Below are 144,179 nucleotides of genomic sequence, written 5' to 3' on the forward strand. Positions count from 1 at the left end.
CGTGGCAAGTTAGAGGGTCAGCATAAAAGAGGAAGACCCTGAACGAGATGAATTAACACAGTGGCTGCAACAATGGGCTCAAACATACCTACTATTGTGGGGATGGCACATGACAGGGCAGTGTTTTGTTCTGTTATGCATGGGGTCTCTGAATCAGAACCAACTTGATGGCACCTAACAACAACGACAACAAGGTTAGAAAACCTGCTTTTTCATGGAGCTAAAAAAATAAAATAAAATGAGATTATTCTGGAAGTAGTGGAGACACATCAAAGGGGTGAAAATAACTGAAAAATAGAATGAGAACAAGGGGTTACAAAACGCATTGTTTCAACTGAAAAAATATTAGAGTCAGGTAAGGCCACTGTAAGGAGGGATTTCAGATAAAGGAAAGTGAGCACCTGAATTAAAATAGTAGCTGTGAGAATGTGTGTTGTGCTGTGATGGATTGCTATTGTGTGCCCTTTCCTGGTGTGGTCTTATAACTCCCACCCAAATGATTGGCTGAGAGGGGGCAAATAAGGTAATTGTGACCCACCAAGGGGATTGGTCAGCTTTGCCATCCTGCTAGGCTTAAAAGAGAACCAAATCCAGAGCAGAGAGAGGATCCCACCACCACCAAGGAACAACAACCAGGAATGGAGAGTGTGTCCTGTGCATCTGGGACCCCTATGCTGAGAAGCTCCTGGAACAGAGAGAGAGAAGGGGTGGCAGAGAAATGATGCCACGAGACAGCAGGAGATGGTGCCGTAGGCTTCCTGACCCACAGAGTCCGAAAGCTGAGTGCCTTTGGGCAGGAATCGTGTTGGTGGAGTAGGGCACCTCTGGTCACTCAATAGCAGAGCTAAAGAGCTTTGTAACATTTACCTGAGCAAGGCAGAGGCCAAGGGCCAGAGAGGCATGCCTGGAAACAAGGCTGAGAGAGGCTGTCCTGTTGGAGGATCTGTGTCCTGAGCCTGGATTGAAACCTGTTATTTCCAAAATAAGCCCTATAATCATGAGTATTGTCTGTGAGTTCTGTGTGGCCATTGCAATGAATTATCAAAGACAGTAGAGAAGTAGAGAGTGCTGTTGGGGGGACGATTGGTGTCAGAATTGATAAAGATGGCAGAAAGAGGAAGCATGTCTAACATCTACCTCAAATCAGCCTTGGGTTGCTGATCTTGATTCTCCTTCTCCTCTGTGAATTTGGAGGAGGTCAGAGGCTGCCCCCATGTCGTCTTTACAGTGTGCTGGAGTTACACAGGGTATGCATATAACGTTCAGATGATGATGTCTAGTAGAAACTGCTTCTGTGAGCTGCAGATGTGAATTTCGGAATTGTCCATGCGGTGATTGTCATGGAAAATTGGGATGATAATTTCTTGTCATCAAGTCTAGTCCAGTTCATGATAATGCCATGTGTTACAGAGTTGAACTGCAGGGTTTTCTTGTTCGTAATCTTTTTGGGTAGTCATGGTGGCACAGTGGTTTAGAGCTATGGCTGCTAACAAAAACGTTGGCAGTTCAAATCCACCAGCTGCTCCTTGGAAACCCTATTCTGTCCTATAGGGCTTCCATGAGTTGGAATAGACTAGATGGCAATGGTTTTTGTTTTTGGTTTGAAATCTTTACGGAAGTAGATTGCCAGGTTTTTCTTCCATGGTTCTGCTGGGTAGATTTGATCCACCAATCTTTAAGCTAGTGTTTGAGAACAGTTTGTACCACCCAGGGATGATGTTGCCCGGAAATAATGCAGAATGAGCAAGGAAGAAGAGTAATTGAGGAAAACCAATTTAGTAGGCGTAATGGAGGAATTCCACATAGAGAAAAAGCAGTTTGAGAAGCAGGTGAATGTTTTTGTGTTAACCAAGCAAATTTAAAGTTAAAGATTTTTTTTTTCCCTTTGGTGTAGTAATTCAATAACATTTGCTTCAAGGTTCTTAAAAATAAGTTGTATTTAGCATTTAATGTTTGTGTATAAAGGTAAACTCTGACACATTTTATCTTACATAATTCTGTATTGGTTTCAATTGCCAAAAATCTCTCTTATTGGTATGTAGAAAATCTATCTGCCCAAGTGACAGAGTTATTTCTTTAAAAAAATTATTTACTTATTTAGTTAAATCTTGAATTTTAGGGAATGAAGTACAATTTTTTTTCCTAGCACTAGCTATAGCAGAAAGTAGAACTGCTGTAATGAAAGGAATTGAAAAGAGAAAATGTAAATTACCAGAATTCAATTAGTAAACATCACTGTGAATATAAATCATCTTCTTTTTGGCCTTAGATTGGGGGGAAATGTATACCAAATGAATAATTGTCTAAGTTCTTCTGCCACTGAATGTTTTCCAGGATAGTTTTTTTTTTGAAGCTCACTGGAAACAAAGCCCAAGACACAATAATAAGCTCTATAACCTCCATGGGAAAAACATGTCTGTAAGAGTTTCATGTAGGAGCAATTCTTGGGGATAAGTATCAAGAGGCTGTATTGTTTGTAATCAACCCCTTTAAAACATATACTATTCAGGGTTTTCAATTAAAACAAGATTGAAGTTATTGCAGAAGTGCTGCTGGGGGGGGTTTCTCCCTCGAGTGGTTGACACCTGTTTCCTCATTTCTCACTGCTCCTATCCAATGCATGTCCCTGACTCTGTGCTCTGCAGATTCTCATCACACTGAACTCTGCAGGCATCTGCTTCCTTAAGGCTGGGATCCATTACATCAGCTTCAGCTCCGCTGATGCTCTGGCTGCAGCTCCCTTTGTGCTGAAGGCTGCTGTCATGCTCATCTGGTCTTTTATACTGGAACCGAAATGGAGGTTAAGCAGAAACGTAGAGAACAAATACTGTGCAAAACCGAGCTTAAGTAGGACTGATTAATTTTTTTCAGCAAAGTTTCCCATATTTAATTCATCAATTCTCCACAATATTAATTAACTACTTAACATGTGCAAACCACTATCTTGCCTCAGATAATAAAGATAAAATATAAATATTTGGCCCCAGCCTTCAGTATGATATCATTCTATTGTGTACGGAGATGAATGTGGGAAGGGGAACCAGTAAAATGACATATAACAACAATATGGAAAATCATATGATCACTGGGCAATGTGTGATGTGTGAGCTCAAGAATTGCTAGTAAAGGCTAACAAAGTATGTGTGCCTCCTCATTACCCCAATAACATCACTCACACCTAAATCCATCCACTAGGATGTTTATTTCACAAGCACAGGGATGGTTTGTTTTTTCTTCACTATTCTACTCCCAGCTCCAGAAAATTGCTAATCTTGTAATAGACATATAAATATCAAGGAGCCCTCTCAGCACAGTGGTTAAAGTGCTTGACTGCTGACGGAAAAGTCAGAGGTTTAAACCTACCAGCCACTTTGTGAAAGAAAGATGTAGCAGTCTGCTTCTGTAAAGATTTCAGCCTTGGAAACCCTATGGGCAGTTTTACTCCATCCTATAAAGTCATTATGAGTTGGAATCGACTCAATGGCATTGGGTTTTATTTTTGGTACATAAATATTGAGTTAATGAATAAATCGCCTACAGGTTTTGAACAAGTATCACATTTTCAATAAACTCATGTTCTTTTTTAGAAGGACTTTTGAAAAGGCAAAGAAAACTCTCTGACCACTTGTCAGCAATACTCCTCAATCCCCATAGCCCTAAACTTCTAAGTCAAAACAACATATAGGAAGACAACACTATAAAAATTAAAAAGAAAATACCTTTAACTTGAGCAAATTTTGCAACCTATGAACTTCATATTTATTGGGAATTTAACCTAAAGATTGCCCACTTTTCATAAGGCTTTCTCATGAGCTTTCTCTTCTTCCACTCTCTCATTCACAGCAAATTTTTGGAGGCATCCTGAGAGAATGATGTTTTCTAGTTGGTGCTTTGCTTTGATAAGCATAGTTGGAGATTTAAATTCTAAGAAGTTTGAACTGGAATAAAATAAAGGAATAGGCGAGAGAAAATACATATGATCTATAACTTGAACTTTCAAAAGGGAAAGAGGAAAGGAAACAAGATCATCTTCCCACATGTATTCTCTCAGCTGGTCAGATGGTGGAACCCTGGTGGTGCGGTAGTTAAGAGCTTGGCTGCTAACCAAAAGGTTGGCAGTTCAAATCCAGCAATCACTCCTTGGAAACCCTATAGGGCAGTTCTACTCTGTCCTGTAGGGCTGCTATACAGTCAGAATCAACTCCATGGCAGTGTTTTTTTTTTTTTTTTGGTCAGAAATTGAAGTATGCGCCACACTCACACTCTAACAGTCATGGGGAAAAATAGACGACGTATGTCATCTTTAAAAAATGGAAGAAAAAAGCAGATTTACAAATTTGCAATTAAAAATTCCAATGCTTTTCCACTTAAATCCTAAGATCTTCACCTCTACTCTAAAACAACCTTAAAAAAAAGTAAAAATACTTCCAACTTTTCAAAAGCTTCTAAGAAGTTTTCCTCATTAGCTGGGATAGAGGGATTGGAAAGCTCTGCCCCCACCTGGCCTGTTGTCCAAGCAACCCAGAGTGAGCTTCTAGTTCATTTTTACACAGCTGTACTCATTGCGCAAACCCTGGTGGCATAGTGGTTAAGTGCTATGGCTGCTAACCAAAGGGTCAGCAGTTCAAATCCGCCAGGCGCTCCTTGGAAACTCTATGGGGCAGTTCTACTCTGTCCAATAGGGTTGCTGTGAGTCGGAATCGACTCAATGGTACTGGGTTTGGTTGGTTTGGGTACTCATTGCATCACAGATACTAAAATTAAAAAAATATATAGAATAAGAATATATTAAAGAGAATTCTAGACCTTAATAAAAGCTAATGGTAGAAAAATTATTACAGAGGATTAATCAGATTGTTGGGGTAGACCAAGAAAAATATTAATAAAATAGACATGAACAAAGTCGATATACAGAGTAAGCACAAAAGGTTGATTCTGGATCATCTCTTATTGGTAAGATTTACTCTTGGTCCATTTGGGTATAAATGTAAGCTCGATTTGGGAGGTGGATGTTTTATGTTGTGTGGGAGTTTGTTTTGCTTGTTTTGTTTTTTTTACAATGAACACATGAGAAGAAGCTTTTATAGAGAGATGATAGATATTGAGCAAAGATATGAACTGTGATTGATATATTTCATTTTTCAGTTTTGATTACCAAATATCAAAACCTCTTCTATTTGATAGGAACCCCCATTGATTATGTTCCAAGGGGAGGTACTGTTCTGCCTAAGATTCACAAACTTGAAGAAACCGAGACTCAGCGATGTGAATACTCAAGCTCACTTCATAATTTCAGAACTTAGAAATCCAGTTTTTTTTTTTCTTTCTTTCTTCTACACCATGGGAATGACATTGCAGACACCCACAGATTCATCCTTGTGTAATAATGAGTAATCTTTATATTATTGGAAAGAAACTTTCTTCTGTCTATTCCCTTGTACATTTTAATGGTCAAATATGCAGTATGGTGCTAAAGTTTTAGGGATGTGTGTGTATGTGTGTGTGTGTGAACAGATACCTATACACACTTACTTACACACATATACAAAAATATGTACCTATTTATTGTGTAAAAACCCATTGCCATCAAGTTGATTTCAACTTATAGCGACTTCATAGGACAAGGTAGTACTGCCCCATAGGATTTCCAAGGCCAAAATTTTTACAGGAGATTGTTACATCTTTTTCCTGCTGAACAACTGGTACATTCGAACCCCTGACGCCTTTCTGTTCACAACAGAGTGCTTAACCATTTTGCCACCAGAATTCTTTCAATCCATGACAACAACAGCAACAAACCCAATCCCGTTGCTGTTGAATTGATTCCAACTCATAGCAAACTTATAGGACAGAGTAGAACTGTCCTGTAGGGTTCTGAGAACTATGCTCAGAGAAGGCCCAAGGGTATCTTAAGAATTCAACTATGTACCCCTCAAAAGAGAGAGAATTTTAACACCTGCCATACAGAGAGCATCAGGGCCAGTAAGTATTCAATATAAGGGCATCTGCAATCAACAGAAAGAAGTCTAAAACAGTCAAGCACTGGAAAAATAAAAAGAAAAGAAAGAACTGAAGGAGCACCACAACATCCCCTTCTCTTCAGATGGTTCTGGTACCCACTCAAGCAAGTTGGGAGAAGAAGGGCACAGGGAGCCGAGATTTATGCTATTAAGCATGAGATAAAAGTTTTAAAATAGAGTGAATTTAAAACTAGACTGTGTTTCAATAAGCAAACATGAAAGTGAAGTTGTGAAGTCCTCTAAAGTTAAGGAAAGGGAAAATTTTTATAATTCCACCTAAAGACAGCCAAATGTCTGACTTTTCCCAGGGAATTCTGGGTTTATGACTTTTTTTTTTACCAGAATATGTGTCTGAATAGCCCTATTGACTTTCAAAGCATCTTGTTTGGGAGAACATATTTTATGGTATAATTACCCAGCTGAATGCAGGTACTGGAGAAAAGGTAAAATCATCTCATGTTTATACCCAACTGAACTGAAAAAGCCAGTCAAATTTAAGTATATTTATATACAGAATTACATTCCTTGAACTCTTTTTGCAACCTTTTATCTAGTAATGTTATGTCAGGCTTATGTTTGTATCCATGTTTTACAATATAATTACTTACTTGCCAAGCCCTGATCTATTGAAGTAGGATTTTTTTTTTTTTTTGCTAGACTTTTTTTAAATGGTAAATTAAAATAACAAATTGCCATGTTCATTAATGAGTTTTTCTGCAATAAGCTCCATCAATATCTAACTAATCTTTTATATATTGTTGGTTTTGGTTTGTAATATTTTATTTAGCTATTTTTGCATCTAAATTCACAACGGTGGCTGGCTTACAATTTTCCTTTTCCAAGGTGCTCTTGTCCACTTTTTTTTTTTTTTCCCTAAGTCAGTGAATCCCTAGCTTTATACAGAGGACCACAGAACTTATATCTTTTCTAATTATCTCAAAAAGTTTACAATGCACTCTAAGTTATTTTAGATGTCTCAGTTATCTAGTGCTACTGTAACAGAAATACCACAAGTAGGTGGCTTTGACAAACAGAAAGGTACCTTCTCAAATTTTAGGAGGCTAGAAGTCCGAATTCAGAGCATGGGCTCTAAGGGAAAGCTTTCTCTGTCAGCTCTTGAAGAAAAAGCTGCTCTTGAAGCAGCTTTTGAGATTCTGCTCCTGGGTGACCTTCAGGTCCTTTATATCTCAAAAGAGATTGACTCAAGATACATTATACTTTAGTCCTTCCTCATTAACATAACAAAGATAACCCATTCCCAAATGGGATCAAATCACAGGCATAAAGGTTAGGATTTACAACACATACTTTTTGGGGACATAATTCAAACCATAACATTCCTCCTTTTGGCACCCAAAATCCATGTCTTTGCCACAGTCAAAACGCGTTCACCGAGCCACATCATTCCAAAAGTCTTAAATCAACTCCAAATCCAAAATATCATCTTCTAAATAATTTAAACCAAATGTAGGTGAGACATTAGTCATATTCCATCCTGGGCAAAATTTCTTTTCATCTATAACCTGTGAAATCTAGAATATAAGTTATCTGCTTCCAGAGTACTGGGACAGGCCCAAAGGAGACATTTCCACTACAAATGGGAGAAATTGGGGAGAAAGAAGGGACAATGGGCAGGCACCAAGCAAGTCCCAAACCCAGGAGAGCAATTTACATTAGCTCTTAAGGCTTGAAAAGAATCTTCTGTTCTTTGGGACCATCTGGGCAATGTCCCTGCCTTCCAGATTCTGGGTATTGGCCATGCCCTCTGGATTCTGGGTGGAGGCCTCTGGACCCTGGGTTTTGGCTCTGCTTTCTAGGCCCACTGGGATGGTAACTCTGCTTCCCTGGCTTTGGGCAGCCCCTTTCTTATAGTGCATCTGAGTGGTAACCTCACCCCCTTGGCCTTGGCAGGCCCTGTTCTCCTGCCCCTTGGCCATGGCAGCTCCACCCCCTCAGCTTTGGGCAGCAACTCCATCCCCTTGGCTCTCATGAACAGCAGCCCCACAGTCCAGAAACAAGTTGGCAAAGATCTGATTCTTTGAAACCTAGGAGGCTTTGGCCTCACGTTTTTATATCCAGGAGACTGTAGCCTCACCCTTTGAAACTGAAGAAGACCCTGCTTCCCATGTTCCTTTAATAGTTCTGCTGATCTTAGAGATGCTCTAGGGATGGCATGTTTCTTTTCTTGTAGGACAATTGGCATAGCTCCTTTGGTCTGTTTCCTTCCTTAGAATTCCAAGAGGCAAGTAGCATTCTTTCCTATCATTCTTTCTCTGTCCCCTTCAGGGTTTTCTGCTGTGGGAGTTGGTTAGATCCACTTGTCACAAGCTTAATCTTTTTAACAAAAGATTGTGTAGCCACATCCTTTGTAAAAATTCTAGGACACTTGTCCTTAGTTTATATAACAGAATTTTCCAAACCTTTAAGTTTCATTTTCATTTCATGGAGTTCATTTTTAAGTCTCTTTCCTCTCGCATTTTGCCATAAGTGGCAAGGAGAAGTCACACAGCCCCTTTAAGATCTTGCTTAGAAATGTCCTCATCTAAATATTCAAGTTCATCACTTACAAGTTCTGTCTTCCACCAAACTTTTGAATATGATTCAGACAAGTTCTTTGCCACTGCATAAAAAGCACCACCCTTTCCCCATTGTCCAATCACATGCTAATCATTCTCTTCTAAAGCCTCATTGTAAGTACATTTAACATGCACATTTCTAGCAACATTCTTTTGCTGGTGCCATACGTATTCTCTAAGATGATAGAGACTTTCTTTAAGGCTCTTCTCACTTCCTTATAAGCCCTCACCAGAATTTTCTTTGATGTCCATAATTCTACAAACAGTCTCTTTAAGGCAATCTAGGATTTTATTATTAGGCACCTTAAAATGTTTCCAGCCTCCACCCATTACCCAATTCTAAAACCACTTCCACATTGTAGGTGTTCTTAGAGCAATGCCCTGCTCCCAGTGCCAAATTCTGTCTTGGTTATTTAGAGCTGCTATAGCAGAATAATCACAAGTAGGTGGCTTTAACAAACAGGAAGCTATTTTTTCACAGTTTAGGAGGCTGGAAGTTCGAATTCAGAGTGCCAGTTCTAGGGGAAGGCTTTCTCTCTCTCTCAGCTCTGGAGGAAACCCTTTTCCCTTTTGAGTTTTTGCTCCTGGGTGATCTTCACCTGGCTTGGTATCTCTCTTTCCTCATCTCTGCTCACTTGCTTGTTTAATCTTCTTTATATCTAGAAAGAGATTGACTCAATATACACCCTACACTAATGCCTCCTCATTATAACAAAGACAACTCATTCCCAAATGGGATTATAACCATAGGCATACAGGTTAGGATTTACAACAAGTATTTTTGGGAGACATAATTCAATACATAACGTTCCCATTACTGTTGAGTAAATTGTGACTCACAGAGACCCTGTCGGATAGAGTAAAACTGCCCCATAGGGTTTCCATGGAACAGCTGGTAGTTTTGAACTGCCAACCTTTTGGTTAGCAACTAAACTCTCAACCACTGTGCCAGCAAACCCCCTTTATATAACATTAGGATATATGTATATATATTTAACATTTTGTCAAATTTCAGTCTTGAAACTGGATAGAATTGTGTTTATTTGTGGCTATTCTTTTCCCATTGCTTTAGTTTCTTAAATAATGTTGGTATATTCCAGAATAAGGGGCGTTGGTTGCTCAGTGGTTAAGCACTTGGCTGACAACTGAAAGGCCAGTAATTCGAAAGCAACAGCTGCTCTGTGGGAGAAATATGAGGCAGTCTGTTCCATAAAGATTTACAGCCTTGGAAACACGATGAGGTAGTTCTACTCTGTCCTGTAGGGTCACTATGTGTTGGAATTGACTCTTTGGAAACAAATTTGGGCTTTTCTTTTTTTTATATTCCAGCTTAATTTTTTTGTTATTCTTTTTTTTTTCTAAATGTTGTTAATATCATCTAGATCATGGGTTGACAAATTTTTTTCTGTAAGGAGGTAAATAAGAAATATTTTAATCTTTTTGGGCCCCACCATCTCTGTCATGACTACTTAACTCTGCCATTGTAGCACAAAAGCAGCTGTATACAATATGTAAATAAATGATCATTACTGTGTTCTAATAATTTGGCCCATTGGTCATGAGTTGCCAACCTGTGTTGTAGATTTTCAAATTTATTGTGATCTTTCTTTCACCTTTGTGCATTTTACCTTGTCTTATCTAATTTGTGTGTGTTTTCTCTATACTTTTCATGATCAAACTTGAGAGTTTTATATATTTTATTCATGTTTTAAAACAAAAGCATTTGGTTTGATGATTTCCCAAATGTTTAATGTGTTCAGTTTTAAGAATTTTTATATTTAAAAAATTTTTATTTCTATACTCTATATACTCATTTAAAGTGAAGTTTCTAATGTGTACATTTAGGGTCCTTGTGGGGCACAAATATTTTGTGCTTAGCTGGTAACAGGTAGGTTAGTGGTTCAAAACACCCAGTGGCATCTGGCAGAAAACACCATAAAGATTACAGCCAATAAACCCTATGGTATAGTTCTACTCTGTAACACATGGGGTGGCCCTGAGTTGAAATCAACTTGACAGCACTAGACCACAACAACCTGTACATTCAAGGTTAGATGTTATTTTCCAATACCATCCTAGTTGCATCCCTTAAGTTGTGAATTGTAGGGTTTCTTTCTTTTCTTCTTCATTCCTTCCTTCCTCCCTCCCTCCTTCTTTCCTTCCTTTCTATCTTTCAGTGGTAATTATACCAGACTATATAGGTTTAAAAGAGAGAGATTGGTTTCTATATAGTTGATTTTTTCTTTTTTTTCTATTAACCTTTGCATAGTTTTGACATTTTGCTGAGCCTTCCTTAATCCTAGGAGTTTCACTGTTAGCTGTGTTAAAGCTCTGTTGGTTGGTTTTACGCTTATTTAAAAAGGTGATTGAAATATACAGTCATCTAGGATCAGGTCTTCCTTAATTAAGCAAGAACATCTGGTCTCCCTCAAGAGTCCATGTTAAATGGTTTATTATTAATTTTTTATGTTAATGGTTTGGAACCTTTTAATTTTACAAAGCCAGCAGGGTTATTATTTTTTGCCAATGACTCACATTACATGAACAAGTCTTTACAAATTAAGAGTTGTGGGTTTTTTTTAATTTTTTTTTCTGATAACAGACCACTGATTTGATATGTCTAGTTTGAAATTGGATATCAAAATCTAAGAAAATTGATTGGTTATTATTTCAATCAATAGAGGATATATCTTGATGAGAAATCACATCCATAAATTTTACCTTTGGAATCATCAATGTCAGGAGAGTTATTTTATCAAAATAAACAGGAAGTTTAATTTAAGAAGATATATGAAAAAATGCATGTTTTAAAGCAACGCATCAATAGATTTGGATTTTTTTCCCCAAAGTATTTAATACTGGGTGATGTGGAGTTTTCCAAAGCCAATGTTTCATGAATTGTTATTAAGGGTTCAAAACATGCCTTAACCTCTAAGGAACTATTGACCAGATAATTGCTAAGCTAACCAATAAATTGCACTTTGGAATTTTTTTTAATAAATGCTGCTTTAGCATTATTTTATATTTGTCAACAAATTACCTTGAAAACCAAGTTAAATATTTTAAGATCACTTTCTGAGTATGTCCTAGAAGCCCATTATTTGTGTAAATATATGTATATAATGACGTTTCATGTTACTGGAACCAAGATTCAGTTCAGTATAGTAATCTCTTTAACCCCGCCTACTGTGAATCATTGGCACATTCAAACTGTTAATTTGCTTGAATTAATTTTTTGTGAGTTTTCTTACAGATTGTTCCTGTTAGGTATAATTTATACTTTGCTAAGTACCCAAGACTCCTTAGGATCAAGACATAGATATTTCATGCACTTCTTGTCATTATCTGGCACCACTTTAAATTTTCAGGTCATCGTCTCTCTTTGTCCTTTGACTCTTCTCTAATTCATTTCTAGCCAATACATTTTGATGATCCAATGTAATTCAGTGGCTGCTGAAGAAAAAATTAAATGCCTTTTATCTAGCATTCTCTTGTATTCTGAAACTTGACATATGGTTACTTTTATTACAGAAATTTTTCTTTGTATAATTTCTTACATTATTTAGCTACTCTAATCTTGTGTTAAGTACAGATAATATAGAGTACAGAAATAAAGAAAGCGATAACTGGTATTCTCTCATATAAATATGTCATACTTCAGAGATTTTGCCAACTTTTATTCATTTTCCAACATAAATGAAGCCTAGAATCTGGCACATTATTTCTTAAGTATCTCACTTTTGAAATTTCAGTAGATATTCTTGTCCATCAAGTATACATAGGTAACCATCTGATACATAATTTTCTTGACATCTAAGCTCAGCATTCAGATTTCATTGCCTCTATTTCACGATAACTACAACAAAACTCATAATATCCTCACATTCTCATTGCCATATGACTGTAAATGTTCAGAACTATGCTTCCAAATATTTGGGTGGAATAAACAGAAATAACGCACACTTCTTAGAACTCTCTTGCAGCTAAAAGATATTGAAAACTGAGTTAAATATAATTCTGTAGCAATCTTAAAAGTAATTAATATCAGGTATTGGTTATTTCCACATGAACTTTTATTTACAGAAAGGTAATAAGGAATATAGTTGACACAGAGAGAGTTCCTGAAAAAAGCGTGCCCAAGGCAAAAGCTTATGGGCTAAAGGTTTATTGAAGAGTATAAATGCTAGTCAGGCCAGGAAGAAGAGAGATAGGAAGGCAAGAAAGTAAATACTGGAAGGTCCATTACCAAGCTGGACACATTTTTTAATTAACAACACAGCTGACTGCTCCACCTTGGGGAATTCTGAAGACAGTCCAAATGTAATGATCACATGCTGGAATCTTCTTTTCAGAGACTGAGTGAGGGGGAGGATGCAATGAATCAGGAGAAATTTATTTATTAGCTCCTTCCCTTCTTATGCCTCTCACTGATCAAAGTCTGACTTATAATTGCTATCAACCCTGCAATTCTGACTTGTGCCACATGACAAGGAAACCAGAGTCTCAGCCAATCCTTTAGGCTATTGTATAGACTTGATGATCTCATTGTTACTCATCAGTGGAGGGGTGTAATAATTAATTAATTTTGTGTAGCACATTTCCCCCAAAATTAGTGGCTTGAAACAACAAACATTTATTATCTCATTGTTTCTAGGATTAAGAATCTGAATGAAGTTTAGCTGGGTGCCTCTGGCTCAACATCTCTCACAAGCTTGTATTTCACCTGTTAGCTTGGGCTGCAGACATCTCAACTGGAGTGGATCCATTTCCAAGCTGACTCACATGGCTTTTGGCAGGTCGAAGCTCTTCACTGGCTGTTGACCAGTGATATTAGTTTCTGACCATGTCAGTCTACCTACAGAGTAGCTCACAACATGACAGATGGCTTCTTGCAGTGAGAGCCCAAATCAGAAGCCATCGTTTTCTTTTGCCTAATCTTAGAAATGGAAGTTTGTTACTTTTGTTGTACAAAAGTGAGCCACTCGGTCAAGTCCACAATCAATGAGAGCAGAATCCACAAGGGCTTGAATATCAGGAGGTAAGAATCACTAGCAAATAGTAGAGGTTCACAAGCCATTGTAGAAGTTGCCTAAAGCAACGGGATTCCCAGGTCTCTCACAAGCAAATGAGCAGAGACCGGGATGTCCTGAGTTTGGTAACAGTAGGAATATAATTACCATTAACTAGGGCTACTCAGGCCAAGAAAAAGACAGGTGTCAGGATCTGGGTAGGTAATTGGGTCTGAGTATATGATTTTTATATCATAGGTTTGGATTCTTGCACAATGTCTGTATCTCCCAATTTATAGATTAAGCCATTGAAGATCAAATTGATTAATTCAAATGCATGAGTTAATAGTAGCGTTTTATTTCAAGTTTATTCAAATCTAAAATTTATGCTTGCTGTATATTTTGTTAGGTGCAGTCAGGTCAGTTCCAACTCATAGCAACTCATGTACAACAGAACGAAACACTTCCCAGTCCTGCACATCCTTATGATAATTGTTATGCTTGAGCTCATTGTTGCAGCCACTGTGTCAATCCATCTAATTGAGGGTCTTTCTCTTTTTCTCTGACACTCTACTTTACCAAGCATGAAGTCCTTCTCCAGAGATTGATCCCTCCTGATAACATGTCCAAAGTACATTAGACAAAATTTTGCCATCCTTACTTACAAGGAGCTTTCTGATTGTACGTCTTCCAAGACAGATTTGTTCGTGCTTTTGGCAGTCCATGGTATATTCAATATTCTTCATGAACACCGTGGCTCAAAGGTATCAATTCTTCTTCTGTCTTCCTTGTTTATTGTCCAGCTTTCCCATGCATATGAGACGACTGAAAATAACATGGCTTGGGTCAGGCACTCCTTAATCCTTAAAGTGGTATCTTTGCTTTTAAACACTCCAAAGAGGTCTTTTGCAGCAAGTTTGCCCAATGCAATATGCCATTTGGTTTCTTGAATGCTGCTTCTATAGGCATAGATTGTGGATCCAAGTAAAATGAAATCCTTGATAACTTCAGTTTTTTCTCTGTTTATCGTGATGTTGCTTATTGGTGCAGTTGTGAGGATTTTTGTTTTCTTTATGTTCAGGTGTAATTTATACTGAAGGCTGTGGTCTTTGATCTTCTTCAGTAAGTGCTTCAAGTCCTCTTCGTTTCCAGCAAGCAAGGTTGTGTCATCTGCATAACAGGTTGTTAATAGAAACTTCCTCCAATCCTGACGCTACATTCTTCTTCATATAGTCCATCTTCTCAGATTATTTGCTCAGCATACAGATTGAATAAATATGGTGAAAACCCTGACACACACCTTTCCTGACTTTAAATCACTCAGTATCCCTTTGTTTTGTTCAAACAACTGCCTCTCGATCTACGTACAGGTTCCTCATGAACACAATTAAATGTTCTGGAATCCTCATTCTTTGAAATATTGTCCATAATTTGTTATGATCCACAAAGTTGAATGCCTTTGCATATAGTCAATGAAACACAAGTAAACATCTTTCAAGTATTCTCTGCTTTCAGCCAGGATCTATCTGATATCAGCCATGATATCCCTGGTTTCACAACCTCTCCTGAATTCAGCTTGAATTTCTGGCAGTTCCCTGTCAATGCCCTGCTGCAACCATTTTTGAATGATCTTCAGTAAAATCTTATTTACATACTCTATAGTTCTCTAAATAACTTTGTAAATTAAGTGTCTCTATATTCAAAGGGACTAAATCTTAGTATTCTACTCATCAAGAGTAAAGGATATGACAATGTCTCTTCCTTGTAATGCTCATAGTTAATATGAATAAAGACAACAAAGGAAAAACAGAAAGGGTTAAAAGTTTCAGAATAAACGGTAAGAAGATACAAGTTAAATCTAAAGATCAAAAATGATAAGAAAATATTACCATTACCAGTTTGCCATGGATTCTGACTCATGGCAACCCCATGTGTGGCAGCTGTTAAGTATTTTTTTAAAGAAAAGGAAAAAAAAAAAGAAAACTAAATGCATTTTAAGATTGCTTTGTTAAGTACACCAAGAAATTTTAAATCAGTTTGCCAAAAAAAATACTGCATTTAATGCCTTGAGTCCTGTGTCTGGAATGTGGGTCATGGAATAAAAAACTATACATCACTACTGATCTCAGAGAAATGATAATTCAGTTGGAGAGACAGGTATATAAAGTATGTTTAATGACAAATTTAAATTTAAAAACAATGAAGAAACAAAATAAAACCACATTAGATGGAAAACATGGTATTGAAGTTGAATCTCACAAAAGTAATACTGTTTTTACCTGGTGGGAAGAGGGCAGAAAAATTCTAAGACTAAAGAGGAAAAGAGAAGTACAGAGATGGAAACACAATGGTGTTTTTAAAGAAGTTGGAGTAGTTAGCTTTGAGTGATGGTCAGAATGGAAGGTTGTGTAGCGAAAGGAAGTTACAGAAAGATGTGTGTGTGCATACGTGTGTGTGTATGTGTATGTATCCGTATTTAACCTTTCAGTACAAGAGATTCTAATAATAAAATAAATGGATTAAGGTCCCACTATAGAAGTTTTTAAATTCAAATAAAGAGCTCGTGCACTAATCTGCAAAAATTAGAAATGCACTGACATTTTTGTAACAAGCTCAGGATATGAATTGTTATGAATGGGCATGGGCAAAAGACATGCTTTATTTGGCAGCTAGCCAAGGCTGTAGTTAGGACAAAACTTTTCCTTAAGCATAATTTTTTTAATATTCAAATTTATGGGCTTTAAATTTTTTTAATTAAATTTTTATATATGATTTATACATCATTTTCAATATTAGAGACATTTAGCTTTTCAATTAACATTTTCATAAAGTAAAAAACAGGTTTTAAAAAATCTCATTATTTAAAAATTTCTTCAAAGATGAAATTCATCCATAATCCATTTCATACCCTTTGATTCTTTTGCTTCTCATCAAGTACCCTCAAAGCAGAGAAACTGACACAAAAATGTTAACACATTTTTGCATGTTGAGTTTTGAAGCTCAGTGAAAAAAAGGAAACTAAGAACAGTCTGTTGCTGTCCAGTCGATTCTGACTCATAGCTACCCTATCACACAGTGTAGAGCTGTCCCATAGGCTTTCCAAGGAGCATCTGGTGGATTCAAACTGCCGACCTTCTGGTTAGCAGCCAAGCTCTTAACCACTGCACCAACAGAGCTCCAACAAAGAACCAGGTTCCTCAAATTTGGTGGGCTTCAACTGCTGACCTTTCAGTTAGTACCCAGAAAACCCAGTGCCGTCCATTTGATTCCGACTCATAGCGACTCTATAGGACCAAGTATAATTGAAGCATTGAGCCACCACAGCTCCTTGCTAGAATTAGGCGTTCTCAATTATCTAGTTATTGGTAGTGCTGGAAGATCACAGACTTATAACTAAACTTACTCATAGCTGATAGAAATACAAGATATAGCTGTGACAGCCACCAGTCGGAAGGGTGAGGAGCAGATACACATATGCAGCTCCTTCTCACCCTCTGCTCAGCAATGAGGGAGGGCCACTCTTGCAATGGGTGGAGTTGTGGGCGTGGTTAGGATGCTACCAATGGCCAAAGGTTGTACTGCCACAGGACAGAAAACACGGGAGGAGAAATGACTGGTGCAATCAATGAATGCAAATTAATAAATCTAAATTGTGCTTTAAGGATGTCCCACAATTATAAATATTGATTAAAAAAATGATGAAGTTGCTATTCATTTGAAGAAACCCAGAACCCATTCTACATTAAGAGATCATTGGTGTTTATAAAGGTACACTTTTGGAACAATCTCAACGAGAGGAACAAATTTATCGTACATAATTTTAATTACTTTCTCATTATGTATGTTTCTCATTGTACTTCTTTGAACTGATAGCATCTATGTATTACTCAAACTTGCACCATTAAAAATAATTTCTGCTTACTAATGAAGCAGGGATTACATGCAACAAGCTAGGATTAGTTTATCAAATCTTTATGAAGCTGAATAATTAATAACTTACTATATCAAAATAACATCTGTCAAAATAAAGTTTTAGATTACTTTCCGTTAAACTTAAGTACCCTCATAAAGTCAGCTCTGCTACTTTGTTGTGAAATATAAGCCCCATCAACCTTAGTTTTTAAAAATCTTAAATCATTTTTTACAGTAGTCTTTTTCCTGTATTAATGTAACCACCTGGTGGCACTGTTGATTAAATTTGGGAAAAAAAACCTAAATTTTGATCAGTTAGTAGAGAGAATTTGGTATATCAAACCCACAAATTACATATGATTCCTGTGAGCATTGCTCCATTTGAATATATCAAGGCCGAATGGCTGTTTCTACAAAAAATATTGAAAATTGTGAGTAAAAAAATAATAAAATCTAAGAGCAATTCTATGGAATGTTTATGCCTGCACAATTCAAGGACTTACAGATGGGTGTATCTAATATTTTAAAGTGAATTGGGAATATTTATAAAGATAAAGAGTTTGTATTTATGATTTCTAATTTTAAGGGGGGAATTATCCCAAGTGGAACTTATTCATTAAAAAAAATGAAGACGAAAAAGCGTGTCTCACTTATCGGTACCATTTTCCTGGTTCAATTTGAGATAATCTTTTTTTTTTTTTTTTACACGAATACCACTGCCTTCTGAGGGAGACGTATCTGAACCTCAAGCACAGTCTCCCACACAATTTATACATGTAGCTGTTAGATTCTATTGTGAATTCATTCACAAGTCAGATAAGCGCCCACCGTGAATTTGAAGGATTATAATAAACTATGATAACATTTAATCTTTTGGCCTCATGAATTAAGGAATCTTTGAAAAATATAAAAGTATGTACAGATGCATTTATAAACTTGAGAATTTTTTCAAGCAAATTATTCTGTGAGAAAACAAAAAGGGACCAGATATCAGTTTACTGGAAAGTCCTGGAATTCATTTGAGAGATAAGAAGGAAAATTATATCAAAACAGGGAAAGCAAGATTTCTTTATAAACACCTTGAAAGTAACTAAGTTCTCAGCCAGAAGCAATATTTTTTGCCTTACATTAACAAGAGCTAAAATATATTGGTCATTTCTGTTGTCAGAGTTTTTAAATGTCAATAATTTTCTAACTTTTTGAGAAATATTCTAGATTTTAGCTATTTGTGCAAAATTGATATGAGTCAGACATTTCCTTAAATGTAACTTAGCATGATCAATATATCATATTCAGATATTTTTAAAGGTTAATATTTGAAATCTAAAGTTATATAATCTGTGCTCTCTCTTGTTTAAACATGCAGTTCATTCATTTATATGCTATGTATGAATATGTTTGCATAAATAGGAGTAGTTTTGAGTCATCTATTTTTAATGATGGCAAAGAAAAAAACCTTCGTGAGATGTGTGGTTGAAAATGATCTCAAATGTTCTCAGAGAATTATAGCAGGAAAAATAAATGACTTTACCTCCAAAAATCCTGAAATATTGGTAAGTTGCTCATACAGAGCCAATAAAGAAAGCTGAAGTCAGAATGAAATATTTAGGATATATTTGTCTGGATTTTGAGTTCTGAAGGAACTCTGAAAACACATAAATAAGGAAGAGAAGCTTAAATTATGAAAATTGATCCAGCTCAAATTCTGATAGTGATATGCCATAGCAGTCTGAAAAAATCCAAGGAAAGTTGGAGTCAGGTTAGATTTTTTAAACCCCTACCTTTCCCCCCACCCACATAGCTTGAAATTCATAAAAAAAGGAACATGTATGAAATTTCTGAACACATTTCTACTTCTTATTGTAATTTTAAGGATATATATATATATTTTTTTTAATTTTAAGTTAATGTTGCTGGTTTATTTTATACTTTGCAAGATTATTAGTTTAGCTACACAGTTTTAGATGCTTATTCAACAATGGAAAATCACTGTACAGTTGTGCTTGCCCCTGTAGGTAGGAAAAGATAACTGAGCTGTGGTTTGTAGAGTTCAGTTGTAGACACAGGTTTTATAAAAAACAAAAACTAAAATTAAAGAGTAGAATGATACATATCTGGTTTGGGTGAAGTCTTCTGTCATTTCTATTTCCAAATACACATGCGTTGAATTAAATATTTACCAATGTAGACAAACTACTACCCATCATAACTCATTGAGTAGTCATTGAGCTTCCAAATACAACACAAAAAATTAATAAAGAAATGAAAAAAAAAAGGTTAACCAAAATTATTTTATTATTAATGGTAGTTTAGAAAGTTCTGGTCATCATAAATTCAGAATTATACTTTGAAATATGCAGAAAAGTTGAAAGTAGACTACACTTGGCACATGATGAGGCAGAGCTTTGTCATCAGTTCATCCGGAAGTTCATGTGGACACATATCCTGGCCGCCTAAGAAGAAAATACCACGTGCTAAAAAAAAAAAAAAACACTTCTTCATATTGTCTACATTATAGTAGGCGTCCCTGGGTGATGCAAATAGTTAAGTACTTGGCTACGAACTAAAAGGTTGTTGGTTCAAATCCCCCCAGAGCTGCCTGGAAAGAAAGACCTGGTGATCTGTCCACTGACAACTCTGTGGAGCACAGTTCTACTCTGTAACACATGGGGTTTCCATGAGCCAGAATCTATTCAACAGCTGGTTTTTGTTTTGGTAACTTACAGGAAGCAGTTTTAGGAAACTTCTGTATAAAATAAGAACTTGAATCCTCTGTTTGCAAAACCTACAGCTTAGTCAAAAGGTGGCTAGGTGAGCATATAGTAAGGCTAAAGGTAGTTCAACAATTTTATGTTTTAGTGCTTCAATTAAAAATAGTATGATGCATTCATCGCACACTAAAAACAGCTTTGGCAATGGTTCCATCCTGTTGAAAATCTGTGAGACAGGTATTCTCTCACCTGGAAAGCGTATGGGCGGGCATTTAAAACACCATCTGACTCTTGCTTTTTCAACTTCAAATTCTGCACTGGTACCTTCTTCCTTCAGGTAGGAAAATACCCTTATTTAAGGCATTACTGATGCTAATTCAATGTATTTCTTTCCTCTGATTTTTACCTATCACTGACCTGATGCACTGTGTAGCTTAACACAGATAAATCATATTTTATATTTTGATGTCTGCCTAAGAGTAATCACTGTGCATTGTCTACCCTATGAACACACCACCCATTGCTGTCCAGTTGATTCTGACTCATAGCAAACCCTAAGACAGGGAAGAACTGCACCATAGGGTTTCCAAAGAGCAGCTGGTGGATTCAAACTGCTGACCTTTTGGTTAGCAGCCAAACACTTAACCACTGTGCTACCGGGGCTCAACCATATTAATGGTAAGTAATTATGCTCAAGGTGTACAAAATCCAGTTACAAAATCCAGTTATTAGGAAACAATAATTGGATATATCATACTTAAATGGAATTCTTTTTTTCACCAATGATTTTGTTAGCAATGAAATTTATGTTTTATCAAAATTAGGGGCAGTGATAATTGCATGTTTAAGAAATGTGTCAACTCTTCAGTATAATTTATTGATTACAATTTATAATTAATGGATTATAGGCTAATATAAACAACGGCAACAGACTCCTGTAAACTGTTCCTGCTCCTGGCTTCTCCATACTCCAAATTAGTAGGAAAGAAGCGATTTATCAGCCATAACTGCCTCCTGCTCCCTACATACGAACAGACTATTGAATTAACCATGACTCTACCTACCTACGATACGAGCCTGTATCCTGACTGCCTCATATGAAATCCTTCCTGCAATTATCCTTGATGGAGACAACTACAGTATATTTTAACTGGTACTTTTCTTCTGTGAACTTGACCCCGTTTTTCCACGTACAAGCTTTTCTCGTTCAGTTCTTTCATGCTGGAATGCTCTCTTTTTCTTTGCTCCCTATTGAAATCAATGATTGTAGGAGACAATAACTAGTTTTGAATTTTATGCAATTTTGGAAAGAAATGCTTTTAACTAGATCTGATGATAATATAATGCTTGCAATGGATGGAATACTTCTGCCAACTCCTGAATTCAGCTTTTTTTAAACAAAGAAGTTTAAGTTTCCTACACTACTTTTCAAATTTCTTTGACAAATTTTTTAAAACTAAGCAACAGAAAGAAAAAAAAAAAAATCTAAATCACATAGGCAGGATATATTGAGCCTTCCACTCATGTTTCAGATCCTCCCTGCTCTCTATGTGCAAGTTTTCCCAGCATACTTTTATTTTACTGTGATTTTTCAAAATTTAATTTTTACTGCATCTAAGTGTATGTATGTTTTTATCCCTTGAAATAACATTTTTCAGTGTCATGGATTGAATTGTGTCCCCACCAGTCACCGTGGCTATGTCACAATTCCCTTGTATGATTGTGTGATTGTCTACCCTTTCATCTTCCGATGTGACTTCCCTATGTGTTGTAAATCCCATCACTATGATGTAATAAGATGGGTTAGTGGCAGTTATATTGATGAGGTCTACATGATTAGGTGGTATCTTAAGCCAATTTCTTTTGAGATATAAAAGAGAGAAGCAAGCCAAGAAACATGGGGACCTCATACCACCAAGAAAGAAGTGCCAGGAGTATAGCGTATCCTTTGGACCTGAGGTTCCTGGGCTGAGCTGCTCCTAGACCAAGGGAAAACTGATGACAAGGACCTTACTCCAGAGCCAACAGAGAGTGAAAGCCTTCCCCTGGAGCCGGTGCCATGAATTCAGACTTCTAGCCTACTAGACTGTGAAAGAATAAACTCTTTGTTAAAGCCATCCACATGGTATTTCTGTTACAGCAGCACTGGAAGACTAAGACACTCAGTAATACCATAATATAGGTCCCTGTGTGGTGCAAGCTATTTGCAGTCAACGGCTAACCTAAAGGTTAGTGGTTTGAACCCTTCCAACAACACTGCAGAACAAAGGCCCGGCATTCTGCTTCCATAAGGATTGCAGCCAAGAAAACCTTGTAGAGCAGTTCTACTCTGAAACACATGGAGTCACCATGAATTGGAATAGATTCTACAGTAACCGGTTTGGTTTTGGCTTTTTTGCCTGTAAATATTTACTGAATAAGCATGAATAAATGCAAAACTTCTTTAGGTTTATTTAGTCGAAACTCTCCACAGTTTCTGTAATCATTCATTTAATTGACAAACATTATTTTCTGCCTGCTCTGTCCCAGGCACTGTTTTTGTGCTAGGGAAATGTTATATATAAGAGAAAATCCTTGGCCTAATGGGAATTACATTTAGAGCAAAGAATGTATGTGAGTTTTAGAATATATGTTTCTCCAGATATCTTTGGGATACTATGAACATTATTATGCTTAATAATGGTAATGTTTTATTCTTTCTAAATTTTAAAATATATTTAACTCGAGCCGAGGAGATAGCACAACTTACACAGCTATTAAATGCTAGTCCCAACTCAAATGCACTGCATTCAGTGCCTCAGTTCATGAAACCTTTTATTTTTCTAGATACTTCATCTTTAAGTTAATGTTCAGGCAGAGAAATGCCGGGGCTTTATGGATATCAACCCTTCAAGCAATACAGACTCAGGAGATTTCCCTGCGGAAGAGCACGGCAGCTGTGACTTTATTAAATTAAACATAGTTCATGGCAATTATCCACGGACATTTCCTTCAGGCCACTCTTCTGATCACAGAGAGACATATGACATAAACGGCTGGACTTCCACCAGGAGAAGTGCCGCTGCAACGCACAGTCCTCCTCTTCAGAGCCCACCTGCCAGGGCTCTGAGTTCTCAGGCCTATGTTCTTCCTCAGACTTTTTCCAACGCCACTACTTGCTACTTTTTTAGTTTTATAAGGGCAAAACATCCATTAACTGCAATTTGCAATTTTGTTTTGATTATTGTTTTTAGTTTTTTCCATGGCTTAATTTACAATTGACCATATTGATAAAAGTATAAGAGGAAATCAAAGTCATAAGGTAAAATTTTGTGAAAAAGTAAAGAGTAATACTTTGTAATAATTATAATTCACTCCTTCCTATTTCAGAGTGGCTAGAAAACCTCTTTCTTTTCTTTTTGTGTGTGTGTGTGTGTGTGTGTGTATTTTCACCTTAACTTCAGTAGAATGCTTAAGTTAGGTTTTGGTAACACAAGCTCATTGGTTTACAGTTGCTACCACAATGACAAAACCTCTCTCCCGTATGTCTACATGGGACTTTTTCTCTTCCAGCCTTTGTCCATTTGTGCCTGCATTGTTCTCTGCCTGGAATAGTCTTGCTCAGATCTTCACGTAGCTGGCCCTCACCATTTTATTTTTGGCCCAAAAATTATTTCCTTGGAGAGGCCCTTCCAACCCACAAGCCTATTCCTATGCTCGCCACAAGTAACTCTATCTCGTTACCTGTTTTAATTTCTTATTGCACTTATCATGGGAAACAACATTTCGTTTACCGTAATCATCCATCTCCCACGGAACATAAGCTCAGTGAGAATTTATCTGTCATGTTCCCCAGTACAGAAACCCTGGCAAAGAGTAAATTCTACTTAAATATTTGTCAAATACATATAAGAAAACATTTTTTATGTATGCTAAAATAAAGTTATTGAGAAATCCTCTTTTTTTTTTTCAATTATATAATCTTTTCATGGTACAAAAAGATGGTTGTAAACCAGTGATGCTGTTTTACCACAGTCCTCTATCTTCTGTAATTTTCTTTTAAGATTCTTCTGATGTTATGAGTTTAAAGAGCCAAGACTCTTAGGAGTTACCTAAGGAAAGCATGTTGTTGTTGAGCACCATCGAGTCAGTTCTGACTCATAGCAACCCTATAGGAGAAAGTTGAACTGCCCCATAGGGTTTTCAAGGAGAGGCTGGTGGATATGAACTGCTAACTCTTTGGTTACCAGCCAAGCTCTAAACCACTGAGCCACGAGGGCTCCGAGGAAAGCATAGGTACTCATATATCTAGCAACGGGGAAAGTCAGCACTCTGTGTATAGAAAACTGCTCTCTTTGCATGTTTACCAGACTTTACCAAATGTGAAGAAATATGTGCATGAAAGCACGAGGAAGACAGGGAGTATTCACCCTATTAGCCATATCAAAGACTTGTCTCTTGTGATTACAGGTGGTAGATGGTGTCCCAGAACACCATTCTACCCAATATCAAATGAGTCTTCCTTTTTGATATCTTATAGTTCTCTGGGCTTTTGTTTTGTTTGTTCATTTTTTGCTTTTTTGTATATATATATATATATTTTTTTTGCATTTACCCCTGAAAAACACTACTTGTAACGTTTCTTGCATGGCAGGTCTCCTAGTTATTAATTCCTCAGCTTTTTTTTTTTTTTTTTTTCTTTGTCTGAGAGTCTTTTTTCTCCTCCATTTTTAAAGGATAATTTTTCTGGGTATAGAATTCTAGATAGGTGAATTTTGTTGTTGTTTCAACACTTTAAATATTTCACTCCAGTTTCTTCTTACTTATTTCTTTTTTTTCCTAAGAAGAAGAATCTGCTGCAATTGTATCCTTGCTCTTCTATAGATAAAGTTTCCCCATCCCTTTTGACTTCTTTTTAATTTTCTTTGTCTTTAGTTTTCTACAATATCAGTATGAAATGCCTAGGTGTAGGTTTTTGGTTTTTATTCTGCTTAGTGTTCACTATGTCACCTAGATCTGTTGTTCTGTGCCAGCTGTTAATTTTGGACACTTCTTCATCATTATTACTTCATATGTTTGTTCATTGTTCTCTCTTCTTCTGATTCAAATATGCACAAGTTACATTTTTTGAAATTGCTCACAGATCTTAGATGTTCTGTTAAGTATTCTTATTCTTTTTTTGCCTCTGCATTTTGATTTAGAAAGTTTCTGTCTACCTAACTTCGTACTCACTGGTTCTTTCCTCGGCCTTGCCCAGTCTACTGATGAGCCCATCAAAATTGTCCTTTATTTCTGATACAGTGTTTTCATTTCTAATATTTCATTTTAATTCTTAGAGTTTTTATCTCTCTGCTTACATTATCTGTCTATTCTTGCATGGTATGTACTTTTTCATTAGAGCTTTCAACATATTAAACACACACACACACACACACACACACACACAAAATACCATTGCTGTCCAGTTGATTCCAACCCACAGTGATCCAATAGAACAGAGAGCTGCCCATAGGATTTCTAAGGAGTGGCTGATGAATTCGAACTGCCAGCCTTTTGAATAACAACAGTAGCTCTTAATCACTTATTTTCTGTCTGGTAGTTCTAAAATCAGTGGTATATCTGAGTCTGGCTTTGGTGCTTGCTTTGTGTCTTTAAATAGTTGCCCCCCCCCATGACTTTTAGCACATCCTGTAATATTTTTGTTGAAAGTACACATTGCATTTCTAGTAATGAAACTGAAGTAAATACATATTTATTGTAAACTTTTATTTTAATCTGACTAGGAGTTAAGCTTTGTTTAATCTTTGCTATAGATGTAGCTTCCAGAGGCTTCAAATTTCTCCACTGTCCTTTTTGTCTTCCTTGTAGAATCTGGACTTCCCTATCTACTCCTCCTCAGAGAGACTCTGTGTCTTACAGCTGTTTCATCTGTAACCTTTATTATTAACACTTTAAAGAATAAATTACATATCATTTGAAATTTTTTGGTGATACCATGCTTTTTCACTAATGGAATGGATGATGAGTCATTGTTTGTTAGTAGTTTTTTATTAACTGAAAAAATTTGGTGCCAATTGCAAGTGGACCATACCAGTCCCATGTTCCATGAAGTACATCGCAAACACGTTACATATTGGTCCCAAGTTCCATTAAGTACATCACAAACACATTACATATCAGTCCAATGGCCCAGGAAGTGCATCACAAACTGTTTTCATAGAAGTGAGTACTTATAAAAGATGTCATCAGGGAGGTGACTAAAGTAAGCAGGCCATACCAGTCCCATGTTCCATGAAGCACATCACAAACACAGTGCATATCTGTCCTTTGGTTCAGGAAGGGCATCACAAAATCTTTTCAGCCCCAAAATAACTCATTTACTTGAATATTTCTGAATGCTGGTAACCATACCTCCCCAAAAATATAAAGGAAATAGTAAACATACTTGCAAGCCTTATCTGGCTGTACAGAAGCCAAAAGACACAAAAGCTTCACACAATCACTCCTCTAGGAAGCATCCCCTCATAGGAATGGCGTTCAACATTCAAGTTTGGCAGACAGCAACTTCCAGTGTCTACCACTATGCCAGAATGTACTAAGGTGGCTCAAATATCTGCCAATACACCTCCAGGGGTGGAATGTGAGTGGTAGTTTTCATCTACCAGTACATGAAAGAGTTATGCTGGATCTCTGTTGGTGTCATGGTAAATTTTGCAGTAGGAGTATGTTATTAGCCTTATAACTAAATCTCAGTCTTTATTGGGCTCTTGCCCTTAGGCTGTGATCTTCACAACTGTTTATTAGATTTTGTTGTGTATTTCAAGACAGGAAATCTAAAGAAAGCTGAAGTGGAAGACACGGCTTTCCCCCTGGTGGGATAAGGTTTGTTTAAATCTTCTTTCCAAGGATAGTACTTTGGGCATATTTCACAATGATTATTTTTCCCCTCCTCTGCCACAGCCAGAAGGTTATCTTTCCCAGCTCTTCCCAGTGAGAATCTGGTAGGTTTCCTGAAGTTAAAACACATGAAAGTGTAGACAGTCCCTTAGATGAGTTCCTACGAGTTTCTCACTGCCATGTTAGTCTATTCTGAACCTACAGCAATTTGTCATTTTATTTGTCCTGCCAGTTCACGGTTCTTCTAGCTTTGGTTCAAGTCAAACGGATCTTGAGTGTGACTCTGGATTCACTCATCTCTCCAGATTTCAAGGTGACGATTTTTCCTGTGACCATAGTTTTCTGAAGGGTCCAAGAAAATCATTGTTTTTCAGTTTGTTTGGCTTTACTTGTTGTAAAGATAGGATTGAAAACTTCCAAAAGTTTTATATGGTGGAGCTAAAATCTGAAATCTACCTTACTCTTTTGACATTACTCTACCTTTTCTCATCATTCTCCTTGACATTAATAAACTGAATAAATTTATCATAATGTTTGCAAGTTCTGCAAAAAATCAAGTGGTTTCAACTTGTACAATGCAAGGTCACGGAAGCTCCATAGACACATCCAAACTTCCTGAGGGACTGAATTGATGGGCTGAGGGCTCTGGGGACCACGGTCTCAGGGAATATCTAGCCCGATTGGCATAACATAGTTTATAAAGAAAATGTTCTACAATCTACTTTGGTGAGTAGTGTCTAGGGTCATAAAAGCCTGTGAGCAGCCATCTAAGATACTCCACTGGCCTCACCCCTTTGGGAGCAAGGAAGAATGAAGAAAACCAAAGATACAAGGAAAAGACTAGTCCAAAGGACTAACGGACCACATCTATCACGGCCTCCACCAGACTGAATACAGTGCAGCTGGATGGTGCCCAGCTACTACCACTGACTGCTCTGACAGAGATCACAATAGATAGTCCTAGACAGAGCTGGAGAAAAATTTATAACAAAATTGTAAATCACAAAAAAGCACCAGACTTAGTGGCCTGACAGAGATGGGAGAAACCCAGAGAATATGGCCCCCGGGCACTCTTTTAGTTTAGTAATGAAGTCTCTTGTAAGGTTCCCCCCTGAGCCAAAGATTAGACAGGCCTATGAAATGAAACGAGACTAAAGGGGCACAACAGGGCAAGGACTAGAAGACAGGAGAAGAGAGAAAACCTGGTAATAGGGAACCCAAGGTCAAGAAGGGAGAGTGTTGACATGTGGGTTTGTTAACCAATGTCATAAAACAATATGTGTACTAACTCTTTAATGAGAACATACTTTGTTCTATAAACCTTAATCTAAAGTATAATAAAAGAAGAAATCAAGTGGTTTTATTTTATTATTAGTATTATTAGTTTTTTGGGTTTTTTTTTTTTTTGGTGAAGTGTATCAACTTAATAAGAAGAATGGAGAATCTTTCCCTCTGAAAAATTGTACATTTATATCTAAAGACATAAGTTAAGATGTAAACTGATGCTTAGATATCCATTACATTAAAAAAAAAAAAATTAGAGAGGTCATAAACTACAACCTCTAGCATAATTAAACACAAGTACATTTAAGAATCAATTAAAAATGTTGCGAAGGAGGTGCTCCTAAGATATACATGTGCATTTAAATGACAGCTACAGAAGAGTGCATATGTTTCTAGTTGAATTAAGCATTTGATTAGGTGATTATTATGCTGATTCAATTTGCTCAATTTGTGTCTTGAAAGACAAGGCACAAATTAAGATATAAAGAAAAATTTTACTTTCATAGTGCAGATGCGCCATGGAAAACCAAACTAAGAGGAGTAAAAAATTCAGCTTTTACAGCACTGTGTTAACTGTCTGAATAAATTAATAATAATAATAAAAACTTTCTTACAAAAAAAATAATAAACCCAGACATTTGAAAGGGAATTAAAGACAGATATTTATAAAAGAAAGAACAAAATTTTTCAATTCTATTTTCAAAGGCCACAGAAGTTATTTTTTAAAGTTTATCTTATTGTTTCTTTGTCAGCTTAAAAAGCTTGTTGAATATAAAATACTAAATTATCATTAAAGTTAACCAATTGATCTGCTTTCAATCAATCGCAGAGGCTGCCTGTCTCTAGCCATTATTCATGCACACAGTAAATCATCTAACAAGCATTTTATTTCTGGTAGTTTTAGCATGGACAAAAAATAAGTAATTGTCTACTATGAGTAAGAATAATAAATGAATAGGAATTTTCAAATGTGGAGAAGAGCAGAAATAGGTAAGAAGTAAAAGAAATGGAGCATTTCAACACTGCATTTGTCAAAGCTCCATTGAGTTTGGTTAATCCTCTGTTTTAAATAAGCAGAAAAAGGGAGAAAACAAGGAGCAAATTGATTAGTAATTGTCAAAAGCAACTTAGATGAAAGTGCAAGACAAACCTGAATATGATAAACATCAACAACATTATCCCAGTGGACTTAAGTGGTAAGTTTCTGTGCTGAATCAATTCTTCTGAAATAAGTTAGATTTGCTACTGAGACCATGGTCTGTGGAGCAGACAGCTGGATATTTTTCATAAGTATGTTGATCCGGGTCCAGTTCTCAGGCGAGACTTGCTCAGATGAGTAGACTGGAGTTGGAGAGAGGGATCCAATCTTTGAAAGGAAACTAAAGGGTTAATTATTCTTTAAGGGAGAAGTTTAGTCAAGAAGGCCGGGAAAATTAGACTTAGTTTCCCTAGGAGTTGCAACTTAGAGGACATGGGCACACAAGCTGGCCAAGAGCTTAAGATATAACAGGGTTATCACACAGTCAAGATGTCATTTGAAGCTTTCCTAATGTGCTTGTTTCTCCTTATGTGTCACAAGGTCTAGAAAGAGCTGCCTCCGAAGCTACAAGTATACACAAGAGTTTAGATCTTTGAGATACAAACTTATTAAAAATTATTGGGACTCATTGCAACTTTATTTGTTCTTGATAGAGCAGTTTGTATTTCCTCCATTTTTTAGACTTAACAAAACAAAATGATATAGAAATTCAGCTTTGTTTGTTTGTTTTTAATCCACAGAAAATGTCACTAAATTTAAATTGCTTGGCAATTTATCTGCGGATACTTTCACATCTCTACTTTGTGGGCTAATGACAAGATACAGCAGGATCAAATGCTAATGATTGACTTATATAATACTTTTGAGGGACCTAAAATGTCAGGTGGACTTATAAGACATCATACATTTATAGATTGATGTGCATAAACATATTCTTTTAAACACAAAAGCAATTTCCTGTAGTTTGTTAAAACCTTGAACACCCTACATGACAAAATATGTTTTACTTTCAATAGTAAAATTAGACACTCCACTTTGATTAACACATTTTCCAATGGCTTTGCAGGCCATGCACCATGTGGAACACATATTAGGTCCTTACATCGGTTATTAAAGTCAGATATTACATTTAATTATGCAAAATCTCTGTAGCATGTAATAAGATATCTTCCAGTATAATTGGAAACACAGCGCCATCTTAAAATGAAAACTGAGGAATCTCAACAGCAATTATAGCCTCCTCTAAGCTTTTCTATGGAGCCCTGGTGGCACAGTGGTTAAGAACTTGGCTGCTACCCAAAAGGCCAATAGTTCAAATTCACCAGCCACTCCTTGGAAAGCCTATGGGGTAGTTCTCCTTTATCCTATAGGTAGCTATGAGCCAGAATCGATTCGATGACACCTAACAACAACAGCAACATGGGCTTTTCTATATTTTTAAGTAGAATTTTTATGGCCATTTACTAATCGTCACTCAGGATAGATAGATTTTCTGTGTTTGTAAAATCAATATGTAAAGCAATCTCCGCCCTCCACCAAAAAAAAAAAGGTCAACATACTGTAGAGTTAATTGTAAGTACTTATCAGGACTCATAATAACAAGCTTTATAATGTTATTCTAAACAGAGTTTAGCTCTAGAGTATGTGAACACTATCTATACACGGTATTTCACCAAACCCACACTTGCTAACTTGATATAGTATCTTTTGCTTCTTTTAATAATACTTCATTTATGACACATGACACGATATGCCCTTTCTTAAAGCGAGGCGGGAGCACTATGTTAAGGAAATAATAATCTATAAAATAAACAAGATTACATTTTTAATATTACAGTATAAACAAATGTACTATTTTATAGGTTGCAAAAAAGTTAGGAGTATTAAGTTTGTGGGAAGAATTCCTAATTTTTCTCTTCAGGAGCAAGTTTACCTAGCAATAAAGCAATTTTTCATTTATTCAACATCTCTACGGTATCATACATGTTATAGAACTATAGGTTAGACCTAGACCTTATCTGATGTCCTTAAATCCAAATAATGCCTTGAACTCCCTTGTCCTTTGCAAACTTAAACTACTCCTTTTGGTCTTCATTGATTTCTTTGTCTTAACTCTCTCAAAAGAATGCATCTCACAAACTATAGTATTTTTAGGACCTATTGTGTTAATTCTCAATGCAAAATCCTGCTTTTGAAAAGACAAATGAGATTTTACTGGCATTAATCCCTGACTTTCAGGGGAAAAAAGAAACAAACAAATAACATTTAGAATATAAAAGAAGAAAATAATAAATGTATTTGAGATTTCAGTATTTAAATCATTGTTATTACTTTTCCTACTAGATAGCTCTCTTGTAGGGAGATTATGTCTGTTTTATGAAATGTAAACCTAACTCATTCTATACTGGAGATTTTAGTCAATGCATGAAAAGTTTCAACCTCAGTCTTCTCAATGCAAATCCACCATTTATTTTGGTCTCCCACTTTCTCCTCCATAAGGTGATAAAAATTTCTTTTTGGAAAACACTTTCGAGTTTTAAAATGTGCTTCAAGCATGTCTTAGAGGAACAGGCATTTTACAAGTGAGAACATGGAGGCCCAGATGTTGTGAATATGGAAAACTACCATATGGAAGCCCAATGATTTCTAGAAATCTTTGTGAGTAAATAATATACTTTGCTTATATTTGATTGATTTGGAAATTTTGTTGGAATTACAAGTTTTGTTAAATTATTAGTTTTCTTCTGAAAGAAAAAGATATATGTTGATATTTTTAAGTGAAAGCAGTGATAGAAGATTCTATAAACTTAATTAGATATTTGTGGGTGGATTTTTCTACATCATATTTCTGTAATTATTGGGGGACAAACTTAATACCCGGGTATTTCCTGGAACATTTATGGCAACTCAATAAACACTGTGGAATATGTTCTCATTCTCTTCAATTTTAAGACACTCTACTATTATAGACATGACGTCCTTCATGTTTGGTAAAGGATGTCATGTTTGGTAAACTAGAAGACCAGCAAAAACGAGAAACCCTCAATGATACGGATTGACACAGTAGCCCCAACAATAGACTCAAATACATCAAATATCATGGAGATGGTAAAGGACAGAGCAATGCTTCTTTTTCCTGTGCAAAAGGTTACCATGAGTCAGAGCCAATTCCACAGCACATAACAACAACTGTTATAGACATTCAATTAAATTTGGTTGCTGATGAAGGGTGATGTTAAATGTTATATAAATGACTTAGCCAATTGCACACAATATTATTTTTTAGTCCCATAATAATATAAAACCAAAACAACAGCACTGCGTTGGTTTGGTTGTTTTGGTTTTATATTATTATGGGACTTACAGGAATGTTACACCTATTTGATTTTTGATAGAAATTAAGGAACTACAAAGGCTTTATTTCAGTCATCATCAGAAAAACTTTCCATAAAGCACTAACACAGCTACAATAAGGTGTTACTATATCACCAAGAATAAAAGGAGAGTTAAACAATGACCTTTTTTTTTTTTTTTTCTCATTTACCTTCTCAATTCTCATAAGTTACACTTGAGAAACATTAATACGGCATTTTGGAAGTGTTATGGAGCTGTCAGTATTTCACTTCTTGAGAACATGAAGTGTGTATTTTTTAAAAGGTGAATACTCTTAATTCCCTTCATTGGGGGAAAAAGTGCAGTTTCATGATTAATGGAGCATTCAGATCATGAATAATACAGATGAATGAAGGATGTTTCCTTTCTTTCTTACTCTCATTTCCTCCACAAAAGTAGTTTTAACCTTAAAATAATGTTCCTATAAATCTATTGCCGCATTGATATACCTTACTGAAAGTGAGATGGGATAGGTTAATGCTCCAATGATAACCCAATGAGTCTTTAATTACCTCTGAGTTTCTTACTGCTGCGATCAAATGATGCCGCCAATTTAAATATCATCCTCCCTTAGTATAAAATAAACACTCTCCAAACTGAATAACAATTCTAATTACATCTTATATTTTAAGACTTTTAAATATTTATAGGCATGAAATTACCATGCACTCTAGTTGAAAGGTCAATACCATTACAAGTTAGAGTGAAAAGAAGCTAAGTTTGAGCCTCCCTCCAAAAAAACATATTGAATTAAGTGAAATTGAAAATGCCTCCATATCAGGAACTTTAACTTTTCCACAGGAAACAGTTTAAATACTCAAACCGTAGCCATTGAAAGGTTGTTGATAGCACCGACATATAAACATGGGAGTGTGTGCAGGTGGCGTTTACCTCTTGGATTGCATGAGGGACTAAAAGTGGATGCTCCAAAAGGGCTCAGAAGTCAGTTAAAGCTCTGTGGTGTTTGCATGTTTGTTTATTTATTAATTGACTTTACTTAGTTTTATTTAGTCCTTTTAATGTTGCTATTCATCCAAAGTATCGGGTTCCCTTTGAGCCTCAACTCTATAATGATTTCTGTGTAATGGACAAGCTGTCCTTGTCAGCCCTATTATTTCAATATGCTGACTTTTGTACTAGCACTCAGGAGGCTATTTTGCCTTCTTTGCGGCCACCGGTAAGGCTCGTTATAACTGCCCTATATCTATGTCTTGTAAGGAGCACACAGTCCGCACTTTTGGTGCCGGCAATTATTCATTCCCTGAAAATGCAATGCCAATGAGTTCTGTCCTGATAGTCGCCTTTTTCTAAAGGTGTAAAATTCCCTTCAAGGGCAGGCTTATTTGTGTTGCTTCTGAAAAAGTAAAACTAAGCATATTGCATTGTCTATTACATGAGTTGCAATCCGTATCTTTATTTGGATTTTAAGACCAGGCAAAATTATTTAAACAATTAATTATTTTGATAATCACATGATGTAAAAATAGCCTTGAATCTTTCTTGTGTAATCATCAGGAAATTGACTTTTGTTTATATGAAAGTTTTTTCTATGTCAAGTTGAAATATTTGATGGAGTTTAGAAGAGGTATTTAATATTTCATCCTCAAAGGAATTACTACAATTATCAAGTTTTATTCCTTTTTTATTTTTTAGATTTACCAGTACCCACAAAATTATTAGTAGTGCATTTGTGGTAGAATAGGAATTAGCTAAACAGAGATTGTTGTTTGTTGCTTTGTATTTCTCTTCATTATCTAGAAAGAAAAACTCCAACAGCTGATTCACATATGTAAGGGATTTATCAATACAACCCTTGTGCCATTGCTGTCAAGTAGATTCCAACTTATAGCAACCATATAGGACAAAGTAATGTTTCCAAGGAATGACTGGTGGATTTGAACTGCTGACCTTTTCTGGTTAGCAGCCAAGCTCTTAACCACTACGCCACTAGAGCCCTTATCAGTGTAGAGTTGTCAAGTATTGATTATTGACAATTTGACATAGACATTCCTCAGTAGCTATTCTAGCTGTAGTACTTTTATTGAATACTGTCTAGGCTCAAAAGAAGAGTTCCCACTACTTGTCTCCATGTATCAACTATTCTTTCATGAAATTCCAGTGTCTACATCTCTGTAGAGCTCTACCATTTACTTCAAACAGTTCATCTATTTTGCTTAGTTCACCTTTCCTTCAAACCAGCAGATTTCTCACTGGTGGAATTCAGTGTTGAATAACCCACCCATCCCAGTGCCGTCGAGTCGATTTCGACTCCTAGTGACCCTGTAGGACAGAGTAGAACTGCCCCACAGAGTTTCCAATGAGCGCCTGGCAGATTTGAACTGTTAGTTTGAGCATAACCTTGAAGTGAATTCTTTTCCTCCTTTGTACTCAGTTACCCTCTTTGAGCTTTTCATAAAGCAAAAGGACTGTGCAAAGCAGCCCCAACAATGCAGCCAAGACCTACATGCTAGAACTAAGAAACACTCTGGGGAATACCACAAATGCAATTTCTGCTTCTTGCTTGGAAGTTTAAAACCAGCCACCGTCTAATAGAAACCCTTTGCCTTCTGGATGATCCGTTTACAGTGTGATAAGCAAAGCCGTGGAGTTAATATCATTTCTCAGAAGCAGACCTTTTCATAAGTTAACTATGTGTAAAATTGTCTTTCTTTTCTTTCTTATTTGACATATATCCTAAATTTATAACCAGTCTGCCATGTACTTCCACTAAAGAGTCGGATCTTCCTTTTAGCATTTGATTTATGATCACTTGAAAAAAAGATCTGTCTAGAATATTTTATTGCATATTTCTTCTTGATACATTTTTACTTTGTTTTCTAATTCTTGTGAGCTTTCTGTTTTTAAATTCCTTTTCATTGACATCTATATCTTTATAAAATTTGAAGTAATTTATGTTTTCTTTTTTAATTCATTTATTCTCCTCTGTAGGGCACCACTTTTATTATCCATAAGAGAAATATACTTTTAATAACTATATCTTGGAATGCCCAGCACCTAATACACAAAGCCTGAATGATCCACTCCATGCATTCCTTTAGTGCCTTTCATCAGCTCCTATCATTAAATCTCCTTTGGAGATCTTACCACACTGCACGGTAAATCATTAACCTCATTATGCATATTGTAGAAGCTCTCTACCAAAGTTTTCATATTAAATCCTACCTTTTAAATAAGCGATCTATGCATAGGCAAGCAGAGAACAAAAAATAAATGATTACATTAAAAAAAAAGTTGGAATAGTTAAATTAATAACACTAGGTCTTAGGTTTGGTGTTGATATTGATATCTATTTAATCCAATAAATAAAATAGATTTCTGCAAATGCATGAGGCATGACATTTTTTGCTTACATCTTCTATAATTATTTATGCTTAGAAAAGTAGAACATGTACACTGGATATAGTGCAGCCACTTACTAGCTCACTGACAGTGCCATAGAAAAACACTGGTTTTGAAGAGACTGAATTGAATTTGAATTCTTCTTCTTATGCTTGTTTAAGTATAGATGATGTACTTAAACTCTCTGGGCTTCAATATCCCATATACAACATATTGATAAAAAAATATTGTCATACTTAATTATGCCTCCATTGCCAAAACAAAAGAAGAGATAGAACAAAAGAAAAGCGAATGAAAAAACCTGATCAGTGGCTTAAACCAAATGGGAAACCATTAATATCCAAGTCAAAAGAAGTCTTGAGATAAATATGGCTCCAAAAAAAAAACAAAACCAAACCCAGTGCCATTGAGTCGATTCCGACTCACAGCGATCCTATAGGACAGAGTGGAACTGCCCCATAGAGTTTCCAAGGAGTGCCTGGTGAATTCGAACTGCTGACTCTTTGTTTAGCAGCCATAGCGCTTAACTACTACACCATCAGGTTTTCTAATATGGCTTCAGAGTTATTTAATTATGAGACTCATTTGCTTCACCAGGTTACCAGTTTCTTTTCCTTTTTTTATCTACCATCTTTATTTAGTTTTCCAAATGGACCTCACTCTATTAATTTTCATTTATTCAAGATGGCACAAAAATTCTAGGAGTCAGTGTTTTATTTCATTGCTTTATAAGGTCTTAGAAATCCTTCCCAGAAACCCTACAGAAAACTCCCACTAATAATTCTCCATAAAGAATTGCAAATCACATTTCACATCTAAGCCATTTCCTGGAAAATGGAATGAAATCTCTATGTTAGACAAGGTTAGTGGGGATTAAGGAGTGGTGGAGAAACAAGAGAAATTAATGTAACCAAACGTTTATTGTGAGTAGATATGATTCCAATCTGGCAGCAACAAACTGAAAGTATTAGGAAGGCTCTCCAAAGAGGGGATAGTGAAAGTAGGTTTTATAGGTAACAGATTTTCATTGGGTGACCTTTGGATATAAGAGTTAAACCTTTGACTGTCAAGAGCCATGTGCGTTGATTCTCAAGGTGGTCAGTTCTTAAGAATTTAAAGTATCAGGGTCCAGGAAGGTAGTCTCATGAAGGCCATTGTAATTCATTTTGTGCTGGTTTCTCAGGAGATAGAATCAGAGTGCATCAGGGTGTCAGGGTCAGTCAGTTGTAAAAACAGTCATTAAGGACATGCCATATATCAAAGGATATTTGAAAATGTAGTCATTAAGGAATTTTGCGTGAACTGAGGTTTCTTGCTCCTGACTTTGAGTCTACCTCTTGCAGCTAGCCCACCACAGCCTGTTTACGATTTTGGGGTGTCTAAAATACCCAAACAAAATAAGGTCTATGGCAGTAGAAAGGAAGCAGGAACGCTTCCTAGACAGACAATTACAAACACCTACAAGTACACTAGGTTTCTTGTGCAACGTACTGTGAGAACATACGTAAGTCACCCAGCACAGTAGTTGACATATAGTAGTAAAAAAAAAAAAAGGTGCTCAAAAGGGAAAATTTAACTCACTGCTTTCTACCAACTCATATTGAGCTTCTACTAGATTTCAGGCACCCTTCAGGCCACTAGCAATATAAATGTATTAAACATATTTACTGGAGTCAAACATAAAATTATGGGAGAGTCAGAAAAGACAGTCCATAATAAAACATACAAACGAGCAAACAGAAGCACTCATAACTTAATGTTACACAGCTATGATAGAGGGAAGCCTGTACTGGAATGAAAGCAAATAAAAGAACATTCATCACAGATTGGATGGAGGAGTGGGAAGCAAGCAGCCATCACATTTAAGCAAATGCAATGATGACTTTCCTTATTCTTAAAGTATGAATTGTCATTAGGCAGGGAAAGAAACAGATTAGATTTTCCAGGGAAAATATACAACTAGGAGAGCACAAGCAAAGGGAAGCAATTGCAGGGGTACTTGTCCCTGTTTCTCAACCCATGCTTGGGTAGCAGGGAAGGAGGCCTTCAGAGTCTAAGGAAAAGATTCTTCCTTTTACACTGTACAGTTTAAGCTACATGATCAGTGAAACACCAGCCATTTTCCTGTCATTATCCGGAGCTAGTTCCAATAGCATAATGATTCGGCAGACCCTTAGCCCCAGCCCTATTTTGCTGATTGAATATGCATGGTTGTGGTAGTATTAGTATGGTATGGTCAGGCATTGGGAGCCTAAACCTTGGATCGTGGCTAGTATGGTTAGGTAGATGAGTGATGTGACTTGCCACATTTAGCATTTCAACCTCGTGATTTGGTTGTAGCAATTTTCATGGAGCTTATCAGGAAACCAACCCAGTATGAGACACGTTGGCCTCTACCTCTCAAAGTTGTGCGACCATGATGTTGTTTTATTTTTTTCAATCATTGCTTTTAGTCCTATGTTTTCGAATCCCCTTTTCCTGCTCCTTGGGAAGACTCCATTTTCTGAAAACATTTAGTTTTAAAAAGTTCATCTCATCAAAATTAATCGGCAGAAAATTGAAATTGCACATCCAATTCAATATGCATCTCCTTTTCTCTTTCTCTAAAGCTCAGGGAAAGGGTAAGAACATAGCAACACTGGATTCCTCTGATCTCCCTTCCCCTTCTAAGAGCCCTTTCATTTAAAAGTCAAGGGAAGGGTTAGAAAACTAGAGCAAAATTAACTAATGGCAAAGTAGTTCCTTCTTGGCTTGTGTTGCTTTCCTGATGATGCCCTCTATGCAGCACACGTTAGGTGTCTAGTTGCACACATGTGTGAGTTTCATTGAAATACCTCACATAACATACTTTTCCATATCTGAATCTCTGAATTACTCTGACTTGAGGTTTTCTTCCATGTTCTTTTGTGTATGTGTGTGTGTGTGAGTGACAGAGAAAGACAAAGAGAGAGAGAAAGAGAGAGATCTAGCTACTGCAGAGCCCTTGTCTTAGTATTCAACCCTTTTAATTGCTTCCCGTTTATTATTGGCTGGCTTCTGCGCTGCATTCTTAACTTACTAAATGGTGGTGTACAGACTGCCAGTCGAGTATCCCTTCTTTCTCCCCTGCCATAGCCTTCTCTTTTCCTTATCTCCCTGTTAAAAGGAACACACAAAAAAGTGAACCATTACTGTTGTTGTTAGGTGCTATTGAATCAGTTCCCACTCATAGTGACCCCACGTACAACATAACAAAACATTGCCTGGTCCTGTGCTATCCTCACAATCATTACTATATCTAAGCACATTGTTGCAGCCACTGTATCAATCCATCTCGTTGAGGGTCTTTCCCTCTACTTTATCAAGCATGATGTCCTTCCCCAGGGACTGGTCCTTCCCGATAACACATCCAAAGGAAATGAAAAAAGATGTCGCTATCCTCGCTTCTATGGAGCATTATGGCTGTACTTCTTCCAAGACAGATTTGTTTGTTCTTCTGGTAGCCCGTGGTCAACACCATAATTCAAAGGTATCAATTATTCTTAAGTCTTCCTTACTCATTGTCCAGTTTTTACATGCACATGAGGTGATTGAAAATATCAGCGCTTGAGTCAGGCATACTTTAGCCCTCAAAGTGACATCTTTGCTTTTTAATGCTTTAAAAAGGTCTTTTGCAGCATATGTGCAATACACCATTTGCTTTCTTGACTGCTGCTTCCAGGAGTGTAGGTTGTGGATCCAAATAAAATGAAATCCTTGACAACTTCAATATTTTCTCTGCCTATCATGATGTTGCTTACTGGCCCAAGATCATTATTGCCACTATATAAACCAAATTAACTAAGGTAGAGATTGAGATAGCAGTCTCCACTTCATATAATTGTGCCCCATCTTTATTAGAGAGCTTCATAGGGTGTTCTTTATATATCTTACTGGGGATCCTACAAATATGTATGTGACAACATCCAAATAGGTCTACTTAGAATAACTGGTAAACATATCTACTGTCTAGTTATAGTTTGAGCTTTGGGGCTTATAGTAGAATGAGTTATTGTTTAAACATTCTACCCCTTCTCAGTAATACAATCAGACATTGACATCCTTTGTCATGCAACTTGGGTGGGACATAGTCCCCCACCCCTAAATTTGATGCTCAGCTATGCAACTTGCATTTAGGATGATGGCTTCAAAGAATCCAAACCCAGGCTTAAAAAATGCTTGCTCTATTGTACTTATTCAGGAACATCTGAAATTGTAATGAGAAGAACATGTCCAGTCTAGCCTGTTTTTCGAAGGAAAGGAAGAAAGACTCATGGATCAGAATACTACTGCTCCATCATGAGTACAATCTAGATCAGTGGAAGCCAAAACAACCTCTTCTACATCCCAAATGTATGTGGGAGTGCCCCAACCTCAGCAGAGCCACCAGGTAAACCTAATCTAGATCAACAGACTCTCAGTCTACAAATTGATGAGAATAAGTAATTACTGTTTTAAGCAGTGACTTTTGGGATGGTTTGGTAGCTTTTTGTGGCAATAGCAATTGACACGGAGTTAGCGCCAATTATCAGGTCACAGAAAAAAACTAATTCAACATGATATTATACCAGTTTAAGGAGGGAAAATGACAAATATTTAATTTGTCATTACTTACTTTTTAGTTTCACAAACCGAAGCTTATTTAAGAAGCAGAAAAATGGTGATAAAAACAATTAGAAAAAAATTAATCAAACTGGTTGGCCATCAAATTAAATTGACCTTTTACTGAATCTGATTCTATTAATAAATTTTACCAAAGAATTTCATATGGACACACGTATTTGTATTAAGCCACTGCTCCATTTGTCATTCTCTAAGCAAAATGCTTTGTATTCCAATGTTTCTCATTTCTGTAGATTGCCTGTTATTTCTACATTATCACTCTTTTTCAGTTTGTTTTGAATTTATTTTACTCTATTTCTTCTTTATTAAAAATTGAACGACTTGGCACTGGACATAAAAATAGAAATACTTGGTTACATTTTTTTTTTCTTATCTAAGTTCCAAATAATAAATAAATAAATAAAAACACTTTTAGAAAAACTTTCCAAACAATGCCAAGAGATAAATGATATATATTTTACGTTATTTTAAGTTATAACAAGGGTACCAAAGAGCCAAATATGCCTTAATCAGGAAAACGAGATTACACTCAAAGAAAAAGAACATTTTTCTATTTTGTTTTGTCCATTTTGTAGCTTTTCTTGGTAGCAAAGCTTTTCTGACTTTCAAGTTGTTATGCAGAAATTGGGATAAATACGATAGAGGAATTTTGGCCTCACAAAGTAAATCAACCTCTGTTTGTGACTCCTGGTTCATTTTTGTACTTCCCAGACCTTTTAAACACAAAACACATGCCTTGGGGTTTTTCTTAAGACCATTTTGAAAGTATGTTTCTGTTACTAACTATCAGTATGAAATACGTATTTCTGATAACACGATGTCTAAAATAATTCCCCCTCCCCTTTCCCAGGTAGATGGCAGGGTATGTGGAGTCTCTATATGGCAGGAATCCAAATTCTTCTAAAAGGATAAATGATGATTTAAAACATAAACATACAGCTTAGATTCACACATACACATATATGTTGTTGTTAGGTACTGTGGAGTCGATTCTGACTCGTAACAACCCTACATACAACAGAATGAACACTGCCTGGTCCTGGACCATCCTTAAAATTATTGCTACATTTGAACCCGTTGTTGCAGCCACTGTGTCAACCTACCTCGTTGAGGGTCTTCCTCTTTTTCACCAACCCTCTATTTTACCAAACCTGATCTCCTTCTCCAGGGATTGATTCCTCCTGATAATATGTTTAAAGTACAAGTGATGAAATCTCGCCACCCTTGCTTCTAAGGAACACTCTGGCTGTACTTCTCCCAAGGCAGTTTTGTTCATTCTTCTGTTAGTTCATGGTATGTTCAATATTCTTCACCAACACCATAATTCAAAGGCATCAATTCTTCTGTTTTTCTTATGTATTGTCTAGCTTTCTCATGCATATGAGGAGATTAAAAATACTAGGTGCACTTTTGTACTCAAAGTGACATCTTTGCTTTTTAATACTTTACAGGCTTTTGCAGCAGATTTGCCCAATGCAATATGTTGTTTGATTTCTTACTGCTGCTTCCATACACCTTGATTTTGTATCCCAGGAAAATGAAATCCTTTACAACTTCAAACTTTTCTCTATTTATCATGATGTTGCTTATTGGTTCAGTTTTGAGGATTTCTGTTTTGTTTAGGTAGCGGTGTAATCCATACTGAATGCTGTAGTCTTTGATCTTCATCGGTAAGCTCTTCAAGTCTTTATCACTTTCCTCAAGCAAAGTTGTATCATCTGTATATGGCAGGTTGTTAATGAGTCTTCCACCAATCCTGATGCCAAGTTCTTCTTCATATAGACTGGTTTCTCTGATAATTTGCTGAGTATACAGATTGAATAAGTACGGTGAAAGAATACAGCCCTGTCACACACCTCTTCTGATTTAAAACAAAACAAAAAAAACACTCTTTGTCTCCTTGTTCTGTTCAGATGACTGCCTCTTGGTCTATGTACAGGTTCTGCTTAAGCACAATTATGTGTTCCGGAATTCCATTATTTGCAATGCTATTTATAATTTGTGGTGATCCACACAGTAGAATGCCTTTGCATAGTCAATAAAACACAAGTAAACATCTTTCTGGTATTTTCTGCTTTCAGCCAAGATCCATCTGCCATTAGGATGATATCTTCATTCCATGTCCTCTTCTGAATCCCACTTGAATTTCTGGCAACTCCCTGTTGATGTACTGCTACAACAGCTTTTGAATGATCTTCAGCAAAAATTTCCTTGCATGTGATATTAATGATATTGCTCAATAATTTCTGGATTCTATTGGATCACTTTTCTTTGGAATGGTCATGAATACGGATCTCTTTCAATTGGTTGGCCAAGTAACTGTCTTCCAAATTTCTTGGCATAGACGAGTGAGCACTTCCAGTGCTGCATGTGTTTGTTGAAACTTCTCAATTGGTATTCTGTCAATTCCTGGAGCCTTTATTTTCGCCTGAGCTTTCAGTGGAGCTTCAACCTCTTCCTTTAGTACCATAGGGTCTTGATCATGTGCTATCTCCTGAAATGGCTGAATGTTTACCAATTCTTTTTTGATACAGTGACTCTGTGTATTCCTTTTAACTTCTTTTGATGCTTCCTATGTCATTCAATATTTTGCCCGTAGAATCCATTAATATTGCAACTTGAGGCATGAATTTTTTCTTCAGTTCTTTCATCTTGAGAAATGCTGAGCATGTTCTTCCCTTTTGGTTTTCTAACTTCTGAGCTTTGCACATATCGTCATTATACTTTGTCTGCTCGAGCTGCCCTTTGAAATCTGATCAGCTGTTTTACTTCACATTTCTTCCATTTACTTTAGCTGCTCCACATTCAAGAGCAAGTTTCAGAGTCTCCTCTGGCATCCATTTTGGTTTTCTCTTTCTTTCCTATCCTTTTAATGATCTTTTACTTTCTTCATGTGTGATATCTTTAATGTCTTCCCACAGCTCATCTAGTCTTTGGTCATTATTGTTCATTGTGTCAAATCTATTATTGAAATGTTCTCTAAATTCAGGTGGAGTTCAAGGTGGTACTTTGGCTCTTGGGGACTTGTTTTAATTTTCTTCAGCTTTAACTTGAACTTGCATAAGAGCAATTAATGGTCTCTTCCACAGTTGATCCCAGCCTTTTTCTGACTGATAATATTGAAGTTCCCCATTGTTTCTTAACAAATATATATATATATATACGCACACATAACCGTAGAAAGCTATTGAAATATATTTAGAAATTAAATAAAAGATACGCTGAGGTTCAAATAAAATCAAACCCTATTCAAATATTAACATGCCATTTAACTGATTGGTTATTTTAAATGTTAGGGTAAATGCCCAGCATTAAACTTAAACATTTATTTTGCATATAACATGTTACTCAATTATCTCCAAGTCCTCCAGTTTTCTGGGGCATTCTGATTGTCACGGTACATCTTCCTGTCTATGTTTTATGCTGTGTCAACAAGTGTTACAATGCTTCCGTGAATTTTGATGTGATAGAGTGTGATTACATTTTCTTGTCACTTACTGTACATAATTATCAGCCTTAGGTTGCCATCTAGATGTCATTTAGTATCCTGGCTGTTGTTCTTGCTCCATTTCTTGCCCACATGTGGACAGATCCTGCTCAGAGAACTTGTGGAATTGTTGAGGATAATGGATTTTTAACAGCAACAACAAAAAAATTATAAACATAAATAATACCTAAAAGGAAAATTTTCAGAAGAGTCCATATTTAAATATACAAACAACAAACTGATGATTTTTTTAAATTTTATTTTAGAATTCAGTGGAATTGATAGGATATTTAAAAAAAAAAAAAAACTAATCCTGAATCTACTATTGTACTCTGGGCATTTAATCCAGAGAAATTTATATCCACAAAAACATTATAAATGAATGTTTATAGTAGCTTTATTCATAACGGACAAACACTGGAGTCAGACCAGATACCCTTCAATAGGTTCATGGGTAAACAAAATGTGGTGAATCCATATTATGAACTATTTCTTAGTAATAAAAATGAATGAACTATTCATACACAAAATAACTTGAATGGATCATTAGAGAATTATGTTGAGTGAAAAAAGTGAATAAAAATGTTACATGTTATATGATTTTATTGACATAACATTCTTGAAATGACAAAATTAAACAGTTGGGGAAGATATTATCGGTAGCCAAGGGTTAGGAATGGTGGGGGGATGGTCATAATGATTATTGAAGATAAGTAGTAGAAAGATCTTTTGGTGATTGAACAGTTCTGTAACATGATTTGATTTTGTAATAAAATTTCATAGAAATACACATACAACGCATATAAAAATTAGGGAAATTTTCATTAAGTCTGTGGGTTATACAAACATTAATTTCCTGGTTTTGATATTGTACCACAGTTTCAATTGGGGAAAAGTAGATGAAGGGTGCAGGGGACCTCTCTTTACCACGTTTGCAATAGTCACTCTATAATAACTTCACTTTTTTAAAAAAAAAAAGTTTTAAGAATCTGCAGTTTTAAGAAATTTAGTCTAAAAAAATCATTTGTGAATACACAGCTTATCCCTGAAGGTAATTCTATGTTGCTGAGATTAAAATCACTTTTGATTGTAAGGATCACATAATATAGCCATGCATATTTTTAGAGCCCACAAAGTATTGATCATTTCTATTAACCAGAAGAGGAGATATTAATATTAAAAATGAACTTTTAAAAAAGATTTAGCTCTTTAAAAACTTAATTTCAGTTTCCTAAAAATATTTACTCAAAACTGTTTATCATATATGAATACGTTTGCGTACATCTGAGTCTATGTAGTAATGTGGCAGGGTTAGGTAAAGTCTCATGATAAGCATTGTGATTTTTCCCAGATTATTAAGTGTATTTTAAAATTTATTGGTAAGCATTTTGAATGTTTGCCCTCTCAAAAACATTTTTGGAGAAATTGTGCAAGCACTGCTGCTTCCATGGGCATTGATTGTGGATCCAAATAAAATGAAATCTTTGACAATTTCAATATTTTCTCTGTTTATTTATTTATTTTTTTATCATGGTATTGCTTATTGGTCCAGTTGTGAGAAGTTTTCTTTTCTTTGTTAAGGTGCAATCCCTACTGAAGGCTCTGGTCTTTGATCTTCATCAGAGATTGCTTCAAGTCTTCTTCACTTTCACCAAGCAAGGTTGTGTCATTTGTATATTGCCTGTTGTTAATGAATCTTCCTCCAATCCCAATGCTGTGTTGTTCTTCATATAGTCCAGCTTCTCAGATGATTTGCTCAGCATAAAGATTGAATAAGTAGGATGAATGGATACCACTCTGAAACACATCTTTCCTGATTTTAAACCATGTAGTACCCCCTTGTTTTTTTTTTTAACAACTGCCTCTTGGTCTATGTATAGGTTCTGCATGAACGCAATTACAGAATAATACCTGAAAAATTGCTGAATATCTGGAGATTAATCAACATACTTCTAAATAACACACGGAACAAAGAAGGTGTCTTTAGAAAAATTTTAAAAAATATTTAGAACTAACTGAAAATGACAATATATCAACCTTGTGGATGCAATGAAAGCAATGTTTAGTTATAGCATTAAATGCATATATTAGAAAAGGAGAAAGACTTAAAATCAATAATCCATGCTTCCACCCCAGGGAACTAGAGAAATGAGAGTAGTTTAAGCCTAAAGCAATCAGAAGAAAACAAATAATAAAGAATTGGAGCCAAAATTGGGCATACCTTCCCTTTTCTAAGCTTGGTCAATACGATGTAGTTTCTCACAATTTTGAAACTAGGACTAAGAAAGTCAGTGACTTTAGCTGTTTTTTTGTTTTTTTTTTTTAACCTAAGGGAGTTGATGAAAAGCTAAAGTTCATGGAACGTGCATTGAGAAATAAATAAACTTGTTCTTTAAGATCTGAAAGACCCTTTGGGTATTTTGAAAGTTCTGAAGGCTTCCCAGGTCATGGTTTCAATTCCATTTTGAGGTCCCTCTGAATATTTCCCTCAGATTCCTAGAGATTTCCTTGAAACCTTAGAGTAAATTAATTCAAATTGATTTATGTTACTTATAATAAAGGGACTGGGTAACTAAGACACTTATCTAAGCAGCAAAGAGCTGGCATTTTTTTAAAAATTACCTTGTGTCTTGTCTACACATTTTTCTTATAATAACCAGAAGCAATGAATGGACTTGTTATATTCAGCATCACAATTTTAAAGCAAATACTCATATTTCTATAAATGATACCCTTGGTTAGAAAGTAAGAACTTAAATTTGTGTGTGTAATTATTTAAAAAATGACAGATGTATCAAATTTACTTATGAGAGATTCATTACGTGGTAGCTATTAATTACTATGTGATATTCGGAAAAAAAAAAAATAAAGAGATACTCTGGAATTTTGGAAACCCTGGTGGCATAGTAGTTAAGCGCCATGGCTGCTAACCAAAATGTTGGCAGTTCGAATCCTCCAGTCACTCCTTGGAAACTCTATGGGGCATTTCTATTCTGTTCTATAGTGTTTCTGTGACTTGAATTTGACTTGATGGCAATGGGTTTGGTTTGGTTTTTGGTATGCTCTACATTGTCTGTGCAAATTATATTTCAGCATTAAATAGTTTCAACTTGTCTCTTGGTGTTTTGGTGCCAATCTTGACTACTTTTTATATTTTCATGTAATTTTTAGTAAAATCGCACATGCCAATATATGCCTATTTCAGTATAAATTAACATGTATACACACATACATATGTTTATAAAATGGTTTGTTATATTTCTACTCCTTAAAAAAACTAATGTCCTTTGTAACCCCTAAAACTCTAAACTTGAGAATGTTAGAAAAAACAAAACAAACTCTTTAGAAATCCATACCAACATCATTGTGAAAAGCAAATGAGTAGTACAATACAAGCTAAGGGCACCCTATATCTGGAAATAGCACCTTTGACTAAGTGTTCAGAGAGTTCAGAATCTTATGATAAAAGTCATTAGCATGATTCAGATTCTTGATTACTTTTGTTTAAAAAAAGCTTTGAGGTTATCCCACTTAGTGTTTTGGCCAACTCTTTTGATTAGCTCAGAGTTAATCAGTTCCATCTCCATTCTTTTACAAAGGTAAAATGTGTTCTGAAGTTCCTTTTCTATAGAGGGCATTGGTATCAATGGCAGCTCATTTTCTCTTGGGATGTTCTTGCAATTTTGCTGTGCTAAATGCTTTCACTAAGCACTTAGTGAAGGCTGAGGTCACCTCTCTCGTTAAAGAAGAAAAATTGCAACCCTTTAACTCCAAGTTTCCCAAAGTGCAGTATAAATTGCAATTACAGTCTGGAATTAATTTTTTAAATGACACAGAAGTTTTACCCTTGTGATCTATTCCCACTTCTTAGCTAGGTAAATATTAATTTGAAACAATATATTATGACCTAAAATAATTTTACTTTATTCTGTAATGCATATGCCTGGTGATAAGAGTAAGAGAAAATCTTATTTCTTCCAGTTATCCTATGAAAATGTCATGTTCCATGTAAAAATATCATCTGTGAAAGGGATTTCAAAGTCATTGCTAGTGCTAGAGTTTTCAGCAATTGGTATATTATTATTAACTGGGATAGCTAATTCCATGTTTGGCAACACTGAATATCAGGATGCGAATATAGATGTTTAATATGCTATTTTGTTGTTGTTGTTAGGTGTCATCGAGTCAGTTCTGACTCATAGCGACCCTATGTACAACAGAAAGAAACACCGCCTGGTCCTGCACCACCCTCATAATTGTTGTTATGCTTGAGCCCATTGTTGCAGCCACCATGAAAATACATTCTCATTGAAGGCCTTTCCCTTTTTTGGTGACCCTCTACTTTACCAAGCATAATGTCCTTCTCCAAGGACTGAACCCTCCTCATAATGGGCCCAAAGTATATGAGACATAGTCTCGCCATCCTTGCTTCTAAAGAGCATTCTGGTTGTACTTCTTCCAAGACAGATTTGTTTGTTCTTTGGGCAGTTCACGGTATATTCAGTATTCTTCACCAACACCACAATTCAAAGGCATCAATTCTTCTTCTGTTTTCCTTATTCACCATCTAGCTTTCGCATGCGTATGAGGAGATTGAAAACACCATGGCTTGGGTAAGGTGTGCCTTAGTCTTCAAGGTGACACCTTTACTTTTCAACACTTTAAAGGCATCTTTTGTAGTTTTTTTTTTTTGTAGTAGATTTGTCCAACGCAAGGCATCTTTTGATTTCTTGACTGCTGTTTCCAATTACGATATCTACAACCTGTTTACTGTTCTACATTCTTGAGTTATGTAAAGACCTACATTCTTAAGGTCATATGTTAACTTGATCACATGGTACTTTTGTCTTTTTGAAAATGACCCTTAATTTCTAAGGTGAAAATAATAAATAAACCTTAGGGTCTTAGTAATGAATAAATGAGATGCTGTGAAATAATTTTGATGTTCAGTAGTAATACATAGGTTGAATCAGTTCTAGTACTTTTTCCTCTGTGCCTACACACAATAAAAAATACAGAGTTTATAACTACTGCTTTTTTGTCAAGAAAATAATTTTATAAGGTATATTGTCTAGAATTAGGAAATAATGGACAAAGGAATGTCTTCTGAGCATTGAACTTTTAAATCAATATATTTATGTCAGATTTAAAAATTTATGTGCCTTAAAATGAAAGAACTCCCAGGCAACTGGCCAGGATTCTAACCAGTTTGAAGCAATTCACATATATAAAAAAGGCATGTGCTATGAAGAGAGGGCCCATTCCAGCAGAAAATCATAAAGGAGGACAAATATTGAAGCAAACATAGAAGCAAATATTAACTATTCGTTTAAGAGGCATATAAGGAAGGAGGGAGATTTCACCTCTATACTTTAAGCAACGTGCCTAAAAAGCTGGACCAGTCTTGTTTAAGAGATAGGTGCATCTGTATGTCTTAGTCTCATGGCATGAAATACTAAAACCATCAATACATTTGGCTTATATCCATGCTCACCAAACAACTTATTCCTCCTTCCAAGGAGAGAATGGAAGAGTCATATGAGTATTGCTGTGCCAGGGAGCGTTGGGTCTCACTAAAAATAATGAGGATAATAATAACTGGCATTCTTATTTTATAGAGTTTTCTCCTGAAACTTATTAATTTGAATTTGCTCCTCATTTTTTTTTTTTTTTTTTTTTATTGGTAGTAATATTTTTGGTGTTGTGCAAAAGTTAGGGTTGATGGTAAGAACTGAGACTTTGGTAAATTTGCCAAAATAGCTAGCTTTAATTACACTGCGAGGTGTCTTGAGAAATATGCTACAAAGTTGAACAAAGGCAATATTATGCATCTATGTACACTTAGTCCATCACAAAAAATGAAACTACAGTCACACTTATGTGCCCACAATTGTAAAAATTAAAGAAAACCCTCTCAAGACAAAGATAAAAAAGGTAGAATTAATAAAATGACAAGCAGATATTGTTACCTCTGTAGCTCTGATACCATTTGCTGATCTCCACAAGCAAATGCATTAAGTATTAATGGATTGGTCTCAGGAGAATGAGAGCTAAACTTTTCACAAGCCCTTGCATTGGAAATCAGACACTTTCATAAAATTTGAGGTCTTGAATCTGTCTCCTCAGTGGTAAAGTAGGCTGGAAAATGAAGTTGATCATCTAGCCAAGTGTCATGGGAGGGATGATATCCACAAAATAACACAAAAAACATTTTATAGGATACGTTTAGTAAGACAGAAAATTAAAATCAAAGATTAAACAATAAACACTGCTGAGCAAGGATATTGAGAAGTATATAAATGAATTCAAACAGATAGTGTATTTTATGGTCTAGTTAACCAAAACAAAACCCAAACTCACTGCCTTTGAGTCAATTCCAACTCATAGTGACTCTGTAGGACAAAGCAGAACTGCCCCATAGCGTTTCCAAGGTTATAAATCTTTACCGAAGCAGACTGCCACATCTTTCTCCTACAGAAAGGCTAGAGGGCTTGAATCACCCACATTTTGCTTAGCAGCTGAACACTTTAACCAGTGTGTCATGGCTCCTATAGTCTAATTAGGAAGCCTAAATATATGGTGGAAGTATAAAACCAGAAAACACGAACATGAAATCGGGAATATGCTGTTTGGTATTACATTTTTGAAAGGTGCTTTTTAAATTTTTTTTTTTCCTTTTTATTGTATGAGAAACAGAGTCATGTTTAATTTTAGATTTTGTCAGATTGGGTATGCAATTTAATATTTTAGATAACTACTAATAAATGAGAAATAGAGTATGTAATTTCCAAACTAGGAGAAGGAAAATTGATTTAAAACAAAACAAAACGCAAATCCTCAATCAATCAAAACAGCAGGCAGGAGAGGAGTAATTAAGAAGCAAGCATAAGTGACTGTCTTAGGTCAGGTTCCTCAGAAGAAAGTTAGGTGTAAAAATCATTTGTATGTGCTTGTTTAAGAGCAAACATAGTATACATCCACGGTAATCAAAATAGCCTGACACTGGTACAACACACATGGACCAAAGGAATAGAATCGAGAATACAGAAATAAACCCATACATCCATGGTCAGCCAATTTTTTACAAACGTGCTAAGTCCATTCAATGGGGAGGAAGAGACTTTTCAATAAATGGTGCTGGAAAAATCGGATTTGCACATGCAGAAAAGTAAAACAGGATTCATGCTTCATATCATACACAAAAACAAGTTCAAAATGGATTAATGACTTAAATGTGCAAATTAAAACCATAAAATTCTTAGAAGAAAAACAAGGCAAAGCTGTCACACCTTAGCTTTTAACATCCGATTATTTAATATAATAAAAAAAGGCACAAACAGCAAAAGATGAAATAAATAAATGGAACCTCATAAAAATTAAAAACTTTTGTTCATCAAAAGACTTTATTAAAAAAGTGAAAAGGTTAGCTACAGACTGGGAGAATATCTTTGGAAATCATATCTGACAAGAGTCTAGTAACCAAAATACATACAGAACTGTGACAACTTAACAAAAAAAGGCAAATAGCTCAATCATAAAATGAGCAAAGGACTTGAACAGACATTTCACCAAAGAGGACATTCAAATGGCTACCAAACACATGAAAAGATGCCCACCGCCATTAGTTGTCAGAGAGATAGAAATCAAAACCACAATGAGATATCATTTCATTTGCACTAGGATGGCTAAGACTCAAAAAAAAAAAAAGAAAAAAGAAAAAAAGCAGAAAATAACAAATATTTGAAAATAACAAAATAAATATGTGGGGAAATTGGAGCCCTTTCCCATTGCTGGTGGGAATATAAAATGGTACAGTTGTTGTGGAAAACACTGCAGTGGTTCCTAAAAAACTAAAAATAGAACTACCATAAAAAAAAAAAAAATATATGACCCAGCAATTCCACTCCTAGAATATACCCCAAAGAATTGATAGACTCAAACGGAGACTTTTACACCGATGTTCATTGCAGCACTACTCACAATAGCCAAGTGGCGGAAGCAACCTAAATGACCACCAATAGATGAATGAATAAACAAAATGTGGTACATACATACAATGGAATACTACTCAGCCCGTAGGAGAAATTAACTCTTGATACCTGCTACAATATGGATGGAGCTGGAAGACATTATGCTGAGTGAAATAAGTCAATCAAAAAGGACAAATAGTGTATAAACTTACATAAAAACACAAGAAAAAGCAAGCATATAGAGAACAAAGTTTATAGTGGTTACCAGTGGCAGCAGAAAGGGAAAAAGAGGGAGGCTAGTGGTGATGGAAATACCACATTGATTAAGGGTAAGGTTGCACAGTTGATTAATGTAATTGCTGCCAAAAGTTGTACATCTGTAAAAAGCTAACTTGGAAAAGATTGTGTTATAGATATACTTACAAAAATGACCAAAAAAAAAAAAAAAAAGAGTAGCTGCTGAGGTTGCTTGTAGATTTGGTTCCTTGGTTTGGAGATTTAAAGTCATTTTTTCATGAGACATCCCAGTTAATTGGCCTAATAGTATGTTGAGTGTGCCTGTTCTATCTCCTACTTCATTGTGTAGTAAACCCAAAAAAAGACTCATTGTGTAGTACCTCGGATCTATTCACCTAGAACAACAGAGGAGGAAGGGGAATCAGGAATAGGAGGAGGATATGGAATGGTGGCTAATTCCCTCCGTTAATTACCTCCTTTGACATGAGACCAGAAGAACTGGATGGTCATTGGCTACCATTACAGAACATTTTAATCAAAGATTCTATTGAAGAATCTGATCAAAAGGGGGAAAATCCAGAACAGAATCTCCAATTCTCATGGGCTACAGACTTCCTGGAATCATGTAGGTTAGATGAACCCCTGAAACTATTGCCCTGAGATAATCTTTAAACCTTAAACCAAAAATATCCCCTGAAGTCTTCTTAAAAACAAATATCAGTTTAGCTTAATTAGTAAAAAATGTCTGCCTTGAGCATTATGCTCTTTTAAAAACTATCTACATGGGATCAAATTCATAATGGCAACTCAAAAAATTAGATAGAAATGTTAGGGGCAGTAAATTTATGTTAATTTGGAGGAACAACTCACAAAATGAGGGTGAGAATGGTTGCACAACTCCAACGTCACTGAAATGTACACGTGGAAATGGTTGAATTGATGCATGTTTTGCTACTTATATTCTCAACAATAACATGCGGTGTTACATATATTTTGTTTTAGATGTATTGTACGTTCTGTCAAATACATTATTATTATTTTATATAGCCTGTATTCATTTATATATTTTTTAATAAATCCACTCTCTCCTTTGCTCTGTACAATCCTATGCTTCCAGCTAATATCATTTCCCTTCTTTTTTTTTTGTAAATTTGATTGCAGACTTGCTACTGACACATTCTTTCCATTTTGGGTTGGAAAATATTTTTGTATTTCTTCATATATGAAAGTCTTTTTTTCTTTTTTTTTCTGATTATGATGTTCTACATGTACAGTTATTTTCTTTTTTCACTTTGAGTGCATCACACTGTTGTTTTCCGGCTTTAGTTCTATCTTTTGAGAAATGAATCATCAGTTTTATGATTCCTTCTCTGAAATCAATATTTCTATTTTCTTACTTCTTTTAAGATTTTCTTTGTTGTTTTCATTAGTTTTACGTGCATTGGAGTGGTTTTCTTTATATTTATTCGGCTTGGTGTTGAGTTTTTTAGATCAGTTTTTGGTTCTTTCCTCAGTTTCTGACAATTTTCAGCCTTCAACTCTCCAGTTATTCATCTTCTGTCAGATTCTCTGTCCTCTCCCCTTTTTGAACTCTATTTGCATGCATGCTCCACACTGTGGTAGTTAAGAAAAAGACTCTGCAATCATATTTATTGAATTTGATCCTGGGCTTTTCCATTTACAAGTTCTGTGATATTAAGCAATCGTTCACCTGTCAGTTTCCTCATTTGTAAAGTGAAGATGATAATTGCACTCACATCACAGGCTGGAGTAAAGATTGAATGATAAAATACAGATAAAGCATTTAAATACAGTTTGTTTTCTCTACTAAAGAAAATATTTTCCTATAGCTGCATTTATACCAAACAGGCAGTATGTAAAACAAATTGTTCTAACCAGCATCTCCAGTTAATCCATGTTCATTGTTCTTTATTCTGTGAAACACGGAATAAAAGTGAATGTATATGAATCGCAGGCAAAGTACGTCAATATCAGTGAACTTCATTTCCAGTAATGAGGCTATAATACTTTCCAGACTATATTCATAAGAGTATTAATCCAAGGATGGAAACTGAGAAAGTACTGTGAGATTTAAGGAAAGGGCAGATGAGTACATTTGTCTGTGGCGTGATATATTTTTTCTGACTGATATCGCCTTGTTGATTGCCAGTCTATTAGACCTGTAAGCATTTATTGGGCAATACCAAACAACCATTACCATGAAAGACAAAAAGCATTTAAACAAAGCCTTTTCTAGGACAACTCTAGAATATTCATCTATGGGCCACTCACATAAAACTTAACATGTGCAGAACAACACTAATAATTAAATTGTTTATTTTTGTATTCACTTCAAAAAATTCATTCTAAGTGTACATTTGTGAAAGCCAATACAAAGTTAATATTTTGAATTAAATAAAATTAGAACAATCATATCTCAAAAACTTGTGTAGAGCTGTCCTTTTAATTCTATGACAGCTTTTTTATCGTTAAGGTATACATTCATTATATAAGACCTGCGAGTAAAAATCAGTAGAGTATTAATCCTTCAGATTTGTAAAGATAATTAGGATTTAAAGGAAAGAGAAAGATATAGCAAGTTATCCAGTACAAGTCTCTATAGTTTTTTTTTTTTTTTAAATACTCTAATTACAAAGAAAACATAGACAATGTTCAACAGAATGAATTGATTAGATCGGCTTTGGAAAATGATTTTCTAAGTGATTTTGTTTTTCCTCTGCACATCAAAGATATTAAAATAAGAAAAGATGCGTTTTCAAATGTTTGCATTGTGAATGTCACATATCAAAAAAAGAAAGAAAGAAAGAAAGAAGGAAGGAAGGAAGGAAGGAAGGAAGGAAGGAAGGAAGGAAGGAAGGAAGGAAGGAAGGAAGGAAGGAAGGAAGGAAGGAAGGAAGGAAGGAAGGAAGGAAGGAAGGAAGGAAGGAAGGAAGGAAGGAAGGAAGGAAGGAAGGAAGAAAGAAAGAAAGAAAGAAAGAAAGAAAGAAAGAAAGAAAGAAAGAAAGAAAGAAAGAAAGAAAGAAAGAAAGAAAGAAAGAAAGAAAGAAAGAAAGAAAGAAAGAAAGAAAGAAAGAAAGAAAGAAAGAAAGAAAGAAAGAAAGAAAGAAAGAAAGAAAGAAAGAAAGAAAGAAAGAAAGAAAGAAAGAAAGAGAAAGAAAGAAAGAAAGAAACAGGCAAACAGACAAATGACTTTGGGAGTAATCTTCCAAAGTAGGATCTTTAAGAACTGAAAAAACAAAAAATTTAAACAGTTCTCAGCTAAATGTTTTAGGTTTTCATAAAATCGTATTCTATTTTTTTCCCATATTTCATCTTTAAGAGGAAAAAAAATATACATTGGCAATTTTAAATAATACAACTTTTAATTTTTAATTTTGTGATGAATAACTGACTGAAGGAACACTATTGCAATTTATACTTCTAATTGAAATCCTATTTCTTTCAGATCTTCTGAACACATTTTCGCATTTCCCTGGTTACAGAAGAAGTTTCTGAAGATTAAAATAAAACAAAAATCCAGTTGCCGTCAAGTGGATTCCTATTCATGATGACTTTGAGAAATACTTTTTATGAAGTTGAAATATGTTTTTACATCTTAAGCTTCTGTAAGTTTTTGTATTTTTTGTATATCCGTTAAGCAAAAGAGTCTTATAGACTTGAAGAGATTTTCTGATATTCTGGCTAATAACATTCATTTGTGTACAACAAGTACATGCATGCTCCATGGTATGATAGGTAAGAACAAGGACTCTACAGTCATATTTACTGAATTTGAGCCTGTTCACAAGTTCTGTGATACTCAGCTATTATTTACCTGCTAAATTCTACATTTGCAAAATAAAGATAATAATTGCACTCACATCATATAGACATGTCCCATTCAAAATTGGAGGAGTTATATTCTCATTCTTGATTCTCTGTGGAGTTTATCTCAATGTATAGTCAGTTGTTGTCGAGTACATTCCAATTCATGGTGACCGCATGTGTGCAGATTAGAACTGCTCCATGGAGTTTTCAAGGTTGTGACCTACAGGCCTGCTTTCCAAGGTGCCTCGGGTATGGTTAAGCTGCACATCTTTTAGCTAGTAGTTGAGGGCTTAACCCTTTATGCCACAAAGGGGCTTCTTCTCAATGTATAACCCTCTTTAAAACATATTTTATTAACTTAGATAAGAATGTAGCATAAATTATTATCAAAATTTCACAAATCATAACTTTCTTCAACAAACTAAATTTAGGATAGATTCTGAAACTCCTAAACTACTCATCTGATCTCTCTCTGGTAGGTTGTTTTTTTTTTTTTTTTTTAATAAGTATTAACACATGTAAACTCTTCTAATTTATTTGAATGAAAACATAATCTATTGTAGAGTCAAAACATTCAAAATATTTATATATCTCCTATTATTTAGAGGTTCATAAAAGTGAGAGATAAAGTTTAAATAGCCAGACAATGTCATGGAAACAAAACTAGCTATCAAAATGTGCTTGTCAATCCCAAATAGTGGAAGGTAAAAAGTTATACTTAAAGATAACTTATTTTTTCATACTAAACTAAACTAAAGTATATTCGAAATACGTGGTTTCTTTAAAAAGCAAAATGAAGCCTATATTATATCTAATGGAAAATGCATCAAAAGGCAGGGTTATATGTAACATTTTGCTGGAATAATCAGTTAAATTTCTGAGGAAAATATTCTTGTATATTCGTTAACACCTTTGATATTATGCAAATAATTAAGAAGTTAATTAGTAGGAAATATAGCCAATTAATAACATGTACATAAAAAACTTCACAAAATTTAAAAGGCCCAAACCTAATAAAAAACTCATGATATAAATTCAATGAATATAACATTCATATTATTGATATATTTAGGTAGAGTGTAAATTTTGTCTTTAAAGACAGCATTGTAAAAAAAAATCCTAGTAGGTATGTCTTTTTTCTCACATGTGCAAGTTTAGAAATAGATCTGCAGTGTTATTACATATTGTCTTAGTCATCTAAACTAAACCAAAAACCAAACCCTTTGCCATGAAGTCAATTCCAACTCACAGCGACCCTATAGGACAGAGTAGAACTGCCCCATAGGGTTTCCAAGGAGCACCTGATTGATTTGAACTGCCAACCTTTTGGTTAGCAGCTATATCTTTTAACCACTACACCACCAGGGTTTCCTTAGTCATCTAGTGCTGCTATAACAAAAACAGTACTAGTGGATGACTTTAACAAAGAGATATTTACTCTTTCACAGTCTTGGAGGCTAAGAGTCCAAACTCAGGTGCCACCTCCAAGGAAAGACTTTCTCTGTTGGCTCTGGAGGAAGGTCCTTGTCATCAATCTTCCTCTCGTGTAGAAGCTTATCAGCACAGGGACCCTGGGTCCAAAGGATGAACACTGATTCTGGCACTACTTTTCTGGTGGTATGAGGTCCTCATGTCTCTCTGATACTCTTTTTTTATCTCAAAAGAGATAGACTTAAGAAACAACCTAATCTTGTAGAATGAGTCCTGCTTCATTAACATAACTGCCTCTAATCTCACCTCATTAACATCATAAAAAAAAACAAACCAACTAACTCTTCCCATGAGTCAATTCTGATTCATAAAGACCCTGTAGGACAGAGTAGAGCAGCTCCATAGGGTTTCCAAGGAACAACTGGTGGATTTGAGCTGCCAACTTTTGATCAACAGTTGAGTTCTTAAACACTGCACCACCAGGGCTCCCATCAACATCATAAAGGTAGGATTTACAACACATAGGAAAATCATATCAAATCACAAAATGGTGGACAGTCAACAATACTAGGAATCACGGCTTAGCCAAGTTGACAAACATTTTAGGACACAATTCAATCTATAGCACATGTTTAAATTTGATAAATGTTATTAAAATTACCTCCAAACAGGCAGCACACTTACCAAAATGTATGAAAGTAATTTTTCTCTTATACCATGTGTTATTACCTTTTTTTTTCCAGGTATTATAGTAACATGTTTACTTCACTCAATTTTCTTTAGCAACCTTTCCCCAGCACAGTCTTGTCATGGTTGGTCCCTGTACTTTGACTGAGCAGAGGTAATCTAACAAACATTGTTGTGGGTTTCTATGTCCTTTGCTAGGTCTCCACTAAAAGTCAAAGAGTTAATAAGTCTATTTGATGTTTACTCCAACCTACAATATCCAACTTTTCCTCAACCTTAGTGAAATTAGCATTTTGGAAATCATTATTCTGTTTTAGTTATTAACTGTTCAGAAACTGAAGGGAAAATAGGAGTTCAATTTATTTGAGGTATTACTGAAAACTCTAACACTTATTTGTTCATTCTAATATGAATTCATAAATTCTTAGTGAGGTTGGACACTTGTTTATTTGTTTAATTATTCCTGTATTTCTTTTTATGTGAAATAAATGGCTCCAGCTTTTTCTTATTTATATTCAGATTATTGGCATTTTTTTTCTAACCTTTTTTTAAAATTGTTTCTAAAGAAATTAGTTCTTTTTCTACACTGTATATATTAAAAACATGTTCCCAAGTTTGGTGCTTGATTTTACAGTATTTTAATAGGCATTTTATAAGGCTAAGTTTAAATTGTGAGTAAAAGGGATATGAACATTTCCTCTATAACTGAGGAAAAATATATCAGATGATACCACATAATTTTTACTTTAACTTCTATATTTTAGCTTCAAAATAAATTCTTTTAAGTTCATGAACTTCTGAGCATTTCTTGAATCAGAATCTTTTATCCTACCACTGCTGTTTTGTACTTCAGAATTTTAGACACATTTTTCCATGAAAATTATTTTGTAACATTTATATATTTCATTAAATTATTGCATTGCACTTTATAGAAATGGAATGTGAAAAATGTTGGCAGCCATCCATGAGGCACTTTAATGTATAATCAATTCAAGTTTTTCTCTCTCATAATTTTTATGATTGAGCTGTTTGTCATGAGTAACACGTAGCTCAATGACCTAGACATGTATGCTGTCATTGAAAAAAGTTTAAGGTCTGCTAATAATTCAGTTTTATTGAAAATGTAAACAAATGAATTTGAATGAATTTTCAATATAACAATTGTTTTGGGTTCTTGAATATTACTTCTAAGAAACAACAACAAAAATCTGTTTACTTCTCAACCAATCCATGGATTAATACCACTTATAAAAACAAATCTATGGCAACATTTAGTCAGTTGATTAGTATATCCTAGCTTAGCTATCAGAATGGTATGGAAATTTTTAATCTCTTCAATTTATTTTTACCCAAAATGCATTGGAAAACTCCTGTTTACCTGTGACAAAACAATTTACCTGTGACAAAAACAGAAAATCCTTGAGGTAAGGGATTTTCTAAACAATATGTGTTTGGACCTAGCCAGACTGTAAGCCCACAAATACTTGTCTAACTAATGAATAAATGGATAATCACTACAAGTGACTTCTTTATTTTAAAGTCTTTCATGAAGCCCTTCAAGAAGAGAAGACCTCCAACTTTCTAAGTAAAATACTTTAAAAACATAAAAAAAAAAAAAAAAAATTTTTTTTTTTTTTTTAGAAGATACCAAAAAAAAAAAAAAAAAAACTTCCTGTCAAATTGACTCTATAGGACAGGGTAGAACTGTCCCATAGCGTTTCCAAGGAGCACCTGGTGGATTTGAACTGCCAACCTTTTGGTTAGCAGCTGTAGCATCAGTTCAGGAGGGTTGAATCCTTTTGCTATTATCCAGTCTGTATGCTGAGCAAAAATCAGAGAAGCTGGAAGAACACAGCATAAGGATTAGAGGAAGACTCATTGACAATCTGCAATATGTGAATTATACAAACTTGTTTGCCAAAACCGAAGATAAACGAAGGACTTACTGAAAAAGATTAAAGACTATTGTCTTTAGTGAGGATTACACCTCAACGTAAAGAAAACAAAAATCCTCACAAATGGATCGATAAGCAATATCATGCTCAACTGAGAAAATATTGAAGTTGTCAAGTATTTCATTTTACTTCGATCAAAAATCAACACCTACTGAAGCAGCAGTCAAGGAATCAAATGATGTATTATTGCACTGGGTAAATCTGCTGTGATAGACCTTTGCAAAATCTTAAAAAAGCAAAGATGTCATTTTGATGACTAAGGTGCCCCTGATCCAAGCCATGCTATTTTCAATTGTTTCATATACATGCAAAAGCTGGACAGGAAGGAAAATTAACACATTTGAATTATGGTGTTGGTAAAGAATATGAAATACACTGTGGACTTCCACAAGAAGGAACAAATCAGTCTTGGAGGAAGTACAGCTAGAATGCTCCTTAGAAGCGAGGATGATGAGTCTCATTTTCACTTATTTTGGGCAGGTTATTAGGATAGTACAATCCTTAGAGAAAGACATCATGCTTGGTAGAGGATTGTCTAAAAAGAGGAAGACCCTGAATGAGATGGATTAACACAGTGGCTGTAACAATGGACTCAAACATAGTAATGATTGTGAGGATGATGCAAGACTTATACATAAACCCACTGCCCTTATACATAGGGTCACTATATGAGTCAGAGCTGACTTAATGACACCTAACAACAACAACAACACAGAGACCAGGGATGGGTATTGTCCTTCATTGGTAAAAATTTAGAAATGATCTATATGTGCGATTCAGAGCCCAGTGCATACCTGTTTCTGTGAGGTTCAGCTTAAGAACTGTGAACAATGAAAAGACAAGTAATTGACAATGCTTACAGGGTCTCTATGAGTCAGAAACGACTCAATGGCAGTGAGTTATATGATCTCACTAGCAAACATCCCAGAAAAAAATCTTAGCAGAAAGTAAATTGTCACACAAAAAGTCCAAAACACATGAGGAATATAAGCACCACAAAACATAAATAGGTGAAACATAAGAATCACATTGGATTTTCTTATAAAAAATAGAGCAAACAAATTTTGAATTTCATATGGCAGGGTAAAGGATAAAGATACTTTGAGGCCATTCTTAAGAAGTGAGGGAGTAGTGGTTTTGATGGGCTTTGTCTTCCAGATATCTTCCAGATATTAAGACACTGATTTTTGGAGTAATGTGTTACATAACAAGAGGAATAGATTCTAATTTTTATTTGTTTATTTGGATTATATTTATCTTTTTTACAACTGATATAGCTAACCCTGGTGGTGTAGTGGTTAAGAGCTATGCCTGCTAACCAAAAGTTTGGCAGTTCGAATCCACCAGGCACTCCTTGGAAACCCTATGGGGCAGTTCTGCTCTGTCCTATAGGGTTGTTATGAGTTAGAATTGACTTGACAGAAACGAGTTTAAGTAACTTATAGATATAATAGTATGCCAATGGAATTTCTTACCCTACCTATATATTTTATTGTGCTCAACACAATTTTAATTTATAAATGTTTAATAGAATGTAACCTAAATCATAAATAAAATATTGAAATAACTTTGTGAAATTCCAATTATTTCGCATGAAGTCACCTGGATGTAATGATTGCCAAAGAAGCAGTCTACAGTCTAGAACAAGATGGTTGCATGAGTGGTTCCAAGCCCTGATCCACCCATCCCCCAAAACAAACAAACAACAATGAAAAAAAGAAAAGAAAACAACCCCACCACCACCAACAACAGCAAAAACATAAGAGAAACTGAGCCAATCTTGTCATAACTTTGGAAAAACTAACTAAAAGGTCATGGCAACTAAACGAATGCTGAACCAAGAAAAGGGGCCCTCTAAAAGAGAAGAAGGTTTTAGTTTTTACTTACTTGTAGCCCAAACCCACCCCAGACCAACATGAGCATCTCAAAACTGTAGCATCACACACTCCCAGAGAGGGAGCCTAACTCTAGAGGGAGAAAAACTGACCTATATTTGCCAATTATACTATGCATCTGTTCTAATCTGTCTGGGTGCACCCTGATAGGCAGAAACAAGACATTAGACCCAGTTTGTCCTGTCTCAGAGCTCACAAAGGACTGAGATGAGTGCCTTGCTTCTGTCTATCAGGACGTCAGATAATCACAACCATTCTAAGGAACAGCAAAGGATAGCCCATTCAAAAGAATAAAATAAAGTGACAGGAACTCTCCTAATGGAATCCTAAAGAATGGATTTACAAGACAAAGACTTCACAACAACAGCATTAAATACATTCAAAGAGCCAAAGGAAAACATGGACAAAGAATTAAAGCAAATCAGCGAATTGATGCAAGAACAAAGTGAGAATATCAATTAAGAGATAGAAATTATAAAAAGGAACCAAACAGAAGTACTGGTGCTGAAAATACAATAACTGAATGAAAAATCCATGCAAGGGGTTATACAGCAGATTTGAGATGGCAGAAGAAAGAAAGAGAAAATATGAAGATAGAACAACTGGTATTATCAAAAATGACAAGCAAAAAGAAAAAAATGCAGAAAAGTTAACAGATTCTAAGGGACTTGTGGGATACCATCATGGAGATCAACATAAGAATTGTGGAAGTCTCAAAAGCAGAGGAGAGAGAGAAGGGGTAAAAGAATATTTGAAGAAATAATAGCTAAAAACTTCCTAAATTTGACAAAAATCCATTAATCTACATATTCAAGAATCTCAGCAAACTCCAAGTAGGATAACCAAAGTTATTCATATTATAAGCAAACTCTCGAAAATCAAAGGTAAACAGAGAACCTTGAAAGTAGCAAGAGAAAAGCAAACTGCTATGTATAAAGGATTTTAAATAACATTAAGCACTGATTTTTCCTTAGATACCATAGAGACCAGAAGGCAATGGGATGACTTATTTAAAGTGCTAAAAGAAAAGAAATGTGAACCAAGAATTCTATATCTGGTAAAACTATCTTTCAAATAAAATGGTACAGTTAAGACATTATAAGATAAACAAAAGCTAAGGAAGTTAATTACAAGATTAACACTATAAAAAATTCTTAAGGGGTTTCTTCAGATTGAAATGAAAGGATACTAGACAGTTACTTGAAGCTGTATGAAGAAAAAATCTCCAGTAAGGGTAATTTCATGGGCAAATATAAAGCCCAGATTTTTTAGGATTTTTGTTTTGTAATTCTACTTGGTATGTTCTGCAGGATTGAAAAAAAAAAGTATAAATTCATTTTCTTGGGCATAGAATGTACACAAATGTAATTTATGGCAATAACAACATAAAAAGGGGAAGCTGCAGTATAGGAATAGGAGTTTTGTATGTTAATAAAGTAAAATTGGTATCAACTTAAAGCAGGTTGTAGTAAATTTAAGTGTCAATGGAATTCTCATGGTAACCCCAAAGAAAATATCTTTAAAAATATATGAACAGGAGACAAGAAGGAAATCAAAACGGTTACTACAAAAAGTAAACTAAACACAAAAGTTGGCAGTATTGGAGGAAATCAGGGTCAAAAAAGGTATAAGATGCCCAGAAAACAAGTTATAACAGAAATAATTCCTTCCTTATTGGTAATTACCTTAAATGTGAACAGATTAAAGTCTCCAATAAGAAGACAGGTTGAAAAAATGCACAAGAAAACACTATCCAATTATGTGCTATCTACTAGAGGCCCACTTTAGATCCAAAGACAAAAATAGTTTGAAAGTGAAATAATGAAAAATGGCTACACTAATATCAGAAAAAATAAACTTTAAGTAAAAATCATTATAAAAGGCAAAGAAGGACACACGCTTCAATGATAAAAGAGTTAATTCATCAAGAAGATATAACAATTATGCACCTAACCTCAAAATACACAAAGGAAATATTTATAATATTGAAGGGATAGACTTTTCTACAATAGTAGTTGGAGAATTTAACACTCCACTTTCAATAAAGGTATAGAACAATTGAACAGAAAAACAATCAGAAATAGAGAATTTGAACAACACTATCAAACAACTCTACTGAACAAACATATATCGAACACTTCACCAAATAACGGCACAATCCACATTCTTCTACTGGGCACATAGATCATCCTCCAGGAGAAACTATATGGTAGGTCACAAAACGAGTCACAATAAACTTAAAAAGTCTGAAATCATACGAAGCATCTCCTCCAAACCCAATAGAATAAAATCAGAAATCAATAACAGAAGGAAAATTGGAAATTTAAAAAATATGTAAAAATAAAACAACCCACTACTGTATAACCAATAGGTCACAGACGGTATCACAAAAACAATGTTAAAATATTTAGACATAAAAGAAACTGAAAGCACAATATACTAAAATTTATGGGATGCTGTAAAGGCAGCACTCAGAGAAAAATATAGAGCTGTAAATGTTTACCAAAAAGAAAAAATTCAAATCAGTAATCTCGATTGTCACCTTGAGAAACTACAAAAAGAAGAGCAAACTAACCCCAAAGCTATCAAAAGGAAGGAAATAATAAAGATTAGAGTAGGTGTAATTAAAATAAAGAATAGAAAAGCAACAGGGAGCATTAATGAAACCAAAAGTTGGTTCTTTGAAAAGATAAGTAAAATTGATAAACTTTTACCTAGACTGGAAGGATAAAAAGAGTGATGACACAATTAACTAAAGTCAGAAATAAATGTGGCTACATTATTATCAACCCTACAGAAGTAAGAAGGTTCTTAAAAAAAAAAAAAAAAATACTGTGAAGAATTGTACAAACACACAAACTATCTAAACTGACTCTAGATGAAACAGAAAATCTCAACAGATCTACAATAAGTAAACCTAAACTGAATCAGTAATCAAACGCCTCCCAACGAAGAAACTTCCAGAATCAAATAGCTTTACTGTGGAATTCTACTAAACATTGTAAAAAAAATTTAACACCAATCTTTCTCAAATTATTCCAAAAAAAAAAGAAAAGGAAGGGACACTTCCTAGGACATTCTATGAAGCCAGCATTACCCTGATACCAATGTCAGATAGATACAAAAAAAGGAAATTACAGACCAATATCTCTTATGAATATAGGTACAATAATACTCAAAATAATACTAGCAAACAAATTCCAAAAGCATATTAAATCATTACACACAAATACCAAGCAGAATTTATTTCAGAAATATGAGGTTTTCTCAAATTAAGAAAATCAATTAATGAGCTACGACACATTAACAGAATGAAAGAACCACACGATCATCTCAATTAATGCAAAAATGTTTTCCAAAATCCAACATCCTTTCATGGTAAAAAATAAAATAACAAAACACAAAACTAGTAATAAAAGGAAACTTCCTCAACATGGTAAAAGACATAGAGAAAATACCTAGAAATAAATTTAAGTAGGACGTGAAAGGCTTATACACAAAACTATCTACAGATTCAATGCAATTCCTATCAATATTCCAATATAACTGCAAATGTGAAGCCCTTCGGAAGACAAGTGTGGAAGTTATTCAGGGTTAGAACCCAGTTTAAAAAATAAATAAATAAATTAGCCATAGAGGTATAGGTTTATTTATGGACTCTCAATTCTATTCCATTAGATGTTTGAATACTTCTAAGAAGTTTCCATAACAGTGTCCTCTATATGCTGTGTTATACATACAAATATACATGTGCTCATACAAATACGTATATATGATTACCCACAACTATACACATATGTGTATGTGCTGCATGTATATTCCTATATATAATTTTATAGGGAGTAGTGTTATGGGAACTTCTTAAGCTCCGTTGTTATTGAGTTGATTCTGACTCATAGCAAAACTATAGGACAGAGTAGAACTGCCCGTTAGAGTTTCCAAGAAGCAACTGTTGGATTCAAACTGCTGACCTTTTGGTTAGCAACCTGAGCTCTTAACCCCTTTGCCACAAGGGCTCTGGAAATACCGAGACATATCCAAATATCTCCTGGGACTGAGGTACTGGGCTTGAAGGCTAAGGGCCATAGTCTCAGTTGACATCAGTTCAATTGGCATAACATAGCTCATAAAGAGTGTTCTACATCTCAGCTTGGTGAGCAGTGTCTGAAGCCTTAAAAGTTTGTGAGCGGTCATCTAAGACACAATTATACCCATATAAAAGGAGCTGTGGTTAAAGCACTCAGCTGCTAACTAAAAAGTCGAACTTACCAGCTGCTTCATGGGAGAAAGATGTGGAAGCCTACTTCTGTAAACATTTACAACCTTGAAAACCCCGTGAGGCACCTATACGGTAGTTATGAATCAGAATCGACTCAATGGAAGTGGTTTAAACATTTTTCTGGCAACATCAACCTGGGGAGCTTACCAAAGAATTAAACACTCAAGTCTTTGCAATGATTACCAACCCTCAATGATCTATATTAAAATAGATATGAGTATTGGGGAGAAGGAAAGCTATATCAAATTTTAATTTACAGCAGTCTTCAATATATGTCAAAAATGTAAAATCTGGGGGCGGGCAAGATGGCGGACTAGGTAGGCGCTACCTCGGATCCCTCTTGCAACAAAGACTCGGAAAAACAAGTGAATCGATCACATACATAACAAGCTACGAACCCTGAACAACAAACACAGATTTAGAGACGGAAAACGAACAAATACGGGGAAGGAGCGATTGTTTTCGGAGCCTGGAGCCAGCGTCCCAGTCAGGTAACCTTGGTGCCCGATTTAGGGCCGGGCCCAGGGGAGCTGACGGCGCAAATAAGGGGCGCAAATAAGGGGCGCAGCCCTAACCCCCTGAACTCACCCCGGGAGGGGGCCCAGCCAGTTCGCGCGGGCGGCGTGGTGACGCAGCCCATGGGAAAAGTCCCCGGGAGGCAGTGACTGGTCTTGGAGCTGGGAGTGCAGCGTCCCAGCCCGGGAATCTTGCCGCCGGGCTTTTGCCTGGGCTCTGTCATGGCTCAAGCACGGGGAGCTGCTCCACTCCCCTGAACTAACCCCGGGAGGGGGCCCAGCCAGTTGGTGGAGGCGGCGCGGCGACGAGGCTGGCGGGACGAGAAGTCCCCGGGAGGCAGTGACTGATTTTGGAGTCGGGAGTGCACCCTCCCAGCAGGGGAAACTTGACGCTGGGCTTTGGACTGGGAGAGGAGGATCTGACAGAGGCTTCAGTGGGCCAGACCCCCGGGGGCAATCTCCACACAGCCAGCACACATAGGTGACACGCCCCTCTGGAATCTCAGATAAAATAGTCATTCCAAGCAAGACAAGCAACTCTGGCTATATTCTGAGGTGCTACTCTCCTATCTCTCTGATCCCTCCCCCACCCTCCCCAGTCGGCTTCATTAACATTGGAATTTCCTGAGCCAGAGGGAGAAAAGCTCTGGCTCCGCAGTGGCTTTGCTTCCCCCGCCTTTTTTTTACTTTTGGTCTTTTCCTAAGCCACTCTTCCAGCCTGAAAGAAGGAACCAAAGGAAAAAAAAAAAAACTAGGGACCAAAAATCCACCCCTAATTGAACTAAAAACACAGAACCAGCTACAGCCAAGCATATATGATCCAAATCTCAGACCTTCATCCTCACAGGGAACAAGGTGGCGGTTATAATCCAAAGGCAGTTCGGATAGGAATCTGACTGCATTTTTTTTTTAGCGGATTTTCTGGAAAAACTAGTTTCCCAGTGATGGCTCAGAGACAGCAGTCCATATCAAACCACATAAAGAAGCAGACCATGACAGCTTCTCCAACCCCCCAAACAAAAGAATCAAAATCTTTCCCAAATGAAGATACAATCCTGGAATTATCAGACACAGAATATAAAAAACTAATTTACAGAATGCTTAAAGACATCGGAAACGAAATAAGGCAAACTGCAGAAAAAGCCAAGGAACACACTGATAAAACTGTTGAAGAACTCAAAAAGATTATCCAAGAACATAGTGGAAAAATTAATAAGTTGCAAGAATCCATAGAGAGACAGCATGTAGAAATCCAAAAGATTAACAATAAAATTACAGAATTAGACAACGCAATAGGAAGTCAGAGGAGCAGACTCGAGCAATTAGAATGCAGACTGGGACATCTGGAGGACCAGGGAATCAACACCAACATAGCTGAAAAAAAATCAGATAAAAGAATTAAAAAAAATGAAGAAACCCTAAGAATCATGCTTGGACTCTATCAAGAAGGATAACTTGCATGTGATTGGAGTCCCAGAACAGGGAGGGAGGACAGAAAACACAGAGAAAATAGTTGAAGATCTCCTGACAGAAAACTTCCCTGACACCATGAAAGACAAAAGGATATCTATCCAAGATGCTCATCGAACCCCATTTAAGATTGATCCAAAAAGAAAAACACCAAGACATTATCATCAAACTTGCCAAAACCAAAGACAAACAGAAAATTTTAAAAGCAGCCAGGGAGAAAAGAAAGGTTTCCTTCAAGGGAGAATCAATAAGAATAAGTTCAGACGACTCAGCAGAAACCATGCAGGCAAGAAGGCAATGGGATGACATATACAAAGCACTGAAGGAGAAAAACTGCCAGCCAAGGATCATATATCCAGCAAAACTCTCTCTGAAATATGAAGGCGAAATTAAGATATTTACAGATAAACACAAGTTTAGAGAATTCGCAAAAACCAAACCAAAGCTACAAGAAATACTAAAGGATATTGTTTGGTCAGAAAACCAATAATATCAGATACCAGCACAACAGAAGGTCACAAAACAGAACATCCTGATATCAACTCAAATAGGGAAATCACAAAAACAAATTAAGATTAATTAAAAAAAAAATGCTCATAACAGGGAATCACTGAAGTCAATATGTAAAAGATCACAATAATCAAAAAGAGGGACTAAATACATGAGGCATTGAACTGCCATATGGAGAGTGATACAAGGTGATATAGAACAATACAAGTTAGGTTTTTACTTAGAAAAATAGAGGTAAATAATAAGGTAACCACAAAGAGGTATAACAACTCCATAACTCAAGATAAAAGCCAAGAAAAACGTAATGACTCAACAAACATAAAGTCAAACACTACGAAAATGAGGATCTTACAATTTACTAAAAAACAGTCTCAGCACAAAAAAGTATGTGGAAAAATGAAATGGTCAACAACACACATAAAAAGGCATCAAAATGACAACACTAAACACTTATTTATCTATAATTGTGCTGAATGTAAATGGACTAAATGCACCAATAAAGAGACAGAGAGTCTCGGACTGGATAAAGAAACATGATCCGTCTATATGGTGCCTACAAGAGACACACCTTAGACTTAGAGACACAAACAAACTAAAACTCAAAGGATGGAAAAAAATATATCAAGCAAACAATAAGCAAAAAAGAAGAGGAGTAGCAATATTAATTTCTGACAAAATAGACTTTAGACTTAAATCCACCACAGAGGATAAAGAAGGACACTACATAATGATAAAAGGGACAATTGATCAGGAAGACATAACCATATTAAATATTTACATACCCAATGACAGGGCTGCAAGATACATAAATCAAATTTTAACAGAACTGAAAAGTGAGATAGACACCTCCACAATTATAGTAGGAAACTTCAACACACCACTTTCGGAGAAGGACAGGACATCCGGTAAGAAGCTCAACAGAGACACGGAAGATCTAATTACAACAATCAACCAACTTGACTTCATTGACTTATACAGAACTCTCCACCCAACTGCTGCAAAGTATACTTTTTTTCCTAGCACGCATGGAACATTTTCTAGAATAGACCACATATTAGGTCATAAAACAAATCTTTGCAGAATCCAAAACATAGAAATATTACAAAGCATCTTCTCAGACCACAAGGCAATAAAACTAGAAATCAATAATAGAAAAACTAGGGAAAAGAAATCAAATACTTGGAAACTGAACAATACCCTCCTGAAAAAAGACTGGGTTATAGAAGACATCAAGGAGGGAATAAGGAAATTCATAGAATGCAACGAGAATGAAAATATTTCCTATCAAAACCTCTGGGACACAGCAAAAGCAGTGCTCAGAGGCCAATTTATATCGATAAATGCACACATACAAAAAAAAGAAAGAGCCAAAATCAGAGAACTGTCCCTACAACTTGAACAAATAGAAAGTGAGCAGCAAAAGAATCCATCAGGCCCCAGAAGAAAACAAATAATAAAAATTAGAGCTGAACTAAATGAATTAGAGAACAGAAAAACAATTGAAAGAATTAACAAAGCCAAAAGCTGGTTCTTTGAAAAAATTAACAAAATCGATAAACCATTGGCTAGACTGACCAAAGAAATACAGGAAAGGAAACAAATAACCCAAATAAGAAACGAGAAGGGCCACATCACAACAGACCCAACTGAAATTAAAAGAATCATATCAGATTATTACGAAAAATTGTACTCTAACAAATTTGCAAACCTAGAAGAAATGGATCAATTCCTGGAAAAACACTACCTACCTAAACTAACACAATCAGAAGTAGAACAACTAAATAGACCCATAAAAAAAAAAGAGATTGAAACGGTAATCAAAAAACTCCCAACAAAAAAAAGCCCTGGCCCAGACGGCTTAACTGCAGAGTTCTACCAAACTTTCAGAGAAGAGTTAACACCACTACTACTAAAGGTATTCCAAAGCATAGAAAATGACGGAATACTACCCAACTCATTCTATGAAGCCACCATCTCCCTGATACCAAAACCAGGTAAAGACATTACAAAAAAAGAAAATTACAGACCTATATCCCTCATGAACATAGATGCAAAAATCCTCAACAAAATTCTAGCCAATAGAATTCATCAACATATCAAAAAAATAATTCACCACGATCAAGTGGGATTTATACCAGGTATGCAAGGCTGGTTTACTATCAGAAAAACCATTAATGTAATCCACCACATAAATAAAACAAAAGATAAAAACCACATGATCTTATCAATTGATGCAGAAAAGGCATTTGACAAAGTCCAACACCCATTTATGATAAAAACTCTCAGCAAAATAGGAATTGAAGGAAAATTCCTCAACATAATAAAAGGCATCTATGCAAAGCCAACAGCCAACATCACTCTAAATGGAGAGAACCTGAAAGCATTTCCCTTGAGAACGGGAACCAGACAAGGATGCCCTTTATCACCGCTCTTATTCAACATTGTGCTAGAGGTCCTAGCCAGGGCAATTAGGCTGGACAAAGAAATAAAAGGCATCTGGATTGGCAAGCAGGAAGTAAAATTATCTCTGTTTGCAGATGACATGATCTTACACACAGAAAACCCTAAGGAATCCTCCAGAAAATTACTGAAACTAATAGAAGAGTTTGGCAGAGTCTCAGGTTATAAAATAAACATACAAAAATCACTTGGATTCCTCTACATCAACAAAAAGAACAGCGAAGAGGAAATAACCAAATCAATACCATTCACAGTAGTCCCCAAGAAGATAAAATACTTAGGAATAAATCTTACCAAGGATGTAAAAGACCTATACAAAGAAAACTACAAAGCTCTACTACAAGAAATTCAAAAGGACATACTTAAGTGGAAAAACATACCTTGCTCATGGATAGGAAGACTTAACATAGTAAAAATGTTTATTCTACCAAAAGCCATCTATACATACAATGCACTTCTGATCCAAATTCCAATGTCATTTTTTAAGGTGATAGAGAAACAAATCACCAACTTCATATGGAAGGGAAAGAAGCCTCGGATAAGGAAAGCATTACTGAAAAAGAAGAAGAAAGTGGGAGGCCTCACTCTACCTGATTTCAGAAGCTATTATACAGCCACAGTAGTCAAAACAGCCTGGTACTGGTACAACAACAGGCACATAGACCAATGGAACAGAATTGAGAACCCAGATATAAATCCATCCTCGTATGAGCAGCTGATATTTGACAAAGGCCCAATGTCAGTTAATTGGGGAAAAGATAGTCTTTTTAACAAATGGTGCTGGCATAACTGGATATCCATTTGCAAAAGAATGAAACAGAGCCCATACCTCACACCATGCACAAAAACTAACTCCAAGTGGATCAAGGACCTAAACATAAAGACTAAAACGATAAAGATCATGGAAGAAAAAATAGGATCAACCCTAGGAGCCCTAATACAAGGCATAAACAGAATACAAAACATTACCAAAAATGACGAAGAGAAACCAGATAACTGGGAGCTCCTAAAAATCAAACACCTATGCTCATCTAAAGATTCACCAAAAGAGTAAAAAGACCACCTACAGATTGGGAAAGAATTTTCAGCTATGACATCTCCGACCAGCACCTGATCTCTAAAATCTACATGATTCTGTCAAAACTCAACCACAAAAAGACAAACAACCCAATCAAGAAGTATGCAAAGGATATGAACACACACTTCACTAAAGAAGATATTCAGGCAGCTAACAGATACATGAGAAAATGCTCTCGATCATTAGCCATTAGAGAAATGCAGATTAAAACCACGATGAGATTCCATCTCACTCCTACAAGGCTGGCATTAATCCAAAAAACACAAAATAATAAATGTTGGAGAGGCTGCAGGGAGATTGGAACTCTTATACACTGCTGGTGGGAATGTAAAATGGTACAACCACTTTGGAAATCCATCTGGCATTATCTTAAACAGTTAGAAATAGAACTACCATACAACCCAGAAATCCCACTCCTCGGAATATACCCTAGAGAAACAAGAGCCTTCACAAAAACAGACATATGCACACCCATGTTTATTGTAGCTCTGTTTACAATAGCAAAAAGCTGGAAGCAACCAAGGTGTCCATCAACGGATGAATGGGTAAATAAATTGTGGTATATTCACACAATGGAATACTATGCATCGATAAAGAACAGTGACGAATCTGTGAAACATTTCATAACATGGAGGAACCTGGTAGGCATTATGCTGAGCGAAATCAGTCAGAGGCAAAAGGACAAATATTGTATAAGACCACTATTATAAGATCTTGAGAAATAGTAAAAACTGAGAAGAACACATACTTTTGTGGTTACGAGGCGGGGAGGGAGGGAGGGAGGGAGAGGTTTTTTTACTGATTAATTAGCTGAAAAGAACTGCTTTAGGTGAAGGGAAGGACAACACTCAATACATGGAAGGTCAGCTCAACTGGACTGGACTGGACCAAAAGCAAAGAAGTTTCTGGGATAAACTGAATACTTCAAAGGTCAGCAGAGCAAGGGCAGGGGTTTGGGAACCATGGTTTAAGGGGATTTCTAAGTCAATTGGCAAAATAATTCTATTATGAAAACATTCTGCATCCCACTTTGAAATGTGGCGTCTGGGGTCTTAAAAGCTAACAAGCGGCCATCTAAGATGCAACAATTGGTCTCAACCCACCTGGAGCAAAGGAGAATGAAGAACACCAAGGTCACACCACAACTAAGAGCCCAAGAGACAGAGAGGGCCACATGAACCAGAGACTACATTATCCTGAGACCAGAAGAACTAGTTGGTGCCCGGCCACAACCAATGAGTGCCCTCACAGGGAGCACAATAGAGAACCCCTGAGAAAGCAGGACATCAGTGGGATGCAGACCCCAAATTCTCATAAAAAGACCATACTTAATGGTCTGGATGTGACTAGAGGAATCCCGGCAGTCATGGTCCCCAAACATTCTATTGGCTCAGGACGGGAACCATCTCTGAAGACAATTCATCAGACATGAAAGGGACTGGACGGTGGGTGGGAGAGGGATGCTGATGAAGAGTGAGCTAATTATATCAGATGGACACTTGAGACTGTGTTGACATCTCCTGTCTGGAGGAGGGATGAGAGGATAGAGAGAGTTGGAGGCTGCCAAAGTTTTCATGAAAGGAGAGACTAGAAGGGTTGACTCATTAGCGGGAGAGCAAGTGGGAGTAAGGAGTAAGATGTATATTAACTTATATGTGACAGACTGACTTGATTTGTAAACGTTCACTTGAAGCTCAATAAAAGTTAATAAAAAAAATGTAAATTCTTAAAAATCCTTCTTAACATTTGGTTTATTCATTCTCTTAAAAGACTATACGGCTCACCTATTAGAAATCAAGAGACCAAGCTGTCTAATGTAAAAAAGGAAAAAAAACAAAAATTGCATTTTTTCATGAAACCTACAGTCTATAAAGATAAAAGTAAGAGCAAAAAAAAAAAAAAAGCTCTTGGATAGTCAGCCAGTTAAATAAGTGATTTACTAAATTTGACATTAAAATGTCTGTTTTTAATTAATACAACTGTTTATTGAAAGTATATTTTACATGCTACCTTAAGCACTGAAGTTATAGGTTATAGTCACAGTAATAAATTGTTTGACATTATAAATATATAAAATATAGATAATCAAAAACTGTGTTTGTTTCATGGTATATACAGGTAGACATCAGGGTCCACATATTGATCAATCAATATGAGAAAATATTATTGTTAAAATTTTCTCTAATTGTTTTCATTTATTTAAATTCTTTAATTGTGTGAATCAGATGGCAACACCTGATAGAAACTGAAGTCTTCCCTGCATAGACACCACATTACAAAGCAGAGGGAAAAACAAAATTCTTCCAAAAATATGTGACCTTCCAAAGTCCCCTCCATGCCAGTGACAAACTAGGAACATCCATCTGACACCGCGGCCTTTTTTTCTCCATAATGCTGGTTACAGTTTACTTTGGGAAGACATGAAGGACTTTTCCTCACGATAGTTGCAGTGAAAGAGGATTTTTCTTTTATCTGTCCTTTTTTTTTTTCTCCCAAGATAAATGGAGCAGGTGTAGTGGAATTAATGAAGCAACTGCCAAATTGCAGGGGTCATTGGTGTGTTGAAAGCTATAAATTAGCCAGGTCTTGTGGGAAATTACCCTCCACCTCTACGGAGATTCTGCCATTTCTGAATTCAAGTTCAAGACAAGAGAAAAAGCAATTTGAAAGTAGAAAAGAGAAGTGGAGGTTGACCTTCATTATTTGGGGTAATTCTGAATGGAAAACGAGTATTGAGACACTTAAAAATATTAACTGTAGAGTCAAATCTACCAATATAAAGATAGGCAAAATTTAACTTATTCTGTAGAAGAAAATCATGTGTGTGCTTTATTAAAAATATACCACTTTTGGTTGGAGTAGTTTAAAATCAATAGGAATACACTATAAACTGGTGTTTGCAAAGGTATCGGTCTGTCGAACTCATATTTAATTCGATGTTTTTCAAGGAATCCTTATAGTATAAGACTAGGGATTTAATGGAATTTGAATGTAAATATGAGTCCACAGGATGCATTTCTCTGACTTTCTTCCTCAGATTCGGACTTTCCTCAGTGTTAAATGAAACATAAAATAAAAGGTGATTAATTAAAAAAATATATCTTGAGAATAATAGAATAAAAGCTAAAAAAGGAGAGATTCTTGGAAAATCTTTTGAAATACATGGTAAATGTTAATATTAATTTGTTTAAAAATACAAGGAAGCAAAAATAAACAAATCAAACATAGCTGTGCTGCAAGGAAAGTAATTTACTTGCATAATGGGTGACTTGTAACCTATGTCAATTCATAGATTCTGAGAATCTAGAATTACAGTAAATAGTTGGAATGTATATAAACTCCTGTAAAATAATTGAAAAGTACAAATTTTACAAATGAGCTTATGATAGGTATGTGTGATTTTGTCTGGAAATTAGGAAAAACAGTGAAAATTATATAAATATCATATGTGTCTTTATTTACAGTTCAGATGTGTGGAGTTTTGATAATCATTTTTTCTAAAGTTCATGTCATTATCTGGGCAGGACCCTTCTCATCTTCTTTTCTGTTTCTTTACTCCTCATCACCTAATGCCGCTTTTCTCTCTACCAAAGCATGCACCCTAATGTGTTTCATAAACATCTTAGAATACTTCTGTATCATTAAAATATATAAAAACCCTTGCTGTCGAGTTGATTCCGACTCATAGTGACCCTACAGGACAGAGTAGAACTGCCCTATAGAGTTTCCAAGGAGCAGCTGGTGGATTTGAAAGGCCAGCCTTTTGGTTAGAAGTCATAGCACTTAACCTCTACGCCACCAGGGTTGCCATTAAAATATATAGGGTAGGGTAGTTAGTGTGTAATGAGCCCTGGTGGTGCAGTGGTTAAAGCACTCAGCAGCTAACCAAAAGGATGATGGTTTTAACTCTTCTGCCACTCCACGGGAGAAAGATGAGGCAGTCTGCTTCCCTGAAGTTACAGCCTATCCTATAGTGTCACTACAAGTCTGAATCTACTTGAAGTCAAGGAATTTGGGCTTTGTGTGTGCATGTGTGTGTGTGTGTGTGTGTGTCTACTTTGGGTTTAGGGTGTTGGGAGACGTTTCTCATTCCTTAGGTTTTTCCCTTAGCATTATGTAATATATCCAGAATTTTGCAATGTAGCCTTATGTGATACAGCCTTGCTAACGTTATGAAATACAGCCATGCTGCTCTACGTACAATAGCTCACGGCTTGTAACTGCTGAACACGTTGCTTTACATGTATTCATCACTTCTCACTTATTCTTTCTCCTGCAGAAAGGATGCATATTGTCTCAACCCATTACCCAAAACGACATTAGAATAGATATCTCCATACTTGTTCCTATGGACCAGGACAAGCTTTTGTCTTTTTGGATGGATGGATCCTAGGATGTGTATTTGCCTAATTAAACTACATTCTTGTGGGATGATTAGCTAATAGATATGGTTTCATTTTCAATTTTCTGATAACTAACAGATTTGAACCCCCCTTTTAAATATTTATGGACCATTTTTGCAACCTATTTCATCAAGTACCTGCTCAAATCTTTAGCCCAGCTTTCTTCTGTGGTTTTCTACGTTTTTATTGACTGTAGAATTCTTTTTTTCTACTTCCTCCTAGATCATATGAGTTCAAAATGTTCTCTCAATTAGTAACTGAACTTATTCTTTTGTGTCTTCTCATGCTGAATGTGATAACCATACGTACTTAACTTATCAGTTTTTGTATTGTGTTTTTCAGTTTTGTCCTCTAAGAATTTTTTTTTCTTTTTAGGAACTCCATTTCTTATCTGACATATGTGCTGAAAATAAAAACAACAACAAAAGTGAAATAAGAAATAAAATTTTGCTTAAAAAATGCAGAAAAGTAATCCTTAGTGCCTTCTATTTCATCAGTCTCATGAGATTTTGATATTTATTCACACAAAATTTATACTGTATTTTACATCTTTTGTGTCATTTAGTCTATACCTTTCTTTAAATAAGTAATGCAAACCAGATATGAGAACACTTAGGTCTTCAAAACCTCAACTGCAGAAAGACTAATTGTATTCAAAATGTTCTAAGAATATATGATATCCATTTCATTATTTCTGTACTCTTTTTATGATTGATTATTAATTCCAAAATATGTAATTAGGAATCACATTTCTACATGATCTTTTGTGTTAACACTCCACACACATTTAGATTAATTCTATTATTTATTTTCGAAAACCCTCGTAAATTACGTGTGGTAAAGCCTTTGATTTGACATAGTTGAATATTTGAAATATTCAAACTAATGGATATCAAAAAAAAAAAAGAATGTTTCCTGTTAATCTCCAAATGTGAGACAATTCAATGAAATAATGACAGAACAAAATGAAGACAGTCTTTTTTCTATCTTTCCCATGTCTTACAATAAATTTTTAAATATGGTTCCTATTAATTGAATTATTTAAATGTGGAGATTTAAAAGTAGCTTCTGAAAACTCTACAGCTTACTTATTTGCTTAATTTTTATAGCTTTTTCCATAGATTATTTCATAGTTTGTATTATTCCAATTCAAAATATAATTTCTCTATTATTTTATCTGAAATTGGAAGTATTCAAGCAGCAACACTCCTTATATGATCCCTAAGAGAATTTTACTGATTCTGTTTGTCTTAATGAGATATACAAAGATTTCAGTTCCATATTGTTTTCTTGATGAAGAAATTCTCCTTATTCAATGATGTGGAAAATATTTAGCTTCCTCTGCAATTCATAAGTTCCTGTTGAGATATAAATGAATTGTCTAGTCTAAGAGGGTTAATATTTTTATGCTTTATAAATGTGCTTTTCCCTATTAAACTCTTGTTTACCAGTAGACAGCAGCGTGAATCCTAAGTTAAGAACTTCAGTCATAATAGCATCCACAGCTGCTAAAAAAAATGCTAACAACAGGTAATTTAGGAGAGAGGATCCCTAATAAATTACCTAATGAAAGAATTCTCAAGTGACTCAAACACTAACCAGTATTAAAAAAGGGGGTGTGTATATGGAAAAATATAGTAGGAAATCCTGTGTTAAAGTTAAGTAGATTTCTTTCTATAAAAAAATTACAAGATTCTCATTTGCTAATGGATGTTGCAAATTGCAATTGAAAAATCAGTATCTGACATTTTGTACATCTTATAGAACTAGCTATGTAATACGTAGCTTGAGAAATGCTAGTACAATGGCAAAGAAATATTCCAGGAAAATGTGATCTTCATTGACAATAAATAAGAGAAATACTAAAGCCACTTAAATATACTGGTATATTGTAATATAAAGAGCAGTTATCTTCTGTTACACAACGTAGGTAACAATTAAACCAAAACCAAACCCATCGCCGTAGAGTCAATTCTGACTCATACCGATCCTATACGACAGAGTAGAACTGCCCCATAGAGTTTCCAAGGAGCTCAGGGTGGACACACTGCTCCTAAATAAAGACACCTTCCTGATCACAGGATGGGTATGCTACCTGCGCCTAAACAAAGACGCCCTCCTCTTACCTTCCTTCTTCTTGTTTCCATGCAGTCTAGCACATTTGACCCTCCAGTTTGTTATATAAGCTGCAAGCCTGAGTTCTCCTTTGTTCTTTCACCCATGGAACATTGAGGGGTGCACATGGAAGTGCCCAAAAATGTCTTACCTTTGGACGGAAGCCTTTTGGGAGAATCTGGGTCTTGATAAACCCTGATCCGTTTATCATTGTCCTGATTACTATAAGTAATAAAGGCCTGTGACCACATCAGTGAGTATTTGTTCCGATCCAGAGTCTTGCACTGTAATTTATTTCAGCCAGAACATCCCGAACCTTGAGCAGGGATTATATATGTATTGGGACATTAAAAACAAAACAAAACAAATGAAACAAGTCCATTGCTGTTGAGTTGATTCCAACTCATAGAGACCCTATAGTACAGAGCAGAACTGCCATACAGAAAACTTTCATTAACTTTCTGACTAGAAACACTATCCTCATTCCCAGGAATAATCCAGATGATCCAGAACCTTCCACAAGTGGTGTTATTACTGCAACTGACAAAATTCCAACGTTGTCCAACTCTTCTTCATGGTCACAGCAAGTTTTTCTCATTTGTGTTTTTTTTTGTATATGTATATATTAAAATATATATGTAAGTTTACATGTAATGTTTCCAACACCCAAAGACAAAGACTGGATTTGTAAAGATAATGATAATAAAAGACAATAAGGAAAACTAAAAAAAAAAAAAAGTGAGATATTCGACTTATATCAGAACTAACTTACGACAGAGTTATCAGAACAGAAACCTGTTGTAAGCAGGAGACTTGTACTTCACATTTTAAGAAATTGCCAAACTATTTTCCAAAGTCATTATGACATTTTAAAATTCCGACAGCAAGTTATAAAATTTCTGACATCTTTGTATCCTCGCCAACATTTGTTATTGTCTGTCTTTTATTTTAGCCATCCTAGTGAATATTTCTATGAGTTGTAATCAACTCGATAGCAGCTAACAACAACAACAACAACTGTGGATGTGAAGTGGTATTTCATTGTGGTTTTTATTTTCATTTCCTTAGGAATAATAAATGAGCCCCGGTGGCACAATGGTTAAAGCATTTGTCTGCTCATGGAAAGGTTGGTGGTTCGAATTCACCAGCTGCTCCAAGGGAGAAAAGACAGTGTTCTGCTCTTGTAAAGATTATAGCCTGCGAAACCCTACGGAGCAGTTCTACTCTGTCATTTAGTCTCTGCATGTCAGAATCGACTCAGTGGCAAACAACAGCGATAATTAATAAGGAGCCCCTGGGTTGCACAAATGGTTAAATTCTGGGCTAACAAAAAGATTAGTTGGAATCTATCCAGAGACACCTCAGCAATCTACTTCTGAAAGACGTAGAACTCAGGAAGAATACAACCATTGAAAAACCTACAGAGTACAGTTGTACCCTGAAGCACAATGGGTCACCATGAGTTGGAAATGATAATAACTATTGGCCATCTGAAGGGGCACTGGTGGTGCAACTAAAAGGTAGGCAGTTTGAACCCACCAGCAGCTCTGTGGGAGAAAAGACCTGGCAATCTACTCCTGTAAAGATTACAGCCTAGGAAACCCAATGGGCAGTTCTACCTTATCAAATAGGGGTATCACAATGAGTCGGAATAAACCCAATGGCACACAAAAATGCTGGCCACTTGTATATCTTCTTTGGAGAAAAATCTATTCAAATCTTTTGCCTATTTTTTAATTAAGCTACGTTTCTTCTTATATTTGAGTTATTCCTTATGTGTTAAATCTATTTTATACACACATATAATACCTAAGGTTTCTTTTTATATTCTTTATACATTCTAGATATAAGTCTTTTATCAGGTATAAATAAGATTTGAAAATATTTTCTCCCATTCTGTAGGTTGTCTTTTCACATTATTGATGGAGTCCTTTGTAGAATTTTTTTTTTTTAATTTTAATGAAATCCAATTTCCTTTTTTTTGTTTTTCTTTTCTTGCTTATGTTTTGGTGTCATGTCTAAGAAACCATTTTCTACATTTAGCACATAAAACTTTGGTTTTCTGTTCTAAAATTTTTACACTTTTACCTCTTACATTTTGATCAATGATCCTCTTTGAGCAATTTTTGTGTGGTATGAGTTAGGGGTACAGCTTCATTCTTTTACATGTAGATATTCAGTATTTATAGTACCATTTGTGGTCTAGACATTTTTGAGGTAATCTATAACTACCATCACATGTTGTTAGACGGTATATATGTGACTATATTTAAGCTTTAGAATAACTGTTACCGGAATAGGTCATCACCTGAGATGCACACCATATCAAAGCTGTAAGAGAGGAACAGGGTTGGAACCTGATCCCAGAGATGTTATCTTGGGAGTTGTTATTTAGATCCCAATACCTACAAAAGCAGCTACCAAAGAACACGAATCAAATGAGAAAAAAAAAAAAAAAAGCCGTTCTGTTGTTTATATCCAGCCAAATATCAGTTGGGAAAATTGCAAATAAGCAATGCAGAAAAATGTCTGAAATTCTAAATGGGGTAGAAAGAAAGGAGAAATAATGGCAACCATTAAAAAAGGCGGGGGGCTAGTAAAGGAAAACAAATGGAGGGAAACTAAGGAAAAAACAACACTTCTCATGTTTTTGTTAGTCTTGTGCTATTGAAAACAATGCTGAAACATCTCAATAGAATGGATATCACTGCTGAGAATTTTCAAATTGTACAGAAGAATATTCTCTTTCAATTCCATTCCCCCCCAATAAATTATTACTCATAGCTCAGGTTGTTATGAAATACTCTATTCCTGTTTCTATGCATCGGCTATGGAAACACCTGTGCATATTTACATAGATAAATCCATAAACCTGTGTGACTTAATATCTAGCAATCCACTATTGATAGTTAATTAGGTTCTTTTCATTGTTTCTTGTTGTTTAAAACCATTATTAATATTTTATATTTATACAGTAACTCTGTTTCTATTGGATATATTCTTAAAAAGGAATAATTTAGAAAGGAATTGTCACTAAATCAATTATTCAATCTGTCCTTCATTGGGTTTTGGAATGTTTGAATATACTTTGCTTTAGAAAATAGGGGAGCCCTGGGGGCACAGTGGTTAAGTGTTTGGCTGCTAACCAAAAGATCCGCAGTTCGAATCTACCAGCCTCTCCCTGGAAAACCTACGGGTGGGTCTGTTCTGTCCTATAGGGTCCCTATAAGTTGGATTGACTCGACGACAATGGGCTTTTTTTTGTTTATTTGTTTAGAAAATGGCAGTGCCTAAGTGAAGAGTAACATTGTTTTAAAAGTACTCTAACTTCCATGATTAATAAAGGAAAAATGACCCATTTGTTAAAAACTCAAAAAAGAAATCCTTGTACCATGTTGATACTACATATGAGACATTCTAAAACAGTAACATTGGAATAAATAACAATAGAATAATCACTCTGATCAGAATTAGCATAGATCAGGAATAAACTTCATTCCTCCTGAGGAGAAAATCTCTACCTTCTGTTCTTGCTTTTTTTTAATGAGTAAAAAACCTAGTGAGTATACATGACAAATAGAGATTTATCTGTACCGCCATGAAAAAAAGGGAAGTCTTACCTATTCTGTTCTGCCTACCCACCCAACTATCACTAAGAGATCGTGTGTACCTGTGCTATTCAACGTTTATTTGATCAAATACCTAGGTTAAGAGCTACAGCTGCTAACTGAACGTTGGCAGTTCAAATCCAAAAGCTGCTTCTTGGAAACCCAATGGGGCAGCTCTACTCTGTCCTATAGGGTCACTATGAGTCAGAATAGACTCCTTGGCAATGGATTTGGTTTTTGGTTTATCTAAAATTAGAAATGAAAAGTGGGTTTCTCTAGAGGTTTACGGAACAAATCCAAAGGTTCTTAAATTCTATTTCAAAGAAGTTAAAGTATTAATAATGAGTTTGTGTATTTTAGTCTTGGCAGCTTTGACAATGAAATTAATACTTAAATGAATGCATTTTGAGTTTCACCAAAGAAATCATAGTACTTCCAATATATATATATATTTTAAATTAATATAAAAAGCTGCAATTTATAGAAGTGAAAACTTTTAATGCCTCCATATTCCTAAGGGGAATTTTACTGGTCAGGGTATGTTCATTCCTGCACCTCAACAACAAAGTACCCGGCCATGACTCATAATAGGCATTACAAAGATGATTTTCAAAAATGAACTCATCAAGAAATATTTTTGGCTGTTTACTAGGTGTTACCTCATGATTCTATATGGAATAAAAAAGAAACGGACAAGTGACGTAAGTGCTAACAAACCTAAGTATTGTATGCAGCCTTCTAAGAAGGTGGTCCTCTCTTCCTGTATAGAACTCCCAACATGCCTTGTGCACACCCAAGTGAGATATTTTTGGGAAGAAAACATTGGTCTGAGAAAACCATGCCTGGTTGAAATAAAGGCAGGTTTACGATCATCAAAATCTACCATACCCTTCTCCTTCATCCTTGCTGACAGAACCATGGGTGGTATTTAAGATATTTCTGTTTTTTTAAAAAAAAGTGTACCAACTATTTAGTTAGTAGTGCTAGTGCAAGGTTCTGGAAGGCCTGTGTTAATCATTCAGATATTAAATCATTGTGAGGTCTAGTGGAGTCCCAGAGGAGGAACCAAACAGTCAAAATGGTTGTGGGGCACTCAAAACGCTCAGGGTAATATCTATTTTCAGATTAATATGTTAGTATCTCAACCACCTGTTATATCAGTGAGAACCAGATAAATATCAGCCCAAGGCAGATACCTAATTGTGGGGGTATAGTCACCCTCCAGAAATATATGTTCAGAGAAGTTGACCCCTTTGTCAGCATAGGCTTAGGCATGTGACCCCTGATTCAAACTAAGAAATCAGCTAGGGGGAATATGGGAAAGGTTTCTTCACAAGCTGAAAAAAAAAAAAAAGGATAAAATTATTTTTTCTCTGCTATGTGTAATTGTATGTTCACATCATGACTGTGAATACAAGACCAACCCGTAATAATAAGGTGAAGGACATGAAAGGAAGAGCTCAGAAAAATAGGACATTCTCTCTTCTACACCTTAGGCCTGACTTACTTGGCTGCTTTCCTAGCTAAAAACAAGTCATTTCCTCAGACACAGTTATACCCTAAGGATTCATAGGTAAGCAGGCTGGATTACAACTTGGTAACCCCATCAGCCACCATTGAGTCAAACAGTGATAAGGGGGTGAGTGGTGATTGGTTTCTTAAACTTTTTGCATTTTGATAAAGAGCCCCGATGGTGCAGCGGTTAAAGTGCTCGACTGCCAACCAAAATGTCGGTGGTTTGAATTCACCAGGTGCTCTGCGGCAGAAAGATGTAGCAGTCTGCTTCTGTAAAGATTTACAGCCTTGAAAACCACATAGGGCAGTTCTACTCTGTCCTATAGGGTCACTGTGAGTTGGAATTGACATGATGGCAGTGGGTTTAGTTTGGCTAGGTTGCATTTTTACATGTAAACCCAGTGCCGTAGAGGAATAAATATATTAAAGCAGCAACATGATAAGTAGTTTCAAACACAAAATATTTTGATAAATGAAGAATCAGATAGGAATATTTAGAGTAGATAAATCTTTGACAGGAACATGTTAATATAAATGAGATTATGGATTTTATTAAGAAATATCAACTGATTCAATTGCAAATTTATATGAATCTTTCTTGTTTTTAAAAGTATTTCTAAGAACCATACATCAAATTTAGTTATTGAGTGATTTGAACTAGATTTGGCTGTTGTACTTGCAGAGTTATTAATAATAAATCTAATCAACACATTTTTAGTGTTTATTGAATTGAAAGGTGCCAATCTCTACTAGAAAGTCATTAGCATGCTTTTCTCAAGTTCATTATTGTCATAAATTTCAAGTGCTGATTAGTTTGATTTATGGAGGACAGAACACTATGTAAGAGAACTTTCAAGATTTGAAAAAACAAAACAAAGATTTAAATTTCATTAAGAAATTAAAGAAAGCCCTGCATAGCACATCGGTGTATTTATGCATATCTAATTTTTTTTTTTTTAAAGGATACTTGACTTTGAATTTTTTTTTCTTCAAATAAAAAAACCCACCCACTGCTGTCGAGTTGATTCCGACTCATGGCGACCCTGTAGGACAGAGTAGAACTGCACTATATCATTTAGTTGTAAACTAATCAATAAAATATTGGGAAGTCCTATAATAACTTAAAAATTTCCCATCAAGAAAAATATCCAAGCCAATAATAAAAACATACTACATTTGCTTTGATAAGTAAATATTTGAAGTCTTTTTAACTTATCATGAATATAACATGATCTCTTTAAATATGTGAAGAATAATCCAATGTGTTTTAGATGATGCATGAAAATGAAAGAGGAAAAAAAAAAAACTGACATAATCACTTCCTTCTCTTGAAACACTTTCTTCTCTCATCTCTAAGTAAGCTATGAATACATTTTCCTGGGTTTACAGTAACTTCATTGATTGATCATTCCTTCTTAGTCTCTTTCATTAGCTCCTCCTCATGTCCCTGACCTCAAAACATCCAAGTGTTCCAAGCATCAGTCTAGCAACATCTCCCTCTTTTATCAGCTTTGTCTCTTGATAATTTCACCAACTCTCATAGCTTTAAATACTCTCCACACATTGATGACTCCTAAGTTTATCTCTACTTCCCAGACATCTCCACTATGTTCTACTCATATCCCACTGCCTACTCAGTCTCTCCATTTCAATACATAAAAGCCAACGCAGCATGTCCAAAAGTCAACTCCCTCAAAAGCTTCTATCCCCATAGTGTATTGCATCTCAGTTACACACATTCAATTTTTCTAGATTTCTAGGGTGAAAATATTAGGATCAACATGCACTCCTCTGTCTCACATTCCATGTGCAATCTTTCTATAAATCGTGTCCACAGTGCTTCACGGGATATCACCATTTCTTACCTTCTCCATGCTACCAGCCTGATCCAAGCCACCATTATCACTTGTGGGTCAGAAGTCCTAAGGCACTGTGACTCACCTGAGCCCTCTGCTTAGAGTTTCACGAAGCTGACATCAAGGTGTAAGCAGGGCTCCATTCCTTTTTGGAGATTCTGGGGATGAATCAAGGAGCCCTGGTGGTACAGTGGTTAAGTGTTCAGCTGCTTACTGAAAGGTTGGCACTTCAGGCCCTTCAGCAGATCCACTGGAGAAAGATGTGGTAGTCTGCTTCTGTAAAGGTGAAAGCCTTGGAAACCTTAAGGGGCGGATCTGCCCTGTTCAACAGGGTCACTATGAGTAGGAATCGACCCCCAACTGGTTGCGGGGAGGTATGAATCAGTTTCCAAGCTCGTTAAGGTAGTTGGCACAATTTTGTGCCATGTGGTTATAGGACTGAAATTCCTTTTCTTTGCTGGTTGTCTCAGCTTTTCTTTGCTGGTTGTCTCAGCTTCTAGAAGCCACCTACATTCCCTAATTTATCTTCAATTCCAGAAATCTCCTGTCAAGTCTTTCTTGTGCTTCTAATCTCTCTGACCTTTTCTTCTGCCTCATTTCCCCTGCCTCCACCTAGAGAAAGTTCTCTGCATTTAAGGGTTCATTGGATTAGAATCGGACCACCTGGATAATCCAGAATATCTCCATATTTAAACTTTGTACCTTAATTACATCTGCAAAGTCCTTTTAGACATCTAAGATAAAATATTCCCCTGTTCCAAGGTTGAGGCTGCGGGCATCTTGGGGGCCATTCTTCTGCCTACCAAGAGGATTTGTGAATCTGTGCATGTATTTTTTACAATCTCTGGTTCAGACTCAATTCAAATTAACATGTGTTTGATAAATTGTTGAATAGTCAACTTTTGAAAAATGTTCAGTTAATACTAAAATATCAATTTAATATTTTCTACAAGAGCTTAAAAATATCATTGCAAATTAAATAGGTACATTCCTTTTTCACTTACTGCCCAAATATTTTAGATTCATTTTAGTACTCTCATTTGTCTTAGAAGCTCCATGAATTATAACCAAAGTTAATGCTTGGCATTGTTACCAAGGAATTTATAATCTACTAAAAGGCATAAAGAAAGGTCAGAAATAACTATAAAACAATAAGTGATATAATATGTCATAAGGGGATTTATGCTTTTTGAGTACTATGAGAATATGAGGTCACAATGATGGGAAGAATGAGGAAAAATATTATCAAGAAATGTGACTTGAAGAATTAAAATAATTTCAGTAAGACCTGACATCAGGAGAAGATATCCCAAAATAGAGTAAATCATGAAAAAAGGTTTAGAAATAAGAAAGTATACAGCTTTTATGAATGAGAACAGGCAGAATCTGTGGATTTTTCCAAAAATAAATGGTATATAAGCCTGGAAACAGTAACAATATTAACAGAAATATTTATTAAGATCTATTAAAAGCCATGCACAGTACTAGGGTCTGATAACACAATAAGAGAATAATAACAAGTACTGGTTTTATAGAGTTTAATTCTAATGAGTAGACACAGAAAATACAAAAATGTATAATCTATCAGGTGATAACAAGTTTTATGGAAGAAAATAAGACCTGGTAGGAGAATTTGGGAAAAAGTTATGCTGGAAACCCTGCTGGCGTAGTGGTTAAGTGTTACAGCTGCTAACCAAAGGGTAAGCAGTTCAAACCCAGCAGGCGCTCCTTGGAAACTCTATGGGAATGTTCTACTCTGTCCTATAGGGTCGCTATGAGTTGGAATCGACTCGAAGGCACTGGGTTTGTTTTTTTTTTTTTTTGGTTTGGTTACATAAGGTGATCAAGGAGAATGTTTCAGATAAAAAAAAAAAATTAAATTAAAAAAAAAAAACCTAAACAGACTGGGATTAAGCTATGTTTGTCTCTAGAAAGAGAACGTGCAAGGTCCTGAGGCTAGATGGTCCGGGAGCCCATGGAGAAACAGAAAGAATGTATGCCAGGAACAGAAAGAGCATGTGGGAAGATAGAGCAGTGGAAGGGGTGGTCAAAAGGTATTGGTAGCCTTATTATGAAGAACCTTGAAGAAAGAGTGAACAATTCTAACTAGTTTCATAAAGCAAAGCTTTGCCACTGAAAATGCTTTAAAAAGATGACTCTGGCAACAAATACATTGTGAAGTTGAGCTGGAAGGGACTGGGGGCAGGAGACGACTTAGGGAGCTATTACAATGATCTGAAAGAAGCAGAACATTTTTACTTGCAGATTATGGTGGTGGTGTTGGAGCAAAACCAGATGTGGGAGAGATTGTTGAAGAAGAATTGAGAGGAGAGAGAAAAGGAGAGAAAGGAGTAAAATTTGCTACAGAATTTCTAAATGGAAATAAGTCAAAATGAAATATTCACTCATTTGGGGAGATAAAATATAATTTAATTCAAAAATATTTTATTGGGGGGCGGAGCCAAGGTGGCGGACTAGGCAGACGCTACCTCGGATCCCTCTTACAACAAAGACACGGAAAAACAAGTGAATCGATCACATACATAACAATCTACGAACCCTGAACAACAAACACAGATTTAGAGACGGAGAATGAACTAATACGGGGAAGCAGCGATTGTTTCCAGAGCCTGGAGCCAGCGTACCAGTCAGGTAAGGCACAAGCACAGAGACCTGCTCCACCCTCCTGAACTAACCCCGGGAGGGGGACCAGCCGGTTTCACGGGTGGCATGGGATGCAGCCGGTAGGAGAAGTCCCCGGGAGGCAGTGACTGGTCTTGGAGCAGAAAGAGCAGCATCTGAGCCGGGGAACCGTCCTGCAGGGATTTGGACTGGACGCAGGTACGCCATAAACACGGAGAGCTGCTCCACCCCCCTGAACTAACCCCGGGAAGGGGACCAGCCGGGTCCCGCGGGCGGCGTGGGACGCAGCCGGTAGGAGAAATCCCCGGGAGGCAGCAACTGGTATTGAAGCAGGGAGAACAGCGTCCCAGCCGGGACACTCGGTCACGGCACAAGCACGGGGACCTGCTCCACCCATCTGAACTAACCCCGGGAGGAGGCCCAACTGGTTCTTAGAGGCGGCACAACCACGCGGCTGGAGGGACGAGAAGTCCCCGGGAGGCAGCGACTGATTTTGGAGTTGAGAGTGCACCGTCCCAGTAGGGGAGCCTTGACGCTGGGCGTGGAGCTGGAAACGGAGGATCTGACTGTGACTCCAGCGGGCCAGACCCCCCGGGGGCAATCTCCACACAGCCAGCACACATAGGCGACGCGCCCCGCGGGAATCTCAGATATAATAGTCATTCCAAGCAAGACAAGCAACTCTGGCTATATTCTGAGGTGCTACTCTCCTATCTCTCTGTTCCCTCCCCCACCCTCCCCAGGCGGCTTCATTAACACCTGAATACCCTAGGCCAGAGGGAGAACTCTGATAGGGATCTGACTGCAGTTTTTTTTTAGCGGATTTTCTGGAAAAACTAGTTTCCCAGTGATGGCTCGGAGACAACAATCCATATCAAACCACTTAAAGAAGCAGACCATGACAGCTTCTCCAACCCCCCAAACAAAAGAATCAAAACCTTTCCCAAATGAAGATACAATCTTGGAATTATCAGATACAGAATATAAAAAACTAATATACAGAATGCTTAATGATATCACAAATGAAATTAGGATAACTGCAGAAAAAGCCAAGGAACACACTGATAAAACTGTTGAAGAACTCAAAAAGATTGTTCAAGAACATACTGGAAAAATTAATAAGTTGCAAGAATCCATAGAGAGACAACATGTAGAAATCCAAAAGATTAACAATAAAATTACAGAATTAGACAACGCACCAGGAAGTGAGAGGAGCAGACTCGAGCAATTAGAATGCAGACTGGGACATCTGGAGGACCAGGGAATCAACACCAACATAGCTGAAAAAAAATCGGACAAAAGAATTAAAAAAAATGAAGAAACCCTAAGAATTATGTGGGACTCTATCAAGAAGGATAACCTGCGGGTGATTGGAGTCCCAGAACAGGGAGGGGGGACAGAAAACACAGAGAAAATAGTTGAAGAACTCCTGACAGAAAACTTCCCTGACATCATGAAAGACGAAAGGATAGCTATCCAAGATGCTCATCGAACCCCATTTAAGATTGATCCAAAAAGAAAAACACCAAGACATATTATCATCAAACTCACCAAAACCAAAGATAAACAGAAAATTTTAAAAGCAGCCAGGGAGAAAAGAAAGGTTTCCTTCAAGGGAGAATCAGTAAGAATCAGTTCAGACTACTCAGCAGAAACCATGCAGGCAAGAAGGGAATGGGACGACATATACAGAACACTGAAGGAGAAAAACTGCCAGCCAAGGATCATATATCCAGCAAAACTCTCTCTGAAATATGAAGGCGAAATTAAGATATTTACAGACAAACACAAGTTTAGAGAATTTGCAAAAACCAAACCAAAGCTACAAGAAATACTAAAGGATATTGTTTGGTCAGAGAACCAATAAGATCAGATATCAGCACAACACAAGGTCACAAAACAGAACGTCCTGATATCAACTCAAATAGGGAAATCACAAAAACAAACAAATTAAGATTAATTAAAAAAAATAAAATAAAAATACACATAACAGGGAATCCTGGAAGTCATTAGGTAAAAGATCACAATAATCAAAAAGAGGGACTAAATACAGGAGACATTGAACTGCCATATGGAGAGTGATACAAGGCGATATAGAACAATACAAGTTAGGTTTTTACTTAGAAAAATAGGGGTAAATAATAAGGTAACCACAAAAAGGTATAACAACTCTATAACTCGAGATAAAAACCAAGAAAAACGTAACGACTCAACTAACATAAAGTCAAGCACTATGAAAATGAAGATCTCACAATTTACTAAGAAAAACTCCTCAGCACAAAAAAGTATGTGGAAAAATGAAATTGTCAACAACACACATAAAAAGGCATCAAAATGACAGCACTAAAAACTTATTTATCTATAATTACCCTGAATGTGAATGGACTAAATGCACCAGTAAAGAGACAGAGAGTCACAGACTGGATAAAGAAGCACGATCCATCTATATGCTGCCTACAAGAGACACACCTTAGACTTAGAGACACAAACAAACTAAAACTCAAAGGATGGAAAAAAGTATATCAAGCAAACAATAAGCAAAAAAGAAGAGGAGTAGCAATATTAATTTCTGACAAAATAGACTTTAGACTTAAATCCACCACAAAGGATAAAGAAGGACACTGTATAATGATAAAAGGGACAATTGATCAGGAAGACATAACCATATTAAATATTTATGCACCCAGTGACAGGGCTGCAAGATACATAAATCAAATTTTAACAGAATTGAAAAGCGAGATAGATACCTCCACAATTATAGTAGGAGACTTCAACACACCACTTTCGGAGAAGGACAGGACATCCAGTAAGAAGCTCAACAGAGACACGGAAGACCTAATTACAACAATCAACCAACTTGACCTCATTGACTTATACAGAACTCTCCACCCAACTGCTGCAAAATATACTTTTTTTTCTAGCGCACATGGAACATTCTCTAGAATAGACCACATATTAGGTCATAAAACAAACCTTTGCAGAGTCCAAAACATCGAAATATTACAAAGCATCTTCTCAGACCACAAGGCAATAAAACTAGAGATCAATAACAGAAAAACTAGGGAAAAGAAATCAAATACTTGGAAAATGAACAATACCCTCCTGAAAAAAGACTGGGTTATAGAAGACATCAAGGAGGGAATAAGGAAATTCATAGAAAGCAAAGAGAATGAAAATACTTCCTATTAAAACCTCTGGGACACAGCAAAAGCAGTGCTCAGAGGCCAATTTATATCAATAAATGCACACATACAAAAAGAAGAAAGAGCCAAAATCAGAGAACTGTCCCGACAACTAGAACAAATAGAAAGTGAGCAACAAAAGAATCCATCAGGCACCAGAAGAAAACAAATAATAAAAATTAGAGCTGAACTAAATGAATTAAAACAGAACAGAAAAACAATCGAAAGAATTAACAAAGCCAAAAGCTGGTTCTTTGAAAAAATTAACAAAATTGATAAACCATTGGCTAGACTGACCAAAGAAATACAGGAAAGGAAACAAATAACCCGAATAAGAAACGAGAAGGACCACATCACAACAGAACCAAATGAAATTAAAAGAATCATTTCAGATTATTATGAAAAATTGTACTCTAACAAATTTGAAAACCTAGAAGAAATGGATGAATTCCTGGAAAAACACTACCTACCTAAACTAACACATTCAGAAGTAGAACAACTAAATAGACCCATAACAAAAAAAGAGATTGAAACGGTAATCAAAAAACTCCCAACAAAAAAAAAGCCCTGGCCCGGACGTCTTCACTGCAGAGTTCTACCAAACTTTCAGAGAAGAGTTAACACCACTACTACTAAAGGTATTCCAAAGCATAGAAAATGACGGAATACTACCCAACTCATTCTATGAAGCCACCATCTCCCTGATACCAAAACCAGGTAAAGACATTACAAAAAAAGAAAATTATAGACCTATATCCCTCATGAACATTGATGCAAAAATCCTCAACAAAATTCTGGCCAACAGAATCCAACAACACATCAAAAAAATAATTCACCCCGATCAAGTGGGATTTATACCAGGCATGCAAGGCTGGTTTAATATCAGAAAAACCATTAATGTAATCCATCACATAAATAAAACAAAAGACAAAAACCACATGATCTTATCAATTGATGCAGAAAAGGCATTTGACAAAGTCCAACACCCGTTCATGATAAAAACTCTTACCAAAATAGGAATTGAAGGAAAATTCCTCAACATAATAAAGGGCATCTATGCAAAGCCAACAGCCAATATCACTCTAAATGGAGAGAACCTGAAAGCATTTCCCTTGAGAATGGGAACCAGACAAGGATGCCCTTTATCACCGCTCTTATTCAACATCGTGTTGGAAGTCTTAGCCAGGGCAATTAGGCTAGACAAAGAAATAAAAGGTATCCGGATTGGCAAGGAAGAAGTAAAGTTATCACTATTTGCAGATGACATGATTATATACACAGAAAACCCTAAGGAATCCTCCAGAAAACTACTGAAACTAATAGAAGAGTTTGGCAGAGTCTCAGGTTATAAAATAAACATACAAAAATCACTTGGATTCCTCTACATCAACAAAAAGAACACCGAAGAGGAAATAACCAAATCAATACCATTCACAGTAGCCCCCAAGAAGATAAGATACTTAGGAATAAATCTTACCAAGGATGTAAAAGACCTATACAAAGAAAACTACAAAGCTCTACTACAAGAAATTCAAAAGGACATACTTAAGTGGAAAAACATACCTTGCTCATGGATAGGAAGACTTAACATAGTAAAAATGTCTATTCTACCAAAAGCCATCTATACATTTAACGCACTTCCGATCCAAATTCCAATGTCATATTTTAAGGGGATAGAGAAACAAATCACCAATTTCATATGGAAGGGAAAGAAGCCCCGGATAAGCAAAGCACTACTGAAAAAGAAGAAGAAAGTGGGAGGCCTCACCTTACCTGACTTCAGAACCTATTATACAGCCACAGTAGTCAAAACAGCCTGGTATTGGTACAACAACAGACACATAGACCAATGGAACAGAATTGAGAACCCAGACATAGATCCATCCACGTATGAGCAGCTGATATTTGACAAAGGACCAGTGTCAATTAACTGGGGAAAAGATAGCCTTTTTAACTAATGGTGCTGGCATAACTGGATATCCATTTGCAAAAAAATGAAACAGGACCCATACCTCACACCATGCACAAAAACTAACTCCAAGTGGATCAAAGACCTAAACATAAAAACTAAAACGATAAAGATCATGGAAGAAAAAATTGGGACAACCCTAGGAGCCCTAATACAAGGTATAAACAGAATACAAAACATTACCAAAAATGATGAAGAGAAACCCAATAACTGGGAGCTCCTAAAAATCAAACACCTATGCTCATCTAAAGACTTCTCCAAAAGAGTAAAAAGACCACCTACAGATTGGGAAAGAATTTTCAGCTATGACATGACCGACCAGCGCCTGATCTCTAAAATCTACATGATTCTGTCAAAACTCAACCACAAAAAGACAAACAACCCAATCAAGAAGTGGGCAAAGGATATGAACACACATTTCACTAAAGAAGATATTCAGGCAGCCAACAGATACATGAGAAAATGCTCTCGATCATTAGCCATTAGAGAAATGCAAATTAAAACTACAATGAGATTCCATCTCACACCAGCAAGGCTGGCATTAATCCAAAAAACACAAAATAATAAATGTTGGAGAGGCTGCGGAGAGATTGGAACTCTCATACACTGCTGGTGGGAATGTAAAATGGTACAACCACTTTGGAAATCTATCTGGCGTTATCTTAAACAGTTAGAAATAGAACTACCATACAACCCAGATATCCCACTCCTAGGAATGTACCCTAGAGATACAAGAGCCTTCATACAAACAGATATATGCACACCCATGTTTATTGCAGCTCTGTTTACAATAGCAAAAAGTTGGAAGCAACCAAGGTGTCCATCAACAGATGAATGGGTAAATAAATTGTGGTATATTCACACAATGGAATACTACGCATCGATAAAGAACAGTGACGAATCTCTGAAACATTTCATAACATGGAGGAACCTGGAAGGCATTATGCTGAGCGAAATTAGTCAGAGGCAAAAGGACAAATATTGTATAAGACCACTATTATAAGATCTTGAGAAATAGTAAACCTGAGAAGAACATATACTTTTGTGGTTACGAGGGGGGGAGGGAGGGAGGGTGGGAGAGGGTTTTTTATTGATTAATCAGTAGATAAGAACTGCTTTAGGTGAAGGGAAAGACAACACTCAATACATGGAAGGTCAGCTCAATTGGACTGGACCAAAAGCAAAGAAGTTTCCGGGATAAAATGAATGCTTCAAAGGTCAGCGGAGCAAGGGCGGGGGTCTGGGGAACATGGTTTGCGGGGACTTCTAAGTCAATTGGCCAAATAATTCTATTATGAAATCATTCTGCATCCCACTTTGAAATGTGGTGTCTGGGGTCTTAAATGCTAACAAGCGGCCATCTAAGATGCATCAATTGGTCTCAACCCACCTGGATCAAAGGAAAATGAAGAACACCAAGGCCACAGGACAACTAAGAGCCCAAGAGACAGAAAGGGCCACATGAACCAGAGATCTACATCATCCTGAGACCAGAAGAACTAGTTGGTGCCCGGCCACAATCGATGACTGCCCTGACAGGGAGCACAGCAGAGGACCCCTGAGGGAGCAGGAGATCAGTGGGATGCAGACCCCAAATTCTCATAAAAAGACCAAACTTAATGGTCTGACTGAGACTGGAGGAATCCCGGCGGCCATGCTCCCCAGACCTTCTGTTGACACAGGACAGGAACCATCCCCGAAGACAACTCATCAGACATGAAAGGGACTGGTCAGCGGGTGGGAGAGAGACGCTGATGAAGAGTGAGCTAATTATATCAGGTGGACACTTGAGATTATGTTGGCAACTCTTGTCTGGAGGGGGGATGGGAGGATAGAGAGAGAGGGAAGCAGGCAAAATTGTCAAGAAAGGAGAGGCTGAAAGGGCTGACTCAAGAGGCGGAGAGTTAAGTGGGAGTAGGGAGTGAGATGTATGTAAACTTATATGTGACAGACTGGATTTGTAAACGTTCACTTGAAGTTTAATAAAAGTTATTAAAAAAAAAAATTTATTTGATTTTCTGCTTGAATCATATCTGACACCTCTTACGGGTGCCTCAAATTTTCCAGACCATGGCTTGCTTCATCCAACAGCAGCTGAAACAACTAGCTCAGCTATGCACACAAGGTTTAAAAACCAAAAACTAAACCTGTTGCTATCAAGTCAATCTCAGCTCAAAGCAACCTTATAGGGTTTCCATGAGCAGCTGGTAGAATCGAAATGCCAACCTTTTGGCTTACACCCATAGCTCTTAACCACTGTGCCACCAGGGCTCCTGCAAAATTCTACCACCTGAAGCTGTTGCTTATTGTCCAGATCTCCCTCTATTTGTGAACTCACCACAGGACATGAGATTTGGTTTCCCACAAGATGTGGCAGAAACCAGATGATGCAATCTTGATTTTGTGAGTTTTATCTTCTAAACGACATCCAGGTGAAAAGTTTTGACCCCCGTGGATTAGTGCACAGCAAGATTCAGAGTTGGAGGTGGGGGTTTCAATTGCTTCCTACTGTCTAGATTCAGTGAATTAAAAAGTAAATTAACTAATCACTACCCCATGTTTTGAAGAGCTTATAGAGCATCCCCCCTACAGCACCACCAAAAAAAAAAAAAAAGAATGAATAAAGAGAACAAGTCACAAAGCACAAATTGGAATATAAAATTGGTTACAGACCTGAAAAGGCAAAGGTGGAGATTAAAATGCCCATGTTTGAGTTGTAGAGTCCCCTGGTGGTGAAAAAGGCTAACATGCTTGGTGCCAACTGAAAGGTTGGAAATTCCAGTCTGCCCAGAGGGTCCTCAGAAGGAAAGGCTTAGTGAGCTACTTGTGAAAAATCAGCCACTGAACACTCTATGGAGCACAGCTCTACTCTGACACACATGAGGTCACCATGAGTTGAAATCGACTGGAAGGTAACTGGTAAAGCTGAGTTCTATATTTTAATCTTAGCTCAACAGCAGCCTAAATGAAAAACTAAAGAAAATCAGTAATGAAATTGTCATTGTTCACGTATTACGAACATTATGCTTCTCTGGGGAAACTAAGTAGCTTTAGTGGCACAGTGGTTAACCAAAACGTCCGCGATTCAAGTCCACCAGCTGCTTCTTGGGAACCCCATGGGGCAGCTCTACTGTCTTACACGGTCACTGTGAGTTGGAATCAACTCAATGCCAACAGTTTGGTCTGATTTTTGGTTAGGGAAGCTAAGCTTTTGCTTGATACTTCTGATACATTTTTTTTTTTTTTTTCCTTTTATGGGCCTTTGCATCACGGACAATAACGGGCAATGTCCTCAACCACATTTCCTCAGCAAATGCAATTGTGGGTTTTAAAACCTAATCTTCATGGGTTCTTTCGAGAAAGATGAAGATGTTACAGTCTGGGACCCAAGGACCCCAAAAAGTGAGTCCTTGTCTTGCCCACGAGAAAAGAATTACTTGGGGAGACTTGGCTGACTTTTAAAAGGAAACCCTTTGTTAGATAATGAAAGCACTGCGCAGTCAGTCGGGCAGCATCCGAGTGCATAGCACTCTAGCAGACTACTCCCACACACAAGTCTTTGTCTGAGATTTTATTGCTCGCTTTTTCAGATACAGAAGTGGGGTAACAGCGAATCAGCGGCTAGGATTTCAGGTAATTCCTTTTTTGGTATAAGCAGTCTGATGTAGCTCTTTAGTTCCTTATCTGTGCGCGCACTCTGCCGGTAAGATGGAGCCTGTGACAAAGCCTTCTGGGAAGGTTGGCAGCACTTATTATGGGGTGTTGCGCCTGCGCAATCCCTCCTGTGGTGCGGGTTTGATTCCTATCTATGGTACTTGCTTCAGGCAGAAGTCATCTGTCGGTCACCTTGGTCACCTTGCAGATGTCTGCGCATGCTCCAGGAACCAGGTCCGGCCAGTACTTCTGAAAAACATCTTGTAAGGGAGTACTTTGTTCTTTCCTTATGGCACATTCCAAGATGAGAGTTTTTTGTCATGAGCCAAACACATAGTTTTGTAGTAAGTTGCAAGTTGCAGGGCTCCTTGCCTAGGGGCTCAGTCGCTGTTTCTTCCCTATCTCAGAAGTATGACGTGAAAGTGAAACTCTGATAAATTTGGGGGATGAACGTCAAGGGAGGCAAGAAAATAACGTGCACGTCTACAGCATTCTGATGGGGCTTGAAGGTAGTAACATTTCTTCATGTTTGTAGGTTGCAAAAATATATATAAATTTTAATTTTCATCCTTGATCTTAAAAGATTGTTTATTTGTGTCTTATTCTAGATTGGCATCATATACTTTTCAACACACTGAAGATATAACTACTTTTTTTTTTCTAGCGTGCAGTTTTCTGAAGGGAATATTCTGTCAGTCTCACTGGGTTTCATTTTTAAGTAATATGTCCTTTTTTCATCAGCAGATTTCAATGCTTTCTTGTTTTTGATGTCTTTTAGTTTTCCTAGGCTACATCTAGATCTTAATATATTTAACTGGCTCACTATTTGGTAAATAGTATTAATCTGAGAATACAAATCTTGATGCTGAAAATGCAGTGGAAAAGCACTCCTTTTCTACTTACTATTCCTTCTGTAATATTCTTTTCCTTGGATGGGTCTCTCAACCTATTAACATATTTTTATAACTGGTCTTTTTTTATTAATTTGTGTTTTCTTCTATCCAATTATCCATTATTACGTTCCAGCATAGCAGTTGACTCTATCTGTGCCCGGTTTTGGGTTTTTGTATTTACTAGTTTCTTGTTTTTCATTACTGTCAGTATTTCCAATTAGGTCTTTGTTTATGCGCTTGCTCTAGTTGTGTTTCTTTCAGTTAAATGTAACTGTTTCTCTTTTTTATCTTTGTGAATACCAAAAACATTATAACTTTAGCATCATTTTCAGATAGCTCTATTAATTTTTATTTCACCTGAAGAGCCTCACTCTCGAGTTATGATTTTATTTTCCATTTTAGAGCAAGTAAGAGTTCTCCATTTGTTTTGGAAGTGGTTTGCAGGTTTTTATTTATTTGCTGGTGAGATTTCTCTTTGTAATTTTCTCTGTCACTCTTTTCATTAACCCTTCCCAACTTTATGGCTTTGCATTTCTTCTTGACACTTTCCTAACTATTGATTTTGCCATGGCATTTATTGATTGACTATGGGACCTCACTTTCAGACAGGTCTTGACGCTGAAAGATTGGGAGAAATGTCCTCTGGAGCTTTTGGGACTATGGCAAATCCATTTTTCGTTGTTGTTTAATTGTGCTTTAGGTAGAACTTTACAGCACAAATTAGTTTCTCATTCAAAACTTTTATACAGAAATTGTTTTGTGGCATTGGTTGCAGTCTGGTATTATGTCAGCACTCTCTCTCTTTCCGTTTTCACCTCAGGTTCCCTGTGTCCATTTGTCGTTTTCCTGTCCTTTTCTGCCTCCTCCTCCTTGCTCTTGGACCAGTGTTGCCCGTTTGATCTCGTATAATTGATTGATCTAAGAAACATGTTCCTCATGTGTGTTATTATTTGTTTTATAGGCCTGTCTAATCTTTGGCTGAATGGTGGGCTTCCGGAGTGGCTTTAGTTCTGAGTTATCAGGGTGTCCGGGGCCATTGTCTTGGGGGCTCTGCTAGTCTCTTTCAGACCCTAAGTATGGCCTTTTTTTTGTGTGTGTGAATTTGAATTTCGTTCTATATTTTTCTCCAGCTATGTCCAGGTCCTCTATTATGATCCCTGTCAGAGCAGTCGGTGGTGAAGCCAGGCACTATCTAGTTCTTCGCTGCTCATACTGGAGGAGGCTGTGGATCATGTGGTCTGTAAGTCCTTTGGACTAATATTTTCCTTCTGTCTTTTTTTCTTCATTCTCCTTTGCGTCGTGTGAGATGGGACCAACTGATGTGTTTTAGATGGCTGGTCACAAGCTTTTAAGACCCCAGACACTACTCACCAGAGAAAGATGTAGAACATTTTCTTTATGAGCTATGCTATGCCAGTTGGCCTAGATGTCCCCAGAGACCATGGCCCCCAGCCCTTAGCCCCAGTAACTTGGTCCTTCGAGGTGTTTGGATGTATCAAGGAAGCTTCTGTGGTTTTACCTTGGTCAAGTTGTGCTGACTTCCCCTATATTGTGTGTTTTCTTTCCCTTCACCAAAATTAACACTTGTCTACTGTCTAGTTAGTGATTTCATCTCCCCAGTCTTCTCCTCCCTAGCAAACATCAAAGATGATTTTTTTCTGTATGTAAACCTTTCCTTGGGTTTTTATAACAGTGAACTCATACAATATTTGTCCTTTTGTGATTGACTTATTTCACTCAGCATAATGTCCTCCAGATTCATTCATGTTGTGAGATGTTTCTTGGATTCATCATTGTTCTTTATCATTGTGTAGTATCGCACTGTGTGTGTATGTACCATAGTTTGTTTATCCATTCATCTGTTGATGGACACTTAGGTTGTTTCCATCATTTTGCTACTGTAATAATGCTGCAGTGAACACGGGTGTGCACGTGTCTATTTGTGTGACCGCTCTTATTTCTCTAGGATATATTTCTAGTAATGGGATTGCTGGATCATATCGCATTTCTAGATCTAGTTTTTAGGGAGATACCATATTTTTTTCCATTAGTGGTTGTACTATTTTACATTCCTATCACCAGTGCATAAGAGTTCGTATCTCCCCACAACCTCTCCAACATTCGCATTTTCTGGGTTTTTTTTTTCCTTTTTTTTTTTTATTAATGCCAATAGTATCACGGTGATATGGTACCTCATTATAGTTTTGATTTGCATTTCCCCAATGGCTAATGATGATGAACATTTCCTCATTTGTCTGTTAGCCATCTGAATATTTTCTTTGGTGAAGTGACTCTTCATATCCTTTGCCCCTTTTTTAACTGTATTATTTTTCTTTTTTGTTGGTGAGGTGCTGAAGTATTCTAAAGATTTTAGAGATTAGACCCTTGTTGGATATGTTGTAGCCAATTTTTTTTCCCCTAGTCTGTAGGTTCTCTTTTTTTTTTATGCTAGGTGGGAAGGAGAAAGAAAGGGGAGGAAAAGGGAGAAAAAAGCTGTGGGGGTCGGGGTGGGGGTAAGGGTTCTATTATATACCCCAGTGGAGAAGGCTGCTGAGCTGGCGGGGTTCTTGCCGATTCTGAGCAGAAAGATTAGGGGTGAGAAAGTATGTTTCTGTGGTTACCAGACGCTCCGTCTCCTGTTGGGAGCTATGTGAAGTTGCTTTCCCCTACCCCCTGTCCTGGGTTGTTGCTGGCTGTTTTCCAAGGTGGTGAGCTGTGCCATGTTGGTTGGCAGGGGTCCTCTACTCCCTGTCACCTCATTCTCTGTTTTCTGTCAGTTTCGTCTTTCATTTGGTGTTTGATCCAGTTCTTTATACCTTCATTTGATGGTTAGGGTTCCAGAACTGGTATTTATGTCTGTTTTACTTAGTTTTTCAGGTCTTTGCTGCAGAGGGATGTCATGGTACGGCAGTCTAGGGTACCATGTTGGCTCCACCTCCTCAAATCCTTTTTTTAAGCCAAGGGGTGACTGAGGTCAGATCCTAATTGTGAAGATCTGTTTGCTTCCACCAAACATGTGTGACATACATTCACCTAAGTTATACTCTCAGGCAGCAGCCTGTGGCAGTTTTATTTCTAGTTCTTTCACACTTGGTGGAGCCCCCATCATGTGTTTTTAACATTAAGCCTGAGTCCAGCTTACTATAACTAATGGCCAATTTTAGTTCTTATTAACCCAAAAATCAAATTATAACTATTTCTGAACCATAAACACAGCAGGCCAGTAGTCTAAGCTCTTAATCTTTGTTCCTTGCCCCAAGAGAAGTTAATTTTTATTTTGGGGATAAATATATATTCTGTTTTTCTAATTGCCTATCATTTCCATCTATTTGGAGAAGGAGGTCAGGTTAAAAGCATGAACTTAAAAAATTCATTCTGACTGGAAGTAACTAGAAATGCATTGGTACTATGGCTAATTTCCTTGTGAATTCTCCAAGATAATTTTTATAAAAGATCTTAATATTCTTATTTTGAAATGTTTTACATTTTATTAAGCATTAAAAATATTTTAAAATGAATGAAATCAAGCATATTTTAAGACAAAGTTTTCAAATGCAAACGTACTGGGTAATGTTTTGGAGGAAGGATTTGCCACTATACAGTTCCACTTAGTTCTAATGCTAAGGTCTTCCCTTTTGCACTGTTTTTGGGCTTATGTGTATCAAGTAACTAAAAATTTAATTCTGTAGATGTGAATATTTTAGTAATTGGGTTATTAAAAAGGTATGTCTACTAACGGCAATCCAGAAGAGTTTCAACCAAGTCCTGTAGCACTGACAAAAATTATTCTATTGGAAAACCCAAAATAAAATTGCAGAAAGCTGTCAGTGGAAGACACACACCCCACAACTAACATGAGTTCTAATAATAGGTCTAATAGGTCATCACTGATATATTGGAACACTGCCCATATAGGGTACTTATAGTGTTTTTTGAGTACCTGGGTAGTGTGGAAGGTTTATGGGCTTTGCTGCTAACCAAAAGGCTGTTTGTTAGAGTCCAGCTAGAGGTGCCTTAGAAGAAATGTTTGGCTATCTACTTCCAAAAAATCAAGCATTGAAAACCCTACAAAGCATAGTTCTACTCGGTTATACCTAGAGTCTCCATGAATTGGAATGGACTCAATGAAAACTGGGTTATAATATTTCTAGGTATAGTCTTGTCTCTGGCTCCAATCTTCAGGATCAGCCCCTCTACCCTCCTCTTTACCTGTACTCCAGAATGCCCCTCATTTATTTATCTCCCTTGAACCAGAATATCTAGTTCATTTTCTACTTTAATTCTAATTTTTATCCTCTGACATGGTTCCTTCAGTTCTTAAGTTTGTATCATCAGTAGTTGTCTTTTGGAAGTAAAAATCTAAACAGTGATTTTTATTTCTCTTTTAGTCCCAGCTTGAATGATTCTTCTTCTCCTGTAGGAGATGAGTTTAAGGCTCAAGAATCCCTGCTTTTCACACGATGCGAAGATTCCTATTTTTGTTGGGCTATCCCTTGAGTGAATCAGGAAGTGGTCACCTACAAGTCTATGTGGTCTGGCAAAGAAAAAATATTTCAAATTATTATATCTCTTCAGTTATTTCGAGGATATGTACTGAGAATATATTTATAACATGCAGCTTCTATATGATATATTAAATATATGGAAAATCAAGTTTTGATATACTTCTTAGTCTTCCAGCAGGGATGATTTCTCTCATCATTGCCTTATAGAATGAAATTCTGACAGTAGTGTAAATATGTATTTTCCAAACGATGGACCAAATTTTAAACATCAAAGGAAGTGTTATCTTCCATAGTCATTTGACTCATCACTCTGTTTAGTACAACTACACTTAAAGCATTGGGAAGATCTTTTCTTTAAAATTAGATCAAACTCATGAGCATTTTTGCAGTTTCAGCAAAGATGTTAGCGTTTACCAGATTAAGCGTTTGAGCTTCATACAGCTACTTTACATTTTGGGGGATATCCAAGATCCTTACCTAAATGATATCTGAGGTGGTGGCACTTAATGAGGTACATGCAATACAGTACTTAACTCATGACATCTACCAGGCAGAAAATACTTTATTAGCTTATCTTGTTCTATGAATATAAATTGATTTTTCGCCATGGTGAGAAAAATTGGCTCTTCAACTTTACTTAAAGATAAAGTTAACTGGATCCATCTAGCAAATTAGAATAGGTTTCTTTGCATAAGTGACAGCATAAATGGGAAAGGGTACTTAAGTCTAGCGATCTTTGTCCCTAGGCATCATGTTTATCGATTGCCCTACATTTAGGTTAGGAAGAAAAGGCTTACCTTACAGTTTGTAGAGACCCTAGAGTTTAATCTCTTTTCTACAAAGCATTAGGTAATTCTTTTTTGCTTGATAAATGAATTCTCTAAATGTCAGAGTCTTAGAGGTAATAGACCAAGACCTTGGAAAAAATCTTTCTTCCAAGTCTATTGTTTCTGACTCATACTTCCTTTGATTCATAAATTCAATTAGTTTTGTTGTTTTTGTTATAGTTACTGATGTTATGGAGCATCTACTGGAGGCGAAGGAAATGGAGGTAGTAAAAGAGGCATGGCATTGCTTCCTCTTATCAATACTCTTCTAATAAAGGGACAGAGAAAGATACAGAAATAGAGGTAGAGAAGGAGAAAGAGAGAGAAGAGAAGGAAATATCAAATATGGATAATAAAAATTCTGTATTCTAGGCTTAAGAACAATGGACCTTCAGAAAAGGACATTTTCTTATAGTAAAGAGGCAGTGTTTATTGAAAGAAATAGGACTTGAGTTTAGTGTTCAAGAATATATAGGATTCACTTAAATGGAGAGGAAAGAAAAATCTCTTATAGTTTTGAAAACACTGTGAGTAAATTCCCTGAGGTAGAAAACACCTTGTGAGAAATGGAAATGAAAGTTACCTGATTGATGTGGTGATTCAGTTATGAGAGATAGTACAACTAGTTTGTACCTTTGGGCAAAAGTATTACACTTCTTTTTATTCACATTTGAAGCTTTAGGTATAAAATGCAAACTCTTATCTTTGGTCAGCGGAAGAGTGGGCAAGGTCTGGACATTATAGGAGGAATGGATAGAAAATGAGGTGATACCTGTGAAAAGTTTTTTTTTTTTTAATTGTATTTGCCAGTTGTTTTCTATACACAATTTTTTTTCAGTTATAATGTTGATGGTTTTCCTGGAAAGGGACTGTTAAAAAGAAATACAAAACTTACCTTTGAACATTACCGTTTAATAGGAACATTAGGTCTATTATGTGAAGTGCCAGAGGGCAAAACCACAACAACTGAATGGGAATTAAAAGTAATTTTGGTTCTAGGAAAATAATAAAAAATTCCCATAGCAACGAAGCATTGGAAACAGCTTAATAATGAGGAAATAATTTCCTATTACTGAATATATTTAAAGAAAAGTTGAATGATCTTTAGACAGAGGGTACTACAGAGGTAATCTCTACATTATTTTAGATAGCTTTTAGGTGCTTCCTCTAAAAAGTCCAGTATTTTATACCTAGATTTACTAGTTTAGTCGAGGTCAAATTTTAGTTTAGAAGTCTTTTAAATAAATATTGAGAATTTTGTTCTTGATGCTATACACACAAGGGAAAGAAATCCAAGTTCCTTAGGAAAAATAAACACAGTGTGTTTACAGCGATTGAGGGAATATTAGTACAGCAGTGATGTGATAAGTTGAAAAGAAAAACCAAAAACTTCTTTTGAGAATTCTTATCAAATCCTTCAGAAAGATATCTTAATTATGTAAGCGTGGTTGTGGAATACATACATACACATGTATTTATTTAGTTCAGGAGAATGTAAAAGTTAAGTAAAAACTAGTGGTTTTGGTATTCATAACATTGTTTTGCTTAATAATCTTTTAGTTATTCCTAGATTTGAAGTCTTTCTAGGATTTAAAAAGACACATTTTTTGTGATTGCATTTTGAGAAATTTTCTTCAGAGTACTTATTTTGTGTTTAAAAAAAAAAAAGGTGGAGAAAAGTCAAGAATGAATACTGACAACCCAAAGACATATGTCAAAGAATGTGAACGGTATACACAAACATACATAGACACGCTCAGATATACCTAAGAGGTGTTTCAATTAGGTAACATACATCTGCTTATAGCAGAAAACCAACATTTAAATGATTTAAACAATGACAACATGCATTGTCACACACAACAAAAATTTCTAAACTGTTTATTCTATTTATTTTATTAATTAAGCATCTTATCCACATCTTAACGCCATCATAAATGCTTCTTATCTTTCTAGGGTCATACTCAGTGTGTGGGTTTGATCTTCAGATTATTTCCCCCTGTGGTTCAAGATGATACATCAAGACATGACAATTTCCGAGGGAAGATGAAGGATCAAGTATTTGTTGTGTCTTTTTCTTTTTTTTTTTAAATATATGTAGTAACATTTTATTGTGTTTTTGGTGCAAGTTTATACAGCAAAACAGGTTCCCATTTGACAATTTCTATGCCAATTATTCAGTGACATTAGTTACATTATTCACAATGTGCCAACATTCTCTTTAGTTGCGTTCTGGTTGTTCCATTTCCAGTGCTGTAGTTTCCCTGACCCCATAGCCTTTTATCTTTCCTTTAGAGTAAATTTTGACCTTTTGGTCTCGTGTATCTTTTTAAGAGCAAGGAAACCTTTTATAGAAGACACACTGCCTGCTCAAAGACCTCCATCCCATCTCATCAGCCAGCAATTGATAATATACCCATCCCATAAACCTGTTACCTTTGAGGTAGTGATTAATTTAAAAATGAGGATTTGCCCATGAAGCACCGATTGTAATACAGATACTGGAACAAATTCAGGCTTTGTTGGTAAGACAGAAGGGGAGAATGGCTGCTGCATCACAAATATATGATGATGATTCACTTCTAGCAGATGGATAACTCATGCATGTCTTTTGCATTCTCTTGCTGAAGGTAGTTTCTTGCTGAGCCAAAACTCTTGGAATAAAATACAAGAATTATGAAACAGAACAACACTTAAATTTATTACTGCTATAATCAAAGTTATTTGCTTTGGCAAAAGAAAATTGAAAATAAACAACTGTAATGTGCTGATGATTCTACCTTCTTTTTAAATGTTAGCTAGAGATAAGTTCCAAAAAAAAAAAAATAATAATTGATTAGGTACCTGGAAACATGAAAATAAAAATGTGCACGCACACACACATATATCTGTGAACGTTTAATTACCCACCAGGTAGCCAACTATTTGATTTGTCTATTTGCTATTGGTATTTGGGATGTATATATTTGCCTAAAATGCCTGTAGTTAAAAATAAGTTATATTAGATATACCACAGCATGTGTTTACCTCTGCACTTTATACTGTCTTAATTCTGCATCTCTAAAATGGGATTTGCTAAATCTACTAAGAAAATTAGAAGTTTCCTGTGTTAGTTATCTAGTACTGCTATAACAGAAATACCACAGGTGGATGGCTTTAGCAAAGAGAATTTAGTCTCTCAGAGTCTAGTAGGTTAAAAGTCCAAATTCAAAGTGTCAGCTCCAGGGGAAGGCTTTGTCTCACTGTCGGCTCTGGAGGAAGATTCCTCGTCCTCAAACTTCTTCTGGTCGAGGAGCTTCTCAGGTGCAGGGACCCCAGGGAAATCCCCTTTACCTTGGATCAGGGAGGAGACCTGGGTAAGGGTGGTGTTACAATCCCACCCTAATCCTCTTAACAGAAAATTAAACTCACAAAATGGAGGACAACCATACAATTCTGGGAATCATGGCTTAACCAAGTTGACACATATTTTTTGGGGGGACACAATTTAATCCATGACATTTCCCTTCTCTTACTTCACGTGTGTACATGTGTGGTTCAGGTGAGGGGTAATGAGTACTGTGGATGGATCTTTATTTTTGGTTTTTGTTTGTAATACCCGTTATTCTATGCAGTTTCATCACTTTCAATGTCAGGTTACAGCATAATTCAGTTTAAACAGAATCCCAGTTACTGCCTCCCCAACCCCATACACATGTCCTCAATTATAAATTTTAATGTTCTGATATTCTCATAGTTCTGTTTCATCCAACCCTTTGAAAAGCTGAATTAAATATTTTATTGTTGTTGAGGATGTGTGTGTATGCTTTTTAAAAATGTTTGACTGTGACTATGTAAACCTATCACAGATTTAAGCATGTGTATATCTTTCATATTTTAGTATATTGCTATGTGTATTTGCTTATGTTCAAAATGGTGACTAAGTGGTATTGCAAGATTCAAAATGTTTTTTGAATAATTATGAAGAATCCAATTTTATCTGCTAGTTTCAGTATTTGAGTATTAAAATATTTTTTTTAATGTAGAGGAACTCAACTGATTTTTGGGTGTCGATCTTGTACCCTGCAGCATTGCTAAATTCTTCTATTAATTCCCAAAGTTTTCTTGTGAAATCTTTAGGGTCTTCTGTTTACGAGATCATGTAATCTGCAAGTAGAGATTGTTTTGCTTCTTCCTTTCAGGTTTGTATTCTTTTTATTTCTCTTACCTGTCTTATTGTTGTGGATAGGACTTCCAGTGCAATATTGAGTGGTGATAATGGGCATCCTGTCTCATTCCCGCTCTGAAAGGGAAAGCTCTCAGCCTTTCTCCATTGAGTATAATGTTGGTGGTAGATTTTACATATGTGCCTGTAATTATATTGAGAAAGTCTTCTTCCATTCCTATTTTCCTGAGAGTTTTTATCAGGAAAGGGTGTTGAATTTCACTGAATGTCTTTGCTGCATCAATTGATACGATCATATGTTTCTTTTTCTTTGTTTTATTTACCTGGTGATTTTCTAATGTTGAACCGCCCTTGTAATTCTGTTATGAATCCCATTTGATCACGGCATATGAGTTTTTGATACGTTGCTGGAGCCTGTTGGCTAGAATTTTGTTGAAAAATTTTGCATCTATGCTCATAAGGAGTATTGGTCTGCAGTTTTCCTTGTCTTTGATGTCTTTGCCTGGTTTAGCTATCAGGGTTATACTGGCTTTGTAGAACGAGTTTGGTAGTGTTCCTTCCGCTTCTATGTTTCTGAAAGATTGAGTAGTATTGGTGTCAACTCTTCTCTGAATGTTTGGTAGAATTCTCCAGTGTAGCCATCTGGTCCTGGGCTTTTTGTTGTTGACAGTTTTTTAATAACATTTTCAATCTCTTCTTTTGCAATGCGCCTGTTTAAATTTTCTACCTCTGTTTGTGTAGTAGTATGTTTGGGAGGTAGTATGTTTCTAGGAATTTGTCCATTTCATCTAGGTATTCAAACTTTTTGGTGGCATGGATTGAATAGTGTCCCCCCCAAAATGTGTGTCAACTTAGCTAGGCAGTGATTCCCAATATTATGTGGTTGTCCTTCATTTTGTGATTTGATGTAATTTTCCCATGTGTTGTAAATCCTAACCTCTGCCTATGGTTAATGAGGCAAGATTAGGTTATGTTAACGAGGATTCCCGTGGTATCCAATGCCTTTACTCAAGTCACAGCCCTGAGCCAATGTAAAAGAAGTTTCCCTGGGGTGTGGCTTGCATCACCTTTTATCTTCCAAGAGATAAAAAGAGAGAGAAGTAAGCAGAGACATAGAGACCTTATGCCACCAAGAAAGAAGTGCAGGGAACAGAGCATGTTCTCTGGACCTGAAGTTCCTGTGCTGAGAAGCAGATAGACCAGGGGAAGATTGATGACGATGACCTTTCCCCAGAACCAACAGAGAAAGAAAATATTTCCCAGGGAATTAGTGTCCTGAATTCAGATTTCTAGCCTCCTAGGCTGTGAGAGAATAAAATTCTGTTTGTTAAAGCCATCCACTTGTGGTATTTCTGTTATAGCAGCACTAGTTATCTAAGACAGTTTAGAGTACAGTTTTGGATAGTAATCAGTTTTGATCGTCTTTATCTCTGTTGGATCGGTTATAATGTCACCAATTTCATTTTTTAATTTGGTTATTTATCTCTTCTGTTTTTTTTGTCAGTCTAGCCAGTGGTTTGTCTATTTTATTGATCCTTTCAAAGAACCAACTTCTGGTTTTGTTGATTCTTTCTATTATTTTTATATTTTGTTTATTTCTGCCCTGATCTTTATTTCCTTTTTTTTCTGATAGCTTATATCTTCTTTTGCTCCTCCTTTTCTATTTGTTCTGGTTGTCAGTTTAAGTTAATGATTTTTGGGTCTCTCTAAAAATTTTTTTTTCTTCTTTTTTAAGGTAGGCATTTATTGACATGAATTTCCCACTGAATACTATTTTTCTTGTGTCTCAAAGGTTTTAATATAATGTGTTTTCATTTTTGTTTGAGTCTAGGATTCTTTAAAATTTTACTTCTGATTTCTTTTATGGCCCAGTAGTTTTTTAGTAGTGTATTATTTAGTTTTTATGTGTTTTTTTCCCCTTATTTTTTTCTGTTGTTGATTTCTAGCTTCATATCGTTATGGGTCAGAGAAGATGCTTTGTATAATTTCAATCTTTTTAAATTTGTTGAGATTTGTTTTGTGTCCTAGTGTATTGTCTTTTCTGAAAAGTGATCCATGTGTGCTGGAGAAGAATGTGTTCTTCTGTTGCTGGGTAGAGTGTTCCTTAAGTCTCTTGGCTTATGGTTTTATTTAAGTTCTCAGTGTCCTTAATGATCGTCTTTTTAGATGTTCTGTCTATAATTGAAATATAATTTCCTACTATTATGGTGGTGGTGTCTATTTCTCCTTTCATATTAGTCGGTATTTGTTTCATGTATTTTTTAGCATTGCTTCTAGGTCCATATGTATTTATAATTGTTATGCCTTCTTGCTAGATTGACCCTTTGTTACTATGTAATATCTTTTTTTTTTTTATCTCTTATAATAGATTTTGGTTTAAAGTCTGCTTTATGTGGTATCAGTATGGCCACCCCTGCTCTATTTTGTTTATGGGTTGCATGGAAAAGTTTCTCCATCTTCTTATTTTCAGGCTATTTGTGTTCTTATGTGTAAGGCGTGTTTCTTATAGACAGCAAAAGGATGGATTGTGTGTTTTTTAATCCATTCTGCCACTCTCTGCCTTTTGCATGGGGCATTTAGACCATTTACGTTTAAGGTTATTCCTGAAAATGAAGTGCCTACCTCACTCATTTTGCCATTTGTTTGTTCAGTGTTTCATATCTTCTTTGTTCTTTTTATTCCAATTTTTCTGTTTTTGTTTGTATTTGGCAACTCTCTTGTGAAGAGCCTTTTTGCTTTCTTCCTTCATACTTCTGAATGTTTTTCTCCATGATTTCTTTGTTGTTACCACACATATCACACAGCATAACTTAGAATTCCAACAATGTTTAACATATGAACAACACTTAACATGCAAACTTAGCATAATAAATCTATTTCTGATTTGCTCCTCTGTCCTCCATTTCTGTTGGTGTGTCTCCATTAACATCAGTATACAACTTATATTCCGTACGGTTGTTGTTTGTTTGTTTGTTTGTAGTTGTTAGGTGCTATTGAGTCAGTTCCGACTCACAGCAACCCTCTGTACCACAGAACGAAACACTGCCCGGTCCTGCACCATGCTCACAATGGTTGTTACGGTTGATCCCATTGTTGCGACCACTGTGTCGATCCATCTCATTGAGGGTCTTCTTCTTTTTCACTGATCCTCTACTTTACCAAGCATGATGTCCTTCTCCAGGGACTGATCTTGCCTGACAACATGTCCAAAGTATGTAAGACGTAGTATCGCCATCCTTGCTCCTACGGAGCTTTCTGGTTGCACTTCTTCCAAGACAGATTCGTTTGTCCTTTTGGCAGTCAATGGTATGTTCAGTATTCTTTGCCAACACCACAATTAAAAGGCATCAATTCTTCTTCAGTCTTCCTTATTCATTGCCCAGCTTTTGCATGCATATGATGCCATTGAAAATACCATGCCTTGGGTCAGGCACACCTTAGTCTTCAAGGTGTTATCATTGCTTTTCAACACTGTTTATTGTATGCAGGCTTTGATTATTGAGTTCATTCCCTGAAAATATCATATACTTGGTCCTTACGACTGCCCAAGTTGGTGCATTTTTTCAAGATTTCTCTTTTATTATTTATTTATTTTTTCTTCCAGAGTGTAGATACAAGTATTTATTTAATACTCTTCCCTTTCCATTTGGACTACTCTCTTGAGTAATATTTGCAAAGCTGGCCTGGTAGTGGTAAATTTCCAGAGCTTCTGTTTTTCAAATTTTTTTTTTCTGTTTTTCAAGGAATGTCTTGAATTCTTCCTCATTTTTGAATGACAACTTTGCTGGGTAAAGACTTTAAGTTGGCAGTTGTTTTCATTCAGTATTTTAGATATTGCACTGTTGTCTTCTGGCCTCTAGAGTTTCTGGGAAGCAATCCTTACTGATTATTATGAAAGACCCTTGGCATGTTATATTACATTTCTCTCTTGCTCCTTAGAGAATTCTCCCCATGTCTTTGGTTTTCAAGAATTTTATTAGCATATGGCACAGAGTTGATCCTTTTTTTTTTTTTTTTCTCATTGGGGTTCATGTAGCTTCCTGTATTTGCAGGCATGGTTCCCTGTTCGGTTCTGGGAAATTTTCTTTGATTATCTCTTGGAAAATTGTTCCTTTATTGTTGTCTTGATGCTCTGGGATTACAGAAATTCTAATGTTAGATTTCTTAATTGCATCTCATAATTCCATTTGGGTTTATTCACTTTTGTTTGTCCTTTTCTCTTGTTTCCCTTGAGATCTGATAAATCCAGTTATTTTGTCTTCATTTATCTTCTGTCTGTTTGACTTAATTGTTGAGTGTTTCTCTTGTTTTTTCTAACTTATTTGCTTTATTTTTCAGTTCCAATATTTCTCTCTCTCTGTTTTTTTTTTCTTTTGATGCTTTCAGTTTCCTTGTTAAGTGTCTCAATTTTTTCCTCCATTTATTTTCTGATCTATGCTAGTTTGTTTTCTATGTGCTTTTTTGCTTTCTTTAAACATATTTAGCACTGTAGTCTTATCAATTCTTTCCATTAGTCTAGCCTCCATAGGAGAAATTTCCTCCTCTTCATGTTTTGCGTTTGAATGGTCTTTTTTCTGTTGTGATTTTGTGTGTTTTACTATTTTTTTGTTGTTGTTGTTGAACTTACCCAGTTTGTTATTATTATTTTTACTTTAAATTTTGTGTTCTGCCTTTTGTGGGAAATTTTTCTGATTTAGTGCCCTGGTAGTGCAGTGACCAAGCACCCAGCTGCCAACCAAAAGGCCAGGACTCGTACCCACCAGCTGCTCCATGAAAGAAAGATGTAGCTGTCTATTTCTGCAAAAACTCATAGACTTGGGAACCTATGGGGCAGCCCCGCTGTGCCCCACAGAGTTGGTATGAGATAGAGTCGACCTAGTGGCAGTGGGCTTATCTTCTCCTGAGAACTACTAGAGGGCACTCTTATCCTTAGGTTCTTTTCTGTGATGATTCAGGAGTTAGGGATGCTTGATCTCTGGAATTCAACACACGTGTGAGGGAGGGTGGTTTAACTGGCCACAGACGTAACTGTTGCGACTTGACTTTCCTGTGGCGAAGGTGGGGGCGTCTCTATGTCTTTCCTTCATGGGTGCCCCTGCCCAGGACCTGTGAGGAGGGAGCCAAGAGTTTCCCTCTATGTCTGAAGTATTCCCCTTGCCTTGTTGCCCTTGCCATTCCTCCTGGTCCTAATGCCCATCCATCTTGGGCCTCAGCAAGATTCAACAGTACTCTCTCGCAGAGCCGCAGTCTCCTTTCACCCCCTCCCAATTGTTCAGCCCACAAACTCCCACGGCCAATCTGTGCTGCCTTAAAAAAATCAGGCTACAGCTTCCTCAGATTAGTTCCCTTTCTGTGTTCCCTTTTTGGAGTGTTGCCCAGCCAGTCTCAAAATGGCTGCAAAGAGGGAGTGCTCTAGGTGTTAGGGTGTAACTTCTCCCAGTTTCTGTGCCATCCTGGCTCCCTCTCTCTCCCACTTCTGGGCCCACCTTGACTCTCCAACACCTTGACTACTGTCCAGATTTCTGAGATCTCAGTCTGTGGTTGTTTTTATTTGTTGTTCAATAGTTTAGTTGCTGGGGGAGTAAATGTGAGTGTCCACCCACTTTACCATCCTGGTCCATGCTCTGTTAAAATATTTTTGGTCAAATTCTTTTTTAAAATATGAAGATATCAGATACCTGGAGGTAGATTCAGATTAGTGAGACCTGGGACTTTTATACTTTTGATACGTCTTCTTTTTTTAAAGAAAAAAAGTATACAAAATTACAAAAATAACATTTTGGTATTAAAATATTTATTTAGAGTGAGAAATGAAAACTAAAACAATTCACTAGAGCCTTAGAGATTTATATCCCTTTCTCTGAAATCTCTTTAAGCAATTTACCATAAATGCTTGCAAACTACTTTCTGATTGTAACCTAGACTATTCTACAACTCCCAGCATATCTTAGTACTCAGAGGGGTCTGTTCAAGTAAGAAACTTAGAAACTTAAGCTTCATGAGCTTCTTGGTATATTCTCCTCTGTTACAGATTGAATTGTGCCCCTTCAGCAAGAAAAAAAAAAAAGGTATATCGAAGTCCTTATCCTTGTGCCTGTGAATGTGATCTCGTTTTGGGAAATAGAGTCTTTCCTTGAGGATATCATTAGCTTAGGTTAATGAAGTTATACAGAAGCCGAATATGACCTCTATATGACCACCTATGTGATTGGTGTTTTATAAAAGAGGAGAATAGATATAAAGACGCAAGGAGACACATGAGTATTCATTGGTAAGTCAAGGAATGCCAAAAAATGTCCAAGGATACCAGAAGCTGAAAGAGACAGGTAAAGATATTCCAGTTGATTTGACAGAGATCATAATCCTGCCGATGGCCTAATTTGGACTTCTTGTCTCCAGAACTGTGAGAAGATCAATTTCCGTTCTTTAAACCACCCAGTTTTTGCCATTTTGTTATGACAGCCCTGTTCTTCTGCCCCTTGGGTATGGCAGCTTTGTTCCCTCAGCTTTGGGCAGTGGATCTAGCCCCATCCCGCTGGCACCCCTGAATGGTAGCACCACACCCCAAAACTGAGTTGGTGAAGATACGACTGTTTGAAAACTAGGGAGCTGTGGCTCCACAATTTGAAACCCCAAAGGCCATGGTTCCACCGTTTGAGGCCCCAGAGGTTGTGGCCCTACCCTTTGAGACTGAGGCAGCTCTGTTTCCTGTGTTCCTTGTCTCTTCAGCTTTTCCTGTCTCCTTGGCGACTCATTCCCTTGGGCCTTGCTACCAGTGTTGGCCCCACTGGGGCAAGTGTTCCAAAGCTTTTTGGCTCCACTGATAAGCTCTTGGAGGCACCCCGCTCTGCCAGGAAGCCTTCTGTGCAAAGGCACTCAGGTCTCTCAATCCATGGTCAGCTTCAGTGCCATTTTGCGCTGGTCTTCTGGTTCTGCTGGTACTGTTGTTTCTTTGCCGCTGCTTCTCACTGCGCCATCTCTAGCAAAATAGCTCTCCTCACTTCCTTCTGAGTCCTCACCAGAATTGTCTTTGACGTCCATAATTCCACCTAAGTCTCTTCCAGGCAATCTAGATTTTTACTATATGGCACTTTTAAACTCTTTTAGCTTTTACCCATTCGTAGTTTCAAAATTACTTCCATATTTTAGGTATCTGTTACAGCCACACCTCACTCTTCTGGTACCAAAATTCTGTCTTATCTAGTGCTGATATAACAGAAATACCACAAATGGATGGCTTTAACAGAGAGAAATTTACCCTCTTATCGTCCAGGAGGCTAGAAGTTTGAATTCAGTGTGCCATCTCCATGGAAAGGTTTTCTGCTAACTGAACGGTTGGAGGTTCCAGTCTTGCAATCTACTTCAGAAAAATCAACCACTAAAAATCTTGCAGAGCACAGCTTTACTCTGATACACATTAGTTAGAATTGACTCCATGGCAACTGGCCTGTCTCTCAAAGAACACATGAATCATTTTGTCCCTGAAATAAAGTAACTCTGATAACATTTTAACATTTTAAAGTATGTGATTTATGTCTAATTTCTTTTCAACTACTTACAGAGTAATGAAATAGCATAAATGTATTTGTTATGTATGCTATAAAACCAAAAACCAAACCCACTGCTGTCGAGTCGATTCCGACTCATAGCGACCCTATAGGACAGAGTAGAACTGCCCCATAGAGTTTCCAAGGAGCACCTGGCAGATTCAAACTGCAAACCTCTTGGTTAAAAGCCATAGCACTTAACCACTGCGCCACCAGGGTTTCCATGTATGCTATAATTATTAGAAAATACATTTTATAATTTCAATGCAGATTGAAAGTCTTAAAGATCATGTAAACAAAAGGAATAATTAATATATTTTTTAAAATTTCCTTTGTCTAAATATAATATAGACCAGAAAATCATCAGTTAAATATTTAAACTGCGTATATGTGTGTATGTATATGCATGCAAAAGCTGGACAATGAATAAGGAAGACTGAAGAAGAATTGATGCATTTGAATTATGGCATTGGTGAAGAATATTGAATTTGGAAAAGTAGATGGTTAAAATTGTGTGTCTGCTTGGCTGGGCCATGATTCTCAGTGTTTATATATGATCACCCCCTTGTTGGGATCTGCTGCGAGTAACCAGTCAGTTGAAACGGAGTTTCCTTGGGCATGTGGCTTGCATCTGAATATAAGTGGACATTCTGGCTTTTGCCTGCTCTGGATCCTGCTGCTGCCTCCTGTTCATCTAACTTCCAGTTCTTGGGACTTGAGCTAGTAGCTTATCTGCTGATCTTGGGATTTATCAATCTTCACGGCCCATGAGCAAGACCTCTGCTCTCCAACTTTCTGATCTTGGATTCATCAGCACCTGCAGCTGTGTGAATCAGGAGAAGCCTTGTGGTTATTGCCTGCTGCTCTTGGGATTCGTCAATCTTCACAGCCTGTGAACAAGAGCCTTACTCTCCAACTTGATAATCTTGAGTTTGCCAGCCCCTGCAGCTGCATGAATCAGGAGAAGCCTCTATTCTGATCCATGGACTTGGGACATTCCAGCCTCTACAATCTCGTAAGGCATTTCCTTGATATAAATCTCTCTCAATATGTATTTATACGCTTCACTGGTTTTGCTTCTGTAGAGAACCAAGCCTAAGACAGAATATTCTCAGAATGCTCCTTAGAAACGGGAATGATGAGACTTCATCTTGCTTGCTTTGGACTGTTACTAGGAAGAATTAGTTTCTGGAGAATGAAATCTTTCTTGGTAAAGTAGAAGGTCAGCGAAAAACAGAAAATACCCTCAATGGGATGTATTGACACAGTGGCTGCAACAACGGGTTCAAATATAGTAACAATTGTGTGGATGGCTCAGGACTGGGCAAAGTTTCATTTTGTTGTGCATAGAGTCGCTATGAGTCGAAACTGACTTGATGATACCTAACAACAAGAACATATGTGTGTGAGTATCTTAAAACAGGAAATATATCCTGACATTTGGTTAGCTATATTAATATGTTGATTTATGTGCACAAACTTACATCATTAAATTGCACAATTGACTGTGGATTTCATATAATTAATTAAAATCTTGTCAAGAAAATAGGGTTTGTGAAAAGAATCAGCTAAATCATCTAGTGAAATCAGTGCAATTCAGAAGTTCCAAGTGTTAATAAGAAATGACCATTATATTAGGATAAGACAGGCTAATAGATTTTAGTGGAAAGATTCCAGTTTTAGAAATTACATTATATTAAAAAATAATCCTGTAAAATCTAAAATCTACTAGATTTATTATTCTCGATGACTTTTAAAAGTTGTACCACAATGAACTTGGCAACAATATAAACTGAAATTATTAGAAATATAGAACAGTATTATATCTGATCTGTTCAATTCATCAACATCACATGCCACTTGATTTCAAAGGTATTCAGGCAGTCATTTTAAAATTAATTCATAATTCTTTGACTCACAAATCATATAATGAAATAGTCTCTATTTCTTCAGAGGTAAAAAGAAATCAATGTCTATGTAAGCTGGAAATATCCTAAAATACATTATTTGGAAGCATTATACAAAAATTATGATTTTATTGAAATTGTGATATCCATGAGCTAAATAAAACGTGGTTTTAAATTGTTCATTGGCATGCATACACACATACACATATATTTACAAAAATCATAACATTTTCATTTCCCTTCAGGGTTTATAATACTTAAAATACTTGTTTCAAATACAGCCATTTTTTAAAATATACAACCTAAAGCATTGGCATCATTTATCAAAATAAATGTCAGGAAAATAAACACTTAAACATAATTAGGTTTTATATACATTCAAATCTTTTCTTTCCTTGAGTCAGCACAATTTCTTTTGGTTTTCTGAACTTCTCACTGTAACGCCAAATCTGTGAGGTCTAAGAGCAGTTGGCTTGTAGACATAACCTTCATCACACTTGGGCCATTTGGTCCAGTTCTGGAAATTTTATAGCAACCTTATTCCCAGTAGCTGATGGAAACAAGCTGGGGCCCTACAAGCTGGGGCCCTATAAACAGAGTCCAGTAGTCCCAGGCTATGTTCCTGAGTTTTAACACGTAGTCAGAGCTACAGACTTCAGTTTAACTCCAAACTCAAGAATCCACTTTCTATTATGCTTTATCACTTCCCCCCTGGGAAGAGTCTTACCCCAACATGACTGCCTGCAGCCTTCTGAATGTGTTTGGTTCATGCCACCACCGCCTCCCTCCCACCTGCCCCCCACCTCATTTTTTGGAAAGCACATTATGTATTGATACCAGTCTTTATCTGAAATGAGTTTTCTCTCTTTCATTTTTAAATTGATTTATTTATTGTGCAAATATAGAGAACACTCATGTACCCACTAACTAGCTTTCCCAAATCTTAATAGTATGTGAAATTCCCACGAGATTCTTAAAGATATGATGTACATCTCCAGTGTGATTGTACAGAATCATACTTCTCTCAGCAGGGCATGTGACTTCTTATTGTTCCATTTCCTTGACAGTGCTTGACATTTTAAGGTTTAAAATTGTGTGGCTTTTATGAGAGTGAAATAATTTTTCCCTCCCTCCAAAATCCTCTACTCTCTCTTCAAATACGTATTTTTTATTTTAACTTTTTTCTTTCTTTTTTTTATTGTGCTTTAGATGAAGGTTTACAGAGCAAATCAGTTTTTCATTAAACAATGAAAACATGTATTGTTTTGTGACATTGGTTTCAAACCCCATAATGTGTCCATCCTCTCCCTTTCTTGATCTTGGATTTCCCTTTACCAGCATTTTTCTCACCTCGTACCTTCTCGCCTTTGTCTCTGGACTGGTGTTCCCATTTAGTTTTGTTTTGTCTTATGTGCCTGTCTAATCTTTTTGCCTGAAAAGTGAACTTCAGGAGTGACTTCAGTACTGAGTTAAAAGGGTGTCTGGGGACGTACTCTCAGGGTCTCCCCAGTCTCTGTCAGGTCAGTAAGCCTGGTATTTTTTTGTGAGTTAGAATCTTGTTCTACAATTTTCTCCAGCTCCATCCAGGACCCTGTATTTTGATCCTGTGTGGTGGTAGCTAGGGACCATCTCGTTGTGCTGGACTCAGTCTGGTGGGGGCTGTGGTAGTTGTGGTCCATTAGTCCTTTGGGCTAATCTTTTCCTTGTGTCTTTGGTTTCCTTCATTCTGCCTTGCTCTAGGTGAGGTGGGACCAGTGGAATATCTTAGATGGCTGCTCACAAGCTTTTAAGACCCCAGATGTGCTACTCATCAAAGTACGATGTACAACATTTTCTTTATAAATTGTGTTATGCCAATTGAGCTAGATGTCCCCCGAAACCAAGGTCTCCAGCCCTAAGCCCAGTAATTCGATTCCTCAGGGAGTTTGATGTGTCTGTGAAGGTTCCATGACCTTGTCTTGGTCAAGTTGTGCTGACATCCCCAGTATTGTGGACTGTCTTACCCTTTACCAAAGCTAATTTGTATTTTTTAATGGTGAGGCTGAGTATTATTTATACTTTATTTTAGTATTTGTGCCACTTCATCTGTGAGTTTTCCATTTCATTTTGTCCATCTTTCTGTTGGGTTATTTGTCTTATTCTTATAGATTCGAAGTTTATTATTCTGTATAAATTTTCTGATTGGGAATTGGAAGTATATTCTCTCAGTTGTGGTTTTATATGAAGTGTTGATGGAGGGTTCTGTGATCACCAAATACATCCAGATTGAGACAGCATGGGGTAAGTAACAATTCTCAAGGGAACCAAGATGGGTGGTAGAAAAAAGAATGAGTCAGAAGATCAAGATTATAATTACCATTAAACATATAAAACACTTAAAAGGTACAATGATATTGTATCCGCCGTAGGGCTTTCACAGCCACCTGCATATACAAAGAGAGTCTTGAGAGAAACGTTGAAGAATTACTAGTTCTTTGGGACTATAATTTGTCTTTTGTTGGAAAAAAGATCAGGGCGTGTGTGTGTGTGTGCCTGTCCTTATTCTGACAGGGCTTCAGAAGGAAAAGTTTGTGCAAATGTAAGAACAGTGAAACAACATGCCATTGTTTTATTCCCTTGAGTTGATTCTGATTCATAGTAACCTTACATGACAGAGTAGAACTGCCCCATACAGTTTTCTAGGCTATAATCTTTACAGGAGCAGATCGCCAGGTTTTTTCTCTCTTGAAGCTTCTGGGGGGTTCACATTGCCGACCTTTTGGTTCACAGCCAAGCTTAACCATTGGGAAACCAGGCCTCCTTTGACATAACATTGAGACATGAACAAAACTATAGATATTTTGACCTGGCGGTATTGTAAGATGATGTAAAGGAATATTGGGAGAAGCATTTAGAAATACAGGGATAGACCACAATATGGAATATGTCATGCTAAGTAGTTTTAACTAGCTTTGGTTATATTCCATAGAGAGTAAGGTATCAGACTGTTGTTTCTTGGTTGGTTGGACTTTTTATTGTTTAGTTTTTAAAAGAATAATATGACCACTTTCACTTTTTTAAAAATGGATTTATGGTGATGTGAAAAAGGAGTAGAAGATCTATTTTTTACTTAAAGGGATTTCCATGGGGATTATACTAATGAGATGGTTGTGGGATATATTTCTGTTATTGTTAGGTGCCATAAAGTTGGTTCCTACTCATAGCAACCCTGCATACAACAGAATGAAACACAGCTTGGTCCTGTGCCACCCTCACCATCATTGTTAAACTTCAGCTTATTGTTGCAGCCACTGTGTCAATCCATCTCAATGAGAGTCTTCCTCTTTTTCACTGACCCTCTACTCTACTTTACGAAGCAAAATGTCATTCTCTGGGAACTGGTACCTCCTGATAACAAGTCCAAAGTACAGAAGACGAAGTCTTATCATCCTTGCTTCTAGGGAGCATATTGGCTGTACTGCTTCCAGGACAGATTTGCAGGACAGATTTGTTCATTCTTCTGGCAGTCCATGGTACATTCCATGTTACCAACACCGTAATCAAAGGCGTCAATTCTTCTTCGATCTTCCTTATTTGTTGTCCAGCTTTGGCATGTATATGAGACATTTGAAAATATCATGGCTTGGGTCGGGAACACCTTAGTCCTCAAAGTAGCATCTTTGCTTTTTAACACTTTAAAGAGGACTTTTGCAGCAGATTTATTTAGGTAAATTTATTTAGGGAAATATTTAAAACCAAAACCAAATCTGTTGCTGTCAAGTTGATTTAGGTAATACAATTTAAAATAATTGTGAATGATTGATTAGGGGTATGAATGAGCTAAAGAAACTGAGGATTACTCCTAAATTTCTTATTTAAAAGAATAAGTAGGTATTCTAATATTAGCTTAGACAAGGAAACTAGAGTGTGATTGGAGAGAACTTTGAGTTTGGCTTTTGCCACATTAATGTTGCGAAGCCTTGGGGATGAACCAATTGGAAACGTACTATTGGTAACTGAATGTTTGTCTATGAAACTCAAGTGCAAGATTTGGACTGCAGATAGAGCTATATTCAGAATCTGCTGGGGATAAACATTAATAGAAGCCCTCAGTCTACCTGAAATGTCCCAGAAAATGGATAGATTCAGAATTAATGTACTTAAAAGAGGAGTTTCTATGAGATTATAAAATTTAAGGGGCATGAGGAAAAGAAAGTGTCTGAGTGGAACAGTTAACTATATTGCTAACACTGATATAACTTTGATTCAAGCAACAAACATCAAAGAGCACTAAAATCATTAAGGGAAGATTCATATGATCTCAAAGTATCATTACACATATTACTTATTACTTACAAAAGAAAAAAACTTTATATTAACAATGGAAGTATCTAGTAGTTGCCAATTTAATCAAGTGATTGGATTTAGAAGTGTAAGTAATGGAACAAAATAATACTCTGATTTTTTTTTTTTAACATATGTTCTGTATTTTTTTGATGTGTCTTAATACATACAACATCACCATGAAATGTGGCATTTTTTTGATGTGTCTTAATACATACAACATCACCATGAAATATGGAAGACATCTTCCTGGCCAACGGACTGGAAGAGATCCATATTTATGGCTATTCCCAAGAAAGGTAATACAACCGAATGTGAAAGTTATAGAACAATATCATTAATATCAAACACAAGCAAATTTTTTTTGAAGATCATTCAAAAGCAGCTGCAGCAGTATATCCACAGGAAACTGCCAGAAATTCAGGCTGGATTCAGAAGAGGACGTGGAACCAGGGATTGCTGATGTTAGATGGATCCTGGCAGAAAGTAGAGAATACCAGAAGGATATTTACCTGTTTTTTATTGACTATGCAAAGGTATTCGACTGTGTGGATCATAACAAATTATGGATAACATTGCGAAGAATGGGAATTCCAGAGCACTTAATTGTGCTTGAGGAATCTGTACATAGAACAAGAGGCAGTCTTTCCAGCAGAACAAGGGGATACTATGTGGTTTGAAGCCAGGAAAAGTATGCCTTAGGGTTGTACCATTTCACCATACCTATTCAATCTGTATGCTGAGCAGATAATCTGAGAAGCTGGACTATATGAAGAAGAACGGGGCATCAGGATTGGAGGAAGACTGATTAACAACCTGTGTTATGCAGATGACACAACCTTGCTTGCTGGAAGTGAAAAGGACTTGAAGCACTTACTAATGAAGATCAAAGACCACAACCTTCAGTATGGATTGCACCTCAGTGTAAAAAAAAACAAAAATCCTTACAACTGGACCAGTGAGCAACATTATGATAAACGGAGAAAAGATTGTAGTTGTAAAGGATTTGATTTTACTTGGATCCATGGTCAATAGCAATGGAAGCAGAAGTCAAGAAGTCAAACGACGCATTGCATTGGGTAAATCTGCTGCAAAGGACCTCTTTAAAGTGTTGAAAAGCAAAGATGTCACCCTGAAGACTAAGGTGTGCCTGACCCAAGCCATGGTATTTTCATTAGCATCATATGCATGTGAAAGCTGGACAATGAATAAGGAAGACTGAAGAAGAATTGATGCCTTTGAATGGTGGTGTTGGTGAAGAATATTGAATGGACTGCCAAAAGAATGAACAAATCTGTCTTGGAAGAAGTACAACCAGAATGCTCCTTAGAAGCAAGGATGGCTACAATGAGTCTTGCATACTTTGGACATGTTGTCAGAAGAGATCAGTTCCTGGACAAGGCCATAATGGTTGGCAAAGTACAGGCTCGGTGGAAGAGAGGAAGACCCTCAATGAGGTAGATTGACACAGTGGCTGCAACAATGAGCTCAAGCGTAACAACAATTGTAAGGATGACGCAGGACTGACAGTGTTTCCTTCTGTTGTGCATAAGGTCTTTATGAGTCAGAGCTGACTTGATGGTACCAAACAACAATGACAACACAGCATCACCTATGTAGTATACTTGCCAAAAAGTATTTATCTTGAATATAAACTTGAGGAAACCAAACCAAATTAAACCCATGCCATTCAGTCCATTCCGACTCATAGCAATCCTATAGGATGGAGTAGAACTGCCCTATAGGGTTTCCAAGGTGCAGCTGGTGAATTTGAACTGCCAAACTTTTCATTAACAGCCCAGCTCTTAACTATTGTGCCACCAGAGCTCCAGTCATAAGGAGGAAGTAGAAAAACTCAGAATGTGAGACACAGTACAAAACTACTGACCCAAATTCTTCAATAATCCCAGGTCCTAAGGAGCAGTAGTTGGAAAATATTGCTTTGGTGATAGAAATGATGCCAGAGATTGCATGACAGAATTTTGTAAAACCAACAGCTTCTTCAGCAACATAAATGGCGGCTGTACACATGGACATCTCCAGATGGAATACATAGGGATTATATCGACTGCATCTGTGGAAAGAGACGATGGAAAGGTTCAATATCATCAGACAGAACAAGGCCAGAGGCCGATTGTGGAAAAGACCGTAATTGCGCATATGCAAGTTCAAGTTGAAACTAAAGACAAGTAGAACAAGTCCATGACAGCCGAAGTATGACATTGAGTATATCCCACCTGAATTTAGAGACTGTCTCAAGAATAGATTTGATGCATTAAACAGCACTGATAGAAGACCACACGAGTTGTAGCATGACATCACGGACATCATACATGAAGAAAGCAAGAGATCATTAACAAGGCAGGAAAGAATGAAAAGACCAAAATGGATGTCAGAAGAGAGTCTGAAACTTGCTCTTGAGTGTTGAGTAGCTAAAGCAAAAGGAATTAATGATGAAATAAGAAAGCTGAACAGAAGATTTCAAAGGGCAGCTGGAGAAGACAAAGTAAAGTATTATAATTACATGTGCAAGGACCTGGAGTTAGAAAACCAAAAGCAAAGAGCACACTGGGCATTTTTCAAGCTGAAGGACAGAACTAGATCAATAAGCAAAATCATGATAAATGGAGAAAACACTGAAGAAAAAATTGAAGCCTTGAATTGCAATATTGAAGGATTCTATTGGGAAAATATTAAAAAATCAGGAAGCATCAAAAGAAGATAGAAGGAATACACAGTCACTATAGCAAAAAGAATTGATCAATGTTCAACCATTTTAGGAGGTAGCATATGATCAGGAACTGATGGTAGTGAAGGAAGAAGTCCAAGCTACACTGAAGGCATTGGCAAAAAACAAAGTTCCAGGAATTAACAGAATACCAACTGAGATGTTTCAACAAATGGAGGCAGTGCTGGAAGGACTCTTCTATGCCAAGAAATTTGGAAGACAACTACCTGGCCAACTGACTGGAAGAGATAAATATTTATGCCTATTCCCCAGAAAGGTTATCCAATCGAATGTGGAAGTTATAGAACAATATCATTAATATCACACCTAAGTAAAATTTTGCTGAAGATCATTCAGAAGCGGCTGGAGCAGTATATCCACAGAGAACTGCCAGAAATTCAAGCTGGATTCAGAAGAGGATGTGGAACCAGGGATATCAATGCTGATGTTAGATGGATCCTGGCTGAAAGCAGAGAATAACAGAAAGATGTTTATCTGTTTTCTACTGACTATGCAAAGGCATTTGACTGTGTGGATTTTAACTGCTTATGGATAACATTCCAATGAATGGGAATTCCAGAACACTTAACTGTGCTCATAAGGAACCTGTACGTAGATCAAGAAGCAGTCTTTCAAGCAGAACAAGGGGATACTACGTGGTTTGAAGTCAGGAAGAGTTTGCCTTAGGGTTGTACCATTTCACCATACCTATTCAGTCTGTATGATGAGCAAATAATCTGAGAATCTGGACTATAAGAAGAAGAACGGGGCATCAGGATTGGAGGAAGACTCAATAACAACCTGGGATATGCAACTGACACAACCTTTGTTGTTGAAAGTGAAGAGAACTTGAAGCACTTACTGATGATCAAAGACCACAGCTTTCAGCATGCATTACACCTCAACATAAAGAAAACAAAAATCATCATAACTGGATCAATAAGCAAAATTATGATAAATGGAGAAAAGACAAATTGGCAAGGCTTTCATTTTACTTGGATACACAGTCAACACCCATGGAAGCAGCAGTCAAGAAATCAAACGATGCATTGTTTTGGGCAAATCTTCTGCTAAAGACCTCTTTGAAGTGTTAAAAAGCAAAGATGTTAAATTGAAGACTAAGGTGCACATGACCCAAGCCATGGTGTTTTCAGTGGCCTCACACGCTTGCTAAAGCTGGACTACGAATGAGGAAGACCATAGAAGAATTGAAGCCATTGAATTGTGATGTTGGCAAAGAATATTGAATATACCATGGACTGCTAAAAGAACAAACGAATCTGTCTTGGAAAAAGTACAACCAGCATGCTCCTTAGAAGCAAAGATGACAAGACTACGTCTCACATAATTTGGACATGTTATCAGGAGGGGTCAGTCCCTGGAGAAGGACATCATGCTTGGCAAGATAGAGCTCAGAGAAAAAGAGGAAGACTCTCAGGGAGATGTATTGACACAGTGGCTGCAACAAAGGGCTCAAGCATAACAATTGTGAAGATGGCACAGGTCAGGGCGGTGTTTCGTTCTGTTGTGTATAGGGTGGCTATGCATAGGAAACAGCTGGACACCTAACAACAACACAACAAAACACAGAAATGTGGAACTGGTTTATATTTAAAGAGAGAAATTTTCTGACAAACAAATATAATACGGCATCCTTATTTTCATCCTTGAAGGAAAAATAAAAGGTTTTTTTATGGTAACAATTTTGAAAGATTAGATAAGGATTTGATGATTTTATTAATGTTAATTGCGTTAACATTATTCTGGTCATATAAAAAATGTCTTTTTGCTTAGAAAATCTGTGCTGAGGTATTTAGAGATGTATCACAATGTCTTTAAGTTCATTTAAAATGTTCAGGAAAAAAAAAGAAAAAGATATTTACAGAGGGATGAAAATGTGACAAAATATTAAGAACTGGTGACTAAATAAAGGTGTCACTAGACTTCATATTACTATTTTTTAACTCTCTTTCATTTCAAACGCTTAAAAAATAAAGTTTGTAAGAAGAGGCTCCATGAAATAATTATGTTTACATATGAAAATTGGGACACATAGTTTTTGCAAGAAGTGATAGAAAAATCTGTACTTTATGCTTTGAAGTCAGGTTTGCCAAATGAGCCCTGGTGACATAATGGTTAAGCACTCAGCTGCTAAGCAAAAGGTTGGCAGTTTAAACCCACCATAAAGTAAAGGTCTGGTGATCCACTTCCCTAAAGATTATAGTCAAGGAAACCCTATGGCACTGTTCTACTCTGTAACACATGGGGTCCTCATGACCTGGAATTGACTAAATGGCAAAGCGTTTGGTTTTGGTTTGTGCACATTAAGAAGTGAAGAACAAAAAATATTTAATTGTGTATTTGATTATTTTCAACTGAGGAAGTTGGTATATGTTGGAAAGTTACATCAATTACTATACCCCATCAATAAAATACTTTGTCACAAAATTAGAAAAAAAAAAAATATATATATACACACACATATAGCCAGAGTAGAAACTTAAAAAAAAAAAAAAAATTCCCTATGTTCTTAATTACATTTTCTCCATATGTACTCAAACATCATACTGAGCTGGTTCATAATTTTGCTTTACAATTATGGATTTGAAAATGACATCCAGTTTGCACTGAAGTTCCAAGTGGATGAAGAAAGAATGAGAAATAAATGAATGTTCACATTTTTAGGCCATCATGGTAATTCTATTTCAATTGCCATACAAATAACACAAGTTAAACTCATCTTAAAATTTGGGTTTGAGATGTTAAATCTCATTTAGAAAATAAATTACACAAAAACAACTTGATTCTCTCTTGCACACAAAAACAGAATCTATGAAGCGATGGTAGTGCGTGGAACAAAAAGAAATGTAAATTGAATTGTATTGTCAATTTCTGCTACTTCAATTTGCAATATGTTTTCTGAAACAGTGTATCTCGGCATATTTGAATATTTGTCTATTGAGTTTATAAGATGATAACCTTCTATCCTATTTCAGAGAACATATATTTTGAAGTGAGCATTTATTCATGTAACTTAATATTTCATAGTTCACTCAAACATCAAAAATAGAGTAGAAAAGTAAGTTTCTATTACAGGCAATTCTTTACTACATTCTCTATTTCAGTTTTTCAGTTAATTTCTTTCTATTCCTCTCTATCTCAAAGAAGCTGTAGATATGAGATTTCTTAAGATGAGAGTGGGATATGATATAAAATTATTTAACTGAAACCTGAATATATTTTGTCTTCTCAAGCTGTCTATTTGGGTTGGTGTAAACATTGTAAGGTAGTGATTTCAGTTACTTTGCAGAAGTTGCTTTCTAGAGGTAGAGAAACTGCTGAAATACACTTCATTATACTTTATTCAAACTTTTGGCTAAACAAATCTTCATACAACCTTGATAAAAGCCAATATTACCTTCCTTATTAGACAGCACCACAGAGTAGAGTAAATTTTCTGGAAAACCCATGTTATAAGACTCAGTTTAGAAACTAATGACAAAATCGAACATCCATGAGTAATACAAGATGGCAAAATTTGTTACAGATTAACTTTCCAACTCATTAGAAAATAACCGGTTGCTAGAGTTGAAATTGACTCGACGGCAATGAGTTTGGTTTTTTTGGAATCTGAGACTTATTGACAATGAGTTCAAATATGGGAGATCATCAAGAACTCCCAAAGTAAGAGAAATCTGAAAAAGTCCTTGTTGAAGAAGTAAGATTTATGCAGATGAAGATGAGTAGGGTGGTTGTTCCAAATTGAGAAACAAAATGGATGAATCCAGAGGGTAGGAATGAGTACGATGTAAAGAGGTACCAGGAAGATCTCATCCTGACAAAATTGCAGTGTCCTGTTAGGTAGAAATATTTGAAATTAAGGGCTAATGTGAAAAGTGTAGCTACTTTATAAGAGATAATGATCAGAAAGTGGTCTTAGTATAAAATCTGTATAACTTTTCTCACTGAACCGAGGTATTTTTTGGGATAAGTGATCTCTTTTTTGCCTTCATGTACCCAGACAAGCAGAGTAACTGGAGCAAAATAAATTGTCAGGAAATGGAATGAAATGAAAGAAGGTATGAATGAATTAGTGCAGGAGTAGATAAATATATGCAATACAGAATTTAAAAATAGTTCTTTTGGCAGAAGAAGGGCACTTTGAATAATTCTAAAAAGGCCTCAGTAGTAAAAAGAAAGTGGATATTTAAAATCTCCTTAGAAATTAAGCATATACAAATGGTTAATATCACAATTTTATTAAAAGAAAAATATACGAGATACGTCATTGTCGTTTCTAACCTTGTTAGGTATAGAGTGGACAAAAAACCTCCAAGGTTTTTTTAATTAAAAAAATTTTATTTATTTAATAACTTGGTTTCTATAATGGTTTGACATTCTATATTTTCTTTCTTAGCAATGCCAATTTGAATGTTGTTGTGATTAGGCAACCTTCACTCCGTTCTGACTCAAAGCAACCCTTTGTACAACAGAATGAAACACTGCCTGGTCCTTGCCATCCTCATAATCATTGCTATGCTTGAGCCCATTGTTGCAGCCACTGTATCAATCCATCTGGTTAAGGGTCTTCCTCTATCTTGCTGGTCATCTGCTTTAGCAAGCATAATGTCCTTATCCAGGGCTGGCTCCTTTTGATATAACATGTCCAAAGTACACGAGATGAAGGCTCTGCATTCTCCCTTCCAAGGAACATTCTGGCTGTACTCCTTCCGAGACAGATTTGTTTGCTCTTCTGGCAGTCGATGGTATGTTCGATATTCATCACTAATATCATAGTTCAAAGGAATCAATTCTTCTTCGGTATTCCTATTTGTTGTCCAGCTTTCCCATGCACATGAGACCATTGAAAATATCATGGTTTGGGTCAGGCATACCTTAGCCCCAATGTGGCACCTTTGCTTTGCAACACTTTAAAGTGGTCTTTTGCATCAGATTTGCCCAGTGCAATATGTCATTTGATTTCTTGACTGCTGATTCCATGGGCATTGATTATGGATCCAAGAAAATGAAATCCTTGACAACTCTAATAACTTCACCATTTAATCATAATGCCTTATTGGTCCAGTTGTGAGGATTTTCGTTTTCTTTATGTTAAGGTGTGACCTGTAGTGAAGGCAGTAGTCTTTGATCTTCATCAATAAGTGCTGAAAGTTCTTTTCCCTTTCGGCAAGTAAGGTTGTGTCACCTGCATATCACAGGTTGCTAAAATCCTGATGCCCTGTACTTCTCTGTATAATCCAGCTTCTTAGATTATTTCCTGAGCATACAGATTTTTTTACAGATTGAATAGATATAGTGAAAGGATAAACCCTGATGCACGCTTTTCCTGATTTCAAACCACACAGTATCCTCATGCTGCTCTGTTTGAACAACTGCCTCTTGGTCTAAGTACAGGTTCCTCCTGAGCACAATTAAGTGTTTTGGAATTCCCATTCTTTGCAATGTGTTCCATAATTTGTTATGATCCACACAGTTGAATGCTTTTGCATAGTCATTAAAACACAGGTAAACATCTTTCTGTTATTCTCTTTCAGCCAAGATCCATGTGACGTCAGCAATGATATCCCTCATTCCATGTCCTTTTCTGAATCCAGCTTGAATTTCTGGCAGTTCTCTATCAGTGTACAACTGCAATCGTTTTTTAATTATCTTCAGCAAATTTTTACTTGTGTGTGATATTAATGATATTGTTGGATTATTTCTGCATTCAGTTGTATCACCTTTCTTTGGAGTGGACCCAAATATAGATCTCTTCCAGTCGATTGGCCAGGAAGCTGTCTTCCAAATTTCTTGACATAGATGACTGAGCACCTCCAGCACTGCATCTGTTTGTTGAAACATCTCAAATGATATTCCGTCAATTCCTGGAGCCTCGTTTTTTGCCAGTATCTTTAGTGCAGCTTGGACTTCTTTCTTCACTACCATCGGTTCCTGATCAGATGCTTCCTCCTGAAATGGTAGAACACAGGCGTATTCTTTTTGGTACAGTGACTCTGTGTATTCCTTCCATCTTCTTTTCATGCTTCCTGTGTAGTTCAATATATTGTCCATAGAATCCTTCAGTATTGCAACTTAAGGCTTAAGTTTTTTTCCTTCAGTTCTTTCAGCTTGAGAAAAGCCAAGTGTATTCTTCCATGTTAGCTTTCTAACTCCAGTTCTTTGGACGTTTCATTATAATACTTTGTCTTCTCAAGCTGCCCTTTAAAATCTTCTGATTAGCTCTTCTACTTCATCATTTCTGCTGTTTGCTTTAATACTCCACATTCAAGAGCAAGTTTCAGAGTCTCTTCTGACATCCATTTTAGTCTTCTCTTTCTTTCCTGTCGTTATAATGACCTTTTGCTTTCTTCATGTATGATGTCCTCCAATACTCTCCTGGTCTTCGGTCATTAGTGTTCAATGCATCAAACCTCTTTTTAAAATGGTCTTCAAATTAAAGTGGGATATACTCAAGATCTGTTTTGGTCCTCATGGATTTGTTTTTATTTTCTTCAGCTTGAACTTGAACTTGTATATGAGTAATTGATAGCCTCTTCTGCAGCCTGCACCTGGCATTGTTCTGACTGATGATATTGAGTTTTTCCATCATCTCTTTTCACAAATGTAATCAGTTTGATTCCTGTGATATGCAGATGACATGACCTTACTTGCTGAAAGTGAAGAGAACTTTCAGCCTTTATTGATGAAGATCAAAGACTACTGCCTTCACTATGGATTAGAGCTTAACATAAAGAAAACAAAAACCCTCACAACTGAAGCAATAAGACATTATGATAAATGGTGAAATTATTAAAGTTGTCAAGGATTTCGTTTTCCTTGGATCCATAATCAATGCCCATGGAATCAGCAGTCAAGAAATCAAATGACATATTGCACTGGGCAAATCTGATGCAAAAGACCGCTTTAAAGTGTTTCAAAGCCAATGTGTCACTTTGGGGACTAAGATATGCCTGACCCAAACCATGATATTTTCAGTGGTCTCATGTGCATGGGAAAGCTGGACAATGAATAGGAAATACTGAAGAATTGATGCCTTTGAACTATGATGTTAGTGAAGAAGATCGAATATACCATCGACTGCCAGAAAAGCAAACAAATCTGTCTTGATGGAGTACAGCCAGAATACCCCTTAGGTATTATATTACAGAATACATCCTTAGGGAGGTTGGTGAGACTTCATCTCAAGTACTTTGGACATGTTATATCAAAAGGGACCCGTCCTGGAGAAAGACATTATGCTTACTAAGGTAGAGGACAAGGAAAATAGAGGAAGACTCTCGACCAGATGGATTGATACAGTGGCTGCAACAGTGGACTCAAACATATTATGATTATGAGGCTGGCACAGGACCAGGAGGTGGCTCTTTCCTGGTGGTATTTTAAGTAACTTCTACCCTGAAGAAATCATATTCCAGCAGTTTACCAATGTTCTGCTTCTATTCATAAGGTTTTCACTGACCAAGTTTTAGAGAAGTCGACCACCAGGCCCTTCTTCCTCGTCTGCCTTGGTCTGGAAGCTCAGCTGAAACCTCTCCACCCTGGGTGAGCCTGCTGGTAGTTGAAATACTGGTAGCATAGCTTCAGGTATCACAGCAACATGCAAGGCACCGCAGTACCACAAACTAAATAGATTCATTAAATTAAAAATGAATACCAGTATTCTTCTTGATATTTGAAAACACTATGGTATATAAAGTCATAATGAGAGAGAATGTTAAACCCAAACAACCAATACACAATAGCACTGGGAATTACATCACCATATCTTTGTATTTTCTTTGTTCCCCAAGGGAGGAAATGAAAACTGCTTCCAGATTGCTTTATTTAAATCAGATTAGAATATAATTACAGTTTTAAAACATTGGGTCTGTTGTTAAAGAATTACAGAGTAGTAGAAGAAAATAATAATCAGTTACTTCATTGAACATAAGATCTATGTAAAATGAAACAAACAATATAAAATTGTTCATTTTCTCTCAAACAAGCAAAGTGGGAGCGGCTTTAAATGATGAAAACATAAAAAAAAAAATTGATGCTGTAATTTTCATTATTGTATGTGTTTAGTTTTTGAGTCTTGTTACACTAATCCATTACAAAATGAGTCAAGCATCATATACTTTACTCATTCTTTGAGAGCAAGACTATACAAATTAAATTTGCAAAAATAACTAAATAATAACTAACAATTCTTATTTATATGTATATATTTAAGCTCCCATATATTTGAGCTATGCTTAAAAAAACAGATACAAATATGAAACATCAGTACCTCCTCGCTGAATTTTGTATGCGTTGGATCAGTTTTTATTATAATTCTTTTTTTTTTTTTTTTCTATTTTGAACTGAGTAAAAATTAATCAAATATTTTGCTTAAGTGATGGCAAGTTTTGACTGGTGCACGTGTGAGATTTTAGAACAACAATGCTTTATATGAAGTAAATGCTCTGTTAGAGGTATTGGTGCGGATACATGGCTACAAACATACACTATCTATCTATCTATCTATCTATCTATCTATCTATCTATCTATCTATCTCTATCTATCTATCTATCTATCTATCTATCTATCTATCTATCTATCTATCTATCTATCTATCATCTATCATCTATGTTACATATATATTCACACACATACACACATATTCTTTAACTCTGTCTCCTAGAAGATCCTGTGAGCAACAACAATCCGATAACACTGAATGCGCCTACTGCCCATATCTTAGCATCTACATATTTTCCAAGGGGGAGTGCATGAAGTAATGGCTAATTTCAAGCCAAACCAAATCCGTTGCCACGGTCGAGTTGATTCCAACTCACAGCAATCCTGCAGGACAGAGTAGAACTTCCCCATAGGATTTCCAAGGAGTGGCTGGTGAATTTGAACTGCCAATCTTTTAGGTTAGCAGCCAGGCTCTTAAACCACTGTGTCTAGGACAGGAAAAGCACAAGATGACACAGGGAACATATTTTTGTGCTTGAAAGCAAGTATGAGGTGAAGGAATTATGGAAATATGTTGAAAAGATATAAAAGCCAGCTTGAAAAAGCTGTTATTGTTGTTCAGTGCCATCAAGTTGATTCCAACCCATGGCAACCCCATGTGACAGAGTAAAACTGCTCTATAGGGTTTTCTAGACTGTTATCTTTTTGGAAGCAAATGATCAGGTCTTTCTCTCTAGTCTCTGGGTGAGTTCGAATCACCAACCTTTTGGTGAACAGCTGAGTACTTAAGTGTTGTGCCACCAGGGCTCCCTTTTGAAAAGGCTGCCATGGGCCAAACTGAGGGTAAATTGTCTTGAGATAAAAAATTGAGGTGAACATTGTGCTAGAGGTCCTAGCCAGAGCAATTAGGCTAGACAAAGAAATAAAGGGCACCCGGATTGGCGAGGAGGAAGTAAAATTATCTCTGTTTGCAGATGACATGATCTTATAAACGGAAAACCCTAAGAAATCCTCCAGAAAAGTACTGAAACTAATACAAGAGTTTGGCAGAGTCTCAGGTTATAAGGTAAACATACAAAAATCACTTGGATTCCTCTACAGCAACAAAAAGAACATCGAAGAGGAAATCACCAAATCAATACCATTCACAGTAGCCCCCAAGAAGATAAAATACTTAGGAATAAATCTTACCAAAGATGTAGAAGACCTATACAAAGAAAACTACAAAGGACTACTGCAAGAAACTAAAAAGGACCTACTTAAGTTGAAAAACATACCTTGCTAGGAAGACTTAACATAGTAAAAATGTCTATTCTACCAAAAGCCATCTATACATACAATGCACTTCAGATCCAAATTCCAATGACATTTTTTAATGTGATGGAGAAACAAATCACCAACTTCATATGGAAGGGAAAGAAGCCTCGGATAAGTAAAGCATTACTGAAAAAGAAGAAGAAAGTGGGAGGCCTCACTCTACTTGATTTTAGAACCTATTATACAGCCACAGTAGTCAAAACAGCCTGGTACGGGTACAACAACAGGCACATAGACCAATGGAACAGAATTGAGAACCCAGGTATAAATCCATCCACATATGAGCAGCTGATATTTGACAAAGGCCCAGTGTCAGTTAATTGGGGAAAAGATAGTGTTTTTAACAAATGGTGCTGGCATAACTGGATATCCATTTGCAAAAAAATGAAGCAGGACCTATACCTCACACCATGCACAAAAACTAACTCCAAGTGGATCAAAGACCTAAACATAAAGACTAAAACGATAAAGATCATGGAAGAAAAAATAGGGACAATGTTAGGAGCCCTAATACAAGGCGTAAACAGAATACAAAATATTACAAAAAATGACAAAGAGAAACCAGATAACTGGGAGCTCCTAAAAATCAAACACCTATGCTCATCTAAAGACTTCACCAAAAGAGTAAAAAGGCCACCTACAGACTGGGAAAGAATTTTCAGCTATGACACCTCCGACCAGCGCCTGATCTCTAAAATCTGTATGATTCTGTTAAAACTCAACCACAAAAAGACAAACAACCCAATCAAGAAGTGGGCAAAGGATATGAACACACACTTCACTAAAGAAGATATCCAGGCAGCTAACAGATACATGAGAAAATGCTCTCGATCATTAGCCATTAGAGAAATGCAAATAAAAACTATGATGGGATTCCATCTCACTCCAACAAAGCTGGCATTAATCCAAAAAACACAAAATAATAAATGTTGGAGAGGCTGTGGAGAGATTGGAACTCTTATACACTGCTGGTGGGAATGTAAAATGGTACAACCACTTTGGAAATCTATCTGGCGTTTTCTTAAAAAGTTAGAAATAGAACTACCATACAACCCAGAAATCCCACTCCTCGGAATATACCCTAGAGAAATAAGAGCCTTCACACAAATAGATATATGCACACCCATGTTTATTGCAGCTCTGTTTACAATAGCAAAAAGCTGGAAGCAACCAAGGTGTCCATCAACGGATGAATGGTTAAATAAATTGTGGTATATTCACACAATGGAATACTACGCATTGAAAAAGAACAGTGACGAATCTGTGAAACATTTCATAACATGCAGGAACGTGTAAGGCATTATGCTGAGTGAAATTAGTCAGAGGCAAAAGGACAAATATTGTATAAGACCGCTATTATAAGATCTTGAGAAATAGTATAAACTGAGAAGAACACATAATTTGTGGTTACGAGGCGGGGAGGGAAGGGGAGGGTTATTTACTAATTCGTTAGTAGATAAGAACTACTTTAGGTGAAGGGAAGGACAATACTCAATACATGGAAGGTCAGCTCAACTGGACTGGACCAAAAGCAAAGAAGTTTCCGGGATAAACTGAATACTTCAAAGGTCAGTGGAGCAAGGGCGGGGGTTTGGGGACTATGGCTTGAGGGGACTTCTAAGTCAATTGGCAAAATAATACTATTATGAAAACATTCTGCATCCCACTTTGAAATGTGGCATCTGGGGTCTTAAATGCTAACAAGCGGCAATCTAAGATGCATCAATTGGTCTTAACCCACCTGGATCAAAGGAGAATGAAGAACACCAAGGTCACACGACAACTATGAGCCCAAGAGACAAAAAGGGCCACATGAACCAGAGACTTACATCATCCTGAGACCAGAAGAACTAGATGGTGCCTGGCCACAACCAGTGACTGCCCTGACAGGGAGCACAACAGAGAACCCCTGAGGGAGCAGGAGAATAGTGGGATGCAGACCCCAAATTCTCATAAAAAGACCAGACTTAATGGTCTGACTGAGACTAGAGGAATCCTGGCGGTCACGGTCCCCAAACCTTCTGCTGGCCCAGGACAGGAACCATTCCCGAAGAGAACTCATCAGACATGGAAGGGACTGGACAATGGGTTGGAGAGAGATGTTGATGAAGAGTGAGCTACTTGTATCAGGTGGACACTTGAGACTGTGTTGGCATCTCCTGTCTGGAGGGGAGATAGGAGGATAGAGAGGGTTAGAAACTGGCAAAATTGTCACGAAAGGAAAGACTGGAAGGGCTGGCTCATTAGGGGGAGAGTAAGTGGGAGTATGGAGTAAGGTGTATATAAGCTTACATGTGACAGACTGACTTGATTTGTAAACATTCACTTAAAGCTCAATAAATATTATTAAAAAAAATTGAAGTGACAGATTGTATACCATTGAATAAAATAGAAAACCATGTGTGCGGATAAAAATAAATGAAAAATAAGCTAAATTTTTATATTAAAATTGGTGTTTAGAGTTTTAAACTGTTTTACCATAGAAAATAATTATTAATTTCAAAAGGAAAATGGTAACCTCACGCTGCAGAAACCTAGTAGGCACCACCTTAGTCTAGGGATCAAAGCTAACATTATCAGTAATGGAAAAAGTTGAAACTATATATATTTTCTGTTTGAATGCATTCAGAAAAATTTAAGATCACTTCTTAGCTATTTCCACCACCACCTGTCAGTTTGTCATACTGTGGTGGCCTGGGCATTGCTATGATGCCTGAAGCTTTGCAACCAATATTTCAAATGCTAGCAGAGTTACCCGTGGATTACCAGTTTCAGCAGAGTTTCCAGACTAAAGCAAATAAAGAGGAAAGGTATGGCAATTTATTTCTGAAAATTAGCCAATGAAAACCCTATTGATCATAAAAAAATATTGTCCAATATAGTGCTGGAAGATGAGCCCCTAGTTTGAAAGGAACTCAACATATACAGTGGTTAGAGCAATGGACTTGAGCATACCAATGATTGTGAACACGGCACAGGATTGGGCAATGTACTGTCCTTTTGTGCATGCGTGGCCATGAGTCAGAGACAACTCAAGGGCAACTAACAACAACATCTTGAGTATTCATGCGAAGATGCATAGCATGAATGTACTCATGAAAAAGTATTAATGAGAGATTTTCTAATAAAAAATATTTTTCTAAAAAAGAAATCAAGGGCTATTGTACAAGATGGAGCCCTGATGGTGCACTGGTTAGGAGCTGTGGCTGCTAACCAAGAGGTCGGCAGTTCGAATCCACCAGCTGCTTCTTGGAAACCATACAGAGCAGTTCTATTCTATTCTGTACTATAGGGTCGCTAGAAGTCAGAATTGACTCGATGGCAGTGGGTTTTTATTGTATAAGATAACCAACCTGTAATTTTCAGAAGTATTAAGATCATGAAAATCAAGAAAAGGTTAAGAAACTCATAATGAAGGAGGCTAGAAAGGTGTAAAACCCAAAGGCAGTGTCACAATTACAAACTGAATTCCTTAGTCAGTGTGACATTATTGTGATAACAGTCAAACTAGATTGAAGTATGTGGACTATATAGTGGTTATGTATCAAAGTAATTTTTTTTTTGATAATCATATGATTGTTATATAGATGAATGTCCTTTAATATTTGGGGCTAAATGGGTATCAACTTATTTTCAAAAATGCTTCAGGAAAAATGTAATAGTTCTTTTTACTGTACTTTCAACTTTTCTTTAAGTTAGTGTTTATTTAAGAAAGGAAGGAATGCCACAATTCTATCCTTAAATCTTTTGCCACATTTTGGACCTATGTGGTTCAGAAGCCTGAAGAGCTAACCTGCAAACCAAAGAAAGGCAGAGGTCAATAAAGCGTTGTCTTGCAAGACTGACGAGACTACATTCACCAACACTCTTTCAAATACCTGGAAAGACCATGCACAAGAAAGAGCTGACTGAGACGTATTGACACTGCAACATTTTCCTGACCATGTTGAATCCCCAGTGGGATTAAGGTGATCAACTATTCATCCTTTCTGCTTCACGGAAGAAAAAGAGAAATCTCTCTTTTGCAAGATGAGAACATCTAGATCCTAGACAAATCCTTTATTTGTAATGTCCAGAATACAACAGAAAACTTCTAGACATGAGTCAGGAAAATATGACAAGAGCAAGGAAAAAAGATGTAGATACTGAAATCACTTGCTCAAGATACCAAAATATCTGGGATTAATTTGCTAAAGAAATCAGAGGACAAGGTAGACAGAAAAGTTAGAAGAATGATTTTAGCACATAATTGGTATGTGTATATAAAAATAAAACGTATGTTGTCAAATTGAGAAATACAATATCTGAAATAAGTGACAAAATGGATAGTTAAAGCAACAGGTTGGATTCTACAGTATATGGGAATAGCAAGCTGAAAGAAAGATCACTAGAATTTTTTTTTTTTTTGCAAGTGGGGGAAAAAGAGAAAGGAGAAAGATAATTTGAAAATAAAATTTAAAAGTATAACAAACAAGTATATCTGAAGTTCTACTGTAGATACACTAAAATTTGCAAGAGCCAGAAGCTGTGTAAGGCAGAAAGTTGTCAAAGAAGGAAAACGCAAATATTTTCCACTAAAACAAGTGATAGAAAAGTGGTAAGACTGCACATCGTGAAAGGTGGAAAACTTGCGAGATGTGGAAAAACAAGGCAGCCCTGTTGAGTTCCAGTTCTCACAGATTTAAATGTATGATGTATTTCCTGAAGAAGAATGAGATAGAATGGGAAAAAGAGTTATATAAAAGAAAATAATCAAGAATATCAGAAACTGATAAATAACATCAACCCATAGAATTGAGACGTTCTGTAAATCACAATCATGTAAAAATTCTTTTATGTTAAAATTTCTGCTTTTATGATATTTGCATTTCATCTGATAAAAGGTTAAAAAAGGTTCTTTACAAACTACAACTCCATTTAGAAGAAAAATTAATCCTCATAATTAAATTTAATTGAAAGTATTCATGACAGTAAAGTTTTAAACAGTATTTTCAACAGTAGTCAAATAATCACGCACTTTCTTTTTTAAAACATATTATGGATAACATTGTGAAGAATGGGAATTCCAGAGCACTTAATTGTGCTCATGAGAAACCTGTACATAGATCAAGAGGCAGTCGTTAAAACAGAATGAGGAGATACTGCCTGGTTTAAAGTCAGGAAAGGTGTGTGTCAGGGTTGTATCCTTTTACCATACCTAGTCAATCTGTTTGTTGAGCAATAATCCGAGAAGCTGGACTATATGAAGAAGAATGGGGCATCAGGATTGGAGGAAGACTCATTTACAACCTATATTATGCAGATGACAAAACCTTGCTTGCTGAAAGTGAAGAGGACTTGAAGCACTTACTGATGAAGATCAAAGACCATAGCCTTCAATATGAATTACACCTCAACATAACCCCCCCCCTCAAAAAAAGAAGCCCAAACCCACTGCCATTGAATCAATTCTGACTCATAGTGACCCTACAGGACAGAGTAGAGCTGCCTCAGAGCGTTTCCAAGGAGTGCCTGGTGGATTCGAACTGCTTACCTTTTGGTAGGAAGCTGTAGCACTTACCCACTATGCCACCAGGGTTTACCTCAACATAAAGAAAACAAAAATCCTCACAACTGGGCCAATAAGCAACATCATTATAAACAGAGAAAAGATTGAAGCTGTCGAAGATTTCATTTTACTTGGCTCCAAAATCAACACCCAACAGTCAAGAAATCGAAAGACGCGTTGCACCAGGCAAATCAGCTGCAAAAGACCTCTTTAAAATGTTGGAAAGCAAAGATATCACCTTGAAGACTAAGGTGTGCCTGACCCAAACCATGATATTTTCAATGGCATCATATGCATGTGAAAGCTGGACAATGAATAAAGAAGACCAAAGAAGAATTGATACCTTTGAGTTGTGGTGTTGGCGAAGAATACTGAATGTGTCATGGACTGCCAAAAGGACAAATCTGTCTTGGAGGAAGTACAACCAGAATGCTCCTTGGAAGCAAGGGTGGGAACACTACGTCTTACATACTTTGGACATGTTTTCAGGAAGGATCAGTCCCTGGAGAAGGACATTATGCTTGATAAAGTAGAGGGTCAGCAGAAAAAGAGGAAGACCCTCAATGAGATGGATTGACACAGCAGCTGCAACAGTGGGCTCAAGCATAACAACGATTGTGAGCATGGCGCAGAACTGGGCTATGTTTCATTCTGTGGTACATAGGGTTGCTAGGAGTCAGAATAGACTTGATGGCACCTAACAACAACAACATAGTTTTTCAGTCAGTTTAAATGAGTATGTTGTCTTAGATTTTTTAAAATCATCAGTTTAACAAAATGTCATTAATTTCTCCACAATATTATGGGGGGAACTTTTTTTCCACTTTGAAGTTTAAACAAATTCTTTGTTGTCAGGTGCTGTCAAGTCAGTTCCGACTCATAGTGACCCTGTGTACAACAGAACAAAAGACTGCCTGGTCCTATGCCATTCTCACAACCTTTGCTATGCTTGAGCCCATTGTTGCAGCCACTGTGCCAGTCTATCTTGTTGAGAGGCTTCTTCTCTTTCGCTGACCCTGTACTTTACCAAGCATGATGTTCTCCTCCAGGGACTGGTCCCTCCTGATAACATGTCCAAAGTACATGAGATAAATTTTCGCCATCCTCCATTCCAAGGAGCACTGTAGCTGTACTTCAAAAACAAGCTTGTTTGTTCTTTGGCGGTCCATGGTACATTCAATATTTTTCACCAATGCTGTAATTCAAAACAAAGGCATCAATAATTAAAATCTGTTAAGAAGAAAGTTCAAATTCTGTATTATACATTGTCATGGATTTGAAACTAAAATGCTTGAACACATTTTTTAGCATGCATCACTGGCTTTAAAAATTAATTTGAATTTATCATATCATTTCATATTTAATCATATTTTAAAATTTAATATGCTTTTTCATTCTTTATTGATAACATTATCACTAAAAAATATTAATTGCTGAAAGCTAATTAAGCAGATTATAGTTTGAAAGCATTTGGCACTTAAATTTTGGAGGGTTAATATTTGAATGCTCTCTCACACTCAAGGAACCAGTATTAGGAATTCTCAGCTACCACTCTATTAGCTAAAATTTATCCAGGGCTTAGTAAACAGAGCTTCTAGATGAACTTGTTTATGATGAAAAAATGCAGTACTAAATTGTCTGAAACCAGGTTTCTCATAGGGCTACATTTAGCAAAAGAGAAAGCATAACCCATATGTGCCTCTTCATTGTTAGTTTTGTGTCTTCACATGGGTAAGCACATGTTATAATAATTTCTGAATGGGGAGATGCACTTTTCAGAAATACTTGTTAGAGTAAATAAGAATCATGTCGAGATACTGTAAATTTTAAATTGTAATATCTGATAAAAAGAATATTACCGATTAAAGCAGAAGTTGGCAGACATTTTGGGCTAAGGGCGAGGCATGAAATACTTTAGAATTTGCTGGCCATACATTGCAACTACTCAGCTCTGTCATTTTAGTGGGAAATCAGCCATACACAATACACAAACAAGTGGGTGTGGCTATGTTTCAATAAAAATTTATTTACAAAAACAGCAGTAAGCCAAATTTGTCTAGAGGGTTATAGTTTGTCCACCCTTGTAATAGAGTATTGTGCAAATCTTAAGAAAAGTGTATTTAAGCTGTTAGTGGTGAGGCATTCCCCTTTTGAGGATCCCTGGTGGTACAGTGGTTAAGCGTTGGGCTGCTAATCAAACAGTAAGCAATTTGAACCCCAGATACTCTGTGGGAGAAAGATGTGGCAATTTGCTTCCATGAAGATTTACAGCCTTGGGAACCCTATGACGCAGTTTTAATCTGTCCTACAGGGTCCCTGTGAGTTGGAACCAGGTTTGGTTTTGTTTTATTCTCCTTCTCTGAGTGAAGATTAAATCACTTTTATATCCTATCTACATATATATTCAATCTGTGTGTTAAACAAATAATCCAAGAAGCTGGTCTCTGTGGAGAAGAACGCAGCATCAGGATTGGAGGAAGACTTATTAACAACTGGCTATATGCAGATGACACAACCTTGCTTGCCGAAATTGAAGAGGACTTGACGTACTTACAGATGAAGATCAAAGACTACAGCCTTAAATATGAACTACACCTTAACAAAGAAAAATTCTCACAACTGAACTAATAAGCAGCATCATGATAAATGGAGAAAAGTCTGAAGTCAAGGATTTCATTTTATTTGGATCCACGATCAATACCTGTGGGAGCAGCAGTCAAGAAATCAAATGACCTATTGCATTGGACAAATCTGCTGCAAAAGACCTGTTTAAAGTGTTAAAAAGCAAAGATGTCACATTGAGGAGTAAGGTGTGCCTGACCAAAGCCCTGGTGTTTTTGATTGCCTCATATGCATACGAAAGCTGAACAGTGAATAAGGAAGACCGAAGAAGAATTGATGCCTTTGAATTGTGGTGTTGGTAAAGAATATCAAATAAACTATCAACTGCCAGAAGAATGAACAAATCTGTCTTGGAAGAAGTATAGCCAGAATGCTCCTTGGGCGGGGGGGGAGGATGGCGAGATTTTGTCTCATGTATTTTGCACGTGTTATCAGGAGGGTACAGACCCTGGAGAAGGACATTGTGCTGGGTAAATTAGAGGGTCATCGAAAGAGAGGAAGACCCTTGACCAGGTAGACTGATAAATTGGCTGCAGTGATGGGCTCAAACAGCAATGATTGTGAGGATGGTGCAGGACTGGGCAGTGTTTCATTCTGATGTACATAGGGCGGCTATGAGTTGGAACCAACTGTCATCTAACACCAACATCTAATATTTAAATATGTACTATGGTCAAGAAATCAGATAATATCATTTCTATTTAGAATACATCTAGTATTATTAAGAAACTACTCACTATTTTTAGAATGAATTATTTCTAGTTTAAGACAACCAACACCTAGAAAACACAAACATTTTCTCTTACAAAAGATATTGTTTGTTGTGGGAATGTATACTCATTACCAGTAAGTATGATACTGTAGGGAAATTAGAAAATGTGTTGTAGCTATAGGTCTCTGAGTGGCACAAATTTTTTGTACTTGTCTATCAACCTAAATGTTGTGGGTTCAAACCCACACCTGCAGTACCCTAGGAGAAAGGCCTGGCAATTTGTTTCCATTGATGTTGAGGTGATTCTGACTCATAGAGACCCCTGCATATTACTGCCAAAAAACCCCTATGGAGCTGTTCCACTCTGTAACACATGCGGAAGCTATGAGTAGAAGTTGATGCAACAGCGTTGGGTTTGTTTCGGGTTTGGCACTGTAGATATAAATGGTAATAGGAAACATTAGGTTAAGACGTTTGGTTTGCTAATAGCTTTGATACATGTTGTCAGTCCCATGAATGTAGATCTCAAAGATAGGTTTGCTAAGGAGCAATGACCTCTTTACCCCAAGATTTATAGCTGCTACAGGATTTATAGTTTTTCATTTTTTGTTGAATATATAAATCCTTATACTTCAGGAATAAGAGAAAATATCACTTGAGGAAACAGATTTCTCTTTGATGTTTCCCTTAATTTTTTTCTTTTTTTCCCCCTAATTTTTAATAACAAAGAGAAAAAACATAAAATCCTATTTATGTTTTTACATATCACAACACTTTTGTTCATCTCTATGTAAACTTCAAATGCAACTGTTGATCTGTGTTTTGCCTTTTCTAATGCACTTTTTTTTTAAAAAAAACTATTCAAAAATGTCCTATTTTATGTCTGGTCTAAACACACATCCTTATTGAAAACAAACTTTTTATGTTAGCAGAGCAAGTAAATGGCAGTCCTACTGGAAAATTTCAAGGGCTGAGGGTGATGAGTCTTGGTTTTCTTTTCTTGTTCTGCTGCCCACACAGATGGCCACCTACTCCCCATCCCTAAGGTCACATGCA

This window comes from Loxodonta africana, chromosome 20 (genome assembly GCF_030014295.1).
Source record: "Loxodonta africana isolate mLoxAfr1 chromosome 20, mLoxAfr1.hap2, whole genome shotgun sequence".
Lineage (NCBI taxonomy): Eukaryota > Metazoa > Chordata > Mammalia > Proboscidea > Elephantidae > Loxodonta > Loxodonta africana.